The sequence below is a fragment of the Equus asinus genome, chromosome 13 (genome assembly GCF_041296235.1).
Source record: "Equus asinus isolate D_3611 breed Donkey chromosome 13, EquAss-T2T_v2, whole genome shotgun sequence".
Lineage (NCBI taxonomy): Eukaryota > Metazoa > Chordata > Mammalia > Perissodactyla > Equidae > Equus > Equus asinus.
Window position 1 is genome coordinate 11,943,278 of NC_091802.1, and position 132,907 is coordinate 12,076,184.

A 132,907-nucleotide genomic window follows, 5' to 3' on the forward strand; every position below is an offset into this window, starting at 1 on the left:
GGAAGGAGCGACTTCTGGAGCCTCATTACTTTGGAAGGGAGATTGCTGCTCCAGGGCCGGACCTTCCGGGTTCCCGCGAAATCTGGCGCAAGCCTCGCACCGGACCACAGTCTTCTCATCTGTGGAATGGGGACCATTCATTTATTCAAGAAATATTGAGCGCCCATGTTGCGCCAGGCACTGCTCCAGGTGTCAGGCACAACTACCAGGCTCTTATTGCTGTGGAGTTCACGGTCTAGCGTTGTCCAGGGGACGGGGCGGGAGGAGGAATAGAATAAAGAAGCAAAGGAACAGGATACGTCCATATTTTCAAAAATGCCATGAGAAAAATAAAAGATGATGTGATACTGAGGAGTGATATGTAAGCTGGTACTAGAAGAATTCACCCTGAGAGACACGGAGGACACGTTCGAGGCAGTGGAAACTGCCTGGGGGAAGGCCTTGAGTCCGCAGAGCCTAGCCAGTTGGAGAAATGAAAGGCGGCGGAGGGCAGTGGCCAGGGAGAGGGCAGAAAGCCGGAGAGGGAGGCCCCCGCCAGGCCGAGCCCACGGTGGACCCTGAAATTAATCCACCGTGGTAGACATCAGAACAGCGGTGGTCTCGGGGAGGCTGGGATTGCCTGGAAGGGGCTCCAGAGAAATTTCTCGGGCGAGGGAAAAATACCCTGATTAGGGTGTTGACTACATGGATGGACACATTTATCAAAACTCAGCAAAGAGTGGTGCATATTGCTATATGTAGTTCAGCTCAAAAACAAAAGTGAGAGGCCCAGCTTGTGAGAGCAACCGTGAGCTGGGAAAGTCCTTCTGCCGCGCCTTCCAGCTTGCTCCGCAGACGCACACCGCAGCCCCGGGCGTGCGGTGCATCCTGCAGGGAGAGGGATGGCGGGGTACTGGGAAGGAGGCGTCCACACCCGGCAGTACGGGTAAGGGCGGTCCCGAGGGTGGAGGTGAGTGCTGCGCTCACAGCCAGAACCTAGGCTGCCGGCTCCAGCCTCCGCCTCTGTAGTCAGGGGCAACCTTGGCGATGCGCCCGCCGCCCCGCCCTTCGCGCAGACGCCAGGTGGCGGTTGGGGCGCAACTAGCCCGTTTGATTTCCCGCGGCCGGTGGAAAGGGGCGGAGGGGGGAGGGGAAAGGGCCCGCCGGCCAATGGGCTGGGTTGGGAATGGTCACGTGACAGCCTCGGGGCGGGGCCCAGGTGTACTTACGGGGCTCCGGGCGGGGGCCTCGGCCGCGGCGCGAAGTCCGGGAGGCGGGGCCGGCGTGCGGGTCGGGGGGCTGCTCCGCTAGGATTGGCCTGTGGCCCGGAGGCGGGGCCTGCGCGCGCCGCGGCTGCGGGCTGCGATTGGCCTCGGCTCAGGGCCCGCTGCCGGCGTGCGGGCGAGGCTCGGGGCGCGAGGACCGAGCGGGGCGGCGGGTTCGCGAGCCGGGGGGAGGGGCCGGGGCGGTGGCGGAGGCGGCGGCGGAGGAGGAGGAGGTGGCGGCGGGGGCCGGTACTGGACCCGGCGGGATGAGCGAGGCGGAGGCGGCAGCGGTGGCTACAGCGGCCCCCGCGGCGACGGTGCCCGCGACGGCGGCAGGGGTGGTAGCGGTGGTGGTACCGGTGCCCGCCGGGGAGCCACAGAAAGCAGGCGGCGGGGCGGGCAGCGGCGGGGTCGGAGCAGCCTCGGGTCCCGCTGCTGGGACGCCCTCGGCGCCGGGCCCCCGCACCCCTGGCAACCCGGCGACGGCGGCCTTGGGGACCCCCGCACCCCCCGCCCGGAGTCAGGCGGACAAGCCGGTGCTGGGTGAGGGGGGGGCGCGTGCCAGGGCGGCTCTTAAGGGTCGGCGGGCTGGGGGAGGGGCAACGTGGAGCCCGATGGGGTCGGAAAGCTGAGCGGGCCTGGCCTGGAGGCTCAAAGGTCTGGCTGGGCTGGGGGCAGCCGACCAAAGTGAGTTCCCCTTGTGGGAAATCCTGCCTTGCCTTCCTGGGCAGGAGGGCGTGGTCGACAGGTTCAGCTAGGGCCTTGGGGTGGAGGATAAAACCTCAGGGTCTGGCCACGCCCCCGGGGCGGTTGACTTGGCCTAGCTGACTCAGGTTAGTACTGGGCAAATATCTCAGCCCAGGAAGCAGGTGCACTAGGGACCCTTACATTGGGAGGGCTGGAAAAGCCCTCAGTTGTGACCTGAGGGCGGGACTTCGTGGACCAGGTGAGTACCCGGTTGTAGGTGAGGGGCCTGGATTTGTAGCATATGAGGAACTTGCCTTAGAGTTGGAAGGATTTTGAAAGCCTGAGCGCCGCTGCGTGGGGGCTTCTGTTTGATGGATCTGGGATGAGAATGCCTTGAAACTGCTAGGTGAAACCTGGTTGGCTTGCAGTTAAGCTTAATAGATAATAGGGAGGTAGGTTAGATTTTGGAGTGTCTCAAAACTGAGTCCAACTCCATCTCTTCCCCCCATCTTACTGTCCCCACTGCATCTCTGCCTGGCAGCAATCCAAGTCCTGGGCACTGTCAAATGGTTCAACGTCCGGAATGGTTACGGATTCATCAACAGGTATCCGAGGAACTCAGGGAGGGGGTGGAACGGGTGTCTTCCAAACTGGCTTGTGGGACTGGACACCTTCCCAGCCTCATCTCTACCCTGCCAAGGCACATGGTTGCAATGTCCAGCTGACGCTGATTGAAAGTCTTTAACCACAGCACAAATGTGGGCAAGATGAAACCTCCTCTACATTCTTCAAGGGCAGCAGAGGGTTAATGATCTAGGAAGTTGGCAAAGCTGGCTCTGATCCTCCCAGCTTGTCTGTCTCATCTTTTGGTTTAGTTTGCCCCCCTTTGGGGCAGAATGTCCCTGCTCTCTGTGCCTCAGGGCTCCAGGCTGGACTCCTCATTTCCTGTTTCAGGCAGTACACATAGCACTCTCATAACTCATCTCCCTTAGAGAGCTGTTGGCTCATTTGAATACCCCACCTGATGGGACTGAGGCTGGTGGGGGTGGGGGAGGAAGGGGCCAGCCCAGCCAGAGCTCCTGCTTTCTTGGTTCAGCAGCCCCACGCCCTCTCAGCACTGAGCGGGGCCTCAGTGGTAGATCTGAGCAGAGCCAGGTCTCCCCCAGTGGGCCCTTCCCCAGCCTGGGCACCCTGCCCAGCCCGGCCCTCCTGGGAGGCCCCAATTGCCTCTAAGCAGGCTGACCTTTGTGCAGATCCAAGTGTTTTAAAGCTAGAACATTTGTTCTAGGGAAGGGTCCCTCTCTAATTCTGGAAACTGAAGATCCCTGGGAGGTTCTAAAGGAAAACCTCTTCACTGCCCTCCTTGGGGTGCGAGGATAAACTGGGGTGATAGGCAGACGACTTATAGAGAATGAACCAATATCTTCTCTCTCATCCTTGATCCCTTGGTGTGTTGAGAGGGAGGCTGACCCTGGGCTTCACTGCCAGGCTGAGCATGAGAATAAAGTTTTGTGGCTGTTTGGAGCAAGTTCTTGACACATTGTCCCCTTAAACTTGTTCTGCACCTCTACCCCTGTCCCCACTTTCTCCCTACTTGACTGTAGAAGGAAGGAGACAGAGCGGAATTTTCCAGCCATGATGGGGGTTGGGGAAGTGGGGCGGTTGGCTAGGAACACCTACACCCAGCACTACCAGGTTCTAAGGTGCCCCTGGGGTAGAAGGTGGAGTGCTCAGCAGGTAAAGAGCTGGCCCAGCTCCTTCAAGGTGCCTTTGCCTTCCCCCTCCGCCCTTCTCATGAAGCCCAAGTTTTTCACTGAGGTTTTAGGTACATTCTCTTTGTACCAGCTTCCAGGGGCCCTGCTGGCTCTTGTCTTGCTCCCTGGGCCCTGTCTGCTCCCAAGCAGCCATGGAAGGCTGGAGAGAGTGGGCCCACTATCTTAGGAATGGGCAGCTAGTGAGGCTTCAGTGGAGGTGAGCGCCTCACCACATACCCCCTAACGACCCATCCTGTTCTGCAGGAATGACACCAAAGAGGACGTCTTTGTTCACCAGGTAAGAGCTAGGTTGGCATTCTGAGGGCAGGAACCCGCCCTCTCTTTGATGGCCTTCGCCATAATCCTTCACAGCACAGATCATCTTTTTCCAGCTTTTCTCTCACAACAGCATGCCCACCGGGAAATAGTTCTGCTCCCCATCTGCCTCAGGTGCCTGTATTAACTGCCATTGGCCCCACTTGTGTTGGGTTGTCTCTGTAAGAAATGTACTTGTTGCCCTCCAGGCACAGCACGCTCACTACCTACTGGGACCTGTTAACACTACAGGAATGAATCATAGGCAGTGTTCAGAGGGAAAGGACACAGGCTAGAAGTACTTGGGTGCAGTGGTTCTCCAAGTGTGGTCCCTGCACCAGCAGCATCACCTGACATCCAAATTCTCAGGCCCCACCTCAGACCTCCTGAATCAGTCAGACTTGGGGGAGGGGCCCAGCAGTCTGTTAACAAGCCCTCCAGGTGATGCTGATGCTCGCCACAGTTTGAGAACCACCGCTTTGGTGGAAAGAGCGCTCAGTGGGACTGAGGTAAGCAGCACAGTCCATTTTACCCGCTTTGCAACTTTAGACTTTCTCTGCTTTTGGTTTTGCGTTTGAGTTCATGTTTCTTGCCTCCCTTTTTGAAATCCCCAAGGGGTAAGGGGAGGAGGGAGTGTATCCTGGGGACAGTGGTAACTGCACAATCAGTCCTGAGGCCCCTAGCTTATGGCTTTTCCCCTCCTAAACTCTGACTACCTTCTTGCTCCGCCCTCCAGCCCCAGCCCACAAGTGAAATGATGAAAAGGATGAAATTGGGTGGTGGACCCAGCAGGGGAGAGAGAGGCTCCCGGCTTGCTGTCCTCACCTTTCTCATGGCCTTTCCCCTAACCAGACAGCTATTAAAAGAAACAACCCCAGGAAGTTTCTGCGCAGCGTTGGAGATGGGGAGACTGTGGAGTTTGATGTCGTGGAAGGAGAGAAGGTTTGGGGGCTGCTCTGGGATATAGAGTCGACCAAGCTTGTGGGAGGATGGCCTGGAGGGCATCTCAGGCTTTGGGCTTCAGGCTTTGGAGGCCAGCTCTTCCTCTGGCTGGTTAGCCCAGGCTGTGGGAGCAGGAACGTGTTCCCACGAAGTTGGCATTAACACTCTAGCTGCTCTAAGGGATGTCCTAAAGAACATGTCCCTGTCATCAGTCAGTAATAGCTGGGTTTTGTTGTAGTTCACCAAGCACTCCCATGTTTGCCCTCCACACAGGGCCCTGTCCCCAGGTCTCAGAGGCAGCCCTCTGCAGCAAGATGGACGGTTGCTGCCAGACCTCTTCTCCATCCCCAACTCCAGTCTTAAACTCCAAAGGGTCCAGTAGCAGCTAGTCCAAAGGACAAGTTGTACTTGTCCAAACACATGTCATTGCCCCCCTGGGGAGGGTGGAAAGAAGCAGAAGTTAGAGACGAGGGAAAGCCAGAGAGGGGAGTTTAGCTGGAAGAAGGGGAGGACTAATTCAAGCAAGTGTTGGAATGCTGTGCATTTGTCGTTGGAGCAAGTTGTGTTTCCTCCCCGCCTTCTTCCCAGGGTGCAGAAGCTGCTAATGTAACTGGGCCTGGGGGGGTGCCAGTGAAAGGCAGCCGCTATGCCCCCAATCGACGTCGGTTCCGCCGATTCATTCCCCGGCCTCGCCCAGCTGCCCCGCCACCCATGGTGGCAGAGGCTCCATCAGGCGGGACAGAACCAGGCAGCGAAGGGGAGCGAGCTGAAGACTCTGGGCAGCGGCCCAGACGAAGGCGCCCACCACCCTTCTTCTACCGAAGGCGCTTTGTGCGAGGCCCTCGGCCCCCCAACCAGCAGCAGCCTATGGAGGTGAGGGGAACTGGGAACGAGGGAAGCAGCTACCCAAGTCCTGGGAAGGGAGTGGGAGTTGGTGAGGATAGAGACACAGAGTCCCCAGAGGAAGCGGAACTGAGGCCTGGGAAGAGCTGTGGAGACCTGCGTCCTGGGCACCTGGTGTCCCACCTGCTCACCGAGGCCTTTGTATGTCCCCAGGGCACTGATGGGGTAGAACCCAAAGAGACAGCCCCATTGGAGGGGGACCAGCAGCAGGGAGATGAGCGGGTCCCCCCACCTAGATTCCGGCCCAGGTACCGAAGGTAAGACTCCCTCTCCGGAGCTCTATCTTCCCCTTCACATCCAGTATTGGTCCCCAGGGGGAAGGGGACAGGAGGATGGGAGGGGGAAGAGCTAAGTTCTAATAAGAGCCTGAAGCTAGTGGTGAGGAGGGCTGGGTAGCTGAGCAATTACTGTTGAGGTTCCCAGGGAGCAGCAGGCTCTAGGGGCTGCATGGCTGGCTCCTGGGGGTGGGGTCCGGGTGAGGATGGGGAAGCAGCTAGTCCTCCTCTGCTGGAGGACTGCTGGGAGGGAGGGAGAGAGGTGGTCTGAACTGGGCTCCCTGCTCCCTTCAGGGTCCCCACTTCTCTCCCCAGGCCCTTCCGCCCCAGGCCACCCCAGCAGCCTACCACAGAAGGTGGGGATGGCGAGACCAAGCCCAGCCAAGGCCCCACTGATGGTTCCCGGCCTGAGCCTCAGCGCCCACGAAACCGCCCCTACTTCCAGCGGCGACGGCAGCAGCCCCCTGGACCCAGGCAGCCCACAGCCCCAGAGGTGAGACCTTGGATTGTCTACCCAGGGTGCAAGGGGATGAAAGAAAAAGCTGGGGCCGACTTCCCTTCTTCCCTTCCTTCCTTCTATACTCTTCTTTTCCCTTCTCACTCTATTCCTTTGCTCCCCTGCATCCTGGCCCTGCCCCCACCCCCATCCCACCTGCTTCTGTGCACCCTGACACCCAAGAGCCAGTACTGCTGGGCGCACTCCTGGCAGGCACCCCACCTACCAAGAAACCCTAGCAGAGGCAGTCGAGCCCGTGTCACCCCCTGCAGACTTCCCTCTCAGCTCCACTTGGAGCCACAGCACCAGCTTGTGGATGTGAGAACTGGGGAGGAGTGGGAAGGGGCAATGGGCATGGAAGAGACAAGGTGGGAGAAGGTTGAAGCTGGGGTTCTAAAGAACAGGAGAATCTCAGTAGAACAGTCCTGTTCTCTAGACCTCAGCCCCCATCAACAGTGGGGACCCCACCACCACCATACTGGAGTGATTCCAACTCAAAGGATACCCAGAGCTACCATCTGGTGAGTGGCTGCTCTTGGGGAGGCCCAGGGCAGGTAGCCATGAGGGCAGGGCACTGGGTCATGAGAAGCGGCTGTTGTGACTGTCCATTTCTTTTTCTCTCTCAGGTATCTGCCAGTTTTTCCAACTGACCCGTACCCTATCCAGGACCCCCTCCCCCCTTTCCCATAATTCATGACATCAAAACATCGGCTTTTCCCCCTTTTCCTTGAGACTCAGGAGGGCCAAAGCAACAGCCTTTTGCTTTTTTTTTTTCTCTCCCCTACCAAGGGTTGAAGGAAGGGATCCATCTTTATTGTTCAGAGGCACCACCTCCCTCCCCTAAATCAGGCTGAGAAGGAACCAGCCAGCTCTTACCTCCTCCTGGTTGTTTTTCTTTCCCACCCCAGTTTATTTTTTGTTTCCTCTCTACCCCTACCCCCGACCTCTGAAGCCATTTTATGAACTGTCATGTGCCACCTGAGCCTCCAGTAAAAACAAAAACAGGCTTTCCTGTCGTTTTGGTCTCTGCCTCTTTTCTGTTTGGATACTCGCTGATCGCTCCCTGTTGAAGGTGGGAGGAGGATGTGGGGCAGTGGGCAGGGCCTGCTCTGGACTCCGTGTGCCCCTGTTTCTAGCTGTGCAGCTCTGAGGGAGTGCCTTCACCCCGTGACGTTCACTTTCCCCATCTGTAAAATGGGGATTCCTCCCTTGTAGAATGAGTGTTTTGTAAAGTGCCAAGAGCAGTGTCTGGCACTTGCAGCTACAACTTATGGAGCATTTACTACTGTTAATAAAAGCAATGACCAGAAGTATAACTGGAAGCACGAGTGATAGCATCCAGAGGATTCTGCAGCCTCGGGCTAAGGCAGGATAGAGAGGAGGCAGAGGGGGGAAGGGAAGTCACAGTCCCTGTCTCAGCCATCCTTGAGTGCCTCCACACGACAGGACGCGCGTCTCATACAGTGACTTTATATACGTATCTATATATATACATTTAGTACAACAGACCTTCAGTTTCTTCTCCCTTCTTTTTCAGACATATACAAAAATATCTGAAGGCTCCTCCAAGCCCAGGGTTTACAGGCAGCCTTTCAAATTCTTGTTTCCTTTAGCTGGTCAAAAGCCTGTGGGTGCAACACCCTTCTAGGATGAGAGAGGAGGAAAGAGCTGGGACCCCCACCTGGCAGCCTTGGGGAGCAGTGGGGGTAGGACCCAGAGCCCTAAGTCTAGAGGTGGGAGCCTGCTGTCCCTTCCCTTCGCCACATAAGGGCATGTGTTCCCTCTCGCCGTGGAAAGTGGAGCGAGAGAACTGAGCCTGCAGTGACAGAGGTGAGGTTAGACCTTGGGAGGGTGCATCCTTTGCCCTGGAGGGGTCAAAACAGACCACCCCTTCACCCAGAGTCTATGTGGCAATAATTCAGAGAAAGTGCCAGAGAGTGGGAGGAGTCCAGGGTGGCAGGACACTCAGTTTCTCTTCTCCAGTCCTGCTCTTGGCTTCACTTGCCCCTCCACTAAACAGTCAGTCCTAACGCCTCCCCCCTCCAATCCCCCTTCTCTAGCAGGGGGATGAAAATATTCTGGAGCTGAGGCTGGAAGGGGTGGGGGTGGGCTATGGAGGATGGAGGGGACGAGAGGGGAGAATGGCCCACCCTGATGACCACAGCCTAACCACAACACATAAATAATCCAAGAGTCACACGAGGGGATTGAGGGGGTGCTCAGACCACCCTTCCCTCCAGCTTCCCAATTCCACCAGGCTGCAGGGTTTCCTCCACCCTGGAAGTAATGGGGAAGAGAGGGTTAAAGTGCTGCAGAGAAGGAGGGGGCTCTGAGGGGGGTAGAGAGCACCGGCTCTCCCACCCCTGCCTGCCCTCAGTCATTCTCATCTGGCCCTAAATACTCAAGTTCCGTGCTGGGCTTCACCTCCTGCTCTAAAAGAGAGGGTGTCCGGTGGAAAGCGGCTGAGATCTGGTCAAACGTCCGGCCTCGGGTTTCAGGCACTCTTAAGAAGGTGAAGATGAAGAAGCCAAGCAGGAGGACCGCAAATAGAAGGAAGACGTAGGGACCCATAGCATCCTGGGACAGGTGGAAAAAGAAGTGTTGACTGGGGGGAGCGAGGGATGGTCTCAGGCAAGTCAGGAACTAAAGACCCTCATAGGGAGCTGGGATACTGCAGAAAGCAAGTGGCTCCTTTGCAGGACAATGGAAATTACCAGGAATGAGAATTTAGTGAAAAAAGGATTCTCTGGACCCCAACTCTCCTATAGTTTCTCTCTCTTTACTATCCTGAGTTATTGAACTCAGGGTGGATTCCCAGACATTTGCAGTATTAATATGAAGTTTATAATTTTATTCCCAGCGTACATATGTTATGCCACTAGTTTGTTTTGAAGACACCTCTGTGGCTCTCCAGCTCCCTTCTTTCCTTTGATTCTGGTGGAGCAGGTGGTCTTCAGGGCCCATGTGATCTACCAAAGTGATCCCCAGACCAGCAGTCTATGGGCCAGGGGAGTCCCTGACTGGAAAGCAAGCGGGCTAGCTGTGAGTTGCCCTCCTCTGGCTTACGGTGTGGGAGAATGGGACAGGGGCAGGAGACCTACCGCGACATACTGGAAGCCCATGCCAATGATGAAGTTGCACGTCCAGTTGGAGAAGCCAGCCACAGCCATGGCTGCCGGGCGGGGTCCCTGGCTGAAGAGCTCAGCCACGATGAACCAGGGGATGGGGCCAGGGCCAATCTCAAAGAATGCCACAAAGCCAAAGATGGCCACGATGGAGACATAGCTCATGGCTGGAACTCGCTCCTAGTGGGGGACCAGGCAGGAAGGGTGGGGAACTCAGGTCAGGTCTTTCTGGATCTTCCTTTGCCCTCCATCCAGAGAACTGAAATCTATTCCTCCTAGTAGCTCATGGTGGTGGTGGCGGGGGGGTGGGGGAGGGATTAGGGGGTCTGCCACCCTTGGTTAGAACAGGGGATTGAGCATTTCTGAACGCTGACATTCAGCTGACTGCCCTATGCCAATTCAGGGCAGAGGGGATGTCATGTCTCTCAGCTCTTATGATGGCTGATTCCCCCTTGGTTCTACAGCTGGGTCCTTAGGAATTGTTCCTGAGGTTTGAGAGTGGCTCTCCTTCTCGGCTGCCAGAATTGTGCTACAGCTTCCTCCCAGAGTGGGAGAAAATACAGCCTGGGTCCCTCAGGAGCATAGACCACAGTCCTGGCACACGGGCTGGCCCCAGGATGGAAGGCATGTATGTTGAGGAGGGGCTTTGGCTGTTCACAGAGCCTCTTGGGGCACTTCCCATGAGTTGGGCCTCCGGTCCCCTTCCATCTCCCTAGGCCTCACCAGCAGAAGCAGAGCCACAGTCATCAAGATGGCACAGCCACACATTCCCGCCAGGCCCAGGAGATGGAGTGTCCGGCGCCCAGCTCGTTCTACCAAAAACACCTGTGGGCAGAGAAATGGGCTTGGCAGGGGGCCTTCAGTGCACAGGAAGTAGAAGGGGTTGGGTGTGTGGGGGCCACCAAGAGTAGACCTCCAGGACACCCAGGGATGTGAAGCCAATGGTGGGGGCCCTTCCAGAGTCCAGCAGTTACCGAGACCAAGGTGAAGACTGTGTTGACCACACCAGCTCCTATGGTGGCATAGGCTGGCTGCCCTACTCCTGCCTTCTCGAAGATGCTGGTTGAATAATAGAAAACCTAGAGGTGGGGGAGAAGAAAAGGAGATGGCAGGGATGTCCCTTCCTCCCCTGCAGCCACACCAAGCTGGACTGACCCTGAGTTTTAATGGAGGGGGCTGGCTCCCTTCTCCCCTCCTCTTGGGCTGTTCCCTAACCCTTGCCCCTCCCAGAGGTGCCGCATACATACAGCGTTGATGCCCGATAGCTGCTGGCTGAGCTGCAGCACAACTGCAATGACTAGGGGCTGCCGGTGGACACGGCTGCCCAGGAGCTGGAGCAGGGACAGTGGCCGCTCACGCTCCAGCTTCCGCTTCTCTTCCTTTAGCTCAGCCAGCACTCCAGACACGTCAGCCCAGCCTGTCAGGCGCTTCAGACCTGAAGGTGAGGAGGGTCAGCCTGAGAGGGCAGGGAGGGGGCCTGGGAGGACAGGTGCTAGCAAGACAGGGTAGAAGCTCACTCTTTCTGGCAGGCCCCTCCAGGTTCCGGCTGATGTAGAGGTAGCGAGGGCTTTCTGGGCAGAAGGGCAGTAGGACCAACTGCAGAAGGGCAGGCAGCACTGTGATGCCCAGGAGCAGTGGCCATAGGGTGGCAGTGCCCAGCATAGACTCCAAGCCCAGCACCTGTGGGAGAAGGATGGGAAGGAGGGCAGGCCATTCAGCCCATTCCCCAGAGCCCCATCCCAAACCCCTGCCTAGCCCCACACGAGGCCAGGCCCAGTCACCTGGGCGATCAGAATGCCAATGACGATGGCCAGTTGGTTGAGTGTCCCCAAGGCACCCCGCAGGTGAGTGGGGGCGATCTCCCCCACATACATGGGCACCAGCCCTGACGTCAGCCCTGGACAAAGGGAAGAAGAGAAGGCTGAGGGCAGCTGCCCACTCCCACCCCCAAACCCAGGGATAGTGAAGGAGAGCAAGGCACTAGGCAGGCCATGGTGCCTGTGGGTACCTGAGTAGGCGCCAATGAGGAACCGTCCAAGAATGAGCATCTCATAGGAGGCAGCAGTGTCAGCCAGGCCCATGAGGCTGCCCCCCAGCACTGCCAGGGCATTGTTGACCAGCATTGCCCTTTTCCTGGCAGGCAAAGAGTGGCGACGTAAGAGTCAGGGCACCCGTGCTGTGACTACGTTCCTGTCTCCCACCCTTGTCCTTCAGCCCCATACCTTCCGAGCCACTGAGAGATGATGCCAATGAGGAAGGAGGAGATCATGCCGCCCACAGAAAAGATGGCCACGGAGAGAGCCCAGAGGGTGGTGAGGGTGCCTGGCGGGATGGAGCTGGGCCCCTCAGGCCCCTGCCTCCCCAGCCATGTCTCATTGTAGCTCTGTTCAATCACCTGGGGGCACAGCATAGGAGTGATTCGGTGGAGACCCTTCCCTCTCTGCTCACCCCTGACATCCCCTGCCTCCTTGTTTGGGCACCCCTACTCTGCCAGCTGCAGAGGCCTCACCTTCTGTGGGGCATTGATGACCCCAATGTTGTAGCCAAACTGCAGGGAGCCAAGCACAGCAGAAAATACTGCGAGGACCAGGGTCCCAGTGACTCGCTGCTGAGGCGGTTCCCCATCCTGGGCAGGCAGAAGCAGAGAGGAGGCACATCACACTGAATAGTGGTTCCTTGCCTTCTTCCAGGGGCCCAGGCCGAGCCGGAGCCTTAAGATGCTGGGTTCCATCCAACGTGCTGGGTGAGGGAAACTGGGCCATATTAGGAATCGCCAGAAGAGCTCAGTGTAAACAGGAGCAGGAAGAACCAGACAGTAACCAGGGCATGGGGGAGAAACTGGATGTTTGAGATCAGCAGGCAGAGAAATGTTTGGGACCTAGGACTCACAATTCCTCTGTGACCTTGGGACAGGCTTGGCCTTAAGAGCCCTGAGTTCAGATTTGTGTGACTTTGGGCAAGTCCCATCCCCACTCTGAACCTAGGCTTCCTCTAGCTTAGGGGACACAGGGCTAATGTCGCCTGCTTTGCCTACCTGTCAGAGAAAGTGTGAAAATCAAAATTAAGTGTTAACAGTATCCCCGACAGTGCTGGTTTCATAAACTGACCCAAGCCTTATCATCATCAGCCTCTGTCCTCTTCCCTCCCCTCCGGGGGTTCTCTCAGCGGCTCCTGGAAGCCCCCAACAAGCTCAAGAAGGGCAATTCCAAAAAGGACATCGCGGTCATTCCTTCCAGCCTATGGCCCTTGGGGTGGCCTTCTCTGTCTCCGCCCTGGGCCTCCCCTCCCCCTCTAAGCTCCAATGAAAGGCAGGGGGCCATGCCCGGCTTTTGCCTGGGAGAATCACGCTCAGGGGATGGGGGCGGGAAGGTGGTGTGAGGGGCGGTGGCGGTGGTGGCCTCTGGCGGCACAGATTGTCTCCAAGCGGAAACCTGAGCTCGGGGAAGGGGGGCTGACACTACCCCCCGGTCCCTCCACCAACCATGGGGCCAAGGGAAAGTTCAGCGTCTGGGAGGACAGCCAGGAGTGGGGGTGGGGACCCACGGAGATCCTCCGGTCCTCGAAAAACTACCCGCGAGCCGGGACAGACGGACAGCTCCTGGAGGGCAAGACCTGTCTGGACCTGCTTTCTCAAGCTGGATCGAGGGCAGGGTGTTCCCAGTCCCGGCGCAACGCGCCGCACACTAGAGAATGGCCCGAACCCCAGACTCGCAGAATCCACTTGCGGCTTGTGGCCCTGGACGGTACCCCAAACCCACCCTGCCTCTTGGAGGGACTGGAATCCGACTGTCACGGGTTGGCCAGCCCGGGCATAAACAGCCAGGTTTCCATCCTCACCCCCTGCGCCTGCGCAGGGACCGCCCCCTAGTTGACCCCAATCGCGACCCCAGCCCCAAAAAAGCCGGACCCATGTCCCCGTCCCGCCCTCGCATGCTGAACCCTACTTCTGAGCCGATCTGTTGAAAACCCGACGGCATCTCGTCTTAGGAGCTGGAGGCGCAGGAGCTGCAGTAGATGAGAGCGAGGCGACAGGGGGTCTGCGGTTCCGGCCTGGCGGGCAGAGGACGCGGGGACGACTGGGGTCCTGGAGTGATGTGTGGAGGGCGGGCCTGGCGGGATCCACAGCCACAAGCCAAGGAGCCGGAGAGCAGCTCCGGGAGATCTGGCCCAGCCGGGCCGGGGGAAAAGACCCGAGGCGCCCCCGCAGCCCCCCGGCCACGCCCTTCACAACACTCATTGGCCAGGAGCCCGCACACCCCAGAAGGCCACGCCTCCTCCCCGAGCCCTGGGTTTGGAGTTTGGCAGAGTCGTCGCGTCTGCCAGTGAGGCCACGCCCCCTCAGCGTGCCGGCGGGACACACCCCTCAGGTTCCCGCCAGCAGCCGGCTGGGAAGGTTTGGGAAAAGGGTCCCGGGAGCTCAGACGGCCCCGCCCCTCCTCGTGTGAAGACTCCGCCCACCAGCCAAAGTTCTGGGCTGAAGAAGCGACTTAAAAGTGCTGCTCCTGGGCTCGGGACGGCGAGGTCTGAGAGGAGGGGATGGGCCAGGTATACTTGGCGGCCTGAGACCCGGCGCGCGCGGCGGCGCGCGGGGTGGGTGAGGAGCAATGGCCTGAAGTAACCCAGAGCGGTTATTTTTAGCTCACACGTCGGGAGACGTCAAATGTCAGGTCCCGGGTGTCCTGGCTTGTCCCGGGCAGGGGAGGGCAGGGAGATGGAGCCTTAAAGGGTCCGCGACACGCTTTCTACGCGGGGGTGGCCTTGGGGGACAGGAAATTCCGTTCCTAGTGGGTCGGGTGTCTGGGCTTGGTGGTCCTCTTTCCATGCATCCCAGCTCCCGGCCCTGTCCATTTGGCCCTTCCCCCACACTTGTTCCCCACTTTTTCTGGAGGAGGCCCGAGGGACAGTTGGTCACATCAACCACGCCACCAGCCCTGAGGTCTCTGAGTCGTCACTCATGTGCTGGCCGCGTGGACAACTTGGACACACTCTCTGGAGGCTGCTCGGGGTTTGAATTCCCGGCTAAATCCTGCACAGCCAGGAGGGCGCGACCTAGAGTCGGCGTGTCCTGAGAGAAGCGGAACACTCTGAATACCCAGGGCGCGCGGCTCCGAAGCGCGGAGCTGTAGTGCCACCTGGAGGGAGAGCGAGGCTCCGCAGCACATCGGCCAGGGTAGTCTCCGGCCCAGTGTCCCTCGCCATTCTGCCTCTCTAAGGCTTCAGTTACATCCTACCCACTCCTCATTCTGGAGCTCCAGAGCTAAGTGTTCAACTACCGCCTGGATGGGGCAGCTCACACGATCAGCAGGTCCAAACCTGCTCCTCCTTTCTCATCCCAGTGAATGGTCCCATTAGCCACCCTATCACTCCTATCAGAATCCTGGAAGTCATGCTTGATTCCTCCGCTCCTGCACAGCGCCCCCCCCCACCCCCCCCATTCAGTTAGTTACCAACATTGGTGTTTTGACCTCCTAAAGTCACAATTCATCTCATTTTCTCCACCTGCGCTGCTGCCTCTTTGGTCCAGACCATCACCTGATTGACTGGTCTTCCTGCTCCTCCTCTTCCTTACAATGGAGGGCAGAGTACAATAGTACCAAAAGTTCAGCCTCATCACTCCTGCCCCCCAAATCATTGGCTCTTTGTTGCCCCCTCTGTCAAGTTCAAACCCCTTTTCAGAGTGAACAAAACCTCCTTCCTTTCCTATCTCTGCCTCACCTTCTATCCTCTCCAAGTTTTAGTCAATACCTAACTCCTTCTTGCACCCAGAACACACAGCGTCGTTCCACTCCTTGGTGCCTTTGTCATACTAATTCCCCAGTCTGGAATACCAGGAAACTCCTATTCATCCCTCAAAAAACCCTCAACTCCTCTCTGAAACCTCCCTTGGCTTTCCTCCAGAAAGCCATGTGTCCCCAGTGTAGTATGTTGTCATCATTTCTTTTCTGTACTTCAACCCTGAGGACAGAAAGTCACCCTGTTTACCTCTGTATCTCCAGCACCCAGCCTAGGGACGGGCACTCAGTAAATGTTTGCCGGATGAATGAAATGAGGGTCTGCTCCTGATGACCAAGAATGCAGACTGGGGAGCAATCGCAAAGGAGAATGGCTTTGTGATTTGGTGAATGGCTCTAACTGTCTGACCAAGGGGATATAGATGAAGAACTAAGGTCTGAATATTGAGGATCATTTACGAGTAGAAAGGAGCAGAAGCGATTGATGGGAGTAAAGAGGGACGGATCAGGAAGGTAAAAGGAGAACCAGGGATTCTGAAATACCACAAAGGGAGAGGAGAAAAGCCTAGAAAGGTGCCCAGAGGAAAAAGGGACTAGGAGGGAGGCAGAAGTTGGGGGCAGATGATCAGTCAGTGTAGTAGGTGGAGTGCAGGGCTGGGGTCCAGCACCCTGGGGTCTGTCCTGCCCCTTGGGGCCAGGCACATCCCTGCTTTCATTTAGATGTCTCTCAGGGTCCCTTTTAGGTGTTTAAACTCCAGGGAACGTGGACTCAAGGAAAGCCAGTCAGAGCTGGGTATAGGAGTTGGAGTAGTTTAAAGAGTGTGGGGAAAGTGATGGGGAAGTAGAAGAGGAGACAAGAGAGGAATAAGGAGAGAGTTGGCAGGGAGGAAGAAAAGTCATGGAAGGTGGGGGAAAGAGGTTGATTGATAGAGGATTGGAAAGGAAGGAGAGACACATGACACAAGTGGGAACTTTGCATTGGAGTGTGTGTGTGTGTGTGTGTGTGTGTGTGTTCTCGCATAGTAATCCTTGGCCCATTTGATCTCGGAACCAATTGTCGCCCTTCCTAAATTCTGCCCTATTTCATAGGGAGCTAATTCGTGCAGGCTTTTGTTTTCTAAGCTCGTGTGTTCAGTGCCTTCTGACTGGGTTCAGCCCACGGTAGGTGAGTGATCAGAGGGCAAGAGAAAGCCAGGATATTTCTCCGTCCCTCTCTCTGCTTCCAGCTCCAACTCTACAGACCCACTTTACTTCCAGCTTCTGGAGGGAAACCTCGACTCCTGAGCTCCAGCAATGCTGTCTCCTCCCTTCCGTCCCTTCGCTGCATTTTGTCTGTGTGTTAGGGTCTCAGGTGCAGAGCATTGAATTAATGACACAGTTCTTGGTACATTGTCTTCATTGATCTATGTCTTATTCTGTTTTTATTTTTAAAACTATTCTTTTATTTCCATACCCATTTCTCGTTTGTCTTCACTCAAAAGGCAACCATTCCAAGTATTTAATATGCTCATTTTTTTCTTTCTGCGCTTGCAAAATATGAATTGTTTTATGTGCAAATATTTTTTTAGTTAAGATTTTTATTTTTCCTTTTTCTCCCCAAAGCTCCCCCGGTACATAGTTGTGTATTTTTAGTTGTGGGTCCTTCTAGTTGTTGCACATGGGACACCGACTGAGTGTGGCCTGATGAGCGTTGCCATGTCTGCGCCCAGGAGCCAAACCTGCGAAACTCTGGGCCACCGAAGCGGAGCCCGCGGACTCAACCACTCGGCCATGGGGGTGGCCCCTGTGCAAACATTTTTAATTTATATAAATAGTATCTTGTTATGAATTTCATCCTGATCTTACTTATTTTCAGCAAGCGCTACGTTTTAAAAATCCATTCAGGGGCCAGCCCAGTGGCCCAGAGGTTACCTTTGCATGTTCTGGGTCCCGGGTGCAGACGGTGGCAGCGCTTATCGAGCCATGCTGTGGCAGGCGTCCCACATAGAAAGCAGAGGACAATGGGCACGGATGTTAACTCAGGGTTAGCTCAGGGCCAATCTTCCTCAGCAAAAAGAGGAGAATTGTCAGCAGATGTTAGCTCAGGGCTAATCTTCCTCAAAAAAAAAAAAATCCGTTCATGTTCTGTGGTTATCAAATTTATTGTTGCATAATACCCCATAGTATCAGTCACACCACATTTTACTTGCTCACAAAGTCACTGATGAGCACCATGTGACCTCCAGTTCCCAACTGCAACAAATAATGTGGCAAAGAACATTTTCATACAAGGTTCCCTATGGAGTCCTATGAGAACTTCTTTGGGAGATATATCTCTGCCTATGCCCATGTCCATGTCTTTGTTTATATCCATCTCCATGAGCAGAATTGCTGAGTCACAGGGTATACTTATACCTAATTTGACTAAGAACTGCCAGCTCGCTGGTCACAATGGCTGTCCCAGTCTCCACTCCCATCAGCAGTGTGGGAGGGGTCTGCCACCACCTCACCCTCTCAGTCAGTGTCTGCCCAGAGGCAGCAGAGTTAAGGATGCTGGGTCCAAACTGCCTGAGTTTGAGCCCCAGCTCTGCTACTTACTAACTTTGAGCCCTTGAGAAAGTTACCTAAGCTCTTTGTGCCTAATTTACCTCATCTGTAAGATGAGAAGGGAGATAATAATAGTATCTGCATTTTAGGGTTTTAATAAAGGTGAATAATGTAATACTCATATAGTGCTTAGAGTAGATTGAATTGAATAAGGTTTTTTATTTTTTTAAACAGCTTTATGGAAGTATAATTGACAAACAATAAAGTGCACATATTTAAAATGTACAATTTGATAAGTCTTGATATGTAAACACCCGTGAAACCGCCCCACAGTCAAGACAATGAACATATCCATTATCCCCCAAAGTTTCCTTGTACTTCTTTGTAATCCCTCCCTTCAGCCTTTTACCCCACCCCTAGGCAACCACTGATCTGCTTTCTGTCATTATAGACTAGTTTGCATTTTCTAGAATTTCATATAAACGAAATCATACAGAACGTACTCTTTGTCTGGCTTCTTTCACTTAACATAATTACTGACCTTCATCTATGCTGTTTGGTGGATCAAGAGTTCATTCCTTTTTGTTGCTGAAATTATTGATTTGATTATCAGTAATAATCAGTTTGATTATCCATTCATCTGTTGATGAACATGTGGGTTATTTCAGTTTTAGGCTTTTGTAAATAAAGCTGCTAGGAACGTTCATGTACAAGTTTTTGTATGGACACATGCTTTCATTTCTCTGGCAAAATATCTAAGAGTAGAATGGCTGGATTATATGATAGGTGTATATGTAACTTTTCATGAAACTGCCAAACTGTTTTCCACAGTGGTTGTACCATTTTACATTCTCACCAGCGATGTATGGGGTTCCAGTTCCTCTGTTCCCTCACCAGTGTTGACGAGGGTCTTTTAAAATCCAGAATGGACTATACAAGATTTTAATCAAATACATGAGAAATTGTTTGGATTTCTATTTGTCAGTTCAGTAGATGAACAGTGATATCTTACCAGTTTTCTTTGATTACTTACAGTTTGGAGCATCCCTTTAAACACTTGTTAGCACCTTGGCTTTCTTTTGTAAATTCCCTTCTTATAGTCTGCCTGCTTTCTCTGGTAGTATTTTTCTTGTTGATTGGCAAGACATTAAAAAGAAAATCAGTTCTTTGTCAGATTTGGACAGTGCAAATATTTTCTCTCATTCTATGTCTGCCTATTAATTTTTCCCTGGTGAACTTCATTGAATAGAAATCTTTAATTTTGATATAATCAAAATGATCTTTTTTCCCCTTGTGGTTTGTGATTTTGAAAATGTACATATGTTCTTTTCCATCTCTGCACATTCAAAGGTATTCTTTTCCATTTTTTCCCCAATAACTTTAGAGTTTTACTCTTGAATTTATATCTTTTATTTCTTTTTCTTTTTCTTTTTTTAGTAAGGAAGATTAGCCCTGAACTAATATCTGTGCCCATCTTCTTCTATTTTATATGGATGCCTGCCACAGTACGGCTTGACAAGCAGTGCTAGGTCCGAGCCTGGGATCCGGCCAGCGAACCCCTGGCCTCTGAAGTGGAGCGTGAAAACTTAACCACTTTGTGCCACCAGGCAGCCCCACGTTTATGTCTTTTTAATCCATCTAGAGCACACTTATTTTGGGTGTTAGGGATCCAATTTATTTTTCTCTTATTGAGTCACATATCAAATTCTGATATATACAGTGTCTGTCTCTGAGTTTGTATTCTGTTCCATTGGTGTATCTGTCTGTTCTTGCACTAATATCATACTGTTATTGTTGCTGTCTTTCAGGATGCTTTGTAGCAAGTTTAAATTTCTGGAAGGGCAAGACCCTTCTTGTTGCTCTTTCCTTTCAAAGTTGACGTAACTATCTGTGGTCTTTTATTGCTCCATACAATTCTGGGGGTAAACTTATCAAGACCTTTAATAAAAAGAAAGGTGGATTTTTATTGGTACTATATCAAATTATAAGTTATTCTGGAGACAACTGATATCTTTATACTGTTGAATGATCCCATTTTAAGAGCATGGATTATTTCTCTATTTATTCAGGTCATCTTTTATGTGCCTTACTTGAATTAAAAGTTTTTTTCCACTGAGGTCTTGGTTAATTCCTAGATGCTTTATAATTTTTGTCACTGATGCAAATTGAAATGTTATTTTTTATTACATTTTCTGATGATTATTGCTGGTGTGGTAAAATACTAGTGTTTTTTTCCTGTAGGTTGATCTTATTTACAGCAACCTTGCTGAACACCCTTGCTGGTTCTAATAGTCTCCCTATTGACGTTATTTGCTTTTCTAAGTAAATGACTATATCATCTGAAAATCAGTTTTATTTTGTCCCTTTCAGTCTTTGCACTACTTATTTCTTCTCTTTCCTTGTAGTATTGATCAAGACCACCAGGACTTTGTCAAACAAAAGTGCTAACAGTGGGCATCTTTGTGCCTTTCTCAATCATAAAAGAGATGAGTCTAAAATTTCTTCATTAAGTATGAGAATTTTCTTTCTAATCTTTGTTTGCCATGGGTTTTTATCTTAAGCAGGTGTTGAAACTTAAAAATGCTTTTTAAAATTATTGATTGAGGTAACTGTAATTTTTTTTCCTTTAGTCTATTAATGTCATGAATTACATTGATGGATTTTCTAATATTGAAACACTTGCATTCCTGGGATAAACTGTCCTTGTTTGTGATGTATTACTCTTTAAATGTATTTCTATATTTGGTTAAGTTTTTCAGAACTCAGAACACATTTTCCCATAGAGGCAAAGAAGTTGGTTTGGTTCCCAGACCGGGTTGCTTACCTCATAATATGACCTGTCATGCCCTGCTGTGGTGTATATCCCCTAATCTAACCCAATTTTCCAACCAGACTCGATCTTTCAAACTCTTCCAGTGTGACCTCTGGACTCAGCGTCTGTCATCATCCTTATATGCCCGGGGTCTTCTCTGAATGTTCCTTTCCTAGACCTTACTGAAGCCTGGTTTTCTTGGAGGACACACTTCCCCAGCAGCCCTCTTAATAGAGGCTTGTGTTTTGGTTTCACTTCACATACCTGAGGGTCCAGAGCCGGGAGTGTTGCTCCCGAATGCTACTTCTAGACCATTCTTCTTCCTTCAAAATCCTCTGTGCCTTTGAAGTTCACGTCTGGAAGTAATATCAACTACCACATCTAATTGTTGCTGGGGTCTTCCAGCCTGGTCATTCACCCGCATTCACTGATAACTTTAACACCTGGCTCATAGTCATCCTCTTTAACCTATGTTCCTATCATCATTGTTGTTGACTTCAAAATCCATCAGGGTATTCCATCTAATTGCAGCCTCTCGGTCCTCAGTTTCATCTCCAATGATCTTTCTCTTTAGCCCACCCTCACACTCACACCCTGGGCTTTGTCATCTCCAAAAACAACCTCTTTCAATTTATTGAATTCAAGCCCCCTACCCTTGATGATCGCCTCCTAGCCTTCCAGTTCACAAGTATCCCCATTCCTCTCACTTCATGGAGATCTCTAAACCATTGACTCTCTCGGTTTTTCACTATCCACCAACACCTTTTTATGCTTACTCTCCTTCTTGCCCAATTTATATCCATGATCTAACACATAATCACTCTCATGCAAATACTTTAAAATCTTTTTTCTCTCTTTTTAGCAAAACCCCACCCCTGGCTAATTCCAACCATCCATCTGCTTGTTCTTTTGCACCCAACTATTTACTTGAATGCTTCTAGAGAAAAAAAAATCCACAACGATGCTGACTGGTCACACTTTAAATCGATAGATCTTAACCGGGACTGATTTTGCACCGCCCCCCCCCCCCAATGGGACATTTAGCAGTCTGGAAACATTTTTGATTGTCACTCTGGGGTTTGGGGGAGGGTTCCACTGACATCTTATCAGTAGAAGTCAAGGATGCTGCTAGATATCCTACAATGCACAGGGCAGTCACCCACAACAAAGAACTATCTGGCCCCAAACGTCAATAGTGCCGACGTTGAGAGATCCTGCTATTAATTAATATTACAAGTCTCAAAGAGGCAATCAACACAGGGTATAGCACTTGTCGTCTCCTCTGCCTATAGCATGTTTCTCTCATGACTGGCTCATTATTTAATAGTCACTTCCTCAGAAAGTGCTCCCTGACCTCACTCTAGAGAAGACCTCTTCACATTGCTCTGTTTTATTGCTTTCAAAACATGCGCCATTTTTCTTCATGTCTTTATTGCCTGCGTCCTCCCTCTAGAATCCAAGTGACATGAGTGCAGTCTCTGTATCTGTCTTGTTTACAGCTCTATCCCCAGTGTCAAGCATGGTGCCTGGGACATTATATAGGCACTCAGAATATATTTGTTGAACAAGTGGATGGAAATATTGTTAACTTGAGATTTATTCATTCGTTTATCAAATATTTATTAGTGATACAATGCAGACACATCTCTCTGCTCTTGGAACTTATAGTGCAGTGGGGAGACTGGCACTGAATAAAGAACCACACGAAGTAAACAGTTTCAGTCTATGATAAGGACTTTGAAAGATAAGTACAGGTAGCGGTGAGAGCATTCAGCAGGTGATCTGACTCAGTCTGGGGTGGGGAGTCAGGCTAGGCTTCCTGGGAGAAGTGATAGTGGAGCTAATAGCTGAAGGAAGAGTTGGTTAGCTGGGCGGAGGAAGGTGGGTGGGGAAGATGGAGAAGAGCATCCAGCCATAGAGTAGAGAGTGTGCAAGGCGCTTTGGTGGCAAGGAGGCTAGTTACCGTTCAGGAACAGAGAAGGCCAGGGTGGCTGAAGCACAGAGTCTGGTACGCCACGGTATGACATTTATTTGCCAAATTCAGTGAGACAATAGGAACAAAGGAGTGTCATTGGAAGATGAAAACAAATTTTAAACAGGAAGTGACAAGATCAAAGTTTGTAAAAAAAAGGTCCCTCCGGAGAATAGTGGGGAAGCAGGGAGATTGGTGTGGAGGCAGTCGCAGTGTCCGGACAAGGGGTGATGGTGGCTGGGCCTGAGATGGTGGCAGTGAGCTTGGAGAGAAGTTGGATCTACTCAAGTAATGAAAAACATGGAATTTGAGAGCTGGAAAGCACTTTAAAAAAACCTCACCATTAATCAAAAAGTAGAACAATAAAAATTAATAATAAAGAGTTCATTAAAGACTGCATTTTACAGAAAAGCAGGCTAATTAGCTTAGCATGAGGGGCCCTTTAATAAGTTTATTGAATAAAAGAAGGAAAGACTTACAGAGAATGAGAAGGAGGAACAAAGAAGGTAAATGTGAGAGAGTTGAGGTAAAAAAAGGAGAGAGAAAAATGAAATGAGAGAGACAGTAAGAAAGGTGTGTGAGTCTAAGAGGTGTGAGGAGGTTGGAGAAGAATAGATTGGGAGGAAACTGGGCAAGAGGTGGGCCAGCGATGTGCACGTAGGAAGATGCAGAGAAAGACTACTTGGCGATACTCGTCCTCCCAAGGAGCTGGAGATAGGGAACCAAGGTAGACTAAAAGAGCGGAGTGAAACTGGAAGCGGGAAAGCCAGGAAAGGGGAGGTGATTAAAGATGAGGGAGGAACGAGTAAATGGGAGATGCTTGGAAGAGCTGTCTGGAGGAAGGATAGGCAATAGCTCGGGGAGAGGGAGAGAAGAAACCTGAGGGTGAGGTGGGTGTCTCAGGTCACATTAGAGCCAGACGTTAGAGTAGACAGAACCGGGAGAGGACGGGAGAGCTCACACAAGTAGGCAGGTCCAGGCTCAGAATGAAGGAACAAGAAATGTGTGTACGGCTAGGGGGAGGGAGGAAGACGGAAAGGTGGACGGCAGGTTTGGAAAGGCTCCAAGGGAGGGGAATGATGGGTGTGGCCAAGACTCTGACCTAGGCCTTACCCTGCTCCCCACCCTCTGCTGGCTTCTGGCCTCAGCGTTTTTTTCCTTCTGCTGCAAGGACCCTTGATGCGGGAGGGGATAGTGACCGCCGGGAGATGGGGTGTGAAGGGCCCAGGCGTTAAATCATGTCAGGGATCGGAATGGGGGGGTCAAGAAGATTTGGGGTGTTGGGGCCCCATGTCTGGAAGCCGGTGTCTGTTGGAGGGCGGGGCAGGAGGGCGACGGAGAGGGGCCCGGGGCGGGTGGGTGCTGGGACAGTGGCTCTGGGAGTGGAGACTCCAACAGGGCTACTGAAGTGGGGAGTTGTGAGGGATTGGAGCCAGGGCTCCTGAAGGTGGGATCGGCTAGGACAGGAGACTGAAGCAGCAGAAGAGCAGAGGGTGGGGGCGAAAGTAGGGCGGGGCAAAGAGCGCCTAGAGTAGAAACCAAGAGTCCTAGCGGGGTGAAAGGCGGAGCCAAGGCTGGCCGGAGGCGGCTCCCGCCTCCCGCCCCCCCTCCCGTTCTGGCTCGGCTGCGTCCCGGGCGCACCTGTTGGGGAAAGGGGAAGGGGCATCTTGGTGCCCGAGGGAAGTCGAGTCCAGAGCGGCTGACTCCGAGCTGGGGACTCCTGAGAAGCCTCCGCCACCTCCCCACCTGCGGTCAAAGCCCGGCAAGTGAAGGGGCGTGACCCTGGTGCTCAGGTTTCTTCCTCTTCACCTGGGCAAGGAGGGGTGGGGGCCAGGACTTCCGGCTCAGGTGAGTGTCCCTTCGGTGACGTCAGGTCACCCTCGGCCGCCCCTCCAGTCCCGCCCCCCATCTCGCGCTCCCGGTGCCCGCGGGGACGCGCCCCCGACGCCCTACATATACTCAGGCGCGCCGCACCTGTCCGCCCGCACCTGCCTGCTGACCGCTGACCAGCCTCTCCCTCGCACCGCAGCCTCGGGCGCAGCCAGGGTACTTTGGGGGACTTCCAGCACCCGGGACCGCGCCCATACAGCCCCTCCACCTTTTGTTTAGGTAGGGTCGCCGAGAGCGCGGGAGGGAACCGCCTGGCCTTCGCGGATCGCTTCTGTCGGCCACCAGTCCTCCGGGCGTAGCCTGTTCCCTCTGCTGTGAGACCCTCGCCCCGCCGGCGGGGTCGGTTTGTGTTTACTTCGGGTGTCAAGAAGACTTGCAGTCACTCGACCAGAAACTTTTTTGACTCTTTGGGTGACTTAAAACTCCACCTCAAGTTGTCTTTTGTGGGGTTGCTCCTCAAGGTTTGTTTGTTTTACTGCAGGGTCGCCCGCCCGGCGCCCCGAGTCTTTTCCGAGGGCGGAAATGGCCAATTCGGGCCTGCAGCTGCTGGGCTTTGCCATGGCTGTGCTGGGCTGGGTGGGCCTGGTGGCCGCCACCGCCATCCCGCAGTGGCAGATGAGCTCGTATGCGGGCGACAACATCATTACGGCCCAGGCCATGTACAAGGGGCTGTGGATGGACTGCGTCACGCAGAGCACGGGCCTGATGAGCTGCAAAATGTACGACTCGGTGCTCTCCCTGCCGGGTAAGGCCGCGGACCGACGGGGCGGACGCGCCCAGGGCCGAGGTCGCGGGGTGGGGTGCGGGGCAGGGCCCAAGGCCCCACGGCCCGACGCCCTAGGTTGCCGGGGAGCAGGCGGGGGAGGAGGAAGCGGAAGCGGTCGGGCCGGGGCCGTGGGGCTGGGCCGGAGCGGGCCGGGGTTCCGGCGGCTGCATGTGGGCCTGCACGCCGGCAGGCTGCGTCCCTCTTCCGCCCCCAGCCGGGCCTCCTCCTCGGCTTGGTGTCCGGCGGCCCAAGCCCCTCCGCGGGTAGCCCAGTCCTAGGCCGGGGTCTCCCCTCCCCCACTGCCCTGGGCAGGCAGGGGCCTCGCCATCTCCCGCCCTTTTCTCTCCGACAAAAGGCCTCGCGGGGCGGAGGCCGCGGGGTCGGGCCGAGGGCCGAGGAGCCGTGCGCTCTGTAAGACTTGGGCCGCCGCCTGCGGCCTCTAATCTTATCGGCCGATTAGCCGAAGCCACAAACCCGCTGGCTCCGATAGTGGGGTCAGAGGTGGGATGCGGGCCGGAACCTGCGGCCCGCGCGGGGGCTTCGGCGGGCGCCTCCGCTTCTTGTCGCTGTTCCCCTTCACCCTTCCCCCTGCCTGGGGCAGTTTCATCGAAACCCTGGCGCCCCGGGCGGGTCCTAGAGCAGAGAGGGCGTGCCGGAGCAGGAAGGCTGCAGAGTCGGGAGGGGGCAGGATCCACTCAGCTCTGGCACAGGACTTGGTTGCAGATCTGTGTGCGGGGTGGTGGGGGCGCGCGGGGCGGGAGGGGGCAGGCCGGCGGCGGGATCCAGCGCCGGGCTACTTAGTGGGCCTAGTTATTGTGTTTGGTGGGCGGCTCGAAGGCTGGAGCCGTTGGAGTGCCGCCTGCATTTCCAGCAACGACGGCATCCTTCATCCCTCATGCTTCCCCGCAGCGTCCATGCAAGCCACCCGAGCCCTAATGGTGGTATCCTTGGTGCTGGGCTTCCTGGCCATGTTCGTGGCCACGATGGGCATGAAGTGTACAAACTGCGGGGGAGACGACAAAGTGAAGAAGGCCCGTATAGCCATGGCCGGAGGCATCATTTTCATCGTGGCAGGTGAGCCACAGGTCCAAGGCGAGTCTAAGAGCTCTCCTCTCTTGCATCTTGTAGGAGCCAGGGTGGGCAAGGTGCTGGTTTGAGGGCCAGAATATGTGAATCCTCATTTTCTCTCCAGGTCTTGCTGCCTTGATAGCTTGCTCCTGGTATGGCCACCAGATCGTCACAGACTTTTATAACCCCTTGGTCCCCATGAATACTAAGTAAGTATGAGAGCCCTGACGAAGAGGACAGGTCTGGAGTTCTGGGGTCAGGAGAGGCAGGCCAGGGTTTCTGACCCCACTCTCCTCTCTCTACAGGTATGAGTTTGGTCCTGCCATCTTCATTGGCTGGGCAGGGTCCGCTCTGGTCCTCCTGGGAGGTGCCCTGCTCTCTTGCTCCTGTCCTGGAAGTGAGAGCAAAGCTGGGTACCGTGCACCCCGCTCCTACCCTAAGCCCAACTCTGCCAAGGAGTACGTGTGATCTAGGACCCCCTCGCCCCAGCCTGGCAGCCTATGGGTGTGCCCAGACACCTGAAAGGACCTGGGGTAGACAACTCAGCCCTTGGACAGGGTGCGGAGCAGAAGCCTCTGGTCACTCCAGCCCTGCACACCATGTACAGTTCCCTGGGGGGTTGGATGGGGGAGCCAAAAAGAGGGGAGGGTGTGCTTTTTGTACAGTAATAAACAGTATGTTTTGGAAAGTAGGCTTCTTTTATTTCCCCCTTCAGGGCCTTTGCTTTCTTCCAGTCCAGATCCTTGCAGGGAGCCTGGAAACTAAAGTACACTTAATTCAGTTAAAGACACTTATTGAGCACCAATAGTGTGCAAGGTCATCTCTGCCCCCAAATTTCATTGATATTCAAGGCCTAATATAATACTTTGACTTTTGACTATAGAAGACTCAGGTGCTTGGCTCCCCTCATCCCTTCCCATCCTCCAGTCCCTTCCATTCCCAATTCTTGCTTAAATAGCTACCAAAGTTTCTTTTTTAATAAAAAAATATTTTATTAGGCTTTGGGGGGGAGTTCCTACTCTCTCACCTTCCCCTACACCCCCATCTCACTTTTGGTCTACTTGGATGCTGCTCCCTGGCTCATGGGTCACGGGGCAAGGCTTTCATAGACACACTGACAAAGGTGGGGCAGGGACAGGGTAAGACCAATGGAAGGATGGTTATGAGCCGGAGGTCTTCCTCCTCCCCTTCCAATTAGAGTCCAGTCAAACATCTAGGTCATCATCTGGGTCTTCTTGGTCCAGGTCATCATAAGCATCTGGCTCATAGAAGATGCGGCTGGTAGCCTGGCTTGGCCCAGGGCGCAGTAGAGCCTGCTGTCTGAGGAGAGAGAAGAGGAGAGTTGGTGAGGGTAAGGGTAGGTAATAGAGGTCATATCTGGATATCCTCTTCCTGGTGACTATAACTCCCTCTTTTTATTTTTATTTATTTATTTGTTTTGTTGAGTAAGATTAGCCCTGAGCTAACATCTGTTGCCAGGCCCTTTTTTTTTTTTTTTTTTTTTGCTGAGGAAGACTGGCCCTGAGCTAACATCTGTGCCCATCTTCCTCTACTTTGTATGTGGGACGCCTGCCACACCATGGCTTGCCAAGTGGTGCCATGTCTGCACTCGGGATCTGAACTGGCAAACCCTTGGCCACCGAAGCAGAATGTGCGAACTTAACCACTGCGCCACTGGGCCGGCACCTATGACTCCCTCTTTGGCCTCTTATGTTTTCTTGGTCCAAGCCCCTTTCTCTGACCTCCTTGTTTAGTTAGGACTGAAGCACCATTCAGTACTGTGATAGATACTCTTATACTGCTCTCCTAATAATACCCTAAGTTTTTAGCAGCTTGAGGGCAAGGATCCTGCTGTAGTCTTGCTTCACCCACCCACACACTGGGCACAGAACAACAGGCATCTGCTAAGCCCTATTAACCTGCTTTTGCCATACCCATCCAGTTTCCTGTCCTAGCACCACTGCCTGGAGACAGGGCCACTTCCCCAGGGTCTGGTCTGGCTCAGCCCAGGCCCAGATTACTCTGGACAACTGTGGAGCTGGGACCCAAGGCTCTAATGGAGAGAAGAGACATAAAAGCCCTTTGCCACTGATGGGATATGGGTGGGTAGAGAACCACTCCCCAGACTTGTCTCTGGAGTGGACTTCAGCCCCTATAAAGTCAGAGAGATTAATCAATAACCTGATGTTGCCCCACCTCTCAGGCCTGGATGCTCAGCTCTACTCAGGGATCTGAGCACCTAGGCCCCAACCTTACTTTTCAGAGCTGAACTGGAAGGGCAGGGTCAGGCTGTCTTTGGCTTCTTTCTCTTCCTTGGATAGGTGAAGATTAAATGTCAGTTGAGTCGTGGGGTCCACCTGTGGGTACAAAGGATGCTGCCACTCTGCCCCATCACTGGCATCCCTGATCCCACCCATAACCTCTCCAGTTTTTATTCTCCTCTCTCCTTTTGCCAGACCCCAAACTCCATTCCCTTGTTCTGGCCCTGGCACTTTTAGATACCGGGGGGGTGTGAGGATCTGCGTGGCGCTGCAACTCTAGGGGGGGCCCCCTTTGGAGATCCAGGCTGAAGTCAGGCAGGATGGAGAACCATTGAGTCTGGGGAGAAGAAAGAAGAGTACAAAAAGATTTTTTCCATCTTACTGAACAAACCAGAGAGAAGAACTCGGGACTGACCCTCAGCGCCCAGTCACCTATGCAACTGGCTGCTTTCAGCTACTGTTCTCCACATCTCACCCCCCCTTCAAACCTCTCCATATAGACTTGTTCCTTCTCCCTGCAGTAACTACTCTCAGTCTTTCCTCTTTTTCCATTTCCCGGAAGGCAGTATCTTTCATTGGTTAAACTCACAAGATCTGAGTCAGGTAATCCTGAGTTCAAATCCCAGCTCTACCACTTACTCTCTGTAACCTTGGGTAAGTGACTTAATTTAAACCTTCCTGGACTTCATTTCCCAGATGTAAAATGAGGATAACAAAACAATCTATCTCACAGGGTAGCTGTGAAGATTAAATGAGGGAAAAGATGAAACAACGAAAGCACAGGGAAGTGCTCAATCACACCTTTTTTTATTGCTTTTCCCATTAAGACTACCCTCTGTCTGACCCCAACCTCCAGTCATCTCATGCTTTTCCTGACCTGATGGGTCGGGCGCTGTCGGGGCCTCCGATAGAGGATGTGGGCAGAGGCCTGACCCATTGCACCACTCAGGGTCACCTCAGCCTGAGCAAGGCTGCTCAATGCTCCCACGGGGCCTGGGCCATGAAGCTCTTCATGTAGCAAGCCCAGCACATGCACCGGCTCCACTGGGGTGCTGTTACCTAGAGAAGGACAGGAAATGTAGGGCACAAAAGACAGCAGGAGGACTGGGATCAAAGTGAAGAGGGAAAAAATAAGGAGAGGCCCACATTCCATCACAGCTCTGCCACAATCGTGACTTACCTCACTAGTTTCATTGCCCTGCTTTGAGCCTCTGTCAGCTCTCACCTTTAACACACTTTCTGGTTCCAATGTAAATCTGATCAAGGCACCACTCTGATTTCAGTCCTCAGGACCCCCTCATGGCCTTCAGGATGGAATAAATGCTTTCATCACCTGGTCTCTGCTTACTTTCCAGCCTCAATTCTTACACACTGAACTACTTGCAGTTATGGGAACTTGCCAAGATCCCAGTCAGTGCCTTTGATTCCCTCCCTTTTCGGGAGCATTTACAGAGCGTCAGGCACTGCACTGAACACTTTAATGTTTCAATCCTTACAAAAGTCAGAATTTTTAGGTTGAATCATATGAAATTGCTGACATTTGACATGTGACCTACAAAAAAGACCATATCTGACCTACAAAAACAGCAATTCCAAGTGGTTAATCCTAATACTACAAACTCCCCCACTTTTACAGAGGAAACTAAAACACTGAGAGATCACGCACCTTAATATAAAGCTGAGTGTCTGACTCCAAAGCCCGTTCTAGAACCTACAGTGTACTTCAGGGCTAGTCCCAGTGCCCCTGGCCTGGCCAAATCTGCCTGACTAACCCCTTGCTCTTCAAGACAGTTCCTTCCTTAAGGTACTCTATGCATGTTCCTTTATCATGACAGCCCTTATCAGACTATCTTGTAACCGCTTCTTTACTTTCTGTATCCTTAATAGGACTTTGAGCTCGTGGAAGGCAAGGACCTGACTATGGTTAGTCTTTATTTTTCCGTTATCTAGAATTGTACCCGACATACTGTATATATTTAATGTTTGTTGAATGAATGAATAAAATGGATGAGTAAGGAAGAACTTGGAAAAGAAAAAAAAGTGACTGGTGGACGGCATTATGGAGAAGTCAAGAACTAGAATAAAGGTTGAAGAGATGAAAGAAGGTCCAACTGGAGATCCCTGATATGTCTTTTCTTAGGGTGGAAAGGGGCACTTGCCTCAGCAGGGGAAGATGTATGAGGGGAGTAACAAAGGAGGGGTCTCACCAGGGCAGGAGTCCTGATGGCTCAGAGCATGCAGGGTCTGGCAGAGTGTGGTACAGGGAAGGTGAAGCAGCAGCCAGCTGAGTGAATCCAGAGCAATGGTGACAGGACCAGGATTTGTCCTCCTGCACATGGCTCTCAAGGCTCCCAGGGGCCCCTCAGGAAGGGCTTCCCCAGTCTTTGACCAGTTGAGAGGGTCTCTGAAGAGGTCATGGTAAACCAGCCTGCATAAAGAAAAACAGGAGACAACATAATACTGCCCCCTCCCCCTAATCTTGAACTTCATCCTCTGATCTATGTGGCTCCGTTTTCTTGATTTAATATTCTAAATTTTAGTGAAAGGTAATAACTGAGAAGTAGAATATAGTGATTGAGAGCACGGAGTTTGGTGTCAGACAACTGAGCTCCAAGCTTGGCTTTGCTACTTGCCCAAGGTCACCTAACTCATAAAGCACTTAATCTAAGACTCAGTTTCTTCATTTGTAAAATAGGGATATCAACTTCTTGACATTTAGCACAGTACTTGATACTAAATACTTGACAAATGTTAGCTATCATCACTATCAAATATTTCCTGAGTGGTGCCGAAAGTGTATCATTCTTTGGATGAATAAAGAGAAAGGAGAGGACATGAGACATGGTTCCTGCCTGTAGAATAGCTTAGAGAAAGTCAAGAACTAAGTCATGTGGTAGTAACTACAAATAAAATACCACTTCCGGACAAGGAGTCTGGCATGGGCTAGGAGTCCTGGAAAAGCTTCATGGTGGCAGAACTTGTTCCCACACAACTATGTTCTGCTTCTCTTGTGAATGCCATCTGAACACACACCACCACCTCTATCACAATGGCTGACACAAAATGAGGGCTCAACAGACAGATGTAAACTATTATTATTATCCACTGAGCTACTGCCAGACTGGGAAGTAATCTCTCTTAACCAGGCAACTTAGATGGGTTCAGGGACCTCCTGATCTGGATGTTTTCCTCTACACCACATCAGTCTATAAGTCCTGGAAATTCTACCTGATAAAGTCCTTTTACGTTTGTCCTAAACTTTTCATCCCTACTGCCACTGCCTTAAGGCAGCCCTCTGTCATCTCCTTTCATTATTCTCTAAAATTCATTAGGGCAGGGGCCATGTCTGCCTCATTCACCGCTGTATCTCCAGTACCCAGCACAGCACCTGGTTCGTACATATACTAGTGCTCAGTACATATACACCTGAGTGAACCTGGATTACTGCAATAGCCTTCCCACTTAGTCTTCCTATCTCCAGGCTGCCCCTTCCAACACATTCTCCACACGTGGTCCACCCTGGACTAATCTAACAGGTATGATGTTATCACTCTCCTCCCCAAATTGAAGATGTGTCTCCCCTGCCTTTAGGATAACATCTAAACTCCTTTTCATGTTCTGTAAGACCTTTTACTATCAGGTACCTCTTTATCTGTTTGACCTCAGAGAGCTTTTCCACCTCCCATGAACAAGTATGCCTTCCACACCTCCCTAATTTTGCATAAGCTGTTCCCTCTGCCCATAGGACAAGTCTCTCAGTAGCTTACAGCTGGTGTTGATGCAAGTTTGGAATTCACGTCTGGATTAAGCATCGCTAGATTTTGAATAACTCAAAAGGCAGAAGATGTTTATTCTTACCCTTCAGTTCAGCCTCTCGTGCTAACCTGTACTGTCGGCCTTTTATTACTCTCTATTTTTCTCTCAACTTCTACGGTCTCCGCTTCGGATTCTCCAGATACCACTCATCATTCCTCTTACTAATTCTCGCCTCCTGAAAGATCCATATCCATTCATTCTACGAATATTTAAGTAGTTGCTAATACATACGAGGTTCTGTGCCTACTGCTGTAAGGGAAGTTGTTTAGCAACAGAGGTCCCCCATCTAATTAAATCTCTTCCAGTTCGTACTTACCGGCTGTTGACATGTGAGTCAAAACCTTCACGAAACTCTTCCTCGCTCACTTCACAGCCCAGGATGTGGACTTGCTCTCCACTGAGGCAGAGATGAGGGGGAGTGTCAGAGCGGAGCCCAGGCTCCCTTCCCGGGGAGGACAAGGAGACGCTGCAGGATACTCACCAGGCTGCAGACTTCTTGATAAGCGCCTTCAAGAGACTGCGCCCCTCCCACTCCACGGAGTCTGGGGAGAGCGAGCGAGGGATGAACAGCGTGAGAACACTGATGTTTCCGCCTTCACGAACCTGTCGCGACCTCCACCCCTGGCCTGTGACCCATGGCCCTTCCTCTCCACTTGCGCTCCCTCAGCCCGGCTCCGAAGCCCCTGTGCCCGTGGCTCTCACCCCGCAGCAAAACCAGGCCGCCAAGAGCCAACAGCGACTCCAACATCTCCAACTCGCGCTCTGCCCCTCTTCGGACGCTCTCTGATGGCGTCACGGACAGCTGCCCCGCCCCCTCCGGGTGAAAGGGGCGGGGCATCCATGATTCCTCCCACCGCTAAGACCTGCCGGAGTCTGGAATGAGAGGTGATTATGTGCAATATCCCAGGGGTGTTCAAGCGGAGGGGCCCCTCCTGAGCCCTGGCGCACACACGTAGGGACGACGTCCCTCTCTGCATTTTTACCCCGACTAGGCGGGAAGAGCCGTTGGGGCAGTTGTCGGCGGGAGGGGGAGGAAGCCGCTCGAGCCCGTCCGACGGGTCCGAGCCTTGGGCGGGGTGGCAAGTGATGTCACCCCGCCTCGCCCATGCCGTTCAAGGCGGGGTCTGCGTCGCCCCTGGCCCCGCCCCACTGCCACCTTCCGCGCGTGCGCGGTACTGCGGCCTTGTTGGGGGTACAGTCCACTTTCCTTGTCCCCGCCCCCATAGGCCGAGCAGGGGGAACATTAGTCTGGGTGAAGCGAATACACGTCACCACCGGAAGTAGTGTCAGAGGGGAAGAGGAGGGGGGAAGAAAGGAGGAGGGAGGTCTTTGGGCGGTAAAATGGCGTCTGTCAGAGTGGGAAGTCCAGCTGTAGAGGCTGCAGCCCCGCTCCCCAGCGGCTAAGGCACCCCCGACCTCGGGGAGGGGGAGGCCGCTCCTGTCCAGCCGTCCGCGTCCTTCGGCTCCCCCTCCCCCTCCTTCCCCGCTGTTTCGCTCAGCCGGCCTGTTCATCGCCTCCGAGGCCCTTCGCGCGCCGCTGCCCCCGCCCGCCCCTTTCCCGCGGGCAGCCCCCCAGCGCGCCTGCGCAGCGGGCCACCCTCCGCTTCCCCCTTCCCCTCCCCCTTCCTTCTCCCTCCCTCCCTTCTCCCTAGCCCCCTCCCCCACTACCCCCTCCCCCAATTCTCCATCCCCTTCTCGCTTGGTCTCGGAGGACCCCATCCTAGCCCGACCTGTCTCGGCCCGCAGCCTCCGCGAAGCCGTCGGTGCCACTCCCCGCCCATGTGGGCCCCCGCGGGCTGCCCACGCCTGTCCCCCAGCTCCCGGTTCTGCTGGGCTTTCCCCTCGCCCGGGGTGGCTTTCTGAGCTGCCCGCTCCGTGCCCCTCTCTGCAGCCTCTCTTGCCACTCGGGGCCCCCATTCCCCCTCCCGGCGGCGGGGGGCTGCCCCCGGGGGGCTGGCGGAGCTGGGCCGCGGGGGCCCCGGGGCCGGCGGTGCCGGGGTCATCGGGATGATGCGGACGCAGTGTCTGCTGGGGCTGCGCACGTTCGTGGCCTTCGCCGCCAAGCTCTGGAGCTTCTTCATTTACCTTTTGCGGAGGCAGATCCGCACGGTGAGCCTGGGTGGGCGCTTGTGGTGGTGGGGACCTCTGCGAGCGGTGCTCACGGGTTTTCGGAAAGTGTCGGGCCCCTGTTTGGGCCTAGGAACGGAGTCCTGCCGGCAGCTTCTCCTATTAGAGAATTAGGGCACGGTTAGCTGGACATGGGGTGGAAAAAGACCCTTGTAGTAGAACCGAGATGGGGGTGGCTAGCCGGGGACAGGATTTGGCAACTCTTGGGGGCTAAGGTGGTGGGTGGGGCGCTCTGTAAGAAAGCTAGAGTTGTTGCTAAAGAAACCGAGAGGCGGGGAACACCTGTTTGATGGCAGTAAATCTGTTGATGTGGGTTTATGAAAGACCCTCCTGGTATTCGGAACCTCCGTGTGTGTTTGGTCTTATAACAAGGGAGAGACCGGCTTATGTGTCAAGGGTGGGGGCGGGTGGGAGGGCATATGTGGCAAACAAGGATGGGAACTTGGGAAAAGCTCTGTGAAGGAGAAACCCCTGCGGTTGGCATTAAGGGAACTACTCCAAAAAATCCCTGAAAACTTATTTCATAGTGTTAGTATCTGGATTTATTGAGACCCCGGACTAAAAACGATGCATTTATGATATGGGCTGCTTTAGTTGTGGAAGGGAGCACATTAAAGTTTGGATGTCCCCATGAGAAGACGGTGCTTGTCATTGTAGGGCTTGGATCTGAGGGCACGCTTGTTTCTCCAGGAGACCCTAGCATTGTGAAGGATACTATGGGGAGTGGAGACTGTGTGGTTGTACCCAAATATCTGCGGGTTCCTTCCCTCATAGCTTTTCTCCAAGGTCAAAGCTCCTTAGGCTAACATCATTTAACAAATGTGCTTTTATGTTCTCATCCCCACTGGGGAGAATACTCCAAAGGAGTTTGGGGAGAATTCAGTGAGTTGGGGTGCAGAGGTTCTGTGGTCTGTAGTCTTTGACATACCTCAGTAAAACTTGAAAGAATAAAACCAGGTCGGGGCTGCCTAGGTCATGGAATTTCCAGAAAGCCCTGGGTGGTAGTGGTGGTTGACTTGTTGATTTGGAGGAATGGGCTTGGACTTGGATTCAGTCTCTCCTTTACCAGTCTGCTTCTTCCACTTCCTGATTTAGGGTGAGGATTATTCTGGGTGGTCATTATTGTGGGCAGGGCTATTTCCCTAAGACAGGAGTTAGGAGCCAAGAAGAATTGGGGGTCAGAGGTGCTGAGATGTGTGTGGGGTTAGCTCCTGGGGTTTTCTTTACATGTTAGCTGCCACCCTCTCTGCCTGGTCTAGCTCCGAGCATCCCCTCTTCTCCCCCTAACACGTTTTCTATTCTGGGTGCAGGGACTAGCGCTCCAGTCCATCCAGAGGCTAGTTACTTGCAAAATTGCTCTCCTCTGGGCAGCACTAGACCCCACAGCCTTTTGTCTTCCCTTCCCTTCCAATCTGGTTTCTCCTCCCACCCCCTTTCTGGCAGTTGCTTGGAGCATTCCCTACATGCCCAGCATGTGCAACCCGAGATAGCAGGGCAGGACACCTGAGCTGTTGCAGCTCTCATCATGGCCCAGGGAGAAAAGAAGGGCAGATGCCTTGGGATTCGGGGGAGAGGGCCGTTTGGTTTGCAAGGAGTCTGGTTTAGGTGAGGCTTGGGGTCTAGGGATGGACTGAAGAGCCTTTGTCTGTGCCTTAGATGAGCAGAGGAATGAATTGTCATCTTTTGCATGGGGGAGGTCCGAGTGTTAGAAATAGGAGCCTCTAGAGAAGGCTTGGAGAAACTGGAAGGCTGAGGTGGTGACGTCCTTGTCCCTTTCTTACCTCTCACTCAGCCCTTACTTCAATCTGGCCTTCTTGATACCCTATCAATCTGCCTGGTGGGCGGGGCTTTCCAGTGTTCTCTGCCTTGCCCTGGGTTCCAGGATAAGGAGGCTGTTCAGAGGGCTGAGGTTCTCTGCAACTTGTGACTTGGCTAGTAGAGACAGAAATGGACAGGTGGCTGGTTAAAATAGGCCTGGTGGCCCCCAGCCAAAGGAACTTAGCTGACTTGACAACCCCTGGATTCCCTCATCCTCTATTCCCCTTAGGGAGCCAAGGACCTCCCCTCCTGACTCCTACTCCTTGTCCACTAAGGAATCTCAGGCTCTCAGTTCCCAAGGGGAAGTGATGGGAGTTGGCACAAAGGATCCTTGGGGTGGAAGTGGGGAGGGCCATACACTTCTTTGTTCAGGGTAGCAGGATAATTAATACTATGGTTAAGAGGGAAGTTCTTGGGTCGTACTGCATGGGTCCAATCCTGGCTCCACCATCCTCCATCAATTCTAATGTTAACTGACCATCTCTGCTACAGTGTTCTAAGAATACAGCCATGATGGAGACAAAATCCATGTTCTCATGGAATTTTTATTCTAAAGTGGGGGGGGGGAACAAACAACTAAATAAGGTAATTCCTAGCTCTGAGGCCTTAGGCAAGGTATTTAATCTCTCCAAGTCTTGGTTTCTTCATTCTTTTTTTGTTTTTAAAGATTTTATTTTTCCTTTTTCTCCCCAAAGCCCCCCAGTACACAGTGGTATATTTTTAGTTGTGGGTTCTTCTAGCTGTGGCATGTGGGATGCCGCCTCAGCATGGCTGGATGAGTGGTGCCATGTCTGCACCCAGGATCTGAACCGGCAAAACCCTGGGCCCCCGAAGCAGAGCGCACGAACTTAACCACTCGGCCACGGGGCCGGCCCCTCTTCATTCTTAAAACAGATATTATTATTATTATTAGTGTTGGGGTTATTTTGAGGATTAAATGAAATAATCTTAAATCACTTACATGGTGCCGGGCATATGGTAAACGTTCAATACGTGCTACCTATTATTGTTACTGGGGAAGATTTCCTTGTCAAGAGTTCTAATCCTCTCTTGTTACTCTTAGGTAATTCAGTACCAAACTGTTCGATATGATATCCTTCCCTTATCTCCTGTGTCCCGGAATCGGCTAGGTGAGTATGCTGGCTGGGAAGACTGCTTTAAGGTAGGGTAATAGAGTTCCAAGTGTGGGCTAGAGGTTGGTTGGTATTATCCTTTCCCGTTGTGGTTCAGGCCAGGTGAAGAGGAAGATCCTTGTGCTGGATCTGGATGAGACACTTATTCACTCCCATCATGATGGGGTCCTGAGGCCCACAGTCCGGCCTGGAACGCCTCCTGACTTCATCCTCAAGGTGTGTGGGTATGGGAAGTGATGGAATGATTATTCTGCTCAGACCTGGACTCCCTTTTCCAGTCCCAGAGAGTCTTGTCCCTGTCCCCATCCCCCGGCACTAGCATGAGCCTAAAGAGGTGGGGGGGGGGGGAGTGTCTTTTGGGGGAGGTGCCTGTGTTGTGGTGCTCAGGACTTGTTCCAGCCCGTCCCTGTTCCTCTACAGGTGGTAATAGACAAACATCCAGTCCGGTTTTTTGTACATAAGAGGCCCCATGTGGATTTCTTCTTAGAAGTGGTGAGTTTGCGGAAGCTAAAGGGAGCTCTGTGATGAAGGAATGGTTTTAGGACTCTGGGAATTTAGAGGATTTGGAGGAAGAAAGGGGTGAGGAGAAATGAGTAAAGGCAGTTTTGGAGAGGGGAGGTTGTGGGATGATTAGAGAACGGTTTTTAATAGTTTGGGTTCATTTGTTGTGTTGATGTAATTCTTTTCTTCCACAAGCTTCCTGCCTTTTTGTTCTCGCATCTCTGAATCTTAAGGGTGTATGGTACCTAAGATTCTGAGTTTGGGGGCGTTCAGAATTTTGTGTCCCCAGAGACATTTGATGTTGCTGAGAGGCCTAAAGGACTAGACTGGAGTCCTAGTGAAAGGAAACTGTATGTCTAAATGAATGATCACCTCTTCTGACACCTCTCTCCTGTGATCCATTTCAGGTGAGCCAGTGGTATGAGCTGGTGGTGTTCACAGCAAGCATGGAGATTTATGGCTCTGCTGTGGCAGATAAACTGGACAATAGCAGAAGCATTCTCAAGAGGAGATACTACAGACAGGTAAGGGGCTCGAATCCTGGTCTAAGAGTAAGGCTTGGGAGGCAGGCCACCAGGGTGGGATCCAAGTTTGAGGCAATTGCCCTGGAATGAGACCTTCTGGGGGTGAGGGGGAGGTGTACTGTATGATCCCTTTTGTGGGAGTTGGCTGCCCATGGGCGTTGTTGGGATTGGGGGAGCAATCAGAAAGGGCAAGTCTCTTTCTGATGCCCAGCTCACCCTGCCTTCCAGCACTGCACTTTGGAATTGGGCAGCTACATCAAGGACCTCTCTGTGGTCCACAGTGACCTCTCCAGCATTGTGATCCTAGATAACTCTCCAGGGGCTTACAGGAGCCATCCAGGTATGGGGGAAGGTGGTGAGTCTGGCAGGACCAGAAAATGATTCTGAGGAGGTATTTGAATGCATAGAGCTGGGATTCCCTGGTTTACTGTAGGTCAGGATGTAAGTTATTTCTCTGTTAAATAAGACTCTTCCCACCCCCCTGATGTCCATTTCCTACATCAGTTTTCTTACAACAAACTTGCTTCCAGTGAGACACAATGGCAATAAGTTTTGCTAGAAGCCTCACACTAGTATAAGATATGGTGATTTTGGAGGTTAAATCAGGAAAGTTTACTTAGGTTATTGAGTTTGGGTGGGGGGTGGGGGTGTGATGAGGTATGTATTTTAAAGTAATGATCCCTATCCCCAAATAAAATAAAAAATACCCTGTCTGTCTTGAATCCTTTGTTTCTTCTCATGTGTATTTTCACCCAACCTAGACAATGCCATCCCCATCAAATCCTGGTTCAGTGACCCCAGTGACACCGCCCTTCTCAACCTGCTTCCGATGCTGGATGCCCTCAGGTAAGGGAAGCTAGACATTTAGATTTCGGAAGAAAGGAGGAGGTGGGAGATCCCAAGAGGGAATAAAAGTTTGTCCTGTTTTACTTACTTATCTCTCTTCCCTTAAAAACTTAGCATTTGAACCCAGGTCTTCTTACACTAAAGCTTATCACTTTTAGCCACTGAATTTTGGGCAAACTGAACCTCAGTCTCATGTGAAAATGATGCTTTCTGCCCCACGTCTCCAATGAGGCTGCCTTACACTAGTGTTGTGAGGATGTCAACTATAAGGACTCTACCAATGCAAGTTATTGTCATCCCAGGTTCACCGCTGATGTTCGTTCTGTGCTGAGCCGAAACCTTCACCAACATAGGCTCTGGTGACAGCTGCTCCCCCTCCACCTGAGTTGGGGTGGGGGGGAAAGGGAGGGTGAGCCCTCGGGATGCCGTCTCATGCCCTGTCCAATGGTGAGGACTGCCTGGGCAAGGTCTGCCCCTCCCACCCCTCTCTGCCCTGGGAGCCCTGCACTCCCTATGGAGTTTGGATGGACACATGGGCCAGACTCTGAAGCAGCCTCACTCTAACTTCGTGTTCGCACTCCCTGGAAACCCCAGACTGGGAACATAAGCGGAGGCCTAGGAGAGCCGAAACAGTGTCTGTGGTGGAGAGACAGGACTGGCCAGAATGAGAGACAGACATTCGGTAATCCAGGAGGCTCAAAGAGAAGCCAAGCCAGCTTTGTTGTGATTTGATTTTTTAAAAACTCTTGTACAAAAGTGATCTAATTCTTCACTCCAAGGGCTGGGTTGTGGGTGGGAAACTGGGATTTTGGGCCACTGAATTTTCCCCAAACTTGTTCCCCCCTTACTTTCCCTCTATTTTCCCTTCTTCCTAGATTCCCTCAGATCTGTAACCAGCTTTCTCTTTTTTTCTTTCCTCTCTTTTAAACCATGCATTATAACTTTGAAACCAAAGCTGCCCTAGGTCCTTCTCTGGGGTTTTGGGAAACGAGGGGAGGAGTCTTTGTTCACATCCACCCTGTCCCGTAGGCAGAGGGGAAAGAGATTGCTGTTGGGCCCAAGAGGGGTAGGAGGAAAGGTGGTGCTGGCTTTGCGGGGATGGAAGAGTTAACATCGATATCGGTGCTTTGGCGACATCGGTGCTTTGGCGGGAAAGGTCTTAGTGACAAGACAGGATGGGTGGCCTGGCGGGGAGTGAAGGGACAGCTGTGTGTCCTGAGGGAACTTGAGCTTTAGAGCAGTAGGACACAGAGGCGTGAAAAGAGGAGAAACCTGGTCGCCAGAAATGGCATGTAGCTGGAGCGAGGCCGGGCTTTGCCTGGGGGACTGACGTGGGCCAGCCAAGTGGGCACTGCCCCCAGGCGGCGAGCGCCCAGTCCCTCCGCTCTCCCTGCTCCTGCCCCGCCGGCTCCACCCACCAGCGCCCTCCTCCCGAAGCCGGCTCTTCTTCCTCGCACCCGCCACGTGACGCTCCGCCCTTCTCTGAGATCACATGATTTGTTACAAATATTGAAGTGTTCTTCCGCGCTGACGTAGTCCCTACATTTCGGACCTCCTCTCCGGTCCCTATTGGTCCGCTCGTTCTTGGGCCCTAAGCGTTCTGTGCGTCTCTCCTAACATATACTTCGTTTCTGTCCTCCTTAATTTCCGGAGACCATCTCCTCTAGTTGGGTACTACTTTGTTTTGGTGTCAACGGCCGCCTTCAGCGTACCAACACGTTTCGTGAATAGCTATCCTTGTAATTATCTCTGCTCTTTTTTTCCGAAAAGAACTTTTGGAGAACCTGGCCTCAGATTATGATTACCACCTCTTAGGCTGTTTCCTCCCCGACTTCGTGGGGGGAAGGTCGGGAGATGGGTTTTCAGTTACTTTCGACGACAGCAAAAACCGACCACCTTTGCTACGTCGCCTGCGTAGCCCGCAAGTTGATTCCAAAGCGATTACGCTGATGGCGTGAGGGGGGCGGTCAATAGGTGGTGCTACGCTATCGCCGTTAGGGCCGCTGCGCTGGTGGCGTAACATAGCAGGCAGGGCGGCACCTGATGGTCGGGGGCGGGGTTGGTGAATAGGGAAGTGGCGCAAGTCCCGGGATCGCTCCGCGGAATCCGCCCGCGCGTCGCTGCCGCTGTCGCCGCCGCCCCCTGTCCCGGCCCCCCCGGGTTCCCTCAGCCCAGCCCGGTTCAGCCCGGTTCCCGGGAGGATGAAGTTCGTGTATAAAGAGGAGCATCCGTTCGAGAAGCGCCGCTCTGAGGGCGAGAAGATCCGAAAGAAATACCCAGACCGGGTCCCGGTGAGGACAGTAGCCAGGGCCGAGGGCGCGGGGCGCTGGCGCTGACGCCACAGCCACAGCCTGGGCTTGGGTCCGCGACGGGCAGCGCGGGCATCAGGCTGACGGCTGTTTCGGGGTTGGGAACGAGCCCGAAACTGCTGTCTCTGGGACTACAGGTGAAAGGAGTAGGGTAGCAGTAGAGCTGGGGGCGAGGGGATGTAGGTGGAGAGAGCAACCTTGTGGGAGGCTTTAAGGAGTTTGACAGGCTGAGCTTCACATGGTCATTGCCCCTAGTTAGCTGGGTCTTTGAGATTGAAGCTCTAGTGGGCCCAGACTCGTCATCCTCATCTGATTAAGATAGTTGTTTATTATGACGCCCTCTTCAGGGATCCTGGATGTTTAGGTGAGTTCCAGTCAGTGAGGTGAGGCTCTCTACTCAGGGCTGCGCCGCGTGTTCACAGACAAAGAGAAATGAGTCTAGGGTAGGTTAGGGTGTTGGGAATGTTGTTGCTTGAGTTCTTGACGGGTGGAGCTGTGGGGCTGTATACCTCGTGTTTCCTAATTTGTCTCTTCTCTTTATCAGGTGATAGTAGAAAAGGCTCCCAAAGCTCGGATAGGGGACCTGGACAAAAAGAAATACCTGGTGCCTTCTGATCTCACAGGTGGGAACCTGACCCAATACTCAGGTTTGCTTCCTGTGGGTGGGAGCGCAGTCTCTGTGGGAGGAAGCTCCATATATAGCAGCTGTTCTTTGAGGGCATTTGTGATTTCTGTAACTTTGTATCTTTGTCAGTTGGTCAGTTCTACTTCTTGATCCGGAAGCGAATTCATCTCCGAGCTGAGGATGCCTTGTTCTTCTTTGTTAACAATGTCATTCCACCCACCAGTGCCACGATGGGTCAGCTATACCAGGTATGGTGGTTGGGAAGTAGTGGAGGCTTTGGAGAGGAGTTAGAAGATCTTGAGGGGAAGAAAGTTTTAGGTCAGCAATTTTTGGATTAGCTGTTTTGCTTATTAGCTCTCAATTTTATCTTTGGCCTTAAAACTTCCAGATAGTCCTGGGGTGTGGGTTCGGACAGGGCAGTGGGAGAGAAGGGAGAGAATAGTGAGCTGGAGCACCTGTTCTGATCTGGACTCTTCCCAGTCCCTTTCCCATTCCAAGGCGGCAGAGAACAGGTTGAGATCTTTTTGCCCAGGACTCCTGCTAGAGATAATACTGGTCGCCCCTAGGGTCTGGAGCGAGGGAAAGAGTCAAGGCACTGGTTTTTGGAGTCTTCAAAAAGAGTGGTTTTGAAGAATGTGTCTGGGCGGTGGGTGGTTCAAGTAAAGCTGAGCTGCCTGAGCACCATAATTTTCTGCTTTTACCCCAGGAACACCATGAAGAAGACTTCTTTCTATACATTGCCTACAGTGATGAAAGTGTCTACGGTCTGTGAAGCTGCTGCCCCTGAGCTGGGGGGTCCCATTCTACAGAGAGAGAGGTGGCCTCCCTTCCTTGAACTACTTTTCCTCCTCCAGGCTCAAACACCACCTCCCTTCCTCAGGACCTGCACTTCCTAATGTTTGAGGCTCTCCTCCAGCCCGTCTTAGCAGGAGGGTTGATGGGGGAGATGGCCTCTAGTACCTCTCCTTTCTCCTTTCTTCCCCTTTCTCTACCACCTTTTCCACTCTGCTTTAAACTTCTTGATTGTCAATCTCTATCACATCCAGTGATTGTTTTGGTTTCTGTTCCCTTGCTAACTGCCCAAGGGGCTCAGAACCCCAACAATCCCTTCCTTTCACTACCTTCTTTTTTGTGGGTAGATGGAAGGGACTGAATTGTGGGGGAAGGTAGGAGGCACATCAATAAAGAGGAAACCACCAAGCTGAACTGGATTTTGCTTTGTGTTGCTCCCCTCCCCTTTTGTGTTTTAGTTCTCAGTGGTGGGGAAAGAGATTGGAGGGATGGTCATAATTTTGATTTATTCTGTTGATGATGGTCTTTTTTTGTGTATAAATAGGGTGCTTTTGTTGTGATGGATGGAATACTCTTGAGTATTCTTTCATGAAACTTCAGTTTTACATACATGTGTATTGGGTCTTGGTAAAAAAAAAAAGTTTTTTACTGTGGGTTTGTGTGGTGAAAGTACCTGCTTTAGATAAACACATCCAAGTTTTTAATAACCTTTTGGATTAAGGCAGAGATTTTCGTGTGTGGGAGCTGGTAAAAGGACTCTGTCCTCAGTCGCATGTCACTTGGCCAGACTTTGTGCCGGCCTGTGGGATCGAGTGGAGTGGAATCTAAGGGAGGGAGAGGACTGGGAGGAGGTGAGCCATCACCACCAGGAGAACTTCATTTCCCAGCAACCGCTTCTCCTTCTGGCCGGAAGTGGGGCGGTCCCCTGAGGAAGAAAGAAACTGCAGAACGAGGCAGTATGGTGGCCGAGAGTTTTAATCCCTTCTTCCCCTTCTGTCTTAGTTCCGCCCAGCCTACATTTCCCAGGAGTCTCCGCGCGTTCTTCCGCTCTACCCTCTGCTCCCAATCTCCCCGCCACTCCCCGGGGGAGGGGAGCGGTTTAGTGCGCCTGCGCGAATCCCTGGCTTGCTGGGAACTGAAGTTCCAGGGACTTATGCAGTCCCCTTTCCGCTGCCCCCGGACGGACTACAAGCCCCTTGATGCACTGCGCGTCGGCGCCCGCGAAGGGAGGGGGGGAGAAGAGGAGGGAGGGAGGAGGGAGGAGGAGGAGGAGGGAGCAGGCGGCCGGCGGCGCGGGGGGAGGGGGCCTGGTCCGGGAGTGCGGGAGGCAGTGGTAGAGGGAGGTGGCGGCAGCGGCTAGCGGACTCGAGTCACAACCGGGCCGAGGGAGACACCTCTGTGGAGCGAGGCAGTAGGAGCGCCGAGCACCGGAGGCGGCACCGGGATTCCCGGCTCAGGGGAGGGGGGTGCCGGACCGGGAGGAGGGGAGGGGGCGATGCTGGAAGCCATGGCGGAGCCCAGTCCCGAAGGTGAGCTCTCGACCAACACGGAGCGCTGAGCCAGCGGGAGGCGGGCGAGGAATCAATTGGCAAACTTGGAGGTCGAGCCCCGGAGCCCGGCGAGGGAACACGGGGAGGGGGTCGAGGCCTGCCCCTGGAGGTGGGAGAGCGATGAGTTGAGAGACCTTGGAGAAAGAGGAGTGGGAGACCGGGCTGGGGTAGTTGGAGATCAGACAGTGTGTGTTGGGGCGGGGGGGACTGGGAACTGGAAATCTGGAGCTTCGGGGGTTAGGGGCCGAAAGGGCCTCCGGCAGGTTGGGGCCCTGAACCTGTGAGGTTGGAAGAATCGGGGGCTGGGGAGTTGTTGAGGAGGGAGGATGTAGAAGAGGAGTGAGTGAGGAGCCCGGTAGTTCGCCGAGGTGGGGGAGTTTGTGGCGGCGGTGCCGGAGCTCCCGGTAGTTGCCGCCGGAGATAGCCCGGTGATTGTTGGAGGGGTGGGCAGATAGTTGTGGGGAGACGAGGGGGTCTGGGTATTGTCTGCGGTAGAGGGACTTGTACCGGGGGTAGTTGTTGGGAGAGAGAGCGGGGAAGCGAGGAGAGCTGGGTAGTTGTAGGGGCGGTGGGGCGGGGTGGGGTGGGGGGGTTAAGACCGGCGAGTTGCGGCGGGGGGGGGGGGGAGGTTTGGTCGGCGAGGGTTAGAGCCTAGGAGTTGCGGAGGGTGAGGGAGGCAGCGGCGGCAGCAGCGGCGGTTGCTGTGGAGGGAGAGAGTAGCTGGTTGGGGGGGGTTAGAGTTTAGGGGTCCGTAGCCTGGTGACTTGGTGGTGGGTACGGGGGCGGAGGGGGGGGCGGCGTCCGGAGAGAGCTCGGAACAGGGCCCGGGGGCCCGGCGGGGAGCCCGAGGAGCTCGAGACGGGGAGGGGCCAAAGCCCCGGATGGGGGCGGAGGGACGGCGAAATTGTGGGGAGCGCGGTATGGGGGGGCAGGTGGGGCTGCGTCCGGGTTAGAGCTCTCTGGTCTGTCCCGGACGCGAAGTGGCGTTGGCTGTGTGTGCCTGTGTGTGTTTAGGTGGGGGTGAGGGGCGCGCCGGGCCTCGTGCTCCAGTAGAAGGGGCCGGAGGGCGGGGAGCGGTTCAGCGTGGTCATCCTGGACCCTGAGGGCTGGCGGGCGGCGTGCGCGGTCTCGGAGGACCCGGGGCGGTAGAGCGCGGCCGCGTAGGAACTCGGGGCTCTGGGCGCGTGTGAAGGACAGGGGCAGGAGGCAGCCCGGGCTCGGTCCGGGGAGCGGTATGGCGGGGTGGGGCGCAAGATCCGAGTAGTCTGGAGTCTAAAGAAACCGTGAGTTGTGGGGGGGGGGGCGGGGCGCCAGGCTCCGGTGGGGGGAAGGGGAGCGCTATAGCGAGGCCTGAGAGGGCGCCGCGCCCAGGCTCCGCCCCTCGCGGGGCGGAAGGGGGAGCAGGGGCGGGTCCAGCACAGCTCGGGGCCTGCTGGCCTGGCTGAGGTACCTGGGAGAGGAGGGGGTTCACTTGGGACCGCCAAGGTTTAGAGGTGGGGTTTTACAGACTCTTTCCTAGTGCCTTGACTCAGCTTTTATTGCTTTCACAGATCCACCTCCGACCCTTAAGCCAGAGACTCAGGTGAGGTTTCCCTTACCCTTGTAGCCTAGTGTTGCTGCCAGACCCCCTCCCCCTCTTCTCCCTCTCTTTGCTTCCTACCTTTTCCCGGTTCCTCACTCCAGGGACTATGCCTTTGGGAATGCCCCCTTACACTCCATGTGATACATGTTTCCTTCCTTTCAGCCACCAGAGAAACGGCGGAGAACAATTGAGGATTTCAATAAATTCTGCAGTTTTGTCTTGGCCTATGCCGGTTACATCCCCCCTAGCAAAGAGGTAGGGCCAGAAGGACAAGTGACTTAAAGGTGGTGTCCTAAGACTATAGAGTGGCTGTCGAGCAAAGGGGACTGTATTCCTTTAGAGGAGAAGCCTACCAGACGTTATATTTAAGACTAAGAAAATTGGAAATTCTGGTGGGAAAACTAGTATCTGGGGTGGGGATGGGATTAGTAAAGATAGTGGCTTGAGCAGCAGTTAATTGCTTTGGGGTACTGTATTAACAGGAAGATGCTTTTGGATAAATTTTAGGAAGCTGAAAATGGTAACAAATGAGGCTGTATAGAAACAGAACTGAAGAAACATGGCTCTGGTCTGGGGGATGAAATGCTGCGAAGGCAGTGGGCATTGGGGAGATGGCTAGAATTTGAAGGCAGACGTAACATGGAAATGTTCAAGAGGAGATGCTGATGGGAATTGGGATGAGGATAAGTTTTCTGAGTACTGTGAGATTTTGTGGTTTTGACAGAATATTTTGGGGTAGATGCAGTTTGTTTTTTAAGCTGTGTTTCTAGGGGGGCTGAGATGACACTGGGCTGTCTGCTGACCCTGGTCTGTTCCCCCTTTTAAGGAAAGTGACTGGCCAGCTTCTGGCTCCAGCTCTCCATTACGAGGTGAGAGTGCAGCAGACAGTGATGGCTGGGACTCGGCCCCCTCAGATCTCCGAACCATCCAAACCTTTGTTAAGAAAGCAAAGTCATCCAAGAGAAGGGCGGCTCAAGCAGGTCCCACCCAGCCAGGACCCCCAAGGTCCACTTTCTCTCGTCTGCAGGCCCCTGACAGTGCCACCCTGCTTGAGAAGATGAAGCTCAAGGACTCTCTCTTTGATCTAGATGGGCCCAAAATGGCATCTCCACTGTCCCCCACATCCCTGACACATGCCTCCCGGCCCCCTGCTCCTCTCACCCCAGTGCCCCTTTCCCAGGGGGACCTCTCCCAGCCTCCTCGAAAGAAGGACCGAAAGAACCGAAAATTGGGGCCAGGAGGGGGGGCTGGCTTTGGGGTGCTTCGGAGGCCTCGGCCAGCTCCTGGGGATGGGGAAAAGAGGTCTCGAATCAAGAAGAGCAAGAAGCGGAAGTTGAAAAAAGCAGAGCGGGGGGATAGACTCCCACCTCCTGGTCCTCCCCGGGCACCTCCCAGTGATACAGACTCTGAAGAGGAGGAGGAGGAAGAGGAGGAGGAGGAGGAGGAAGAGATGGCAGCAATGGTAGGGGGTGAAGCCCCAGCCCCTGTGCTGCCAACACCCCCTGAGGCTCCTAGGCCCCCTGCCACAGTGCACCCTGAAGGAGCCCCTCCCACTGACAGTGAAAGCAAGGAGGTGGGCAGCACTGAAACAAGCCAAGATGGAGATGCCAGCTCCAGTGAAGGCGAGATGCGGGTCATGGATGAGGACATCATGGTAGAATCAGGTGAGAAGTTTGGGGCCGCCCAGGGGCAGCTGGGAGGATGGGTTTAGGGGTGTTGTGGATCCAAGAGCTCAGGTAGAACGCCAAACCTTCTTTTCCCCAGGTGATGACTCATGGGATCTGATCACGTGTTACTGCCGAAAGCCCTTTGCAGGGCGGCCCATGATTGAGTGCAGCTTGTGTGGGACGTGGATCCACCTCTCCTGTGCTAAGATTAAGAAGACCAATGTCCCTGACTTCTTTTACTGCCAGAAATGCAAAGAACTGCGGCCAGAGGCCAGGCGGTTAGGGGGGCCTCCCAAATCTGGAGAGCCCTGACACCGCCATCTCTAGGCTGGAACTTCCAAATGACATGACTTGGGAACTGAGCCTCAGGGTCCTCAAGCCTATCCCCTGGAGCTTGGATATTGTCCCACTTCAAGGCAGGAATTCCTAAGGGAGACTGGTTTGGAAATGAGTGTCTCACGTTCCTACCCTACCCTTCCTTGCCGCCTTGTGGACTTGAACTCGGACCCATTACATTTGGGGGTGGGAAGCTGTCTGGGTCCCTAGACACTTAATTTCTGTCCCTTGGACCTGCCACCTCTCACTTTCTGGGCCAGGGTTGGAATTGGGATGGAATGGGACAGTTGTCTATAAAACTCTAGTGTAAATATAGCACTCCCGTCCCTCATCTTTTCTTCTCACTCCCCATTTATTCTATACCGGTTGTATTTTTAATTTTGGACTTCCCCTTTTGGGCATGGCAGCTCAGAGGCGGAGTACCAACCAGAGCCTGGCCGAGGCAGGAAGGAAAACAGGTGACGATTCTCTCACTCACCTCTTTTGTTTTTAATAATATTGGCCAGCTGTTTGTACAGACAGCCTGCGTGTTGTAAATAAAGCAGAGTGGGCTCTTTTGTCTTTATAGCCCTCACTGACTGTTCTGCTTGGGAGGGAGGCTTTGGAAGAGCTGGCGGAAGACTGGCTGGAGGTGAAGCTAACCCTCTTTAAAGTCGGGTCTGAAAACAACCGGCTCTGCACCTTTCCCACTGACTGGCCTCCGTTGGTTTGGCCCCACCTCAGCTCCAGTCTAGGACCCCCACAGTCCCTACCCCTCCCCCCACACGCTCGCGGCAGTGGATCACACTTGCTGGGAGCTCCCCGCCTGAGTCGGGTAAAGCGGGGTGGAAGTCGGTTGCCTGCCCCCTGAAGACAGAGACCAGCTTAGCCACGGGACTGGGAGGACGCGGGTGGGGACATATTTGGGGGCGGGGCCGGTGCGGGCTGGGAGACCGTTGCTGAAAGCAGTGGTCACGTGGCGGGGGCGCTAGGCGGAGCTGACCTGTCACGTGACCAGGAGGAGGTCACGTGGCGGAGGGGCGTTAGGAAAGGCGCGAGGTGGGCCGGCTTAGGTCACGTGACATGGGGAGAGATGGGCGGGGCACGGGAGAACGCTCGCGACGTCGGCGGCGGTGGCGCGCGGCGACGGCTTAGCTCGAGGCTTTGGGTCGCAGCCCCTGGCTGCCCCCTTGCCCCCCCTTGCCCCCTGCCGTCTCCTCCCTCGCGCCTCTCTCGCACCGGGTCGGTCCTGTCCGCGCTCGCGTGTCGGTTTGCGGGTGTGCGCAGGCGCGGCGGGGGCGATTAGCCCGGTTGGGTGGGCGGCGGAGCCCGGGAGCGCGCGGGCGAGACCATGGCGGGCAGTGGCGCGGGGGGCGGTGGTGTCGGGGAGACGAAGGTGATTTACCACCTGGATGAAGAAGAGACTCCCTACCTGGTGAAGATCCCTGTACCTGCTGAGCGCATCACCCTCGGCGATTTCAAGAGCGTCCTGCAGCGGCCCGCGGGCGCTAAGTACTTTTTCAAGTCTATGGATCAGGATTTCGGGTGAGCGCGAGGCCTAGACTGGGACCGATGGGGGCTGTGCTGGAGAGGATTGGTCAATATTGAGGGGCACAAGTCTGCTCTGGGCCATGCTTGGATTTTGTGGGCTGTAGTGGAGTAGATTGTGCTATGCTGGTGTAGATTGGATGTCCCAGGGCGAACAAGGTTATGCTTGGACAGATTGAGGCGCACGGAGCTGTAGGAGGACAGACTGGGCTATACTAAACCAGATTAGAGAAGATTAGGCTATACTGGACTAGAGTGGGGCTCACTGGTTTGTTTTGGGATATTCTGGACTGTGCTGAGGTGGATTCATCTATCCTTTGGCAGTTTAGTACATTCTGAGCAGTCCTGTGGCGCCCAGGCTGTGTAGGATATTGTAGAATCTCCAGATGTGGATTGGGCTATACTGGGGCCACTTGGGACATTTTGGCCTGTACTACAGCATACGGGATTGGTTAGAGTGCAGTATTGGGATGTTTTAGGCTGCCCTGGAGTAGATTAGGCTATCGTGGAGAAACTTGGACCATTCTGATTTCTGCTGGGTTGTGTTGGTTGACCTTAGTTTTTGTTGGGACCTAGTTTTTATTGGACACAGTACAGGGGCAGACAGGCTGTTGGGGTCTCTCCTGGTACAGACAGCTGTATTGGGATATTCTAGTCTATATTGGTACAGACAGCTGCATGTGGAGACATTCTAGGCGGTGCTAGAATAGATTAGGCTATCCTGGGGTAGTTTGGGACATTCTGGGCTAGACTGGGACTTTAAATAATGCAGAGTAAGCCCTTTTGTGTTTATAGCATTTGTGATTGAGTCCTCTAGATCCACAACCTCTGCTCAGGCTGGTTTAGGCTGGGATCACCTTGGTTCTAGGAGAGCTGAACAGACTGGGCTCTATGTAGAACGATTGTTGGACTTTGGGAAAGTGGTCTGTCTTGGGAGTTACCTTGGATTTACTTTATTTTATTGGGGAAGATTAGCCCTGAGCTAACATCTGCTGCCAATCCTCTTTTTTTTTTTTTTTTTTTGCTGAGGAAGACTGGTTCTCAGCAAACATCCATGCCCATCTTCCTCTACTTTATATGTGGGACACCTGCCACAGCATGACTTGATAAGTGGTATGTAGGTCCCCCAGGACGTGAACCGGCAAACCCTTTGCCGCCAAAGCATAACATGCAAACTTAACCGCTATGCCACCGTGCTGGCCCCTACCTTGGATTTAAATCAAGGTTCTTCTGTTTGTCAGCAGTGTAATCTTGCATAGTTAAACTTTTGTGCCTCGATCTCATCTGTGAAATGAAGATCAGAGTAAAATGTCTAGCACAGGTGCATGGCAAATGGTAATTGTCATTATCAGTATTGAGTCTGACTAGTCCATCAACCAGGTTGTGGTGATATAGTATAGAACAACTTGGCAGGCTGGACTGTGCTGAGACTGGATTATGTTGTGAAGAGTACTACTTTGTGCTGAGACAGATTGGTAGTGACTGGGCTATGTTGTCACATTGATAGCAAATGGGATTAAGTTGGCATGTATTCAGGCTCCTAGAACCATTTTAGGTTAAAGGGTTGTTCAGTCAGGATGTCCTAATTTGGGAGTGAGGATGTGCACGTATGAGAGAGTCTGTTCAGGGCAGAGAGTCTCATAGTTCATATGTTGATTCCTTTAGTCGACAAGTATTTGCTAATGCTTACCATGTGTCAGGTACTTTGCTGTGAGGCCAGCACGTGGTGTTGAACAGAATAGGCATTAGTGATTTCAGGTGGTGGTTGGGAAGAAGGGGCAAGTCCAGTCCATCACAAGGAACCCATGGGAGTGATGGTCCCCGGCGTTGGGCTTTGGGGTCTGTCAGGTGGAGCTGATTGCTTAGTGCAGAGTTTTGTGCCAGGTGAAGCACAGGGGAGTGGGAAGCAGCTTCCCCTCTCCTCGGGAGCTTTCAGCCTGGTGAGGAAGTACTATTCTTTGGTCTATTGGATGTTTTTACCTAGGCAGAGACAGCACATTTGGATTGTTCTCTGGAAGTGAGGTAGAGTAAGGAAAGCATAAGAGTGGAGACTTAGATGAGGACCAAAGCCTATTTTAGGAAGGTGTGTGAGGAACAGGGTAGAGGCTATGGGGGAGGCTGCCAGCAAGGCTCCTGAGGTTAGACAGATATACTGGGCAGCTGGGGTAACATCAGGAGATGACTTTTGAAACTGGACTGAGAGATTTGAGTCAGACTCAAGGAAATCTTTGGAGCAGCATTGATCCTCTGAGGATGAGCTGGGGAGAGAAGGAGAAATACGGAAAAGGAATCGCTTAGTGATTTCCTAGGTGTAAAAGCAAGGTGTTTCAATGTAACAGAAGAGGACTTGGACAGGGTGAGAGAAAGTCCACGTCCTTGAGCTGGATGAAGATTGGGAGAAACTTTGAATGGGGATGGGAGTCGGGTGAGCTAGTCTAGTCTCACTGACTTTTTTTTTCTTGGTAAGGAAGATTGGCCCTGAACTAACATCTGTTGCCAGTCTTCTTCTCTTGCTTGAGGAGGATTGTTGCTGAGCTGACATCTGTGCCAATCTTCCTCTATTTTGTATGTGGGACACCGCCACAGCATGCCTTGACGAGTGGTGTGTAGGTCCACGCCTACAAACCTTGGGCCGCTGAAGCAGAGTGCACGAACTTAACCAGTATGTCACTGGGCTGGCCCCAAGTCTCATTGACTTTTATCCCATCTCTTGGCAGGGTGGTGAAGGAAGAAATTTCAGATGACAATGCCCGCCTTCCCTGCTTCAACGGAAGGGTGGTGTCCTGGGTAAGGGGCTCTGGCTCTGAGGGCCCAGTCCCTGCTTTTGTTGCCAGGCTCCTCCAAGCCTCAGTCTGTTCTGTAGCTCTCCCCCTGCTCAGTTGTTGGAGGTCCTGGCTCTTTGCTTCCGTGCCTCTCTGGAGGGCCAGCTGAAGCCCCTCAGCCTTCTTCTGAAGCCTCTACTGCTTGCTCTACAGCTTTTTTGTATTTTTCCTCAGGCTCTCTCAGACCCTGTCCCCTTTTCTAGTCCTTTCCCTTGCTTCCATCTCATACAGCCCCTTCCCCACTGAGCCATTTTTTATCACTTGCACTCTTCTAGCTAGTGTCATCAGATAACCCCCAACCCGAGATGACTCCCCCCCCGACCCATGAGCCTCGGATGGAACTGGCACCTCCACCCCCACCATTACCCCCTTTGCCACCGGAGAGGACCAGTGGCATTGGGGATTCTAGGCCTCCGTCCTTCCAGTGAGTTCTTGGATTCTTGAGCCCCGGGGGGGAGGTGAGGAGGGAATCCAAGCCCCTGGGAGGGGAAGCTGACTATTTGGAGCCTTGTCACACTGATGTGGGTTGGAAACCATCTCTGCCCATCTAGCCCTAATGTGTCCAGCAGCCGGGAAAATCTGGAGCCCGAGACGGAAACAGAGTCAGTAGTGTCTCTGAGGCGGGAGCGACCTCGCAGGAGAGACAGCAGTGAGCATGGCGGTGAGGGGGGCCGGCCCTGAGGCTGGGGAGAAGGGGTTGGGTCAGACCCCAACCTTGATGAAGGTAAGGAACATGAGGTCTGGTTCCTGAGGTTCCTGTTCATGCTTAGCTGGGGGCCACAGGCCCAGCGGCCCCTCGAGGCTGGAGCGCCACCTGGCTGGGTACGAGAGCTCCTCAACCCTCATGACCAGTGAGCTGGAAAGCACTAGCCTGGGGGACTCGGACGAGGACGACACCATGAGCAGGTATGGCTCCACACATGTCTCCCCAGGGCACGAGCCCTCTCTCTTCCCTCCTTCTAGCCAATCTGCCTGTCCTTTCTCTTGGCCCCATGACCACCACTGCCTGCAACTGCTCCCCTTCCCAACCTCCTGACAGGTTCAGCAGCTCCACAGAGCAGAGCAGTGCCTCCCGCCTCCTCAAGCGCCACCGGCGGCGGAGGAAACAGCGGCCACCCCGCCTGGAGAGGGTGAGAGGCTTCTCATGGGACAGTGGGCCTTGGAGAAGGTAGGGGCGTGGGCCTTGGTTTAGGGCGTACAGGGCACAGACTGTGAGAATCCTAGGGCTTATCCCTGGGTTGTTGAAGGCGGTCCAGCTCCTTCCCCTTTTCCCACCACAGACCTCATCCTTCAGCAGTGTCACCGATTCCACTATGTCTCTCAACATCATCACAGTCACACTCAACATGGGTATGGAGGGAACCTGGGGCTGAGGGGCTGGGGAGGACCCGATCTCCAGGGCTCCTGGAGGTTTTGTGGCTGGAGCGTCCCTTGTCACATGGACTCCCTCCACAGAGAAGTACAATTTCCTGGGCATCTCCATTGTGGGCCAAAGCAATGAGCGGGGAGACGGTGGCATCTACATTGGCTCCATCATGAAGGGTGGGGCCGTGGCGGCTGACGGGCGCATCGAGCCTGGGGACATGCTTTTGCAGGTGTGCTGGGGTAGGGCCACCGGCGCTGACTCGGGCAGGGGCTCTCAGCCTCTCCCACCCTCCCTCTGATCCACTTCGCCTCATTTCCAGGTCAATGACATGAACTTTGAGAACATGAGCAATGATGATGCGGTGCGGGTGCTGAGGGACATCGTGCATAAGCCGGGGTAAGCCTCTGAGCTGGTCTCAGGTCCTCTGTCCTCTTGTCTTTCCTTTCCACCTTTTGTTTTATGATTTTAAAAAGTGGTGAAACATAACACGTATCTAAAAAGCACACAAAACAAAAATGCGTAACTTGTACAGTGAATGAGTGCCCATGTCACCACCACCTAGGTCATGAAATAGGTTACTGATATCCCAGAAGTCCCCCCCCAGTGTCCCTTCCTGCTCCCACCCTCCTCGCTGCCCCCAGAGGTGATAACCACTCTCCTGACTTGTTTGTTCATCACCTTGAGGCAGAAAATGTGCTCTTCACTTGGTCGTTTTACTGCCCATGCATGTGTCCTTAACGACATGGTTTAGTTTTACCTGTTTTGGGATTTTCTCTCAATGGAACTGTACGGCCTGTTTTCTCTTGTCTCACTCAGTAATATGTTTTTAAGAGTTATCCATGTTGGTGACTCACCCACATTGTGGAGCCTTCCACCCTCACTTTCTCTGGCCCAGCCTTGTCTGTGCTCTTTTCTTCTCTCCCTCTCTCTGTCCCTCACCCCATTCTCGTTCCAGGCCTCCACCCTCCTGAGGCCTCTCCCCCTACCCCTGCTTGAGCAGCCTCCTCTTCCCCACAGCCCCATCGTGCTGACTGTGGCCAAGTGCTGGGATCCCTCTCCCCAGGCCTATTTCACTCTTCCCCGAAGTGAGTGATGCCCGGGAAGGCCTACAGCTGAGGACGGGAGAGCTGGGAGCTGGGGCTGTGTCCTGGGGAATGGGTGGAGGAGGGTCAAGGTGGAGGTGAGATGGGGTCTGAGTCAAGGAGGGACAGGGCTGGCCCTTTGGGACTGGGAAATGATCATTTTGGTGGCCTTCTCTGTTCCAGATGAGCCCATCCAGCCAATTGACCCTGCTGCTTGGGTTTCACATTCTGCTGCGCTGACAGGCACCTTCCCAGCCTATCCAGGATCCTCGTCCATGAGCACCATTACATCTGGGTCCTCTCTGCCTGATGGTGAGCCCCAGGCCTGTCTTATCCCACCCTCCCTGGAGAACTCCTCCCTACAATGGTGTGACTCTGCTACTCCTTGGAGGTGGGCCCTACCTCTGATTTCTCATTGTCTCCTCTGTCAGGCTGTGAGGGCCGGGGTCTCTCCATCCACACAGACATGGCATCTGTGACCAAAGCCATGGCAGCTCCAGAGTCTGGGCTGGAAGTTCGGGACCGCATGTGGCTCAAGATCACCATCCCTAATGCCTTTCTGGGTATGGTTGGGCCCTCGGCATATGGCCTGGGAAGGAGGGTAGGTGGAGGAGACCAAAGCTGGGACTCGCCCAGGCAGGGGTGAAGCAAGAGCTGGGGAGGAGAACCTGAGGCCTTTTTCTGCTCTGGGCGATCCCAGGCTCGGATGTGGTTGACTGGCTCTACCATCACGTGGAGGGCTTTCCTGAGCGGCGGGAGGCCCGCAAGTATGCCAGTGGGCTCCTCAAGGCAGGCCTCATCCGACACACCGTAAACAAGATCACCTTCTCTGAGCAGTGCTATTATGTCTTTGGAGACCTCAGCGGCGGCTGTGAGAGTTGTGAGTCCCCCTGTCCTGGCCCTGGGAGAGCATTTCTGGCTGCCTCTCCAACCCCAGACCTCGCCCAGAAACCAGCCAGAGCCACCATAGATGGTTGAGCAGTATGGCTGATGGGGCACGTGGGGGCTGACATCCACCCACAATCGATAGGTTGGACAAGCCATGCCTTGTGGGCTAGGCTGTGTCTGTTGGGGGGAGGGGTACTTCTTCCTGAGTCTCGTAAGCATATGGGACTTGTGGTGGCCCTGGCTATGTTCCTGCCCTGATGGCAGTGGCAGGTGGGGAATTTCCTGTCAGAGGCCCCTGTGATCCCCCATTTTAATTCCCATCATGGATGGTTCTGGAGAAACGATTCCCAGTTCCTCTTCGTTCAATGTCTTGGGGTCCTGACCTCTCGAAGCAGTGAGTCTTTGTCTGTTCTTTTACTTTCCAGACCTAGTTAACTTGTCTCTAAATGACAACGATGGCTCCAGTGGGGCTTCGGACCAGGACACCTTGGCTCCTCTCCCTGGGGCTACCCCCTGGCCCCTGCTGCCCACCTTCTCCTACCAGTACCCAGCCCCACACCCATACAGCCCCCAGCCCCCACCCTACCATGAGCTCTCGTCCTACACCTATGGTGGAGGCAGTGCCAGCAGCCAGCACAGTGAGGGTAAGTCGCCACCAGATACCCATGCAGCCAGGGTCTGGGGAGGGGCGAGGGGAAACCAAGGAAGAGAGGCTGGAGCAAGGGCTGGGGAGGCTGAGGGACTCTGGGCTAGGGCTCAGTTGCCCCCATCCCCTCTCCCCCAACAGGGAGCCGGAGCAGTGGGTCAACACGAAGCGATGGGGGGGCAGGGCGCACAGGGAGGCCTGAGGAGCGGGCCCCCGAGTCCAAGTCCGGCAGTGGCAGTGAGTCTGAGCCTTCCAGCCGCGGGGGAAGCCTTCGGCGGGGCGGGGAATCTGGCGGGACTGGCGATGGGGGCCCTCCCCCATCTAGGGGCTCGCCAGGGGGTGCTCCCAATCTTCGAGCCCACGCAGGTCTCCATCCCTATGGACCACCCCCTGGCATGACCCTTCCCTATAACCCCATGATGGTGGTCATGATGCCCCCACCCCCACCCCCTGTCCCTCCAGCAGTGCAGCCCCCAGGGGCCCCTCCAGTCAGAGACCTGGGTTCGGTACCCCCAGAGCTAACAGCCAGCCGCCAAAGTTTCCACATGGCCATGGGCAACCCCAGTGAGTTCTTTGTGGATGTCATGTAGAGCCCACAGTGGGGCCATGTTGGATTTCCACTCTTGGCCTGCCCAGTCATTGTTTGGTGCTCCTGTCCTGTGATTGGGTGTCTTGTCATGCGCTCATTACTCCTCTCTGGTGCCTGGGCTCAGCCTGTCCTGTGGGCTGCTGCCTGCTAGGAGGTTGTTGCCACTGTGACTTTTACCAGCAGTGCCTGGTTACCCCCCTTTCCTCAGGGGTGTACAAGGGTGATTTTTAGCTTTATTGTTTTTTGTAAGCCTTTTTGGGGTTAAAATAGACTTACATTTTTTGGACTATTTTTTTAGTGGACCTTTCCTCTTTTATATGAAGAATTCCCCGTCTCCTGGGCCCCTTCTTCTCACCCCAAAATGTGACCACCTCCTCCATTTGCCCAGTCGACTCTGTCCTGCACAGGGCGGAGGATGGTCAGTGGTACCTGGGAGGAGGAAGGGGTTGGCCACCCTAGACAGCAGTCAAAGGAGCTCCGGTATTTGGTATCTGGGGGCCGTGTAGCTGCTTCTGTTATTCTATTTATTTTAGTTACTTGTATAAAACACCAAATAAAGCAATAGGGGCAAACTCCCCACGCCTCTGGCTCCTTTCTTTGGGAGGGAGGCAGGCAGAGAGGGAGAGGACTGAGACACTGTAGCAAAGCATGACTCCTTACGAACTTTATTTGTGAGGCAGTAACTGCTCCCTGTGAGAGCAGGCACGGTCTGGGGGCAAGGGCCCCTTCAAGGCAGAAGCAAGGCCTGCAAGAAAGGGGCCTGGGCTTTGGCTTGAGAGAAGGCACATTCCGGGCCAGGCCCTGGCTGCGAGTGTTCAGAAGCCAAGGGGGTTGCTGGTGACCACGCCACCCCGCTCCACCAAGGCCTTGGAGATGCTTTTGAAGTTACGGAAGAGCTCCTGCTGCTGGGGGTCAGACTGCAGAGCAGCCATGGTCTCCCGGATCCGGGCTGCAGCCTGGGGAGAGGGAAGGAGGGGTTCGGGCCTGTGCCTTGAGCCCCCCACCTGTACTTGGTAACCCTGAATCTCACCTCAATACACCAGCTGTCACACAGCATTTTCTCATGCTGGGCTGTGGGGTGGCCCTCACTCAGGGATCTTGAGGCCCTGGTGGGAAGCAGGAGAAAACAAATCTAGGCTGTGACCCTGGCCCAGGACCCCCCTGTGGCTCAGGCCTCCTACACTGCCGCCTCACCTGGACAGAACCACCACCATGGCATAGAGGTCAATGGCACTGTCTGCCAGACGCTGCAGCAGAAACTGTTCATCTGTCAGGTAGATGGGACGGGGTGGGGAGGGCATCAGTTGGAGGGAGAGGAAAAGGAGGGGAGGGGATGGGGTAGAGCTCACTCACTGACAATCTCCTTCTTGTGTTTTATCAGTTTAGCCTCCACCACGGTGGCAAACTGCTCCAGAGCCTGCACTGCCTGTAGAGATGGGGAACGCATTTAGGGCTCAGAAGGGGGAAGCGCCATCAGCCCTATGATGCAGGCTGTCCCTCCTCCCTTGACTACTTACCAGCTCACCGCTCCGACTCAAATCCGGATGGACGATTCCACTGAGACTCAGACCACTGCCCATCCCTGCCCGCCTTAAAGGAAGAGGAAGAGTGACTGGTTAGTTGCCATACACTGCTCGGCCCAGCCCTGCCCTGGCCTGGCCCCTAAGCTTACCGCTTCAGCTGTTTGCCTGCCTCTCCTAGCAGGAGGCCGGCATTCCCAAAAGGATTCTTTAGAGCACTGCCAAGCTTAGAGAGTTCCTTTCCTTTATCCTGTGGGGAAGGATGGTCCAACAGTCAGGACTTGCTGTCCTCCCTACATCTCCCCCCTCATTCTTCTCCCTCTTACCATACAGCCCTGCAGAGCCACAAACAGCCGGAGAATGTCGTTCGTCCCCTCAAAGATCCGGAAGATGCGAAGATCTCGGAGCACGCGCTCTACCCCAGCCTCCTACCATAGGGGAAGACACATCACCTGCCCCTGCTGAGATGTGCCTGTCTACTCCTCCAGGCCCAACTGTGGCTACCCCAAACAGAGAACCATCTTGTACCTTCATGAAGCCCATGCCTCCCATGATTTGGATGCATTCATCTGTCACCTGCCAGGCTGCCTCCTAGGGACAAAGAACCACATAAGATTGGTTTTGGAGCCAGCTCCTGAACTGGCCTCTGCCTCCCTGTGGGCCTGGGACCTCACCGAGCCAAAGATTTTGCTGATGGCAGCCTCTATCTGGAAGTCCGTGGATCCTTGGTCCATGTTGGCACTCACCATGTAAGCCATGGACTGAGGTTGCATGGTTGATATGGGAAGGAAAATGGAAAAGGGCTGCATCAGACTGGACTGATGCCCCAACTCTCCTAGACCAGGTCTGCCCTAGCTCCCTGTGGCCCTTGCCTTCACCTTCTAACTCCACGTGTCAGGCACATCAAATTATTTGGTCCCGAGTCACTTCATAAGGGCCTTCTAGGATTTGATTTCTTGAAAGGGGTGAAGAGGTAAGGGTGGGGGAGGGGGCAGAATAAACCTCAGGTACCTCTGGAAGCACCTCAGCAGAACAGCATGGCTCTCCCTATTCTGCAGAAGCTGAGCTGACTATGCCTCCCCGCATCCCCTAGGGCATTGGTGTAAAGCTGGAGACCCACTGCCCCAGGTGCTGCTGGGGGTTGTAGTCTAACCCGACCTGGAAGAAGGCACAGGGCTCTGGGGAGAGAGTGGTGGGGCAGCCCTCACCTCAGTCACATACTGTAGCATAGCCATCCGGGCCAGCTTCTCCTGGATTATCCCAAAGTTGTGAATTTTCTCCCCAAACTGGGTACGATTAGCAGCATGATCCACCTGGAAGAGGACACGTGTATCCCACTGTGGTTCTCTAGTCTCCTCTCCCCAGGAAGGGGTGGGGCTGGGCTTGGAGGGAGGGACTATGGCCACAGCCAAGAGTTCAGTCCACGCTGGAGGGAAATGTAAGCTATCTGGTCTGGAGCTGCTGGTGGACGAGGGGTCTCTCATGGAGGGAGTGCCTGCAAGGGAAGAGGGATACCTGGAAAGGGGGACAGTGGGATTTAGATTCAGGCTAGCTAGGGACTCAGGCAGAGTACTCACCGCTTTAGCAATGATGCCCTTCATGGTGCCTGCAAGGGCTGCAGCCATGCCAAACCTTCCATTATTAAGAATGTGCATGGCGACCTTGAAGCCGCCCCCCACTTCACCCAGCACGTTGTCTGACGGCACCCGTACTCCATCAAAGTACACCTCTGCAGTGTTCGAGGCCTTGATGCCCATCTTCTCCTCAGGGGGTCCGCTGTGACAGGGCAGGGTGGAGAAACAGAGCTGTGTTCAACAAGTTGCTGCTGGGGGGGGACTGCCACTTCATTCCTTATGAACCAGGGAGGAACTACAACTCCCAGCCTGTAAGAGGGTGCAGGCAACAGTTCCTGTGCCCACAGGGCTGAGGAAGCCTGGCTCTATCCTGCTGTCATGTGTTGGGCTCACTGGTTGCTGGAGCCAAAGCTTTAGATCAGTGCCATACATGTTAGTCCCAAAGGGAACACACTGTCCAGCTGGTTTGGCTTTTGCACACATCCCCAGGGTGACCTTTAACAGCTGTCTGCCCTGGAGCTCAGTGCTGCCCCCTCCCTGGCTCGACCTTCCTTCCCAAGCCCACTCACTGGGTAACACCTCCAAAGCTCTTCTCCACCACAAAAGCTGTGATCTTCTCCTTCACGGCTCCTGTGGCTGCATCTGTAACTGGTGTCTTGGCAAAGACTGTGAAGATATCTGCCAGGCCCCCATTACTGTGGAAAAATGAGGAGCAGTCAAGGACTGCCGGTGGAGGACCGAGAGCAGTGGGGCCTGGAATTGGGCAGAGGTGGAGAGGAGGCGGAAGATGGGAAGAAGATTGCCTGATCCAAATCTTGCTTCCATTGAGGGTATAATATTTTCCACAGGGGCTGGGCACAGCTGAGCTTCGGATGGAGGCTGCATCAGACCCACTCGAGGGCTCGGTTAGACAGAAAGCAGCTATAGTCTCCCCTGTTTGAGAGAGAGCTCCTTTACACCGGGTCCTGATGGCCATTAAAGGCCCTTCAGTGTCCCCCCTGCCCACAGGCAACATTCAGTCTCTTCACATTTCCCCACCAGCACACTGATGCCTTCCCAGAATCTCCCCCAGCCGACACTGCCAGCTATACGGTGATAAGTACCACCGGCCTAATTTCTGTCAAGCCCAGGACACCCCCAACCCCTGGGTCTCCTAGGGCTGCCTCACCAGATGCCAGTTTGGGGAGGTATTTTTCTTTCTGAGCCTTCGTGCCAAAGAGCAGGATGCCTTTGAAACCGATGCTCTGATGGGCCCCCAGAGTGATGCCCACGCCAAGGTCGTGCATGCCCACGATCTCCACCAAGCGGGCGTACTGGAGGGGAAGCGGGCATCTGAGGTCGTAACTGGCTGCATGGGGACCTGCCCTTAGCAGAAAAGTGTGAGCAACACGGCAAGGCTTGACCTGGGCATCCCCAGAAAGTGAGTGGAGAGAGGAAGTGGGACCACGGCAGAAAAAGACACTCGAGTCGGTCCAGGTCTTAGTGGGAAGGAGGCTTCCACCCTGTTGTCAGGCATTCCCCACCTCAGAGATTCATTAAGACGTGGGAACCTGGGTAGGGTCCACGTTCCTAGGAGACTGCATGTAATTTGATGTTATATATGGAGGGGGTGTGTACACATCAGGGAGAGTCAACATCTCACAGGCCCCCAGGGCAGTTGCTTGGTAGAGACCTTAGGCCCAGGGATGAGGAAGGAGCTGAATCTGCCAAGCTCCAGTAAACCTGGACACTGGGAAGTGACTGATGCGGCTTCCTCACCTGGGTGTTGCAGAGGCCCACGCCGCCCAGCTCACTGGGCACTTGCAGACCAAAGGCCCCCAGGTCCTTGAGGCCCTGCATAGTGGTCTCCTCCACCTGCTTCAGCATGTCATTCTTGGCAGGATCATTCACCTCCTAGGGAGGCATGGGATTCCACAAGCTCCTTAACATCTCCTACCCTGTCAGGGACCAACCCTGTAGTCCCCAGTCAGTCATTCCTCACCTCAAAGAAACGGGACACAGGTCCCACCAGCTCTTTGAGAAACTGGTTCTGCTCTTCATTGAGCACTGTGGGTGGGTGGAGAAGACAGATGAGCAGGTCAGACCAGAGTGTCGGGAGAAACTGCTCTGTTTCATCCACCTCTGGCTATCCCTTCCCTTACCGGATGGGTATGGAAACACCTGGTCTGTGGTGAGCTGGCCCTTGAACATCCCCGCAGCAAACGACTTAGATTTCTGCGAAGGGAGAATGGGGGTTTCAGGGAGCTGTCGGGTGGGCTCCCCTGCTTAGCTCCTGCGGGCCTGGAGGTCACATACCGCCTTGGCCTGTTTTCCACTGGTCGAAGTCTCAGAGGAGACGGAATCTGACTTGTCCAGAACAGCCTGGGCAAAGGGGTAGTTAGGCCAGAGAAGAGGGTTCCGGAGTGCCAAGGAGAGCCCAGGGGAAGAGCTGGGTCCCGGGGAGGATGGATCCGGCCACTTTTCCCCTAGTTTCATCCCGGGTCACCCTGTCCTGCCCTTTCCCCTACATTCGGCGCCAGGCCAGTCAGCAGACGACCGGGACGACCGGGACGAAGAGGGAGACCCCTGCCGGCGGCGGGTAGGTGGGAGCTGGGGCAGACTCCTCCTACTACGCCCCGCTCCCAAGGCTGTGTCACTTACCTGAGTGGCCCCACTGGCATAGGGTCGCTGGGCAGGGCCGGGCCGGGGCTGCCCCAGGAGCGCGCTGGGCCGCGAGCTATGGGGAGGAGGGGGCTCGGTTCTGGCACGGTCCCCACGCCCCCTGCCCCCCGTTCCTCCTGTCATATACGCACCTTCCGCCACCCAACCTCAGCAGCTGCCGCCCCACGCTAGTGGCCATCCTTGCCGCCTGCATCTCCGGCAGCCGCTGCCTCGAAGGCTGACCTGGAGCTCTCGCCCAGTCCCCAAGTCTAGGTTCCCCATCCGTGACTCACTCTCCACAATGCACCGGGAGGCGGGCGGGCGGGGCTTCCGGTCGCCGGGGCATGCTGGGAGCTGTAGTTCCGTAGCGCACCCCCCCCCCCCCCCCCCCCCGCCCCAGCCCCTTCATTCTGGTTTACCTAGGATGATCTCCAAACGTCCCTTGTCTCCCCCAAACTTCTTCATTCCGCCTGTCGGAACTAGAGTGCAGCCTTTGGAAGGGGTGTTGAGATAGGCTGGGATGGAAGAGGGAGGAGCTTAGGCAGCTGCAGCCAGAGGGATGGAGGGTAGACTGAAGGGAGGACTTCCAAGGTGGAGTTAGAAGGGACAAGTGGGAAGAGAGAAGTGTAAGATAGATGCCGGAGGCACAGGCATGGAAAGACGATTCTTTGGGGTCTTTCGTGAAATCTGTCTCCATCAACACAAAAGGAAAGGAACTGGTGAGGTGGCGTATTCTGAGACTTAGGAGGTGTCACTAACTCTGGAAACGCCTACATTTTCACAGTAGGAAGAACCCTCGGGGTTCACTGCCTCCCTGTTAGGGCCTCTGAGGTCTTCCTGAACATCTGTCTTTCTCTGCCCTCTGTTCTTTCCTGAGACCATGTACTCAGGCTAGACCTCTGAACAGACATTCTTCCCAGGCCTGAGGGGAAGTGTAGGAATTCTCATGCTCTCTCCTCCCCTACACTTCTGTAGCCCTGGCTCAAGAAGTCCTAGGTCATTTCTACCCCTCTTTCTGTCATTCCTACTGGGGACAGGCCCAGGAGGAGAGAGCCGGGCTCAGCTTCCTTTCTTTTTGCAGCAGGAGCCTCCTTGGTACTGACCCTCTTCCCCATTCCCTCGGGAAAGTGTAGCTAAGTCATACCTGGCTGTGGGGAGAGGGGCAAGGGTGTGTGGAGCAAGGTCGGGGTGGGGGTGCCTGGGGAAGAATGGGACAGCGGATGGGTTCAGAGACTGCCTACTTTACTGAACAGCTGGAATTGGGTGAGGAGAAGTCAGCTCAGCTCCAATCCTGGCGGATTAGGGAGATTAAAGTGAGAGAAGAGAGAGATGTCCGAGAGACCAAGAGGTGAAAAACAGGAGTCCTTGCAGAGGAGAGGCCTGGGGGCAGAGTGGGCAGCTGGGACTCCTTCTCCCCAAACCTTTCCATAGAGTCTGGGGTGAAAGGGCAAAGGCTGGGGAAAGATGAGGTGAGTGTGCTGGTTTGTTTGACTCTTCCTTGTCCCAATCCTCCCTCATTTCCATTTCACCAGCTCCCAGGTCAGCCCTCTGGCTCCTGGCCCCCCCACTATTGCGATGGGCACCCCCTCTCCTCACAGTGCTGCACAGTGACCTCTTCCAGGCCTTGCTGGGTGAGTAGCCCCAATTTTCTGAGGGGCAGTGGTGGAAAGGACTGACCTGGACCTGTGAGGGCAATTATCCAACTTGGGGGCTGGTTGAGAGCCTGGAGATCATTTGGTCCAAGCAGGCACCCCATGCAGGGGTCATTCCAACAGTGTTCATCATCTAGAGGAGCCCTTAGCAGACAGACGGAGGCAAATGATGGCAGGGGTGGCCAGGGCGGCAGGGGTTGGGGGAGGGCAATTCAGTTTTGTTCCTGTGACAGATATCCTGGACTATTATGAGGCTTCCATCTCAGAGAGTCAGGTAAGCGGGTGAGTGGGGGGGCGGGGGGGAGTGCTAACTTCCTGAGGGAGCAGGCAGGGCTGGAGCAAAGTACTGAGAGAAGTACTGCTAATATTTAACTGAGACTTGGGGGCCCTGGGGATGAAATCCTGAGTCAGGGGCATGCAGAATGCACTCTCTCCAGTCCTGTAGCCCTTTCTCCCTCTTGCTTCCCCCTTTTCTTTGCCTGCCCCAATTTCAGGCAATAAGAGTCCAGGACATAATTACTTTTCAGGCTCCCTCCTGTGAATCCCAAGGGAGAACTAGGTCCCCAGGGATTCCCTCCTGCCAGCCCCTCCCTCATCCCCTGCCCCCTACCATTGGCTCTCTCCAGTGTTTAAACAACCATGGGTGTTCCCAGCCCAACTCTGGGTGCTTCCTCTAAGAAATGAAACCATCCTTATCTCTCTGCTGTGTTGCTGGTGGCTGGCCAGGGTTCCATGTTTGCCTCAGGGCCTCTCGGCTCCTGCTTCTAGCTCCTCTCCCATTATCCGGGTTCCAGCCAGCACTGAAGGAGTTAACTCTGCCAAGGCACCCCCCCATTCTCGCTCCTCGCTCCCTCCCTCCCTCCCCCTGCTTCCTCTCTCCTCCTCTCTCCCCTTCCCTCCTCGGCTCCACGGCTCCCTCGGCCGCTGCCGCCTCCGACCCCCCCACCCCACTCCCCCCGCCACGGCCCCTAGCCCCTGGCCCTTAGGCAAGACCCCCCCCTACCCCGGGGCTCCCCGAAATCCAGTTCCCCTCCCCCACCTCAGCTCATGCCCCAGCCCCCGAACTCCGGGGCTGCCAGCCCCCGGTGCCCCCGCCCCTCCTGAGAATCGGGGTGTGCTCCCCGAGCCCCCTCCCCTCCTCTGGGGACCCCCTTTAGGGCCCCCTTCCTCTCCCTCCCACGCTCTCCTACCCTTCCCTTCTCCAACCCCCTCTTTCCCCTCTCACCCCTCCCCCCATCCTGGCTCCCCCTGCAAAAGTGGGGTGCGGAGGGGGGAGGGGTGAGAACCCACGGAGGGGAGGAAGGAAACTCCGATGAAGTCAGAGCCCCTTACCCGCCGCCGCGGCCAGGCCCCCCAACATGGACTGTCTCTGTATAGTGACAACCAAGGTAAGCATGATGGGGGGCTGTAATCTGCGGGGAGGGTATGAGTTTGTGGGGAGGGGTTAGGCAGGCCTAACCTGGGCCCAGGCGCCCTGGAGTGAGAGCATCAGAAGATGTATCTGGGGGGGTCATAATTTAGTTTTGGGGTTCACATTCTGAGAAAACGCTGGGTTTGGCCACAGGTGCCCCTGGAGTGATCCCTTTGTACCTGTAGAGAAATGGAAAATTTGGTGTATTCTGTGGCTTAGGGAGGTCTGGTGGTTTTGGGGGTTCACCAATGATGTTTGAGGGAGACTTATTTAAGAAGAAGCCTGGCTCACATGGGAGTCCTGCTCCTGTATGTTAGGTGGACTACATGGGGTGGGGGTCCTCTTTCCCCCTGGGAGACAAGGTGGCTTCCAGGTGGCTTGTCTAATGTCAGGGGGCTCCTGGCTTTCGGGTAAAGGTTATTGGTTGGGAGTGCCTGACTGGCCTGGGGGTGTCAGCTGGCAGGGAAGGGGTGGGCCTTGAGGCTATGGAACAAGCGTCTCATGGTAGATACATTTGGGGATCCTCTCTCAATTTGTGGGAACTGTTAATTTAGGCTTTGATCATGTGGAATGGGGCTAGTTGGGAGTTGTCAGAGGGCTGGAACCTGACATAGGATCACCTGAGGGAATGGACCAGGTGAGGTTAGGATTTGGGGTACTCCCATGGGAGGTAGAAGGTTGCAGCAGCTGAGGTTGCCAGCTTCTGAGGAGGAAGATGAGACGTTTTGAGAGAGGGGATTCAAGGAAGGGAACCAGGTGGGTGGTGCAAAATTTGGGGGTGGTCCAGGCAGGTACCTTGTATCCCCATCCCCTCCTACACTGCATCTACCCCTGGTGAGAAAGAGGGAGAAAAGCAGATGCAGGGGAATGTTCCTGTTACTACCCCTGACACTTGGGATCAAGGTTGGGGGGACACCTGGAATTAAGGTTACTGGGGTGAAAAGGAGTAGGAGGAAGGCAGGGCTGGCAGCAGTGGGGATCTGTACAAGGGTGGCCTTGTGGTTGCAGCCTGGAAAGGGCAGAAGAGCTTGGATGGAGAGCGAAAGCAAGCTCCTGGTGGGATGCAGAATACCTAGATCTTGGCTGTGAGACTCTGGGACTGGAAAGCTGGATGCCTGGTGTGTGGAGGGAGGCTTGGGCGGGTGGCAGGCAGCTGGGGGCTGGGGGGTGGGACAGGAAGTGGGGGCCGGGGAGGCGGGGTCCGGGTGAGTCACAGGCTGGGGAGGGGGTTATATTTAGTGGGAGCTGCAGCTTCTCAAGGGAGGGAGCTGAGGACACACATGTTTCCTGCCACAACCTCACACATGTGTGTACACATGCGTTGTGCACATGTGAGCATGGATGGAAGAGATTGGGGGCTGAGGACCTTTTGGTTTGGAGCCCCCACCCTGTCTCCAGGGCTACTTGCTTGTCCCTGTTCTGTGGGCTTTGGGTTTTCTCCCATGCTGCTTCTTGCCCTCAGCCCCTGTAGTTTCAGTGGATTTTTGTGCCTCGGTTTCTCTGGCCTGGTCTCCTTTAATGTCTGTCTGATCCTCTGCTCCACCTTTCTCCTGCCCTTAACCTACCCCTTAACCTTAGGCTTCCTGGCTGTGGTCCCCTGTGTACAGCTGTACACAGAGAGCCAGTTGGAATGTGTGGGCTCTGCTTCCAACACATGAGAGTGAGGGTGAGGGGCTTGCCTGCACTGGCAGCTATTCTGGGAGGGGGGCTTATTAATCTCCTTTCCAGACTCCTACTTCTTTGATGGAGCCCAGTGTTGAGCATCCCTGAAGGAAGAAGCCTTGTGCAGAGAGGATCATGCATTTAGGGTTTTACAGAGGCATGGAGACCCAGGCTTACCACATTCCTTGGCCAGAAAACTTGTCGGTCTCGGATGAGGGGGGACTCCAACTCCCACAAGGCCTTGAGGCACAAGATGCCTCAGTGTTAGAGGGCTGCTGGCCGTGGGGCTGTTGGGAGTTGTGGTTCATCTCAATTCAGGGCAGCGAAGGGTAGCCCAGGAGGATCCAGCAGGGGGCACATGGCACTTGTTCCCCCAAAATGCTGGGTGGCGAAGGGGGTGCACAGGCTTTGCGGTCGTTGAGCTTCCCAGCTCCGTCTGCGAGTCCTCCATCTTTCATTGCCTATATTTAGACTCCTGCCGCAGTGATTTAAGGAACATTTATTGAATGCCTACCATGTGCCAGGCCCTGTGCTTGGCGCTAACTCTGCCTTTATAGCTATCACTTAGTCTTACTCTGTGCCTGTCTCTACCTGTGTCTCTCTCTCTGAGCATCTTGCTCCCACTCCGCCCCCGTCCCTCCCCCTTCTCCCCGCGCTGCTGCCGCCGTTGCTATGGTAACCGGCGACGACTGAAGTTGCGTGGCGAACTTGAGGGCCGGGCGCGGGTGGCGGAGGGCGGAGCAGAACAAGTGGGGGAGGGGGGAAAAGTGAGGAAAGACCAGGGGTGTTTGGCCAGAGCCCCGGAGGCGAAGCGGTTAAACCCTCCGGGTGGTCCTCATTGGGCAAAGCTAAGATGCTGGGGGCGGGGCAGTGTGGCCAGCAGCCTCATTCATTGGCCGACAGGGGCGTGGCGAAGGGACAGTGTGGGCGAGGCCGGGGGAGCGAATGGGCGGGAAGTGGACGGAGGCGTGGTCTCCTGAAGGCAAGTGGGCGGGGTCTGGCTTACTCTATCGAGGGAGGCGGGCGACAATCTTCGAAAAGGGGCGGGGCCTTAGGGCTTGGTAACCTGACTGAAATGAGGGTGGGGCTGACTCGGCAGGGGCGTGGCGTGGTCCCATGTGCCCAAAGGAGACAGGGTTCGCGGGGCTGTTGTCTAAGTCACTGCGGGGCGCGAGGGTCTTTGGAAAGGAGAATCCGGGGGTTGGGCGATCTGACGTCTCAATTTTCCTAAGATGGAGGACTGTTCAGATTTCATCAGAGCACAACCTCCTACCTCAGCTCTATGTTCCAGGGAGACGGTTGCTAGGCGACAGCAAAGCCCTTGATTGCTGCGTTGCCAGGCAACGGGGAAACGGAAAATGGAGGGAAAAGGAAATGGGGGATGGAGGAGGGTCTTAGTGGGCTATATAGCGCCTGCTGGTGGAGAACTAGGGCCTGTGCATTTTCTATTCTAGAAGGAATTTCGAGTCCAGCCTCTTCCCCACTGGCTCCCTCTGAGGATCAAAGCATTCTCTGTAGATATGAAACTAGGTCACTGAGGGTCATTTTGGGGGCGTATCTAACAGATTCCGATCAACGGGAAGAGAGGGGGCATAGGCGAGATTCTGGGGAAGTCTGTTCCTCTGCCTTGTGTGGACATTTTAGAGAAGCCAGAGAAGCAGATTTGAGGAGACTGCTCACTGGGCTTTAAGAGTTGGAAGGGTGGGCGTTCAATGGGAGAATATTTGGAAGAGATGCTTTCAGGTTCAGTTGTTTGAGAGAAAATGGAAGCCCATGAGGAGCGCTGAGACAGTCATTTTGGGATGTTCTGGAAGATTTGTGGGTTACTGCAAATTGCAGGCCAGATCTGACTTTGAGAATATTTTTTGAGACTTGGGTGTGGGGGAGATGGATATATTTGGGAGCGATCTTCCAACAAAGTTGGAAGTCAGAAAAGGGAGTAATGTGTGAACTTGAGGGATAAAGAAAAGGAATAGGGAAATATGCTTTAATTTAAGGGTTTGGGAATAAATTGTAGAGGTTGCTATCGAATTGGGTCAGCTTTAAGGTACATTATATACTCCCTGAAATTGGGGTCTGGTGGTATTGAGGACTGGTATGTTAGAAAGTCATGGGTAGATTCAGGGCTTTGGACAGGGGACCCCAAACGAATTTGAGGACTGCTTATTTGGATGTTTACATTAGAACAAGGGTAATATTTGCACTAATTTCAAGGTCTCTGTTAGGGTATTGAGGGATAGATATGATTTTAAAAGGGAGGATTTAAAGGGTAGATTAATTTGAGGGCACAACAAGGATCTGTGGTCCTTAAATTCTTGAAAAGCATTTTCTGGCTATCAGGTGGGACCGGACTACTGGTTAGAATACGAGATGTCTTGGCATCTGAGGGTATGCTATCCACATTAACAATCTTGGGGGAGGGGCTTGTGGGAGGTAATTTAGATCCCTCGGGCGTCCTGCCGAAGTGAGAGAGAAGTGCTGCTTCCTTCCCTGCACCCTGGGGGTCCAGTTGTGATGACTGGTCCAGTGAGGTTTTGGAATAGGGGCCTGTTGATTTTAGGAGAGGGATATTGGGTGGAATAAGGGATCCTTGAGAACCAGAGAGATAAATTGGTAAATATTAGGAGTGTCCTTATTTGTAGAGGAGTCGGAATAGGAGTATCCTGTGGACGGTGAAGTCCACAGAGAAACAGCTGGAACCTGGGAAGTTGGTGGCTAAGAGGGTCTCCCCTCACCCCTTCTGTCCTATCGTGACGCTCTCCCGCACTGCGCAGGCGCCGTCCCCCCCCCCCTCCGGCCGCAGCCTCCCTCCACTCGCCGCGGCCGCCGCAGCCCCCGCCCCTCTGCCCCTCCCCCTCCCCCAACCCCGGGACCCTTGCTCTCCCACCCCCCCCCCCAGTCCCCCTCCCCTTCTCCATGTCGGCTCGGAACAGATTCGCCTCCATGTGTCTCTGCGTGGTACGTGCCGCGGTACGGGCTCCGGCCCCGCTCCCCTCTTCCCACACCCCCCAAATCTCAGGGTGCAAGCTTCAAGTGCTGTCGCTCTTCTGCTTGGCGCGGGGTCTCTGGGTTGCAGTGTCTCGCGGACAGGTGCAGTGGGTCGCCCCTCTTATCATCCACTTTCACTCACACCCCTCTATTTTCGGGGTGCAACTCCCGGTTCCAGGTCATTCTGTGTAACTGGGGCTCCGGTGATGAGGGGACCAAGGGAAAAGGAACTACAGCGACCCCCAGGCCTTTTACTTGTCTTATGCCCTAATACATTGGGGGTCAGAGTTGGTCCCAATAGCATGCGAGCTGTCGCGTGTCCGGGCCCAGAGTCCCAGTAGGTTACAAGAGGGGATCCTCCTTTCCTGCCTGCCCTGCTTTAGTTGTCATGTAATCAGGGACTGCCAGGTGCTGACCCCGACCCACACCTTCCGGTTTGCAGTTTCAGAAATACTCTGCCACCCCCACCCCTCCAGACATTTTTCCTTTTTTTCCCTTACTACATGTACTTTAAAAATTGCCAAGGACTGAACATAGGCCCTAATCTCCTTCAGCTCTCTGGGAGGTTTGCTACCCTTTCCTTGTTACCCATTTCCCTCACCTGGTCTCCCATCCCGCGAGAGCCTTTTCCTCAGTCCTAGATGCCCCCCCCCCCATGGGGGTGGGGCAGGGAGAGGTCTCTGCAGTCTCACTGTGATAAAAATTTACCTTTATTTCCTCTCTAGAATAAACAATGCAATATCCCTTTCCATGCTTTCATTTTCTTTATATGCACCCTGACATTTCTTCATTGGATTCAGGAATTTTCTCTGTGAAGTGAGGTGAAGTTGGAGGGCTATTGGGCTCAAACCCTCCCCCAGACTTCCACATTTGCAGCTGCCACCCTTGGCCCTGCCTCATTTATCACACAGGGGATTGGGGTCCTTGTGAAGTGAGAGACCTCGCCTTCTCCCTGGACCCCCCAGTTCTGGGGCCCTGTCCCTCCCTCAGCACTTGCACTGTCCAGGCTGAAGACCACCTTTTCAGGACGTGGAATGAACAATCTCCTTATCCAAGACAGCTCAGCGTCTGAGGAGGGCTGTTTAGCTCATACCCCCTACTCTTTCTTCTTTTCGACTTTTGTGCCCGTGGTATTGAAACTTGGAGCTCAGGTTTCTCTCGCAAAGACTGTGGGGCAGGAAACAGAGTGTGTCTTGATGAGCCCCTATGTTTCCTTCTTTTAAGGCTCTTCAAATGTGTCAAGGTGCCTCTTGATCCTGGTTGTCTCTGTGTCCTGGCTTTGAGAGTCTTCATGTTGCCACTACCATTTCCCTCCTCCCAGTCTCCTTCTGGACCCTTAGGCACAGCCAAAGTTGGGTTATATCCTCAGCCTTGGTTCATCATTCTCAGAATTTTCAGAATCATACTGTAGTATCAGGCCTTGACCTTGATAAGCTTTCTTCAGTTGGGTTTTGCAACTGTTGCCCTCCAGATGTTGGGGTAGTCTCAGCTTCTCAGACACTTTCTTGAGAGGGAAATACTGCTTTCTCTTTTTACACATGTGTACTGGGGAGTGTATTCTGTCTTCTCCAGTCCCTGAGGGAGCCCTGCGTATGGTACCCACTTCCTCCTCTGCTGAGCCTGGAGCTGGGGAAGGTCTGCTTTTGTGGGGGACGGCTCCTGAGGAGGGAAATGGCGTGAGGGCAGAGGCAGATGTGGACCCAGGCAGGGTTTCTGCCCTTCACTGCTGTCTCAAGCTGCCCTTTTCCTCTCTCTCTGGCCCCCAGTTAATCTCATTTACTGATGTCCCTATTAAGCTAGCACGGGAGGCCCTTGAGATGGTAGGGGATCAGTTTGGAAGAGAGTCAGGGGTCATGTTGGGTCTTTCGCTCCAAAAGGCCAGAGGGAGACCAGGAATTCACTCTAAGTCTCAGCCATGTATCCCTTCCCCAGTCAGGGGACCTGGAACCTGGCACCCATTCCTGCCCCTCTCCCGAGCCCCACTGCCTCTATTCCTCCCCCTTCCTCCCCCATCCCCTTCTAGTATATCCGATTAGCTGTGGGCATTTGTAGAGGTGGGGCTAAACTCCTGTGGCCCCTTTGCTGACCACTTGGGAACTGTTAGGGACCGTGGAGGAAGAGCCGGCTGGGTTTAGCTTTGTCCTGCCTAGGGGGATGATCCTAAGCTCCTGCTAGTGGAAGGGACTGACTGCGCTCCCTGCCTTGGCATACAAGGTGCTGGAGAGCGAGCCACTTAAGTAGTGGGGAGACTGAGGCAGTGAAGTGGGGTGTGGGTGGGATGGAATGCAGAGTGGAAGCACCAACCGCAGTATGGAGAGGGAGGTTACAACATGGGGAGTGGGATTAAGGGAATGAGGGAAGTGGGACGGAGATGATGAGGGAAGCAAAGAAGTTGGGGATGGATGTAGCGAATGGAGGGACATGTGTCAGAGGGGCTGGAGCTCTGAAAGGATAGAGGGACTTGGAGATGAAGGCTTGGAAAAGGGGTGAAGAAATGGACGCTGCAAAAAGGAGTGTGCTGGGAAGAGCGCAGGGGTCCTAGGATGTGAGGAGGAGGAGGACTTGGGGGATGGGGCTGGGATTTGGTAAGAGAGGAGAGGTGCTGAGCCCTTGGCGGGAGAGGGGGCTGTGGGGAGGCTGGAGAGAGGGGAACCAATGGGCTGGAGGAGAGGGAGGGGGAGGAGCTGGTCAGGCCCCAGGGCCTTCCGCACTGCACTGGCTTGGGGAAAGAGGAGGCGCCAGGCGGGCAGCCTGGAGCCTGAGGCACTGGGCCAGCCCCAGTGACGCCTGCGTCCCCATCCCCAGAAATACCGCTACCAAGATGAAGACACGCCCCCTCTGGAGCACAGCCCGGCCCACCTCCCCAACCAGGTAAACGCCCCCGAACTGGTGCACGTGGCGGAGAGGAACTTGTCCCACCTCGAGGCCGTCCATGGGGTCGTGGGCCACACCCACTTCTCCCCCATCAAGGTAGGAGACTCAGGCGGCCCCCTTCCCAGTGCGGCCTCGGAGCCTCGCCTCGGAGCTACAACCCTCAAAGGGCCGGTAGGGCGAGAGCTGTAGGTGGAGGGCGGCTGGGACTGGGGGACTGGGGCTTGGGCTCTTGAGGCCAGGGGGGAGGGGACGTCTGGGAATGTGGAAACACCTTGTTCCCACAGAGGAGAAACGGAGGCCAGGCAAGTGGGAGTGGGTGTAGGACTTAAAGCTAGGATGTGTGTCTGTGTGTGTCTGCGTCTGCATCTGCCTGTCTGTGAGCAGGTGTGTTGGGATATGTACCTCCCCACCCCCAGCCCTCTTCATTTCTTCACACCCCCCACCTCCGTTTTTCTGTTTTCTGTGTCCAGAGCTCTGTTCAGAGCTCCCGCTGCCCTCATTTGCTCTTGTTCCTTCCCCGCCTCCTCCCCCACTTCCGGCCTCTGTGCCTGGCTCTCTCTATTCCCCGAGCCTCCAGCCCTTTCCATCTGTCTGGCCTGAGACTTCCAGTCATGGGCCTTTCTGCCTCCATCCCCTGCCTAGCCTTTGCTCCCCTTCTGTGTTTCCTCCCCTCCTCGCTGCCTTACCCTTCCTGCTGGCTGGCTGTTCTTGATGCTGTCTCGCTCTTCCTCCCACGCACTCTCCTTCTCCTCTCCCTGATCCCTGGCTCAGGCCCTCCGGGACCTGAGCAGTCCTTTTCCTTGGTCAGCCAGCTCCCCCTCTCCTAGTGACCCCATTCCCTACTCATCACTTCTCTCTTTTCTTCTCATGCCTCCCGTCTCTCACACTCTTGGGCTCTCACTTCCACCCAGATCTTTCTGCACCCTATCTGCCACCCCCCATTATTATTCACCACCACCTGTTTCCCCTTCTCCTTCTTCTCTGTGCTCACAGTGTGTTTTCCCTTCTCCAGTCCTGGGGAGACCTTGTTTCTAAGACCTTCCATTCTCCAGGCCACTTTCCGTCTTCTTCCCTTTCAGTTTCCTCTCTATTCCGCTTCCCCACAGGATGGGGAGGAATAGAGAGCACTAGGCAAGCTGTGAGATTGAGGGGAACACTGTGGGGTTAGGGGTGGGATCCCAGGATCTTGTAGGATGCCCTGGGAAGGGGGAAGGAGGTTGCTGACATTTCACCAAGAAGATGGGGATGAGGTTTCTGAGCCTAGGGGTGAGGACGCAGGGAGGGGGCAGCTGCAGGTTCTGGGGTGAGAAGGAGGTGGCAGGAGAGGAGTTGGAGAGGGAGAGAAAGACCATTCTCTGGCATGTAGCAAAATGAAGAGACAGCAGAAGGGTAAAAGGTCCCGGGGCAGGGACTGACAGGGATGAGACTGTGAAAGCAGGGCAGCAGGTTGAACTGATTGAGAGAAGGAAAGTAAGGCCCTGGAGCTGAGGAGATGGTGCAGAGTATTCCTGTGAAACTCAAGGCTGCAAGGAGTGAAGGAAAGAAGACTCGAGATGCTTTTTGGGAGATGGGGCAATTAAGTCACTGGGGAGGGCGAAGATGAGAGAAGGGAGGCTAGAGAGGTCATAGTTAGTACAGTGCTAGGGAGTTTTGGAACCAGAGCTCAAGAGCAGAAGGAAGTGGAAGGAGAGAGTGCTGGAGGCTGTACTTGAGGGAGGAAAGTCTCAGGACAAGGCCTGAGTTGAGGGGGCAGGAGAAGCCCCAAGTTTCAGAGAAGATGGGGAGTGGGTTGAGAATGAAGGAGTGTGATTTGGCAATAGAATCTTGAGGGCCTGAGGATGAGGAGAGGGAGAGTGGTGCTGATCTCTCTGGGGAATCAGAAATTAGGATGGAGGATAAGAGCAGGAGACTGATAGGGATGGGGCTGGAGGGTGGGATAGGGACAGGGCAGTGGATGGAAAATGGAGGCTGGGGGTGGAAGATGGAAATTGAACGGTGGGACAGGGATGTAGAGGAAGTGGGATGGGATCGAGAGAGAGATGGGAATGTTATGAAGGTAGTGGATGAAGGATGGGGCCTGGAGAAGGAGGGTCTAAGACAATGATGGAGATGGGGATTGAGGATAGACTTTGGGATGGGGGATGGACATGTAGATCAGATTTTGGCAGTCAGTGGCGATTGGTTGGACAACAGCATTTGCTGAGATTTGAAGGATCGGAGGATGGTGTTAATAGATTTATGGGTATGAAATCTATTATAGAGCTTGAAAATGGAAATGTGTAGTATTGAGAAATGGCAGTAGGAGAGAGGAGGGACCCCTTTGAGGGGAAGAATGAGGAGCCTGGGGATTCTGTGATGAGTGCCTCGTGCTTGGTAGGCTCCAAATAAGTATTTGTTTAAGGAGGAGATACGTTGGGACCCTGGAAGGAGGCTCTTGGCCACCTCCCTCCATTGCCATGGAGACGTGGCTTCAGTTGCCTTGGCAACTGGGGAAGCCCCTAGGACCGGCCTAAAGCTGGCCCCACCCCAGAGTCTAGAGACCCTGCTGCATCTAGGCGACTGACGTCAGGGACCTGGGCACGCCCCACTTTAACCCTTTCCCGAATGAAGTGGTGGGGAGGGAGTAGTAGATGAGAGGATAGGACCCGGATGTTTTTCACCACTCCTCCTTCCTGACGTCCTTTGCACTGCATAGGGTGAGGGGCGTAGGGGTGGGGGAAGGGAGATTATTCAGGATGCGCTGCGCCCACAAACATCTCCAGCCTGGACTTCTCTCGGCCTGGCTAACGCGGGGCGGGGCCCAGGGCAGGAGAGGCGGGTCTAGTGGATCTCGTCTGCGTTCGGTGTCTGGTCGGCCCTAGGCCACTCCCCGTCTCCCCCTCCCGTTGTCCTGACGACAGGGCCTCCAGGAGGTGGGTCTCCCCAGGCCTTGCCTGGCTTATACCGTTGCTAGGCAACAGGGTCCCTAGAGGAAGGGGTGGATTGGATGGTGAGTGGGCGAGAGGGAGGGAGGGCCCTGCACCTGGGGGAACCCCAGATTCCCAGGGCCCAGCGTTTAGGGCAAATGTGTGTGAAGATGAGGGGCACATCTGAGGGAGGGTTATGAAGGTATCTGGATGTATGTGGGCGGATAGGGGCAGGCGTTGGGCAGGAAGGGGGGCAGGACCCCGTGGACACAAGCCCTGGGGTGGATATGTGTAGCACATAAGGCATGTAACACTCTGTGGTGTTATATCCGGTGAGAAGCTACCCCCCCCCCCAGCCTCCTCCCCCTCCCCACTCTTTACCATCTGCTGCTCCCTCGTCTGGCTGTCTCTCCCTTCCTGCTTCTCAGACACCTCCCTCCACATGCAGGGGACCTGGGCTGGGCAGAGTTAGGTCCACGCACAGGTGCATGTGTGTGTATGTAATATGGATTGAGGCTGGGTCCTTGAGGGACTCTAAGGGTAGCAGAGTGGGCTTGGTTAAGAGGCTGAAAGGATAGCCAGGCTGAGGGACTCTTGGTTATGGGCTCCCTCTTGAGCCAAGACTCAGGCGGCTTTTCATCTTCTTTTTCCCCTCACAGGCCAATTCTCCCCCTGTGATTGTCAACACAGACACCCTAGAAGCCCCGGGATATGTGAGTTGTTTAGATTTTGGGGCCTTTGCAGAAGGAAGGGGGCCTGGGCTGGGTCCCAGCAGCAGGGCAGGGGTGGGTTCTCAGGTAGGAGTGTCTGTCTCACTGTTGTTGTGTTTCTGGCCCGTGCTGGAGTTGCAGGTGAACGGGACCGAGGGGGAAATGGAATACGAGGAGATCACATTGGAAAGGGTGAGCAGGCTCCTTCATCTGAGGATCCCAAGCTCCCTGTCTGTGCTTCTCTCTGTGCTTATGTTTTCTAGGTGGCCAGCTTCTTAACCCTGTCCCTTCCTCCTCTGGTCACAGTTCCCCTCCCCAGTCACTTTGCCAAGAGTGGGCAGTGAGGGGAATTGACCCTCTTCTCCTTCTGCCCAGGGTAACTCAGGTCTGGGCTTCAGCATCGCAGGTGGCACTGACAACCCACACATCGGTGACGACCCATCCATTTTCATTACCAAGATCATTCCCGGTGGGGCTGCAGCCCAGGATGGCCGCCTCAGGTGGGGAGAGGGGACAGGGGTTAGGACGCCGGTTCCCTCGAAAGGGAGGGCCAGGGCGGCAGGAAGCTCCTGGCTCAGGCCCACCTTGCTGCCCTCAGGGTCAACGATAGCATCTTGTTTGTAAATGAAGTGGACGTGCGGGAGGTGACCCACTCAGCTGCGGTGGAGGCCCTCAAAGAGGCAGGCTCCATCGTCCGCCTCTACGTCATGCGCCGAAAGCCGCCGGCTGAGAAGCTCATGGAGATCAAGCTCATCAAGGGACCTAAAGGTAGTATCCCGTCATGTTGCCACCTCCATTCCAACTATCATCTGCTCCAAGGCCTGCTTCCCAGGTACCTGGGTACCCACCTCTGTCCTGCCTTCCATCTAGGTCTTGGCTTCAGCATCGCAGGGGGTGTAGGGAACCAGCACATCCCTGGAGATAATAGCATCTATGTAACCAAGATTATCGAAGGGGGTGCTGCCCACAAGGACGGGAGGTTGCAGATTGGAGACAAGATCCTGGCGGTGAGGACCCCCATCACTTTTCTAGCCCACACTTGGGTCTTGCCTACTGGCCTTGAGCAGGCCTAGCCTTCCTTATCAGCTCCCTCCCAGTCATCTGTCTTGAGGCTGTTTCTGGCTCCGTCTGACTTCTGCTTCCCTTGACGCCAGGTCAACAGTGTGGGGCTGGAGGATGTCATGCATGAGGACGCTGTGGCAGCCCTGAAGAACACGTATGATGTTGTATACCTAAAGGTGGCCAAGCCCAGCAATGCCTACCTGAGTGACAGCTATGCTCCCCCAGACATCACAACCTGTGAGAGTCCTCCAAACCCCAAAGCTCCCCATGACCTGTCCCAGTTACCCTTCTGACATCCCCGGGGACTGTTCCTCTTCAGACACTCCCCATGAAACAGCCACAACCTCTGTCACTTTGGTGGTTTGAGAATAGATGGAAATCGGTCACAATAGAAGAACTAGGAAAAATTGTCAACAGTCTCTCCCCGAGAAGGCGCAAGGCCCAGGTGGTTTTATGGCTAATTTTATCAAATCCTCAAGGAATAGGTAATTCTTATGCTCTTTCTGAGTATAGGAAAAGATAAAAAGTTTCACGTTTCATTTTATAAGGCCTATTCAAATGGTCACAAAGATAATGTAAAAGAAGGAGAGTATAGACCAATTTTGCTTTTGAATGGAGGTACAGAAGTTGGCAATAATGTAGCAGCAAACCAAAGCCAGCAGCGTATTAAGGGACTAACACTGTCACAAAGTAGGATTTGTTTCGGGAAACTAAAGATGGTTCAATGTTAGGAAACCTCTTAATATGATTCACTGTATTAAAAGTTAAGGGAGAAAAATAAAATCATTTCAAACAGATGTGGAAAATGCATCTGATGAAATTCAGTATGTATTTTCAGATGAAAAGAACTAGGAACAGACTTTTCCTTAACATGGTGAAGAGTAGTTATCAGAAACCAATGACAAACATTTCATAACGATAAAATCCTAGGTGTGTGTCCATTAAGTTAGGAACCAGGCAAGGATGCCTCTGATTGCTCTGTTCTTCTACATTGCTTTAAAGCAGGGTTTCTCAACATTGGTACTATTGACATTTTTGGACCTGAGAATTCTTTGTCGTGGGGGGTTCTGTGCATTCTAGGATTTTTTTTTTTTTTTGAGAAAGATTAGCCCTGAGCTAACTACTGCCCCTCCTCCTCTTTTTTTTGCTGAGGAAGCCTGGCCCTGAACTAACATCCGTGCCCATCTTCCTCCACTTTATATGTGGGACGCCTACCACAGCATGGCTTGCCAAGCGGTGCCATGTCCGCACCCAGGATCCGAACTGGTGGACCCCAGGCTGCCAAAGCGGAACGTGGGCACTTAACCGCTGCGCCACCGGGCCGCCCCCGCATTCTAGGATATTTAACAGCATCCCTTGCCTCTATCTATCAGATGACAATGGTACTGCTCCCCACCGGTCAGAACAACCAGAAATGTCTTTAGACATTGCCATATGTCTCCTGCTTGAGAATCACTGCTTTAGAGATTTCAGGCAGTGTTAGTCAGATAAGAAGAATAAATAGATGTTACATTTGAAAAGTGAGAAACAAACTTATCCTTATTTGTAAATTGTACTATTGTCTGTCTAGGTTAAAATCTGAGTTAACTGAAAAACTTAGAAATATTATGGAAGGTTAAGAATGTAGCCATATGGAAGATAAATAATAAGAATTAGTAGCTTCCCAACAATAAGAAAATGTAGTGGGTAAAAAGATCCCTTTTGTGGTAGAAAAAAATTCTATGAAATTCTTAGAAATATAAGCTTGACCAGAAGTCTGTAAAATTTATGTGAAGAAAATGATAACACTTTACTGAAGGACATAAAAGACTTGAAGAAATGGAGAGTCACACTGTGTTTCTGGATGGGAAAACTTAATATGCTAAAGATTTCAACCTTCTCCAAATTAATCTAGACATTTTATATAATCCTAATTGGAATTGTAAGGTTTTCCCCCCCCCCACTGGGAACTTGGCAGCTTGACTCTAAAGTTCAACTGGAAAAATACATTTGGGAGAATAGCTAAGAAATTTTTGGAAAAGAATAATGAGGTGTGACTGTCTCTACCAAATATGAAATCATACTCTAAAAACATGTTAAAATCACATGGTAATATTTCTAAATACCATAACTTACCAAAAGGAACCTTGGCTCCTTGTAGAAAGGGCTGATTCCGAATCTTGGGCAGCAAATGTACAAGATGAGCTTGTAACGTCTTTCATACTAGAAGGCAAGGAAGATGTCCCAGACTGTTAGGGTCATGTTAGAGATACAGGAGGGGCTCCTACTGGTCGCTCAATCAAAACAAAATACAGTAAAATCTGTGAGATCATGGTGATATTTAAGAATAACTGGGTACCTTTGGAGTTTGCTAGGGAACACATTCATTCTGAAAACTGGCAAGTAAAGGGAAAGAGTGAAGCATTTGATCTCTTTCCTCTACAGACTGCACCTCAGAGTAACCAAATGGTTGATATGGGAAAGTTATTTTTTATAGAAGAAGTCCCAGGGCTGGCTTGGTAGCCAAGTGGTTGTTTGCGCACTCTGCTTCGGTGGCCTGGGGTTTTGCCCGTTCAGATCTTGGGCGCGGACCTAGCACCACTCATCGAGCCATGCTGAGGCGACGTCCCACATAGCAGAGCCGGAAGGACCTACAACTAGAATATACAGCTATGTACTGGGGGGCTTTGAGGAGAAGAAGAAAAAAACCGAAAAGATTGGCAAGAGATGTCAGCTCAGGTGCCAATCTTTAAAAGAAAAATAATAAGTCCCACTAGTAAGTGCTCCTCCTTCCTAAAAACAAAAAAAAAAAGTAGGATATCGCCATTTTCCAGTCCCCAGTGAGCTATGGGAACCAGGCGGTGATCATCAGTGGCTAGAACTCCTTGGCGCAGGGCTGCTGGGGAGCTGTGCACTGGATGCATCAGGCTCACACCTGAACCTACCGACTAATCTTACCAAAGACAAACAGACGTTCCTGCAGCCTGTCGTGACACAGTAGGAAGCACACAGCTCCACCTATGAAGTATTTGTGCCGAAAAACTGAACTTGAGTCTGACTAAGTCTCTAGGATGAAGTACCAGTTTATGGGAGGAACATGGCAGAGGCTCCTGCTCACACACACAGATGCAGGCAGTGATCTCCCTGTTCGAATTTCCCTAATAGGATGTGGGAAATCCTGTTAGACAAATGACCTAGTTTTTTCAACAAACGAATGGCCAAGAGGAAAAAAAAAGAGGAATTTTATAAATTAAGAGATTTGAGAGACACAGCAACCAAAAGAAAACCCCCAAAAGCCTGATATTAATATTCCCCTTGATTTCACAGTCCTGACAGACCTTGGACCTGTAACCTTTAAATCAGTTATCCTCTGGAAGAACCCACCCCTGATAGCACCTTTGAATTCCTGCCCCTGACATTGCTGTGATGTGATGCCCCCTCACCCCACCCCAGTATCTCTGGCAGAATAACTTCCCCTTCACCTGAGTCTGGTTCTTTGGTTTCCTAGGGAGAAGGGAGGTGGGTGGGTGGTGGGTGCTGTCTCCCTCCATGCGTCCTTTCTCCCACATCTTTCCTCAGCTTATTCCCAGCACTTGGACAATGAGATCAGTCACAGCAGCTACCTGGGCACCGACTACCCCACAGCCATGACCCCCACTTCCCCTCGGCGCTACTCCCCAGTGGCCAAGGACCTGCTTGGGGAGGAAGACATTCCCCGAGAACCGAGGCGGATTGTGATCCATCGGGGCTCCACAGGCCTCGGCTTCAACATCGTGGGTGGCGAGGACGGTGAAGGCATCTTCATCTCCTTTATCCTGGCCGGGGGCCCTGCGGACCTCAGTGGGGAGCTGCGGAAGGGGGACCAGATCCTCTCGGTGAGGGAAGGCCAGCCCCTGCCCACACCACTGTCTCCCCTCAAGGCAGAGCCCAGAGCTCTTGGGCAGGGGCTTGGGTGGGCTGGAGCCTGGTCCCCGCCTCCAGCGACTCAGCCTCTCCTCCTCTCTTTAGGTTAACGGTGTTGACCTCCGCAACGCCAGCCATGAGCAGGCTGCCATTGCCCTGAAGAACGCGGGCCAGACAGTCACGATCATCGCTCAGTATAAACCAGAAGGTAGCAGCCTGAAGCTCCCCCTCTCGTGGGCTAAGGTGGTCCTGAGAACTCTGCCCTCTCACTTCAGCGGGGGCAAGGGAGGGTGGCAGTAGGATGGGGCCAGAACTCAGGAACCTTCTTTTCCTTGCTCAGAGTACAGCCGATTCGAGGCCAAGATCCATGATCTTCGGGAACAGCTCATGAACAGCAGCCTGGGCTCAGGGACTGCCTCCCTCCGGAGCAACCCCAAAAGGGGTTTCTACATCAGGTTGGATGCTTCCCGTGCTGGGCTCCTCTTCATTCTGTGCCCTGCCCCGACCCTGCTAAACCTACCCCTGAACCCACCCAGGCCTGACACTCGGCTGGTGTTCATGGGCTCGGCTGTATGGCTTCGCATTTTGAAATTCCCCGTGTTGATTGGAAAATAGCCTCTGCCTCACATGTCCTTACCACCTTCTAGCCCCTGGTTACCCTTGCACTTCCCCTAGGCTCTGCAGCCTGCCCCACAGCTTGGTAACTAAGAGGTTAATGCCTGGCAGAGCAGGGGGCCTCTCGGCTGTTTGGAATATTGCCCCAGCCTGCATGTCCCTGTGGGCCTTCCGGGATAGTGGACCACAGCTCTCTTGCTCCCAGGCACTGTGTCTTCTGCGTCTGCCTCCCCCTTCTTTTCTTCCTTCCCTCTAGGCTTCTGTCCACTCACACGGCCTCATTTCCTATCCTGCCCTGCAGATATCTCTTAGAGCTGTCAGCTCGGGCCTGACCTCCTCTTGGAGGTCCGGAGCTGCAGCTCTGGCCATCTGCTTTCTGGACATGTCCACTAGGGTGTCCCCCAGGCATCTCTCTCCACTCACCACATCCCAAACTGAGCTCCTCTCTTTCTTGTGTGTCTCGTGCCCTCTGTCTTGCCAAATCAGTGTTTCCTCTCCCACTGAATGGCACCACTGTACACCCAGACACCTGGTTCAAACCAGAGCCTCGCTTGGCCCTTCCCTCCCTGTTGGGGTCTAGTTGGCTCCCAGAGCTGTTTGCTTCTGAGCCCCAGATGAGGCTGGATGGTCCCGGAGTCTCTTTCCGTCTTTCCAGTCCCATTGCTCTGCTCTGCATCCTTGCTGTCTCAGTGGTCATTCCTTCCCTTGTCCTGACCCCAGGGGTGGTGACTTATTGACAGGAGCTTGATACTGATAAGGGTAACCAGAGTTTGCAGAGTGATTTTTTTTTCTTATGAGTTTCAGCAGATCCCAGGCCCCTCTGTGACTGTGTTGTGCACGTGTATAGCAGACTGCTTTCTCAGGAGGGTGGAGTTCTAGCTCTTGCTCTAGAAATTGCACTGAATCCATAGCCTGTCTGATCCCTGACATGGCATGGATTGAATGATGGTTAATAGTGTGGCGATGATGAGTTATTGTAGAGCTTTTGGTCCCCACACAGTTTTTGGGTTCCTCAGAATCCGTGGCACCTGTGGGAAGCCATCAGCAACCCGTGCTTTGCTGTAGACCCTTTGTCCAGAACCTTTGGGCTGGGTCTCAGTGTGGCCGGAGTCCTCAGCCAGGCTCTGACCAATGATCCCCTTGCCCTCTAGGGCCCTGTTTGATTATGACAAGACCAAGGACTGCGGCTTCCTGAGCCAGGCCCTGAGCTTCCGCTTTGGGGACGTGCTGCATGTAATCGATGCCAGTGATGAGGAGTGGTGGCAGGCACGGCGGGTCCACTCTGACAGCGAGACCGATGACATCGGCTTTATCCCCAGCAAACGGCGGTGAGGCTCCCAGGGCCTGCGGCCTTCCTGCCATGGGCACTGAAGTTCCCAAGGTCCCAAGGATGGGTGGTCAGTAGGGCACTCTGACTTCTTGGGTGTCTGTCTCCCGTGCCCTCTTGGGCACCATGATTCCCATGAGCCTTTGGGGCAGACATCTCATTTAGGAGCACAGGAGCCCAGGGGCTGCTGGGAGATGGGGTTATCAGCTGGCCTAGGGGATGGGGGCCATAGGGCCCCTTGCTGGGCATTTCCCTACCCCCCATCCTTCCATGTTTCCCACAGGGTTGAGCGACGGGAGTGGTCAAGGTTAAAGGCCAAGGTAGGTAGAGGAGGGGTTGAGCTTGGGTGGGAGAGTGGGGGTCTCATGGGGCCAAACTCCTGACTACCCACATGGCCTGCTCTTTCTTCCTAGGACTGGGGCTCCAGCTCAGGATCACAGGGTAGGTAGGGTGAGTTTGGGGTGAGAAGAGCCCTGAGCTCCTCTTGACGTCCTCAGGAAGGTGACATGGGCCTGGAGTCCCCTATCTCAGAGCTCCTCACAGACACCTTGCCTCTCACTAGGTCGAGAAGACTCAGTTCTGAGCTATGAGACGGTGACGCAGATGGAAGGTGAGCCCCAGCACCTGCCTTGGCCCCAGCCCCTCCTGTTCCCTGGCTCTGTTCTCTGCTGAGCCGGCTCTCTCTCCTTAGTGCACTATGCTCGCCCCATCATCATCCTTGGGCCCACCAAGGACCGTGCCAACGATGATCTTCTCTCTGAGTTCCCCGACAAATTTGGATCCTGTGTTCCCCGTGAGTGCCAGGGCCTTGGATGGAGGTGGGAGGTGGGGGCAGGGCTCCTATGTGCCATAGGCAGAGCCACTTTCGGGCTTTGGGGTACAGGAGGACACAGGGATTCTCAGAGCAGGGGTGCTTCTCAGCCACTCTCCTGTTTCGTGGTAGCCATTCCAGGCCAGAGACTTGGAGGACCCAGAGGATGCTGGGAGAGGTGGTTCTGTCCCTCCTCAGTCTTGGTCTCCTCAGTAGCCCCCTTCCACTGAAGGACCAGCTGGGCACTCTGGGGGTTTGATGCTGTAGGCAGGTTTTAAGCTAGAGGGATGGTGGTTAGATCTTTAGGGGGTGGGGTGACTTCCTGGCAGATACGACACGGCCCAAGCGGGAGTATGAGATAGATGGTCGGGATTACCACTTTGTGTCGTCCCGGGAGAAAATGGAGAAGGACATTCAGGCGCACAAGTTTATTGAGGCCGGCCAGTACAACAGCCACCTATATGGAACCAGCGTCCAGTCCGTGCGAGAGGTGGCAGAGCAGGTAGGACCCGGCGGGCACCCTGGTCCTCTTCCTCCTCCCCTCTCCCCACCCCATGGCCTTTCTCCAGCTCTCTCTAACTCTCTTTCTCTCTGTCTCTTTCCCTGCTGGGTCTCCACTCCGCTCCTCCACCCCCTTCTCCTCCTCTTGGGCAACTCTGTCTGATGCCTGCATTCTCGTACCCCGCTCCCTGCTCCTCCCTCCCTTACTTCCTGACCCCAAACTTCTCACCACCATCTGTCCCTTCTCTCCTCTGCTGCCCTCCTCCTTGCCCCATTTCTCCTCTCTTCCTGTGGCCTTGCTGTTGGTGGCTTTGCCTCCCCTAACTCGGTCCCTCCCTTCTGCCTGGCTCCCCTTTCGCCCTCTCCCCGCTCTCCTTCCCCCTTGCCTGCTCCTGGGGTCTCCACTCCCATCTCCCACTCCTCTGCCACCTCCTTTGCCCTGTTGCCCCCCACCCTGCCCTCTCTCCCTCCACGGCTCCCTTCTCCATCTGCCTCTCCTCCCTCCCATCTGTCTCTCCTTGTTCCTTCCATCTGTCTGTCCTCTGTCCGTCCCCCCCTCCCTCTTCCCTCCATCCTACTTCCTTCCTTCTTTTCCTTTGCTTTCTCACTCCACCTGTCCCGTTCCCGCCATCCACACCCCCACCCCGCTTGGCCCCTCTTGCCTTGGTCTGCCCCGTCTGTTGGGTCCCCTCCTTGGCTGTTCCTCACCCCTCCCTCCATTCCCTCCATTTCCCTCCTCCTGTGCTGGGCTCTTCGCTTGCTGTCCATCTGCCCTTTCCTTTTTCTCTCTGTCTTTCACTCTGTCCATACCCACTTCCTGTCTTGACTCTCTCTGCCCACGTGTCTTTTGACATCCATGTCACTTCCCTTTTGGCCAACCTCACGTTCCCCACCTTTCCTTGTACTGTGTCCTATCCTGGCACCTGTCTGTCCTTTCCTGCCACCTGCTTGTCCCCCTCCGCCCACCCTGCCTGCCCCCAGGGGAAGCACTGCATCCTCGATGTCTCGGCCAATGCCGTGCGGCGGCTGCAGGCGGCCCACCTGCACCCTATCGCCATCTTCATCCGCCCCCGCTCCCTGGAGAATGTGCTGTGAGTATGGTCCTAGGGGCCTCGCCTTTGCTCCCCGCACCTGTGGTCCTGGCCTTAGAGGGCCTCTGTGTTGAACTCTCCCCTCAGAACCCTGGACAGCGGCTCCAGCAGCCCTTGATGGGGATCTGCACAGAGAGCTGGAACCCAGAGGATGCAGGGAATCCCAGGCCTCTGCCCTCCTCTCCTGCCTTGGGCTAGGCAGGACTACAACTCCCAGCAGCCCCTGGGGCATACACCTGCTGGGGCAAGCCAAGGCCTCTGGGGCTGTTGGGAGTTAGAGTCTGAATCCCTTCACTGGGGCTGAAGGCTGGAACGATGAGGCTCTGGAGAGGTCCCTGGAGTGACCTCACCCGGTTGGGATGCGCTGGGGGGTGGAGGAGGGTCATCTGTGACCCTGGAGGATGTCGGGAATTGTATTTTTTGCTACGTGCTCCAAAGAAGAAAATACTGATTGCAATTTAACATCCCTGGATGGAGGAGGTAAAGGCAGGACCCACCCTCAGGTCTGCGTCTCTCACTCTCCACAGAGAGATTAACAAGCGGATCACAGAGGAGCAAGCCCGCAAAGCCTTCGACAGAGCCACCAAGCTGGAGCAGGAGTTCACAGAGTGCTTCTCAGGTGAGGCTGCAGTGAGCCCGTTGCCAGCACACAAGGCACTTTTGCTCAGATTCAGAACAGCTACCCCCACTGGGTGGCCGGTTTAGAAAGAGGTACCCACTTTGGGTGGGTGCAGCCCCATGGCTCATGGCTTAGAGAATTAGAAAAAGGTGTCTCTGCGTCTGGGCTGGTGCTACCCCCTTGGCTGGACAGCCTGCCTCACTCCCTGCTCCACCCCACCCCCAGCCATCGTGGAGGGCGACAGCTTTGAGGAGATCTACCACAAAGTGAAGCGTGTCATCGAGGACCTCTCAGGCCCCTACATCTGGGTCCCAGCCCGAGAGAGACTCTGATTCCTGCCCTGGCTTGGCCTGGACTCGCCCTGCCTCCATCGCCCGGGCCCTTGGTCTGGACTGAATTGCCCAAGCCCTTCGCGCCCCCAGCCTCCCTCCCACCCCTTCTTATTTATTTCCTTTCTAACTGGATCCAGCCCATTGGAGCGGGGACACTCCTCTGCATGTATCCCCACACCCCAGACCTGGGCTCCTGAACCCCAGGAACCTGGGGTCTGGGGGGGAGCCAGGCTCCTGGTCCTGAGCCCTTGCTCCTTAGGACCCCTGACCCCTGCCCGCCCCCAACGCACACACAAACCCACCGGGGGCCACCTGCCCTCCCCATCTTCTCCCACACACATTCCAGAAGTCAGGACCCCCCTCAAGGAGCACCCCGCTGCAGGGATGCAGGGCCACAGGCCTCCACCCTCTCCTGAGGCAGAGTCTGGGGTCACCCCTGCCCCCATCATAACTCCCCATGTCCCTTGATTTCTCATTTATTTTTTCCATTTTTTTTCTTCTCAAAGGTGGTTTTTTGGGGGGATAAGTGGGGGGACTCCACTATGGGCCCCCTGCCTTCCACATGCCCCCACCTTTTTTCTTTGCTGGTTTGCATGAGTGGAAGGTCTAACTGTGGCTTTTTCTTTTTCCTGGGATTTTTTTTTCTTTTTGGGAAAAGGGAGGGATGGGTCTAGGGAGTGGGATTGTGGGAGGGAGGGTGGGGGGGCACGGGTTGGGGGTCGGGTGTCTGGGAGCCAGGGGAAGACTGGAAATGCTGCCGCCTTCTGCAATTTATTTATTTTTTCTTTTGAGAGAGTGAAAGGAAGAGACAGATACTTGAAACCTAGTGTGTGGCCTGATTATTTGGGACCTGGGTGAGGAGGGAGACAGGGTGGGAGCCTAGGGATGGGTCTGGGAAAGTCAGATCCTTCTTCAACCCAACCCAGAGAGGATAGAGTGGCTTGAAAGGGGCTCTGGAGGGAACCTGAAATCAAAGATGCAGAGTTGGTGGTGAAGAATGGACCTGGGAAGGGCTGGATGCTCTTTCCAAAGTCACTGACAGACTCAGAAAGAGGAGGCCGGCCTTGCAGAGGTCCCTGCAAACTTAGCCCAGCCCTGACCACTCCTCTGGGCTGTCTCCATCCGCTGGGCAGCACAACACTGTCTAAAGGAAAATAGAGAGGAAACTTTCTCCATTGGTGTTCATGGAGTTGTGGACAGAGCTGAGCTCTGGTGATGACCTGTACAGAGGTTTGCTAATAAGAAGTGCTGTGTAAATATTTATTCTTTGGGTTTCTTTATGCCCCATCTCTATAGGAAAGATTTGAAGCAGCTTTGCAAATAATAAAGGTAGGAAAATAGAACCTCGATACGAAAGATAAAACTAGGAGAAACAGATGCATTGCTATGAGGGTAAATATGATCTCTGAGCTTCCTACTAGACAGGTCCCTTACCTAGTTCTTTATTATAAAGGAGAAAGAATTCTAGTTCTCAGATTTTCCTGGCCCTAAGTCCTAACTGCTGCTCCTCAGATGCTCTGTGTAGAGTCGTGGTTCTCAGCTTTCCTTCCGCCAGTGTTCATGTGCCTGACAGGTTCCCACCTTGAGGGCCTCAGCTTCAGTGTGGATGAGCTATTGGTGACACCAGCTAGTATACTACCCCTTTCTCCCTCTGACTCCGGTGCTCCGGGGGGAAGGCTGAGGTGGAGGGTATGAAGAGTTGTGATGGTTAAGTACGAAACGAAGAGGTGTGATGGTTAAGTACGAAACGGTGCAAAAGGGCGGTTTTTGTTGCTACCCCTGGCAGAAGTGGAGCGTTGGATGCAAAAGACCACCCCAGGGGTAGTGATTCTGGGGGTGTGTGTGTGGGGGGTTAGGGGTGTGACTGCCCCAACCTAAACTGACCCAAGGATGCAGGCAGAGATCCTGGAGGTGTGTCACGTAAACCAGTGGTCCTTTCTGTGGATTGCCCTGCACAATTTTCCAGTTTTATCTAACAGTATTTTATCTAACAGACCCAGCCCACTGAATCATGGGGGTGGGGCCCAGGGGTCTGCATTTCAGGAGACCTCCCAGGGGATGCTGAGATCTCGCTGGTGGAGAAGCTCTGCTTCCCAGGATGTTCTTCGGATAGCCGTTCTTCAGCTTGTTCTGTGGAGGAGCAGATGGCTTGAGGCTGTGCTGATGTTATCTGCCATGGGCTGAAGGGAGAGAGCTGAGAGGAGGAAGGTGCGTGCAGGTGATGTGTCTGGATCTAAGGGGTTGAGGAAAGGTCACCAAGAAGGGGTAGAATCACCTAATTCTGCATGCGTTATGTTTTAGATTACAAAGGTAATACATGTACCTTACAAAAATTCAAATAAGTGTAGAAATACATGTTGTTTAAAGAAAAGTTCCGTTCTCATCTCATTCCACATCCTCCTCAGAGGGAAGCACGGGAGCAGTTTGCGATGTTTCCTTCCAAATCTATAAGGAGCTCTTCCCTGGTCCTTAAGGAGACCAGGTGCTTGAGTGGATACACGCACCCAGGTTCCCAACTGTTGGGGTTCCGATCCTGACTCCTCTTACCTCCCTCTGTTTCTTTCAACAAATACTTATCAAGATCCTCCTTGGTGCTGGGCAGTGTTTGGAATGCTGGAATGCAATATCCTGCCCTCAGGGAACTTGGGTCCATCCAGTGGGAACAACAGGCAGGAGGAAGTACAGGAATGCAGAGGATTAAAATACTGATGGTGCTGTAAAGACAGTGACCGCTGGGTAGGTGTCCTTGCTGGTTGAGGTGGGGCGCTCAGGGAGGCCTCTCCTTGGAGCAGCTTTTGGGTTGAGACCTGAAGGATGATGAAGCCTGGGGCAGGGGAGTGTCCCGGGTACAGAGGAACGGCAAGGTAGCAAGAAGTTTGGCATGTCGGAGGACAGAAGGAGGTGACTAGGGTGGAGTGGGGTGGAGGGAGAGAGGGAAAGAGGAGATGGGGTCAGAGAGGTGAGCACAGCCTGATGCTAGGACTTTGCATGGACTTTTTTCAAAGTGCCATAAAGAGCTGTTGGAGGGCTGCAAGAAGGGAGTGGCAGGGTACCCCAGTGCTGGTGGAGAAAGTGTGGGGTCAGTAGAGAGCCAGCTGGGAGGTGGTTGTAAGGTTAAGATGAGACAGGTTGTGGCGTCACTTTAACTGGGCCAAGAGCTTAACTTCTCTGAGCCTCAGTTTTCCTCAGCTGTAAAATGGGAATAATAACTCCCTACCTTGCTGGATTCTTGTGAGGAACAAAGAAGATGATACACGGAAAGCCCTCGGCACGCTGCCTGGCTAGAAAATGGTAACGATAATTGCTATTGGCCTCTTCGTCTATTCTCAGTTACTGGGTGAACTTGGAAGTTAAATAAAACCTGGAAACATTTGGAGTTTTAAAATTCTCTAAAATGTTCATCCTCTAAATAAAGGTAGGAAGGAGGAGTAGAGAGCGTCCTGGGTCACAGAATCTTGGCTGTCCCAACAATGAAAAGTTGGGGTGTGCCTGGGGTGGAGAGTGGAGTTGGGGAGGAGAGACCAGGATGGAGAAAGATCCTACAGAGACTGCGCTCGCCCAGCCGAGGGAGGGCACGCTGAAGCGCTTGGGTGGGTTTTATCGTCCACATTCTAAACTTGTGGGCCGTGGCCGTTTCCCCTTTCCAGGCCCGGGGAGCCCCCCTGCCCTTGGCCCGTTTCTCCTGGTGCTGAGCCCTCCACCCGAGCACATTCCTTTAACCTCTCCTGCTTCAACTCCACTCAAGCCCCGCTCAGCCTCTCCTAGATTTGGGGTGCCATAGGCCACCCTCTGGAAAGTCTCCCCTGAGCCTCGTCTTCACCCCTTTGCCTGTTTGTCCAGATAGCTCATCTTGAGGTCTGCCGGGTGTCGAGAGGCATGAGGTGCAGCCCCACCCTCTGGGTCTGGGGAACAGCGAGGCAGGCCCATCCCCAACGAGAGGTTGATAGCGCTCAGAGAGGGCTGGGCAGGGGCACAGGCAGCTTGGAACCCAGGTCTCCTTCTCCATAGAAGAGACACTCCAGGGCCCCAGTTCTGTCCCAGAGAAGTTGCTAACCATCCTCGGGGATGTGGGGAGAGACATCCTCTGCTATCCTGACCCCAACCTTCGCCTCTTGCTCCACATTCAGAGGCCCTAGGATTCTAACTCAACTGTTGGCTGTGCTGCTAGTGATGATAAGAAGAATGAAACAGCTGGTATGTGCTGAGCAGTCAGTATTTGCCAGGCACTGTGCTAAATGCTTTCCCCTCATTATCTCATTTAACCTTGACCCTAACTCTCTGAGATGGGCCTTAGACCCACTTTCCAGAGGTGGGAGAGGTGAACTCAGACCAGTCTCATGGTGGCCTTCAGGCTTTGTCTGCCACACTGGCCTTTTCACCCCCTGAACATCCTGGGGACCTCTAGCATCTGCGGGCTCTCTCCCTACCAGGCCCCCTTCTCTTCACCAACTGCTCAGGCTCCCTGGCTGAAAAGCACTTCCCTCTTCCTGACTCACCTTGATAGGAGGCCCATCCCCCTCTCTTCTTGGCTGTCTTTAACCTGGCACTTGGGGTCCCCAGATCTGGCCCTGAAGGTCACCCCCATTTCCCACTTGGATAGCTGGTGGTCCTGGGACTTTTCTTCTGCTTCTCCCGTTAGCACAGGCTCTGTCCTGGGCTGCTTTGTTTCCGCTGTGCCTTCTCACTGGCTGGGGTTCATCACAGGGCGCTGCCACACCTGGGCCACACCCAGGATTCTGCTTCAGTGTCTCCAGCCTAGAAATTTCTGCAGACTCCAGACCCATTTCTTGCAGCCTTCTGGATCCTGGTCAGGTGCACTGCTGTCGCCCCACCCCGGCCCCACCGCCTCCCTCACTGCATGTTCAGCAGCCTCCAACTCCACTCCATTCCTCTGCTAAAATTCTGCCCATGTGACCTTCCTTCTCTGGTCTCAACCTTCAGTTTCTCACCGGGACCAACCCAGCAGCCTAACTGAGCTGCCTGCCTCTCAGTAACCCACCTCTGCCCCATCACTCAGCCCAAGGTCAGGCCAGCATTCAACTTACACATCTGACCTCACCACTGCCCTGCCTGCAGCTCTTCCTGGGCTCCATAGTATGTAGTCACAATCTTTAACTTTGTTGTTCAGAGCCCCATCGTAAAATATTTTTGGTTGTGTGTCCCCCGATATATATTCTCTCATCTAATAATTCTCTACGTGTTGTGGTAGCCAGCCTTCCAGATGGCCCCTGATTATTTCCCCCCAGTACTCACCCCCTTGTGTGGTTCCTTCCACACTGAGTAGGGCTGACCCGTGTAACCGCGAGGATATTGTGGAGATGATGGAGCATTACTTCTGAGGCCAGGTCCGTCTTGTGCTCTTGGATCACTTGCTCTGAAGGAAACCAGCTGCCATGTTGTGAGGACACTCAAGCAGCCCTGTGGAGAGAGAGAGGCCTCCTGCCCACGGTCAGCACTAACCTGCCAGCCGTGCAAGTGAGTCACCTTGGAAGCTTGTCCTCTAGCCTCGGTCAAGTCTTCAAATGCAGGTAGCCCTGACTGGCATGCTGACGGCAACCTCATGGGAGACCCTGAGCCAGAGCGAGACCTCAAACTGAGTGAGATGATCAATACTCCTTGTTTTAAGTTGCTAAGTGTTGGGATGATCATTTTGCAGTAATTGATCACTAATACACATGTACCACTGTACAAGTCTATTATGTACGTTACAAAACATATCCCCAAGTAGAAATCTAAAGAAACGGGATAGCTGCCAGCCCAGTGGCGTAGTGGTTAAGTTTGCATGCTCCGCTTCAGTGGCCTGGGATTCACAGGTTTGGATCCCGGGTGCAGCTACGCACCACTTATCCAGCCATGCTGTGGCAGGCGTCCCATATATAAAAAATAGAGAAAGATGGACACAGATATTAGCTCAGGGCCAATCTTCCTCAGCAAAAAGAGGAGGATTGGTGGCAGATGTTAGCTCAGGGCTAATCTTCCTCACCAAAAAAAAAAAAAAAAGAAAGAAAGAAAGAAAGAAAGAAAGAAATCGGATAAAAATGTACATAAATAAAGTTCTGATGTCTTCTTACCATACTCCTAATGGATGATCTTGTACCCCTCTGGGGTGCCTGTCCCCTCTTTGGAGACCGTTGTGTTTCTGAATGACCTTCAGAACACCTCACCCTGAGATTCAAGGCCCTCTTCAGGGTAGTCCAAGCTACCTTTCTGGTTTCCTCTTCCAAGAGTCACTTGCTTATTACCACTGATAAAATCCTACCTGTTCTTCTGGCCAGCATTATTGACCTCCTCTCGGGAGCCTTTCTCGATTGCCCTGAAGGTGGGATCCCCAGCTTCGGAGCCCAGCCTCTCTGAACTGCTCTCTGCATGTGCTCCACATCCCACAGCGAAGTGTACTGGGGGTGCGGGGGGTGGAGGGTGGGCGGTGGGCGGAGCAGGGGGGCGTTTTTCGTGAAGTATGTTGGCAGAGTCCTCAAAGTGGCCCCAAGATTCCACCCTGTCATCCCTGGGACCGGTGACTATGATGAGCTACCACTTTCACAATTACGTTGTTATACATAGTTGACCTTATAGATGACCATGTATGTGTGTTATACACACAGTTGACCTCAGGACAGGAAGATTTTCCAGGTGGGCCACATTTAATCACACGAGCCCCTTTAAAAGCAGAGAAGTCAGAGACTGGAAGCATGAGAAAGATTCCGTGCACTTTGCGGACTTTGAGGATGGAGGAGCCACGTGACGAGGAATGCAGGTGGCCTGTAGGAGCAGAGGACGGCCCCTGGCTGACAGCCAGCAAGGAAATGGGGACCTCAGGCCTATAGCTGCAAGGAACTGGATTCTGTCAACAACCTGAACCGGCGTGGAAGCAGATTCCTTTCCTCCTTTGCCTCTGGAAATGAATACCGTCCTGCCAGACCCTTGATCTCAGCTTTGTGAGACCCTGAGCACAGAGCCCAGTTGGCCTTCTGCGCTACAGGACTGTGAGCTAGTAAACGGGTGCTGTTTTCAGCCACTAGGTTTGTGGTACTCAGCAGCAGAAGATGAATCCGTGAGCCTTTGTCCCTGAAGACCTCGCATGATTCAAGACATAGGTTCTCAGAAGAACAAACATAAAAAGGTGGACGAGTTCTCAGAGTGCGTAAATCTACTACCCTGTGGTATAGTTTCGTTTTTAGCTACTTTTTAGTTTCTTGGGATTATCGCTGGTATTTTGCAGACGGCCTCCTTGGAAACTGGTGGCCCAGTGTGTCATGTGGTGTGTCTGGCTTTCTTCACAGTGTTTCGTCACCTCTGACTCCCATTCTAAAGCGACCGCCTTTGGAGGGTGTTCTTCAGCACTGGTCCAAGCACTGCTCCCTCAGCAATGAGTCTGGGAACGTGGGTATAGGTAGAAACCAGACTTCAAACACATCTTGTTCCAGGCAGCAGCGCTTGGCGGCTGCGGGATGGGTGCCCCGTCGTTGCCCCCGGCCTGGCAGCTCTCCCTCAAGGACCACCGCGTCTCTACCTTCAAGAACTGGCCCTTCTTGGAGGGCTGCGCCTGTACCCCGGAGTGGATGGCGGTGGCCGGCTCCATCCACTGTCCCACTGAGAATGAGCCCAACTTCGCGCAGGGTTTCTTCTGCTTTAAGGAGCTGCAAGGCTGGGAGCCAGACGAGGACCCCGTAGAGGAGCATGAAAAGCATTCATCCGGCTGTGCTTTCCTGTCTGTCAAGAAGCGGTTTGAAGAATTAACCCTCAGTGAATTTTTGAAACTGGACAAAGAAAGAGCCAAGAACAAAGTTGCAAAGGAAACCAACAGTAACCAGAAAGAATTTGAAGAAACTGCAAAGAAGGTTCGTTATGCCATTGAGCAGCTGACTGCCTTGGAGTGACGCCTCCCCACATTCACGGGTCCCCCAGTGGCGGACATAATTTCCAAGCACATTCCCCAATGTTACCGACTTTTCTGTGGGGCCCCTTAACAGTGCCTTAGGACAGGAGAATGTCAATATTTTGAAATTAGAATATTTAAACCATATTTTCGTTGTTTCTTGAGAGTGGTCCCAGGGGTTACTTCATTGTACAGCTGATGCTACTGAGTCCAGTGACTGGTTCTCTCTTTTTTCCTGGCGGTTTTTGCTCTGTTGACTCCTGGACTCGCCAGGGTGAGAAATTTGCTCCCGTGGGTAGACCTCTTCCACAGCGACGTCTGGGCTTCACGTTGACTAGTGGCTGTCGAGCTTGAGATTCGATTCGTGAATGTGATCCTAGGTCCATTGTGACTGGACAAAGAATTAAGGATACTATTTTAAATTTTATTTGTGTAATAATCCGAATTTATAGTGTGCCTTTCTGTGTTCCGAATACTCTGTATTAGCTCGCTTTGACATCTACACGTCTGTGACCATCCTTGTACCCGTCAGGTCTGCGGTATAACAGCAGCCTCCCTTTGCTCCAGAGCGGATCATATGGAATCACCTCCCTGCCGAGCCTCTGGAAGTGCTGTGTGTGTGAAGGCGGCCTCTCGCCTGTCCCGGCATTTTGTAACCTTCAAGCTCACAGACGGAGAACTGGTGGTGTCAAACCACAGGCCCTGCCTTGGGACTTGACGTGTGTTAGTGTTCTTGCCATGACTGGAGTGTGAATGGCGGGGTGGCGCGGAGCAGGGCTCATGTCTCGAGCTGATGTCTTGCTTTGAGGTCAGTTGAAGATACTTCTTTACCCAATGGGCACATGGCAAGGTTGCAGCATTTCTCTAAAACAGTTGAGGAAAAGGTCCTTAATACCAGACAAGGCATTTTCCAAAGGCCCAGCTCACTGCTTCATCCTCTCTCGAGTTAGAAGGGTCCCCAGTGAGAGCGGCTTCTTCCTGGAGAGCCGGCTCTGGAGGAGCTGTCATTCACAGAGGCGGCAGGCACAGGTGGCCTAGGAAACACGTGTAAGGAGTTCCTGGTCTTAATATTGTCAATACTCTGCAAACAGCTATTTCTCATTGATGTGGACTAGGTGGCTGATAATTCACCTGTCTTTCTAATGTGAATCTTCCTAAAAGAGGGCAATGGAATAAATTAATTTAAAAAGTGAAACAAACAAGCAAAAACAACAACAAAAACAATCTCGTTCCAGTATAACGTGCAAACACAAGAATGCACAGATCGTAAATGCATGGCTTTCTGCAGTTTTGCAAACTGAAGGCTCCTGTGCAACCAGTGTCCAGATCAAAACGCTGGACATTGCCCTCACCTCAGGGGCCCCCCGTGCTTCCTTCCAGTCACCGCTTCTGCAAGGCTAACTACTATTCTGACCAAAACAGCGTAGGTTTGTTTGCCTGAATAAACCAGATTGTGAGTGAGAATATCTGAGAATACTAAATTAACAGCCCAATAGTCACCAAAATTACTGGCCATGGTCCCAGTGCATGCAAACAACAGGGGGGTTTTCAAGACACAGACAAACGGGCGCACCCAGGGCTTTCACATTTTACCCAAGGGATGCGTTCCTGAATATCTCACGTGTGGGAAAACTGTCCCAACTCAAGACTAGTTTCCTCACTGAAATAACTAACGTGGGCTTTGTGTGACTTCACATGTGAGGCCTAAAGCAAGACTTGTTAATATCTTTAATGTTGCCCAATTTCTAACAGCATAATTCAAATTCACACACTCCTCTCTGAACACAACCCTCTCTGAATGCCCATGGAGCTGTGAGGGACCAAGTTTTAGCATCTCTGGGACCCTGGGGCTGGGTATGGTTCTGGGGCCAGCGCACGGGTCTTGGAATCGGGCTGCCCAAATGCCAGTGCTCACTCAGCTGCTTCCTTGCAGTGTGACCCTGGGGAAGCTCTTCCCTTTCAGGACCTCAGTTTCCTCATCTGTGAATCTGGGGAAATGAGAGGAATTGGTGAATGAACAGCCACAGGCACGTGATGGGAGCCCAGGGAGGTTTGCTGGCGCCAATCACCGGGGAGGTGGGAAAAGCCTGCTCTGTGCCTCTCCCCCCACCACACCCCCTCCTGCTTGGAGGAGTTCACTCCCTGTGAGAGTGAAGCCAGTTAGCTCCAAGCTGGGGAGCCTGGCGGCTGAACCCCCCAAGGAAGCTGGGGCCTAGGCTCAGATGCCAGGGTCATAGGACCAGATTGGGCAAGAGCAGAGAACCGGTCCCTTTGATCCTGGTCAGGGAAATTTGGAGACACCGACAATTCTGGGAAATTTAGAGGCAGGAAGTGAAAGGGGGAGGGGCAGAGGGGAAACAGTGAACTGCATCCCAGCCCCTCCTGGCCTGGCCCCCCCCACCCCAAATGGCGCAATGAGCGCGGTGACCGGCATGTGGGGGTGTGGGGACAGACCAGGAGACTGCCTCTTTCTGGGAAGGAAACCAGAAGCAACCCATCCTCCGCTCCCACCCCCAAACATCCCCTGGGTTCCCAGTCCATTTCCACTTCTGTTTACGTCCAAAGTCCCAGGCACTGGGGATGCCAGTTCGTGTGCGCAGGTACACAGACACCCAGACACGCAGAGGCGCAGGGCTCGGGGCCTCGTATGGACCCTGCGCCTCCCCTTGCACCATCCAGGGCTGTCTGCGCACCCCGATTCTCCAGGCTTCAGCTCCCTTCTGAGCCGGGGATCTGCACAGCATTGAGGGACCCAGGAGTCAACCTTGAGACCTTCAGCAAGTAAAAGGGGAAGAAAGGCAGGAGGACTGACTGTGGGAGGTGGGGGAGAGGAGGGGGGGACATGCTGTCATGAGGGTTGGGGGCTGGGTGGGAAAACTTCAGAGGATGGGTTTTGCATGTTAGGCCAGGGAGGGAATAGGGGAAAGAAGAAAGGTCTCCATGTAGCCACCGATCACTTAGAAAGGGGCTAGACCCCACATCCCAACTCCATTCACCTCCAACCTCAGCCCTAACCCTGGCCTTGACCTAGTCCCAGGTTCAGCCTGCCTTACCATGACAAGGGAGTATCAAGATCTTCAGCATTTGGACAACGAGGAGAATGACCATCAGCTCAGAAAAGGTGAGGGGACACTGCCCCCCATTTCTGAAAGGTCAGCCTTAGGTGGCTATCGCCCCCTCGCCCTCAGCTTCTTTCTGTGACCCTTGACTCTCTCTCTGGGTCTGCCCCACTCACAAGAACGTGGTGTCTCAGCCGCCCCTCTCAGGGCAGGTACAGGGTGTGAAGCGGCAGTCTCCTTCTTGCTGACAGGTGCCCAAGGCTTCTGCATGACCCTCCTGACAATCACCTTGTCGCTCACTTCTCAGGACCATGGGGAGGGGGTGACACAGGTAGTGGGAGTAACTGGAAGAAGTTAGGCCCCCTCCTGCTTTCCTCTTCCAACAGCCTGCGAGCCTTGGTCATGTGTGTGAGTGTGAGTGTGAGTGTATGGGGTGTCTGGAATCAGTTTGGTCAAGCGGGTAAGGTTTCTGTGAAGAAGCTGAGCGATCTCCGATCCGAGGGGGGATGAGGCTGTCCATCAAAAAACAAGCCGGGCCAGCCCTGTGGCCGAGCGGTTAAGTTTGCACGCTCTGCTTCGGAGGCCCAGGCTTTGGCGGGTTTGGATCCTGGGCACAGACGTGGCTCTGCTCATCAGGCCATGCTGAGATGGTGTCCCACATAGCACAACCAGAAGGACCTACAACTAGAATATACAACTGTGTGTTGGGAGGCTTTGGGGAGAAGAAGAAGAAGATTGGCAACAGATGTTAGCTCAGGTGCCAATCTTTAAAAAGAAAACAAAACAGAAAAACAAGCCCCGCTTCTTTCTCATGTGAGCAAGGATGAAGCTCCTGGGTGATGGGAGTGGGCAGTGCCCTTTGATGGAGGAAGGGGCTACAAGGGAGGAGAGAATGAAGGGGACACCCCCACATCCTAGCTCACAGGGATGCATCTCCGCGAGTGGGAGCAACTTGAGGGGCCTGAAGTCTGGCTACTCTGCCTTCTCTCTCTGCATCCAGCCAAAGAGGAGTGGGATTCATGGGGAGAGAAAGAAAACCCCTTCTCTTGCCCCTTTGAGGGGGGAGCTGACTCCCCAGCTGGCCGCCCACTCCATGAGTCTCCTCTGGTTCACAGACTGGGTCCTCAAGGCTCTGAGGAGGTTCGTCAGCTGCAGTGACACAGTTAGGCCACTAGGTGTCAGCAAAGACTCAGGGCCTGGGTAGGGCTAGGGCAGCTCTACGCATAGCACCCCTTTCCACCCCTCTTCCCTTTCCCGCCTCCAGTTGCCTCTGGCCCCTCAGGGTCACCCACTGTCCAGATTTCTTAATCTATATGGTTCCTCCTAGGCTACTAGAAGAGCCTTAGTCTGCTCTCCTCCTAGGATCCCAGAGCTGCTCCAGTCTCCCGTCTGTCCTTGAGACCCTGACACCTGCTCCTCTTGCAGGGCCACCTCCTCCCCAGCCACTCTTTCAACGCCTCTGCTCTGGAACCCGCCTCCTCCTGCTCTCCCTGGGCCTCAGCCTCCTGCTGCTGGTGGTTGTCTGTGTGATCGGATCCCAGAGTGGGTGCCCCGGGGGTGGGCTGGGAAGGGAGCAATGTTGCGGGGGACAGTGGTGGAAGGAGAGCTGGTTGCTGTGATGGTGAATGCAGCCCCCTCATTTGGTTCTATCCCCACTGGCTCCTGCCCAGACTCCAAGTTGCAGGAGGAGCTGCAGGCTCTGAGAAAGACGTTCAGCAACTTCACAGTGAGCACGGAGGCTGAGGTCAAGGCCCTGAGCGTCCAGGGTGAGGAGGGCTGGGGCTGGGGTTGGGAGGCTGCGGAAGGCTGGCGACGTTGGGACACTGAGCAGGTCTCTCCGCCAGGAGGAGGTGTGGGCAGAAAGATGAAGTCCCTGGAGTCCCAGCTGGAGAAACAGCAGCAGGAGCTGAGTGAAGGTCAGAGAGGGAGTATGCGCATGTGTGCATCTGTGTGTGTGTAGGATACAGAGGGTCCTTCAGGCCAAACCTAGGGGTCTTGCGGCAGGGGCCTCTGTGATTGATCTTGGGGCCCCGGCACGCAGATGACAGACTCCTCCCAACCCCCAGAGCTCATCCTGACCTCCTTTTCCTTTCCCTCTCATCTCCCTGCCCCGCCCTCTGTCTCCCCAGATCACTCCAGCTTGCTGCTCCACGTGAAGCAGTTTGTGTCTGACCTTCGAAGCCTGAGCTGTCAGATGGCCATCCTCCAGGGCAATGGTGAGGAGGCAGGCACCCAGCCCTGCTTTCCTGCCCATTTCCCTCCAGGCGGCATCTCAGCTCCTCTACCCTCCCCTGACCCCCAGGCTCTGAAAGGACCTGCTGCCCGGTTAACTGGCTGGAGCATGAAGGCAGCTGCTACTGGTTCTCTCGCTCTGGGAAGCCCTGGCCCGAAGCCGACAAGTACTGCCAGCTGGAGAACGCCCACCTGGTGGTGGTGGGCTCCTGGGACGAGCAGGTGAGGGCCCAAGAGGGCTCATCTGGGAGGCTGGCTGTTCTAAGGAGAGGTCACCACCTGCCTCCTCTCTCTCCAGAAATTTGTCCAGCACCACATGGGCCCTGTGCACACCTGGATGGGCCTCACTGACCAGAATGGGCCTTGGAAATGGGTGGATGGAACCGACTACGAGACGGGTTTCAAGTGAGTGTGCACCTCACCCCGCCCTCCCTGCCTGGGGGTCTGGGGCTCCTGGGCCACATCCCGCTTGTCCCTTCAGAAACTGGAGGCCGGAGCAGCCGGACGACTGGTATGGACACGGGCTTGGGGGAGGCGAGGACTGTGCCCACTTCACGGAGGACGGCCGCTGGAACGACGACGTCTGCCAGAGGCCCTACCGCTGGGTCTGCGAGACGGAGCTGAACAGGGACAGCTAGGAGCGTCCCTCCCCTAACTTATTTCCTCAGTGCCTTTACCTGCCAAAGGGGCTGGGGTTGGGGACCATCCTATCTAGGGGCCTCCTCCACTTCCTCCAGTATCTTCCTCTAGGATTTGAAGGGAAGGGGGAAGGGCAGTGTCTGAGGAATGTAGAATGATGTTTGGAGGGGCGGGGAGATTGGAACCCATGTCACTTTCTGCAGTTTGCTGGTTATTATTGTCAACTTTTTTAGAGTAAAAAGAAGAGAAATACATGAAACATTCTGAGTTGTCTGGTTATTGGGGACAAGGGATCAGGACTGGGCTGGTGGCACTAGGAGGCTCTGGGCAGGCAGCAGGGCCGAGGGGGCACCACATGGGCTTTGGGCCAGGTGGCCTGGCTCCGTTCTTTACAGGCTGGGGAGTGAAGGCAGTTATTCTGCTCTCTAAGTCTCAGCTATAAAATCGGATTTTTACCGGGACCGTCCTGCCTCCAGCAATCCCCCTGGAAACAGAACCACCCCAACGTGTTGAGTGCTTCGAAAGCTTTGACTGAAACTCATTGGCGTCTGCTGCGTGACAGATGGGTAACGAATACAGTGATGGAACTTTTCCCACAACCAAGTCCACAATCAAGAATCACCAAACCACTGAGGAAAACCGGTATCACGGAAGAGAGGACCCCAAATAAATAGAATCCACAAGCCAGGATGTGAGTTAACAGGACAAACAGATTAAGACTTTACAGACACTTTTGGGATAATCAACAAAAATCAACAATGTATTACTCCACAAATAAGACCACATCTAATTCTAAAAAGGAGCAATGGTCTGGTCATAATAAAGTCAAGTCAGAAATGAGCACAAAACTATAGCCGAAAAAGATCTACGTCATGTAAATTTCTTACCATCTTTCTGATAACTTTGAGTTTAAGAGAAAATCGAAATAAAGTCAAGTGATTTAGAAATGAACAAGGAGAGTGCTACATCCTGAGATTGTGGGAAGGTTCAAAGCAATTCCCAGGAGGAAATGTATATAGCCTTAAGTGCATTTATTAAAAAGCAGGAAAGGCTGAATTGAAATAAGCTAACTCAAGAAACTTGAAAAAGAATAACAAAATAAATCCCCCAGAATAGAAGGAAGGAATTTATTTTTAAAAAAGCCAAAATTAATAAACTAGAATATAAAGCATAGATAAGATCCATAAAAGAAACATCTGATTCTTGGAAAAGGTGAATAAAATAAACAAATATGAAGGAGAATAAAAGGAAAGACAGACATCTGACTTTAGAAAGGAGAGAAGTTCCAGAAATACAGATATATAAGATATAATTATGTAACACCTCCAGATTTGAGACAGCAAAGACAGTTTTTTCCCTACCATTATTTTTTAGGTTAATCCCTTAGAGCTTGTAATTCCAAAGTTACGAGGGGGAAAATTGAAGAAAAAAATACTAATTTTAAGGACGGCAGGAAAGGAGAGAAAAAGAAACAAAACAGGTAGATAAGAAAAAGCACAAAATAAAAGGTTAGTTATGAATCCAAATATGTTGCTGATTAAATGCAAAAGACTAAATTATCTTGCTGAAAGACAAGAGCTTCCAGACAGAATAAAAAGTAAAATACCACGATACGCCAAGAGACACATCTAAAACAGAGTGGTTGAAAGCAAAAGTATTAAAAAGATATATTAGGCAAATTATAATCAAAATAATTATCATATAAAGTACACTTTGTAACAAAAAGTATTATTCGAGATAAAGAGGGTCACTTCCAAATGATGAAAGGCTTAATTAAACAGGAAGATACACCAGTGTTAAATATATGTGCACTGAATCACATAGCCATAAAATACATGAAACAAAAATTTTAGATGTAAGAACAAGAGACAAATCTAGACTCATAGTAGATTGTAATACATCTCTCTCAGTAAACGATGGGTCAAGCAGACAAAAAGTCACTAAGGAAACACATGTTTTGAAACCCAGATTGAACTATCATGATCCAAGAGACATATTTACTACGCTACACTCGTCTACTAGACAATACCTATTCTTTTCAAGCACACTGGGACGTTTTTAAAAAACTGAGCAAATACTGAGCCATAGAACAAGTTTTAACTAATTTCAAATAGAGAATTTTCACTATAATGACCAGAAATGTAAAATTCCTTTATAAAATATTAGCTAACCCAATCGAGTGGTGTATTAGGAGAGATAATATGTTCAACTAGCGTATACGCCAAGAATTCAAAGGTGGTTTAACATCAGAAAAATTTATTAATAAAATAGACTTAGGGAGTACAGAAGACTAAATTAATGGAATACAAAAGAAAAAATTACAAAATACAGGAAAAGCACTTGGCAAAGTTCAACACCTACTTATGATAAAATATTTTAGGACCTTGACTGTTTCTATTTTGTTGCTCTACTATTCTCAACTTGTGGAGTCTGTCACATGTTCCAAGATGTCAGCCCCACTCCAGCCACGACACATTCCAGGCAACAGAAAGGAGAGAAGAGAGGAGAATGGTGTGTTCTCCCTCTGTGTGAGGACACTTCTGGAAGCTGTATGCACTTTAGTTTATATCTCTTTGATCAGAACCAGGCTCAGGGTCACAGTTAGCTGCAAATGTGGCTGACAAGTATGCTCTTTATTTTAGACGGTCCCATTTTAGCTAAAAACCAGTAGATTCTATTAATGTAGAGCAGGAGCCAGCAAACTATGACTCTCGCCTGTTTTTGTAAATAAAGTTTTATTGGAACACAGCCATGCTTGTTTGTCTACATATTGTTTACGACTGCTTTCATGCTATAAGCACAGTTGGGTAGTTACAATGAAGCCTGCAAAGCCTATAATATTTGCCATCTGGTCTTTTACAGAAAATTTTTGCCCACCCCTTGTATAGAGAAAAGGGGAGAATGGATATTGGGGTCAATTAGAAGTCTCTGCCATACTGCTGTTACGCTTCTGTTTAATGTCATCCTAGGCATCCTTGCCAAACTGCACAAGACAGGAAAAGCCATCAGAGTTGTAAGGATTGGAAAGGAAGAGATAAAACAGTATGATCATCTACGTGGAAAATCGACACCGTTAACAGCTACATCTACTAAGAGGGTTCAGCAGGTATATGTCAGCTATCACCGTGATAATGTATAAAGAATATACAAGAAAAAAATTAAAATTCTTTTCAAATTAATATATAAATTCAATGCAATAAAGGTACAAATTTCAGCTGGCTTTTAAAAAGCGACTCAGCAATCTTTGCCAAAAAATTATATAGAAAGATAAAAGACAATTTGGGGGAAAAAAGGACAAACATTGAAAGAAAAGGAAACTGGACTTATTAGAATATATTACAAACCCATATTCATAAAAACAGAATGGTGATGATACAAGAACAGACAAGTAGACCAATGGTATAGAATGGGGAACTCAGAGCCAGAACTATGCGCAAATGGGAACTTAATATACAATAAAGGGGTCGCCTCAAATTGGTGGAGGAAAGACACTATTGGGAAAACTGGCTTTCCATATGAAGAAAAAATTCCATATCTAACATCACATCCAAAGGTGGATACTGAGTCGATTTAAGACCTAAATACAAAAGGTAAAATTACAGAAGTAATAGAAAAAAAAAAAAAGGAAAGAGAATCTTTCTACCAAAGGGCGCAGAAGAATTTCATAAATAAAGCTTCCAAAGCAAATACCAAAGAGCCAAAAAATTTAGTGACATTGACTGCATGAAAATTAAAAATTTCAGCTCAATGACAATGTGTTAGTTAGGCTCCCAGCAAGAAACAGATGGCATACGTGAAATGGGTAATTGGTGGGTGACTCTTTCCCTCCCCAAAACCCCAGGGCATAGTGGCATATCCTAGTTTTAAGTTGTTCTAGTTCCTCATGTGAGCAGCCACCATGGCGTGGCAACTGACAGATGGGTGGTGTGGTTTCACAACCGTGACGGGGAAGGGAACCTCAGCTGCCAAATCGATGAGCGCCAAAGCTGAACCACTAGGTCATCAGGGCTGGCTCTGGAGGATGTTTTAATAAAGGGACAGTTTACAAAGGTGTGAGCAGGATTAGGGAAGCCACAAGTAACAGGGCAGGAGCACAGGTGTCCCGGCAGTGGGGAGTTGCTAGCTCCTCCAGGAACACAAGGAGAGAGAAAGCTGTGTGGAGAGGCCCCTCCAAGAGCTGTGACTTTGTCAGTCTGTTGTGACTTTTGTTGCAGGAGGCAGCTGTCCCACAGCTACCCTGCAGGGAGAGACTGGGGGAGTCGATAGCCTCGCCTCCCTGCTCTTCCTCCCTCTGATTTTCTGCTAGTGCTGGAAGCCAGATGGCAAGGGAGCAATTTGATGGCCGTCTAGCTCTGCCTCCAAGGCCACTGGATGTGGAGGGAAAAATGGAAGACATCCAGCTCAGAAGGAGACTAGAGATGAAGAAACAGACAGGAAATCTGTTAGAGAAGAAGCAAAGGATACAGACAGACAGTTCCCTGAAGAGGAACTCCTGGGGTCTAATGTGCGTATGAAGACATGCTTCTAATTACTAGTAACGAGGCAAAAGCAATTTAAAACATCACTGAGTCATCTCTTTACACCCATATGAATGACAAAAATTAGACAAGAAGTCCAGTGCTGGCAAGGATGTAGGGGGATTGAGAACCTTATGTACTGCTGAGGGGAGTATAAATTGAGATAGCCATTCTGCAAGGTATTTAGTGGAGTTAAGACTGCATATATGCCATGATCCCTGCACGCCCACTTCTGGGAGTAAATACCGGGGAAATTCTTTCACTGGCACATTATGGGACACTTCAAAGATGTTCACGGCAGTGCTATTTGGGTAGCAGGAACTGGAGGCGACCCAGGTGCCTGCTGATAACTTTATGTAGTGGACGTGCCTCATAGACTACTGTCCAGCATTTAGAAGCAGTGACTATGGTGCAGCCACTACAGAAAACAGTGTGGAGGATCCTCAGAAATGAAAACATATGATCCAGCAATCCCACTTCTGGGTGTATATCCAAAGGAAACAAAATCAGGATCTCGAAGAGTGAGCTGTACCCTCATGCTCATCGCAGCATTATTCACAATGGCCAAGGTATGGAAACAACCTAAGTGTTCGTTGATGAATGAATGGATAAAGAAAATGTGGTATGTACATATATACAACGGAATATTATTCCATTGTATGGAGTAATACAGGAGATGTATAATGCCATGAGAAAGAAGGAAATCCTGCCATTTGTGACAACATGGATGAACCGGGAGGCCTTTATGCTAAGTGAAATAAGCCAGACAGAGAAAGACAAATACTGCCTTATTTCACTTATACGTGGAATCTAAAAAAGTTGGCCTCATAGAACCAGACAGTAAAGTGGTGGTTGCCAGGGGCTGGGGGGGTGGGACATATTGCTCAAAGGGTACAAAGTTTCAGTTATAAGATGAGTAATTTCTGGGGATCTAAGGAACAGCATGGTGATTATAGTTGATAACACTGTATGATGTACTTGAAATTTGCTAAGAGAGTAGATCTTTTTTTTTTTTTTTTAAAGATTTTATTTTTCCTTTTTCTCCCAAAGGCCCCTGGTACATAGTTGTGTATTTTTAGTTGTGGGTCCTTCTAGTTGTGCCATGTCCTCGCCCAGGATTCGAACTGACGAAACCCTGGGTGGCCAAAGCAGAGCGCGCGAACTTAACCACTGGGCCACGGGGCTGGCCCCAAAGAGAGTAGAACTTAAGTGTTCTCACCACACGCACAAAAGTGTGAGGTGATGGATGTCTTAATTGATTTGATCGTGGGAATCATTTCACAATGTGTATATATATATTAAATCACAATGTGGTAGACCTTAAAAAAATCGTATTGTACAACCTAAATATATACAAGTTTTATTTGTCAATCACGCCTCAGTAAAGTTGGAAAAAAAGTGTATTGCACAGAAAAAAAATCAGTGACTACTTGTACACACAGCAATATGGAGAGACCTAAAGTCAGTATTGAATGAAAAAGTAGAAAAGAGAATGCAGTCTATGGGTCTGGCCTGGGGGCATAGTGGTTAAGTTCACGGGCTCTGCTTCGGCAGCCTGGGGTTGTGGGTTTGGATCTGGGGCATGAACCTAGCACTGCTCGTCAAGCCATACTGTGGTGGCATCCCGTATAAAATAGAGGAAGATTGGCACAGATGTTAGCTCAGGGCCAATCTTCCTCACACACACACACACAAAAGAGTGCAGACTAGAACACAATAACATTGATAAAAATCAATAGCCTACATACACAATAGTACTACATAAATTTCAAGGATGCTTACATTTTCAAGGACATGTCACACCCATTCAACTGACTGCTTAAGGAGGGGAGAATAGGAGGTGCAATCAGGATGAAGGAGAAATATCGAAAGGAGAGAAGAACCTTGACTGCACTGAAGCTGAGAGGGTGCCTTGAACTGAGGAGTGGGAGGAGCTCCAGCCTCACCTCTGGTCCAGAAGGAAAATGTGCATGTATGTCTCCACCTCCACACTGCCAGGATCCTTCTGGGGAGAGACGAGGCACAGCGCCCCTGAGACATGGCCCAGGCAAGGAGGGGGATCATCCCCTGGACTAGTGTGGAGGTTGATCCACAGTGAGAAATAAGAATAAAATTATTAGAAAGGAGGAGGTCAATTTTTAAAAAATGTGCAGACTTTAGGTGTCTCCTATTTTGATGCAATTGGGGTTACACAGCATCATCTGTGAAAGGGTTTTCTCGGAGAACCTTGAACCTCAATCTGCTTAAGCTTCTTGTGCTAACTGCCAGTTTATAGGAAATTCAGTGGGGGAGGGGGAGGGGGCACCACGCACACAGGCGTGCATTCCATCAAATCCAGAAGGTGGAAGATTTTACAGAGCCAATTTCTGGTTTATTCAACAAATAAATGACATGAAAAAAATGGGGGTGGAATTGCTAAGGATTAAAAGAATCTTAAGAGACACCTCTAGTGCATTCAATGTGGGGACCTTGGATCCTGGTTTGAACAAACCAGTTCTGAAGAGACATTATGGGAGGGGCCAGCCCAGTGGCACAGCGGTTCAGTTCGCATGTTTAGCTTTGGAGGCCCAGGGTTCGCCGGTGCAGACCTATGCACCACTTGTCTTGGCCACGCTGTGGCAGGCGTACCACATATAAAGTAGAGGAAAATGGGCATGGATGTTAGCTCAGAGTCAACCTTCCTCAAAAAAAAAAAAAAAAAAAGAGACATTATAGGAAAATCAGGTAAATTTGAGTACTAACCGGATAAGGCATTATTGTCAATTATTTTTGGTATGATAATAGTATTGTGGTTAAGTCAAAAACAAAAGACTCTCTATTTTAGAGATACTTGCTGAAATATTTATGGGTAAAATTATGTCTGAGATTTGCTCTGAGATAATCCAGCTGGGTGGTGGGGGAGGTGGGACGGAGTAGAAGAAAAAAACCTGGTCACATGTTGATAGTTGTTGAAGCGAGTGAAGGGTACGTGGGCGTTCGGCATACTATTCTCTCAACTTTTGTACATGTTTTATTTGCTAGAGCTGAACCAGAAAATGCAGGGCCTAAAGGTATGACTTAATGGAAATATAGGAGACAATAGATTTTTTACAAGTGCAACATGGGGAAATGATATTTTGTGTCTACAGGAAGGATTGACAGATTTGATTTCATAGACATTAGAAACAAGCAATGGGCTTGGATGAAATATTTGCAACATTTATAACAAGTAATTAATACCCAGAATACAAAGAACATATATAAAACAACAAGAAAAGAAGCAATCCAACGGAGAAACAGGAGATGATAGTAAACATTTGTCATCTCTGTTTTAGGGAATCCCTCACTATGTGCATACCTGGGCCACACGCAGCCAAAGGGACTATGTTGTCCTCTTGCCTCCCTGGTGCACCTGGAGGTGGGGTGTTGCCCACTGGACCCTCCCTCCCAGAATGTTGAGTCTGGAGTGTGTGATGCAAATTTGTGTAAATAGTTGGGGGGGCGGGTATCATGCTTAAGGTCTTTAAGAAATTAAGTAAAAAATTCAGGATGCAAACTAATATATACAATACAGTCCCATCCGTGTAGCGCCCCACCCCCGCAATTGCTACATGTTTCCTTAACTCACACCAGTGATGGTGCTTTTCTCTCGTATATGCATCCTGTTTCCCTCCATGAGTTCTCTCCGTGTTTAAAGACTTTTGCATCAAAAATTCCCCAGTTGACCCCCTGGCACCTCTCCAGCCACTGTCCTCTGTCCCTTATTGCCTCAAGTTAACTGTGCTTTGGGCAATAAGAGGAGGGACCGTGGCCCGGATTTGGGGGGAGGCAGACCCGGGAGGGCTGTGGTATTGTGGAGGAGTTACAAGCTTGTCAGAGGTATTAAGGGAGGGGCAGGGTGCCAAAGGCTGGAGAATTCAGGAATATTTGGGTTACAGCCTGACACGTGTGTGTGTGTGTGTGCCTCCGTGAGGCGACACAGGGCATGGCTCTTGACTACAGGCCAGATTGGCCTCAGCTCTGATCGACAGGCGTGTGGCGGGGGTGTGATGTTTCTTGGCAGGAGGGAAACCAATTGGCTCAAGTGATTCTCCTATAAAAATCGATGGTCTCCGAATCAGAATCCCACAGGAGGCCTGTCTTAGTTTATTTCCCAAAAGCAGCACCTGAGAGAAAGGGTTGAGAGGGAGGGAGTTTTCTCTGGACCTGATTCTAGGAAGCCGGAGTGAAGGAGTCGGGAGTGAGATGGGGAAAGGGAAAGACCAGCAGGGATGTATTGCCAAGGTTGCCACACACTTTGGGGGCTTGCCAGCATCTCCTAAGTGTACAGAATGGTCATTCTAAAGGAGGTCACCTAAAGGGCTGGCTGCAGCATTTCTCCATAGCTCTCATACCCCGTGGGAGTTAACTCCCCAGTACCTCCAGGCTGGACTTGTGCTGGCTGGGCTGGCTCCTAGTGGTGCTAGAGAAGACGCTGGAGAAGAAGGTATGGCTCGTGCTTGAGGTGGGACGCTGTCAGCAGGAGGAGCTGTCTGAGCTCGCATAGCACTGTCCACCTCTGTTGTGGCTGAAATTGGAGGTGGTCAAGGGCATGTGATGTGGGGCCCCAGAGGCGTCTGCTACAAGCCCCAAATCTAAACTCCACAAGGAAGAGTGAAGACGCACAATAGCGACCAATACATAAAACACTTAGGCATGAACTTAGGAAATGTGCAAGATGTGTATGAAAACAGCTGTAAAACTCTAATGAAGTTCATACAAAGGCTTGAACATAGCCAACTCATTCTTGGCTAGGGAGTCTGAAACCGAGGATGAAGAGGTTAAGAAGTCTTCCCTGGGCTAGAGGAAGAGAACAAAAACTTCAAGATAAGCTTTGCTAACTGCAGCTGTGCATATTCAGCAGAATCAACTGTTGTTTAAAACTGACCAGGTCTGTCAGTCCCTCCTTAGCATAGGAGTGAGCTGTCGTTTCCAGGAAGTCGAGGTCTGGGCATCAAGATTCAGCCTCACAAGGCCAAACGCAGGCTGCATGTGAAAACTAATCAGAAAAGTCCAGACAGTCAAAGGAAAAGAAATTCAGTCTTCAAGGCCAAACGCGGGCTGGTGGGAAGGTGCCAACCAGCAAGGCCACATGCTCCCCGTCGCCTACCTGAAACCCCAGCACATGCTCCCCCTTCCTTACCTAAAACCCAAGATAAAAATCCCTACTTTTTTCCCTTCAGGGAGGTGGGTCTGAGTTCCAACTCCCATCTCGTCGTCTGGCTGCCTTTCGACAATGGTAAACCTCTTTCCTTGCTACATCCTGCTGTTTCAGTTTTTTTCTTTATTGGCCCTACTACGCAGCGGGCAGACAAACATGTGTTTGGATTCAATAACAAGCCCCAATAGTGCAATGATTTCAGTTTTTCCCAGATTAACGTAAATTCAAGGTTATCCAAATCAAAATTTCTATACAGTGTTTTTTTTTTTTTGAATTTGGCAACATGAGTCTAAATTGATTTGGAAGAATAAAGTGTGAGAATAACCAGTAGAAAAATTTTAAAACAACGACTATCAGGGAACTTGTCCTTTCAGATATTAAAATATACTATAAAGCAAATAAGTAAAACACACTTGCCACTGGCATAGGAATGGACAGATGAATCAATGACACAGAATAGACTCCAGAAACGGATCCAGGGAATTAGTTGGGGCTGTTTTGGTTGTAAGTGACAGAAATCCGATGGGAGCCAGCTTAAGCGAAGAAGGGAGTTTATCAGAAGGGATGTGGACTATCTTGTGGGATCTCTGGGCTGGGGTGCAGCTGGGCCTCATGAATCAAAATGGCGACTAGCACTCTGTAGGGGACCCAGGAAATTCTCTCTGTATCACCTCTGCTTCTTTCAGAGCGTCTGCCTCATTCTTCTTTCTTACTCAGACCAGCTTCTCTGCTCTTCAGTTGACATCCTTACAACACTCCTGAATTTTATAGCTTACGTTCTTAATCCCCCTTATTTCTTTCCCCCTAGACTCCCAGGGAAGACACTGATTGGCTTTCTTTGGGTCAGCTGACTAACACTGTGCCAATAAACTGGAGCCAAGGGCAGAGTCATGTCATGGTGGCTGCTGTGGTGACCACATAGAAAGGAGGGAGAGTGTTCACAGAAGTGTGGTGATTGGGGGTTGGAGGTGAGGGTGGGCAAACCATACAATAGGAACAATAGATATCTATTGCACCCAAGTACATATAGGAATTTGGTAGATAGTTGTGACATAATAAGAAATATATATATTGGTCCCTGTCCCCAGTTCCTGACACAGAGCTCCTAAAACCCTTGTAATTTCCTGAGTGATGGGAGTCATAGGAGCATCTTACACAGAGCTCCTAAATCCTTTGGCATTTCCTTGGTGAGAAGAGCATCTTTTGTTCTAATGAGGTGACTCTTGGTGGGCTCTGGATAGCTTCAGAATCGGGGCTGGTCACCAGAGAGACCACGCCTTGATTAGAAGCTTGGAACTTTCAGCCCCGCCCCCCATCTTCCATGGATGGGAGAGGGGGTGGAGATTAAGTTAATAATAGATCATGCCTACATAGTGAAGCTTCCATAAAAATCCCTAAACTACAGGATTCGGGGAGATTCTGGGTTGGTAAACACATCCACACGCAGGAGAGTGGTCACCCCAACTCCACAGGGACAGAAGCTCCTGCACTTGGGAACTTTCTAGACCTCACCTTATGTATCTCTTCATCTGGCTGTTTGTCTGTATCCCTTATCATATCCTTTATGATAAACCAGTAAATGAATTAAGTATTTCCCCGAGTTCTGTGAGCCGTTATGACAAATTATTGAATTTGAGAAGGGGTTGTGGGAACCCAAGGTTTATAGCTGGTTGGTCAGAAGTGCAGGTGACAATCTGGGACTTGAAATGGCATCTGAAGTGGGGGGTAATTTTGTGGCACTGAGCCCTTAATCTGTGGGGTCTGCACTAACGCCAGGTAACTAGTGTCCTAATTGAATTGTAGGACACCCTGTTGGTGTGTGCAAAGTTGGAGAATTGGTTGGTATGGGAAAAAACTCCACACGTTCTGTGTCAGAAGTGTTGTGAATAGAGGAAAGGAGTTTTCTTTTAACAACTAAGGAGGAGTTTCAAATCAGAGGAGAAAAGATGCAGTAAATGGTGGTGGGACTGTTGCCATCCAGTTCACTGACGTCATCACTTAAAAAAAAATTTGACGATGGAATAGTTTATTTCTTATGTGCTATCCGTCTCGATTCTGAATGCCTGGAATGCTACTTCTCAAAAATGGGTTCAAGTGTTACATTTCATACTAACGGGATAAAAAATAGTAGAATTGGTACAGAAGAGCTATGGCTGCCCCTAATGTTTTGAAAAGAGGTGAAAAAAACTTCAAATTTCGAAGCTTAAATCATTTTCTATGGAATAAAAACCCAAGAGCTTCTTCCCTGCCCTGAAGTCACATGTTTTACCATAAGTAAACTCTTTTGGAATAACCGTGGAATGCATTCCACCTGTCTGGGGGAAAACACCCCGTGGATAACATCTTAATGCCCCTAAATGATTCACTAAGTCTGACGATCGGATGGTATATTGCTGTCAGTTGGTTTTCCTAAAAACCTTCCACCAAATACAAGATCTTCAGAGCAGCACACACCTGTAGCATAAATGCACGCTATATTCAGACTTTTCAGCATAGTGCTTATGTTGCCATTTTGGTCAGGATAATAATAACAGGTATAAATAGCTCCCCTTGTGTAATCTAAAACCACCTGAAAAGGAAAGTAGACCTCAAGATACCAAAATATTTCATACTTCAAGGCAAATAAATGCATTCTGTTCCTCTCCATGCAGCACGCAACAACCAGGTGTCTATGCACTTGCTATTTCTTTTCCAAATCAGCAGTTTGGGACAGCCTTTGAGGATCTGCTCAACCTCCCCCGGTGAGCCGTCTTGCAGCAGTTTTGCTCAGTATTTTATGTAGGGGGAGATTAGCCAAGTGAGGAGCAACCTGGGAGAAGAACTGAACGTCTGTCGTCTCTTCCATCACCATCAAGCTCACGTCAGGGCCATGTGAGCTAACCCGTACCGACAGGTGCCTATGGAAAGCCATTCGGCTTCTCCACTGTGGGGAGGAAGGCTCGGGAGAAGAGGAGGGGGAGACACTCAACGTCTCATGATGGAGCAGAGAGGCTCCTGGTCAGAAGGAACAACCCACATGTTCTGATGAAAGATGGGTTGAGAAAAAACCCACTTGGGAACATTGGAAGTAGAAGTGTCCTCCTTAGGATGCCATACCAAGCAGAAAGCCTCTGAAAACCCCCCCGGTCGCTGGAACATTCTTCTTCACGAATGATGCCACCTGCTCAGTTTTTCTTTTGACTTCAGTAGATATCTGGCTGCTCTCAGGGATTTTCAGCTTTTCCTCGGCTTCCTTCAGATCCTTCTCTACTCACTGCCAGTAACCTTTGATGCACCCAGCATGTTCTCCTTTACAAACTAAAGGAGAAAAATAATCTACTTCCCACAGCTATTGCAGCCAACTCTCCAACCTCCTGGAAAATGAAACCCGCATGCCAACCATGGACACCTCCCACCAATGGTGGGACCGCCACGCTGGACTCTTCTGCAGAGGGCCCAGCTTCCTGCATGAACATGACTGCTTTCTAGCAAATTCTACAAGGTCCAGTGGTTCAAAAGTTTCCTCAAGGTTTCCTTGACTGGACACTGCCATTTGGGCGAGCTCATCTCTCGAGGACATCACAGGGGCTCCTGTGGCCCTTTCACTCTTTTGTGACAGTGAGTGCCATGTTCTCACTGCCCTTCTCAGCAAAATCGAGGTAATTATAATTAAAATTATAATTATAATCCTTTTATACCATGAATTCCCTTGCCCCTCTTTCCCTGTCTTTCTCGCCAGGCAAAACCTCAACCCTGGTTAGATTCTTTTTCCCTCTTACTCTATTCCTGTATGTCAGCAGCTGAGGATGGCCACACCATAGGAAATAACACCAGTTACAACAAAACGCCACCACATGATGGTCTGTCTGACTTTAAAATTGTGACCAGTTTCAAGGGAAGCCCCAGCACTGCCCGGCATTCCTACAGATTCTAGTCATCAATCCTCTCCCCGTCTCTCCGAAATCCTTACCTTCTCTCTTGATCGTGCCTCACTTTCAGCCCATGACCTCGCTTCCCATTTCACTGAGAAAATGGCAGCAATCTGATGAGAGCTCTCCTCTTGCTCTGTGGTGGAGGCCGCCTGGATGTTCACGAACCCCATCTCCTCTGAGGACACGTGGGGACTTCACTTCCCAGCCTCCTTTGCAGGTGGGTTGGGCAATGGACTGGGGTCTGTCCTGCACTGCTTCTGAAGCAGTGTGCATCTCGGCCTGGCCATCACGTGTCATACCTGGTCCTTCTCATTCTTTCTCTCTGCTCCTCAGCTAGCCAGGTGGGAGGGATGCTGAGGAAGTCTCTGAGGAGGCCCTGATGGACAGCAGAGCTGGGGATGGAAGGAGCCTGGACTCCTGTGTGACTCCATGAAGAAACTTGTCCTGCGTTGGACTGTGATGTGAGTGAGAAATACACTTTGTGGTGTTAAACCACCAAGATTTGGTGTCATCCCACAACTAGAAGGACCTGCAACTAAGATATACAACTGCATACAGGGCGGGCTTGGGGCGATAAAGCAGAAAAAAAAAAAAACCAAAAAAACCAAAAAAAGATTGGCAACAGTTGTTAGCCCAGGTGCCAATCTTTAAAAAAAAAAAAAGATTTGGTGTCACAGCAGCTAAGTAGACTCATTCACTGTCCCACCTTCAGGTACACCAAACCACTGTGCTTCCATCTACACCCGTGCACCTTGCCTTCCATCCTGCTACAGGGGCCTGCTCTCTGCTCCTGTCACAGGCCGTGGAGCCTACACCCACGCACTTATTCCCACTTACCTCTCCTCTGCACACACGAGTTCTCTGTCCCTTCTGAACCATCTTAGATGCCCACTCTGTCCGACATGCACGACTTCTGTGACGTCCTGGCTTCTTTGCCTCCTTTCAGAGCAAAACTCTTTAAGAGATGCCCTTTGCATTGTCTTCACTTCCTGACTTCATATCCTGTTTTTTTTTTGTTTAATTAAAAAATTAATATTATGAGATATTTCAAATCTACCGAAAAATGTAGAGAAAAAGATTTTAAAAACCCAACAATTCACGACCTCTATACCCAGCATCTAGCTTTCATAGATCTTACTATTTGACCATATGTTTGCTTTTTTTTCTGAAGATTAGCCCTGAGCTAACATCTGTGCCAATCTTCCTCTATTCTTTTTCCTTCTTCTCCCCAAAGCCCCCCAGTACATAGTTGTGTATTTTAGTTGTGGGTCCTTTTAGTTGTGGCATGTGGAACGCCGCCTCAGCGTGGCTTGATGAGCGGTGCCATGTTTGTGCCCAGGATCTGAACCAGTGAAACCCCGGGCCACTGAAGCAGAGCGTGTGAACTTAACTACTCGGCCATGGGGCTGGCCCCCGTATGTATTTTTAAAGAGAGACACACACACTTAACGACACCCTTGTACCCCTCTCCAATTGCACCCTGTCCCTTTCTCTCCCTAGGTAACAACCACCCTGAAGTTAATGAATGTGGTTCTCTAGTTTTTGTATTTTAATTTTTTACGTGGTTGCCCATTACCAATGGCTAGCATTACTTTGTGTGTCTCTGAACTTAAAATAAATAATATCCTCCTTATAAATCATTCTACAAATTGCTTTTATTCACCAACATTTTGTTTGTGAGATTTATCCATGTTGATGTGTGTAGATATATCTTCACTTCCAAATAAAACCACAACAGTGCTCCGTTCTTTGGCTCCACCATACCCCCGGCCCCAACTCTGCGCCTCAGTTTTCCTTCTGACGCTCATTTAGGTTGCTTTCAAAATTTTGCTGTTACAAATTATTCAGGATTTCTATTTCTTATTTAGTAACTTCTGGAAAGTTATATATATATATATTTTTATTAATGTTATGATAGATTACAACCTTGTGAGATTTCAGTTGTACATTTTTGTTAGTCATGTTGTGGGTACACCACTTCCCCCTTTGTGCCCTCCCCCCACCCCCCCTTTTCCCTGGTAACCACCGATCAGATCTCCTTGTCAATATATTAACTTCCACCTATGAGTGGAGTCATATAGAGTTCGTCTTTCTCTGACTGGCTTATTTCGCTTAACATAATACCCTCAAGGTCCATCCACGTTGCTGTGAATGGGCCAATTTTGTCTTTTTTTATGGCTGAGTAGTATTCCATTGTGTATATACCATATCTTCTTTATCCAATCATCAGTTTCTGGGCATGTAGGTTGGTTCCACGTCTTGGCTATTGTAAATAATGCTGCGATGAACATAGGGGTGCAAGGGACTCTTGGGATTTCTGATTTCAGGTTCTTAGGATAGATACCCAGTAATGGGATGGCTGGGTCATAGGGTATTTCTATTTTTAACTTTTTGAGAAATCTCCATACTGTTTTCCATAGTGGCTGTACCAGTTTGCATTCTCACCAACAGTGTATGAGGGTTCCTTTTTCTCCACAACCTCTCCAACATTTGTCGTTCTTGGTTTTGGATGTTTTTGCCAATCTAACGGGTGTAAGGTGATATCTTAGTGTAGTTTTGATTTGCATTTCCCTGATGATTAGCGATGATGGAAAGTTATATTTTTTCTAGAAATTTGTCCATTCTGTTTACATTTTCAAATATATTGGCCCAATGTTTTTTACAGTATTTTATTTACTTTTTAATCTCTGCTGTATCTGGAGTTCCGTTACGTTTTTATCTCCATTTTTTTTCTTGATCAGTGTTTTCAGATAATATCAATTTCAAAGATACAACTCTTGGCTTTGTTGGTAGTCTCTATTGTGTCTTTGTTTTCTATTTAATTAATCTTAGTTCTCAGCTTTCCTATCTACTTTCCACTTTTTTTTGGTTATTCTGTTTTTTTCCTAACCTTTAAAGAAGGCTCTTTAGTCTTTATGCTTTTCTAATATAAAGATGTGAGAATATAAATTTTCTCTTATGTTCTACTTTTGCTGCATCCTGTAATTTTTGATGTGTAATATTTGCAATATTGTTCAATTCTACATATTTTAAATTTTTGTTATGATTTTTTTCTTTGATCCGTAAGACGTTAGATCTGGGATTTAAATTTGCAAATGTACAGGAATGTTTAAATTTCTCTGCTTGTTGATGGCACCTTACTAACTGCATTTTAGTCAATCTGTATGATATTCCTTCCTTGAAATTTGTTGAGACTTGCCTTACAGCCTGTTACTTGGTCAATTTAGTATATGTTCCAGGTACGCTTAAGTAGACTGTGTGAAATTTAATTACTAGGAGCAGGGTTTTATATATGTCAATATATTATATATATATATACACACACACATATACATGTCAATATATTATATATGTCAATATATTATATATATAATATATATATAATTTTACAATTGTTATATTTTCCAGGAGATTGAATCTTGTCATTTTATAATAAGCCCTTCTAGCCCTAAAATGCCTTTTCTGTGGGTTCAGCACCACTGACCAATGACCGCTCTGAGAGCTTCGATGCAGGCTTGGGAGCAGCAGCCAGGCCTGGCAATGAGGTCCAGGTGGAACAGGAATGCAGGGCAGAGAGAACATGGTGGGAAAAAGGGGACGTGGTGTGCAGGTTGGACTTGATGTGCTGGGTGAGATGAAGGATGTGAGGCTTCAAATGTCGACAGTTTCTCACCTCCTGGCATGTGTGATGCCAGTCCATAGTAGGTGACCTATTTTTTGCTCCTACTGGGGGACAACAGCCACTTTACATTAGGTGTCAGACTGGGGCAGTGGGACCCGGAGAGACCAAGCACACAAGGAGATGATTACCGAGTGCATGGCCACCTCCTGTACTAGTCAGAACTCCCTGTTCGGAGTGACAGAAACAAAAAAGAGAATTTATTGACTCATAAAACCAAAACCTTGTGAAGGACAAGGGTGGAGATGATCTTTGAGACTCCTGGAAGCAACGCAAATGCTGTTAGGACTCTCTCTGTCTTTCTCTACGTGTTGGCATCATTCTCTCAGACCCACTTCTCCCTGAGGACATAACCACAGCTGCTGGCAATTCTGTTTTAACATCCTCAAATCTCCAAAAGGGACTTCCAATGCAAACATGTCTGCATAAGTCAGCTTCAAACTCTTTGCTTGGAAATCATATAAAAGAAATAAAGAGAATGAAAAAACCGTGGAAAATCCCTGTTCAAAGAAACGTCAAAATCCCAGCTGTGAATAGGTAGAAACTGTGATTAGAAGAAAGGAAGTAGGAAACATGGCAGGAGGGTGATGGGGCTGCAGCCTTCTGAAAGTCTGAAACACTTCCTGGAGGTGATAGTGACAATGGCCCTGATATCAGTTCCCCTACATCAAACCCAGCATATGTGGGGTTAAAACCAAAGCACTGTTTCCCTGCTCACTCCCTGGTTCCCTGGTTCCAGAATCCACTTCCACCATGGAGACAGACACAGCCAAGGACAAGCACCTGGGTTCCTTGTCATCTCCTCCTCCTTCCTGCAAACAGCCTCCCAAGGCCCAACGCAGGCTGGTAGGAAAGCTCCAACCAGCAAGGCCACTGACTCCCCCCCCTCCCACCCCATCTACAAGCAGCCACATTCCTCACAAACCTTTAAAACCCCTCACCTCCCCTCTTTTGGGGAGATAAGGTGAAACAAGACAAGTTTGAAGGCTCACTCTCATCTCCCGGCTGATGTCATCTAAAATAAAAACCCTTTCATTGCAATAAGCCTGGCGTTCCAGTTTTTATCTGGCCCATCTTGTGTGGCAGGTGAAGAACCTATGTCTGTAGGCGATAACAATCTGGCGAGCCAGCCAGGAGGCTCTCGCCTGTGGCTGCGCAGCCCTGGGCCCACTGGAATTTCCCAGGAAGCAGTCCAGCAGCTGCCTGGGTGATTTGCCCTAGAGACTGTCCCCAGTACTTTCTGTCTGGCCCAGAACCGTGACCATAGGTACATTTTCTTATGGCAAAGAAATAGGCTCTAGATTTGTTTGTTTCTTTGTTGTTCGTTCTGAGGAGTCAATGGACTCTGAAATAGGGTAAATTGCCTTGGGGGCCCCCATGAACTTCCTTCCCTTCCTCTGGGGTCCCTTCCATTCACGGAGGGGCCATCTGGGGTCCTTTCCATTCATGGAGGGGCCATCGGTGGTCCTTTCCATTCATGGAGGGGCCATCTGGGGTCCTTTTCCTTCACAGAGGGGCCATCTGGAGTCCTTTTCCTTCACGGAGGGGCCATCTGGGGTCCTTTCCATTCACGGAGGGGCCATCTATGGTCTCTTTCCTTCATGGAGGGGCCATCTGGGGTCCTTTCCATTCACGGGGGGGCCATACGGGGTCCTTTTCCTTCGTGGAGGGACCATCTGGGGTCCTTTTCCTTCATGGAGGGGCCATCTGGGGTCCTTTTCCTTCTCGAGGGGCTATCTGGGGTCCTTTTCCTTTACGGAAGGGCCATCTGGGGTCCTTTTCCTTCATGGAGCGGCCATCTGGGGTCCTTTCTATTCGTAGAGGGGCCATTGGGGAGCAGATTCAGAGTGGGAATAGTTGTAGGACTTTCTACCCTCAATCTTGGAATCGATTCACTGATGTCTGGCTTTCCTGAGTCTGGATCTGCGTGTCTGTCTGTCTCTGTGTATTGGAATGGGAAACATGCTGTCTGTCCCCAAGCAGAGCCCAGTGGAGTTGATTCTGAGTAGATGGTCTAATTATAGTTATAAGCCAATGCTTAAAAGAGATAATTTTCGGGGCCGGCCCTGTGGCTGAGAGGTTAAGTTTGCGTGCTCTGCTCTGGCAGCCCAGGGTTCGGATCCTGGGCGCGGACATGGCGCTGCTCGTCAGGTCACGTTGAGGCAGCTTCCCACATGCCACAACTAGAAGGACCCACAACTAAGATATACAACTACGTATGGGGGGTTTGGGGAGATAAAGCAGAAAAAAAAAAAGAGAGAATTTTCTTTTGTAATACTGCATAGCCACAATATTCTTTAAACTCCAGAGAGAAAAATGGCCAAACAATGGATCTTTACGTTGGAAAGTTTTTAGGGAGCTCTCGTCATAAACAGCTGTTTGATTAAAAAAAATTTTTTTTTTGCTTTTTCTCCCCAAATCTCCCCAGTACATAGTTGTATATTTTAGCTGTGTGTCCTTCTAGTTGTGGCATGTGGGATGCTGTGTCAACATGGCCTGACGAGCGGTGCCATGTCTGCGCCCAGGATCAGAACTGGTGAAACCCTGGGCTGACGAAGCAGAGCGCGTGAGCTTAACCACTTGGCCACAGGGTGGCCCCTAGACAGCTGTTTTATTGGTACCTACGAAAAGACCAAATTAAAAGGAAAATACAATGACTAGTCTTAAAAACTTAATCAAACTTGGGGTCTCACCTTCTTCTCATGGTCTTACAGATGCTAATGAAAACATTAACAAAGAGAAGTCAAAACTGAATGAGTCACAGGACTCATCCCAACAAGACGAAAATCTTTAACTAGTTATTAAAAAGGAAAATGGGTTAAATGGAACAGACATAAATAAAGTTAAAACAAAGGCTTTATTAAAACACTGCCTAAGGTTGGGTGGGCTAAAGGGACCCCCCCATGGGACCCCCAACGTTAAAGGACATCAGACAAACCTGTTCTATTCACCCCAGTTTGAAAAATTTTAAAAAGTCAAGAGGCAGAAATCACAGTGGGAAACCTGACCAGCAATTGTTTGGGGCAAAGTTAGGCTGCTCAGGTTGATAAGACTATAGAGACTAAAGTACTTAAGCTAATATTATATGAAGAGGTTATGTCAACTTTGCCTGAATTTTTTTTTGGAATAAATGTTATGTCTAGCTGAGAATGCTTTCCCTACATAATATTGTAATACCAAAACTTTTGAATGGAATTCTAATATAAGTTATAATTAGAAATATAAGAGTTGGAAAAATTAAGATAAAGATTTGTAAAAATTGGTATATTTAAATGGGCTTTATATAAAATGATTATATCTCTTTTGCCTGATTGTATTCTAGATTATGTTGTGGGGACAAACATTATATCTCTCCTTTAGGAAACTTTTGCCTGCCTGATATTGTAAGTGCATGTAAATCTACTCTTCAGGCTCTGTTAATTAAACATACTAGAGGAGATCTCACTTAAAATGGCCAAAATGGGGCAACATGAGTTTAACCAAACTGATGTACATAATTGGAAAAAGCCAGCTACAACAACAGGAAGCCTGTTTTAATCTTTTGAGGCTTCTAAATAAAATCAGAAATACTTTACTGCCTCTTTAAGAGAAAATAATTAACTAATTAAACGTGCCAGCGGCTGAAGCCAAATCTGCTGCTTCTCTCTGTTCTCTAACTGAGCTTCCCCACTTCAACTCCCCCAAAATTCCTGATCTAAAATTAAGCAAGTGAAAATAAGTAAACTTTTGAGACAATTTGGAATTGTAATGGCCATTCTGGGGAACCTCTGTTTCAGATCAGTCTACCTTAGGGGTCACCCTTAAAAGAGAGGATTAAAAATATCTCATAATGAAATGCAGTCTTTGATTAATATGCAGAAACTTCTAAAAGATAAAGTTATTTAACATGATATAAAATGATCTTTGGTAAATAAAAGCCTGTTTAAGTTTGCTGGTTTGATTTAAAATAGACATGTCCTTCGAGTTATCAGCATTGGATATGACGCAGACATACAGCCTGGGTTTACTAGTCAAATGAGCTCATGTCATCCCTCTTACAAAATTTGTCAGCAAGAGTAATGACTTAGAATAATAGCTGATTTTGTTTAATGTCTCATGAGGTTTTTGTAAATATAACTGTTGAGAACAGGTAAACTAAATCAATGTAAAGGACAAAGGTTTTTGGAGAAACTTTTTAACAATAATTACGTGTTGTGATGTAAGTACTTAAAACAACTTAAGATGATGGTTAACTGTTTTAATGTCACATGAAATTTTTAAGAGTAATTAAAACATAATTGTTAGGGGCCGGCCTGGTGGTACAGCAGTTAAGTGCACACGTTCCATTTCTCTATGGCCCGGGGTTCGCTGGTTCGGATCCCGGGTGTGGACATGGCACCACTTGGCATGCCATGCTGTGGTAGGCATCCCACGTAGAGGAAGATGGGCACGGATGTTGGCTCAGGGCCAGGCTTCCTCAAAAAAAAAAAAAAAGCATAATTGTTAAAGCTGGGTAAGGCTTTTAAAGTACAATAATTATGTTTTATGGTCTGTGTACTTAAAAAAACAGCTCCCAAAATCTTTTTGGCAACTTAAAACTTTAGAGTTTTACTAAGTTAAGTTAAATAACAAAACTTGTTGAATATCTGGGTCATTTTTGGAGAGGCTGGAACACAAACATTATTTTGGAACATGTCTAAGTTTATCTACTTTTGGCTTCTTATTACAGGGGAACTAAAGTGTTTGAGTCTCTTGATGAACACACCTTGTATTTTATTACTATAAAGTAACATATTTCTAAAAATTATAAAAGGTATTTGTAGTTTGTCAAACTATAGAATGCTAATATAAAAAAAGTTTATAATTGCTTACTTGGTTTTTACTTTGAAATTAAGGTTTCTAAGGGTTAAAGATTCTAATTAATATATGTAATTAAAACTACTAAAAATTAATAAGGAAAAAAACCTTTGTATACAAGGAAAGTAAAATATATGTTTTCAGTAAAAAGATATAAAAAATAAAAGTATTTTTCCATGTTGGGTTAAAAAAAAGAGATAAATTTGTCCTGACGTACTAGAAGGGAAAAAAGAAAACCTGGGACAAATTCTAAATGTAGAAAAGTAAGTGACAAAAGGTTTATAAGGGTAAAACCCAGAAGAGCTTTATATATGTTCAAATTGGCTGAGATTTAAAAAAAATTTAATTAAGTAAATAAGTTTTAACGTCAAAAGTAAACTGGTACAAAATTCAAACTCAGTCTTCTCTTTCTTAAAAAGATAACTTTCCTAAACTTTTTATCTGCTCTTGATAAAAAATTATGAAAGGTTTTTTTTTTTTTTTTTTTTTTACTATTTTAACTCTGTTTTCCCTTGGCTGTTTCTGCTGTCACTTTAAATAGATACCTGAACATGGTTTCTCAGTAAACATTGTTTCCTAGTCTGAACAGGTCTTAAACCTTTTAATATTTTTGACAATCTCCTCCCTCATGAAAAGATTCAAGTCCTGAGTAGAAGCTTTCTTTTGACCTGGAAGACGAGGAGAGGTTTCTCTGGGGATTTTCAGAGGGCCCCTGAGACTCTCAGAGGAATTTTCTCTCTTCCTCTAAGAAAAAATGCTAAATGAATTAGGCTTATTTGGTGTGTTAAATTACATGGGAAGCATTGTCAAATGAGTAATGATAAACCTTCTTAAATGGTATATGTGAGTAAATATTATTAACATAAATGTTTAAAAAATTATATAATGTTACTAAAATTCTGATCTGTTCTGATTGTCAGCCACGATTCTGGTTGTTATCTTGGAATGTTATGTGTCACAAAAATAGCCAAGTTTCTTTGTTAATTGCGATTTTAAAATATTTTATTATTTACAGACAGTTATTTTACTCTGACGTTTTTGCAAATATGTTTCATCTTCAAAAAAATTCATGGAAAGGACTCTGGCGTTTACTCTAGAATCCAGGTTTCTGATAAATTTTCAGATCGTAAAGCTAAACTGGGTAAGAAATTGCAGAACTCTAACGGAAAAACTGATGACCTCATGAAACTGCTGACAGAAGATTAAAATCAAGAACCAATTACACAGGACTAAATAAACTGATGAGAATAATTGTAATTTTTATGACTTCTTTAAAATATTGCTGATTTTTTAATGTTTTGTGTTTTGTTTTCTCAGATTTAAGGAAATCTTTTCCTTTTTTCTCTTATGCTAACTATAACTTATAGAAATTTGGTGAAATTATACATTTGTAAACAAAATTAAAACATTTATCTTTTTCTTTCTATTTGATCTCTCGAGAATTTAAAAACTCCTGGTGAGTAAGTATTCTTATTTTCATGCCTATAGAGTTGTTTACATAAGTTCAATAAGAATCTGTTCTTATAACAGGACACAACTGGAAATACCGGTTATGTTACCAAGGCTTTCATTGGAACATCGTATTTGAGAAAAACATGCAGGCTTGGATACAACAAGACAGTTTTTGAGAAATGAAGGTTGACTCTCTGGAATAAAGCCACTTGGAAATATTGGCCTGGTACCTTGCTTATGGGTTTTCTTGCTTATGGGTTACCAGTGACCTGGTAAGGTTGAGTCAAAAATGTCACTCCCTCTGGCAGGTACAAGGAACCCAAGGATATTTTGGGGACCTCAAAAGAGAGGAATTCACCCAAATCTGTAGGTATTGCAGGTGAAATCTGATAACAAGTTCTTGGTCTGGCTTGCCTGGCCTTGAGAGGCCTTTAAAGTTCAATCTGAGATTCCTTATAAAAAGTTCCAGCAAAGCATATTTAAAAGAGCCTATAAAGTCAATTACTATTCTTGCTGTACTTATGTAAATAATTGAGACAAATTTATTAAAACTAAACTTATTTTACAACCCAGTTAGCCTTAATTTGGCTGTGCTTGGTGAAACTGAGGGTGATTTTAGAGAAAAAAATTATGTTTCAATAGAGACTGTAATACACATTCATGAATATTAGATTCTGGTTCCATTAATTGTCTTTGAGGTTTTGGTTTTATATCTGTAAACTGGACTGGATCCTAAATTCTTCTAGTCTCCTGAAATATCTGAAATAACAAATCTCCAAACTAATGATTTCCATTTTTTTCCCCATCATTTTCATTTGGAATTATTGAGAACTAAACCTGCCCTTTTTCCTGAAGCCTTAAAAACTGAAGCTGGAGGACTTGATGTAACCCTAGGAGAGATTCCTGCCTGCTGCTGTGTGAGCCACTCATTAAAAAAAAGGTACCTGAGGGCCCAATGACACCATCAGAGACATTTCAAGCTACAAAAAATGCTTTGACTCTGACTTCTGGGAATCTTAATTGACTGTCCCCTGGGCTCAGGAAACAATTAATAATTTGCTCCAACCATTAACCTTGGTTATTTCTTTTTGTTTCTCTAGAAATGCTTCTTATTAAATACCTGGCTACTTTCTTACATGATACAGGCCTAACTTTGGGAGTACACCTGCATCACCGCCTTATTAAAAGACTGATTCAATGAGGTGAAACAACCTATGCCCCAATTCAGCAGGAAGTACCTAGACTGGTTGTTACCCCAAATCCCTCAAGATTGAGAAATGAACATAAAATATGGGGGAATTGATGCTGGCCCTGATATCAGTTCCCCTACATTAAACCCAGCATATGTGGGGTTAAAACCAAAGCACTCTTTCCCTCTTACTCCCTGGTTCCCTGGCTCCAGAATCCCCTTCCACCATGGAGACAGACACAGCCAAGGACAACCACCTGGATTCCTTATCATCTTCTCCTCCTCCTCCCCAGGCCAAATGCAGGCTGGTGGCAAAGCTCCAACCAGCCAGGCCACTGACTCCCCCCACCATCTACAAGCAGTCACATTCCTCACAGACCTCTAAAACCGCTCGCCTCCCCTCTTTCTGGGAGACAAGATGAAACGAGACAAATTTGAGGGCTCACTCTCATCTCCCGGCTGATGTCATCTGAAATAAAAACCTTTTCCTTGCCATAAGCTTGGTGTTCCAGTTTTTATCTGGCTCCTCTTGTGTGGTTGGTAAAGAATCTATGTTTGTAGGCAGTAACAATAGGACCATCCTGGCGTATCCTTGGGGTATAACAAGAAGCAGGAACTGGAGGGAGCAGGGCTGGGGGCATTATTCTATTCACTGTCTGTTCATGGAGGGAGAAGGGTTGGGGTTCCACAAAGAATCTCACGGTTGAGCCTTATTTAGAAGAAGCAGCCGAGGAGAGAGCCTTTGGGTTGTGCTGCTGGGAAGAAAACTGTGCAGACAGTTGGCCCAGGAAAATCCAACCCACTCAATGATGAGTCTAAAAAAGTAACTAGTGCAGCACTAAGATATACCGAAAGAAAAAAATGTGGAAAACGGCAGTAAAATCCACTAAGAGATGAAGAATACACACCAGAAAAAAATTTGCCATGGACCAGTGGAAAACTGTGACTAAACATTTTGCTATGAATTAAAAAATTAATTAAGCAATCATCCTGATGAAGGAAGATAATAAGGCAGAAATGCAAGAGCTGAGAAAAGAGATCTTGGGACAACAGGAGCAGACGAAAGGAGAGTGGCTGAATTTCAGAGAGAAATGGAAGAAAAACATCACAAACTTTAGAGAAATGAAAATGAAATTGGAAGGAGCATCAAGGAGAAGAGACACTGTGAAAAACACTGTAAAGGACATAAAGGATAGAAATGAGAAAGTGAATATATGAAGTGGAAATGAAGGTAGAGCTAAAAAGAATAGGAGAGAAACTATATATATATAATATATGTATATATAATATATGACATGCAAAGGAGATCCAATATACACATAGTTAGAATCTCTGAGGAAGAGACCCAAAACAATTCATAGGACATATATTTAAATATGTAATTCAGGGAAGTTTTCCTGAGAAAAAAGAGACTTGAATCTATATATTGGAAAGCTATATGCCAGGGAAACCTGATCAAGTTATTGAATTTTAAAAATAAAGAATTTTTTGATGTATTCAGGAATTGATAAACAATAATGTACACCCAAAATTATATAATGTTGTAAACTATTATAATCCCAATAAAATTGCTTAGAAAACACCCCCAAAAAACAAAACAAGACAACACAAAAACAAGAAAAAAAGAAAGGATTTACTGTTGTAAATTTACTGGGTCATTCTGAGGCAAATTTAGGTTTGAGAACCACATCTAAATCAGAGAACCACATTCAAATTGGACTAGTTTTACAATAAAAAAATATTTTCAGGGACACTTTATGGAGCCTTTTTTTTTTTTTCCCAAAGGGAGATCTTCTGTGCAACTTTGAGAGAAATTTGAACTTTAGTGTGCAACGAATTGATCGAAAAGAAAGAGCCAGCCTTGATTCTTGCCCTGGCTGTATACCCCCCAAAGCACACAAGTGGCTCTGTTTATCTAATTGACATTCCCAATAAGGGTAGTTTTAGGGAATTTTCAAAAGATTTTTCTTGTGATACTGTTAGAGGATCCTTCTATAGGTCTCCTAGTGTTAATAATAATCCCATCAAGCCTACTGGAGAATTCTTGGGAACCCAGCCCCAAATAAAGAAGTGTTAGCAGGTAAAATGCAACATATGCACATGACCTCTGATATCAGAGAGGTCAGGATGCAACAAAACCATTGTTAGAGCAATCCTGTTTTGTGTCTAATAAATCCAGCTTTCACTTGAAAAAAATAAAAAGAATTTTTTGAGCAGCCAAGAAAAAGGTCAAGTCACCTACAAGGGGGTAAAGATCAGGCTAATCTTGGATGTCTACAGACCCACTTCAAATGCCAGAAGAGAGGTTGCGAGGTACTCAAGGAACAGAAACATGAGTCAGGATTTTATAAAAAGGCCATGGATAGTTTTCCCTCCTTCTTCCCCCCTCCTCCTGGCAACCACTGATCTTTTTACTGTCTCAATAGTTTTTATGTTTCCAAAATATCATATAGTTGGAATCATACAGTATGTAGCCTTTTCAGACTGACTTCTTTCACTTAGCAATATGCGTTTAAGTTTCCTCCATGTCTTTTCGTGGCTTGACAGCTCATTTCTTTTTATTCCTGAATAATATTCCATTGCGTGGAAGCACCACATTTTGCTTATCCGTTCACTTTTTGAAGGACATCTTGGTTGCTTCTAATTTTTGGCAATTGTGAATAAAGCTGCTATGGACATTCATGTGCAGGTTTTTGTCTGAACATGAGTTTTCAACTCACTTGGGTATGTAAATACCTAGGAGTGAAACTGCTGGATTGTATGGTAAGCCTACGTCTAGTTTTGTAAGAAACCACCAAATTGTTTTCCAACGTGGGTGTACCATTTTGTGTTCTCACCAGCAGTGAGTGAAAGCTCCTGTAGTTCCACATCTTTGCCAGTATTTTTTGCCAGTGTTTTGGATTTTTAGCCATCTAATAAGTGTCTAATGGTATCCCACTGTTTTAATTTTAAATTCCCTAATGACATATGATGTCGAGCATCTTTTCATACACTTATTTGCCACCTGTATGTCTTCTTTCATGAAGTGGCTGTTCAGATCTTTTGCCCATTTTCTAATTGGGTCATTTGTTTCCTTACTGTTGAATTTTAAGAGTTCTTTGTACTTTTGGATAAAATTCTTTTATCAGACACATGTTTTGCAAATATTTTTTCCAAAGTCTGTGGCTTATCTTTTCATTCTCTAAACCATAGACAATTTTGAACATGCATGATATGAGGAAATACTGTTCTCATGAGCTCTTCTTGAAGAAATTGCTAGAGGATGAACTTGAGTCAACCAGGGATAACTGAGTGAATCTTAGTAAAAGAAAGGTAGTGAATGTTGAATATATTTAACATAGAACCAAGAATAAAACAAAAATTTGGTGGCAGAGTTGAGAGAAGGAAGGAGGAAAGATGAGGATGTAATCTACTCATCGTTCATAAAAAACAGATTTGAAAAGCTGGGTAATTTTCTAGGAAAATGTTATTTATCAAAAGGGTCCTAGAAGAGAGAAAATATAAACAGATATTTCTAAAAAAGAAATTCAGAAAGTTTTCAAAGAGCTACTAGCTTCCCTCAAAGGATCAGACTTAGATGGTTTCACAAAAAATTCTAACAAATCTTTACGGAGATTATTCGGATATGGTTCCAGGGAACAGAAAAAGAGGGGAAATCTCCAAATTATTTTAACTAAGGTAATACATCATTAATTCCAAAGCTTAATAAAAATTATACAAATATTACTTATTTTAGTTATAAATATTGATGCAAAAATCCTAAACAATATATTAGCACATGGAGTCCAGCAGCACATTAAAAGAATCGGGACCATTATGACCAAATGGATTTTATTTAGGAAATGCAAGGATGGTTCAATATCACTATCACCATTCCACCCATGCTTAATTTCCATACAATAATAACAATATAACACTTGATATAACTTGTACACACACTTGTGGTATACACTTGTACACACATAGTACAACCATTTTTCATTCCAATGAAGATGCCCAAAAAAGAGGAGACAAAAAGTCCTATCATTCCCCTTATCTGTCTCTGAGTGATGTTAATTTCTCCTCTAGCTCAGTCACAACTGCACCTGGATATTGTGTGACCTGAAGAGTAAAATTTAAAGTTAACCACCACCAACATTCTTTATACGAAATAGGAGGGGAAAAGGAAAGGGGAAAAGGAAATAATTGGTTAATGTATACAAAGCCGTAACAAGTAAGGAAGAGGACATGCATATCTGTTACACTCTTTATTTCTGTCATATTTACAGAGCTGTGTTTGTATTTATAACTTCCTTCTTCCCTACCTGTTCCACATCTCCTCTACCCTCAGCCAGCACCTTAGCAGAGAAGAGGCCTTTTTCTGGTGGGAAACAAAAAGACCTTCACTCCCATAGAGTCTGATTCCCTGATTTTTCTGCCTTTATTAGGTTGTTGTAGTCTTCCATTAAATTAACTACAAGGTGTGGATGCACGAAGGGGTGTCCATGAAGCCCCTGAGTTCTAGATATGCTCCTCCCTGCCCCCATTGTGTAGGAGTGACCCTATTTCACCTTGACAACCAGGATCAATCTTCCCAGACAGTATAGTAACCTCTCTTTGTCTGTGGCTCAGGAGCTGGAGGGGCCCAAAATGGCTGCGGGGAAGTCTCAATTTCCAGTTCAGTAGAACCAATCGTGCTTCCTCATGGAAGCGTTTCACCCTTGGGTATCAGGCCCCTAAAGGTGGTAGAACAGAAGCCAAACACAAGTAAGTTGTTAAAAGTAATAGGGGAACCTTTTGATTTCTGGAGCTGTGAATTCTGTCTATGGGAGGAACTGTTCAAAATCCATAAAGCATCCTGTAGGATAGCATCCCAATCTTACAGGGTGTTGTCTCCCTGCTGGCACAGTTATGCAGTGTTGACTAAGTCACTGCACCGTTATATCAGGCAGGCTGTTTCCGGGCGACGAGGCACATAGAAAGATCAGTGAATTCCAGGGGTTTGACGCCAGTGCTATACTTCCTTTGCTGTAAAACGTGTTGCTCGCTTAGGAGTACAGTATGTTGTGTATACCATGACAGTGAATAAGGCTTTCTGAAAGTCCAAGCATGGATGGTGTTGCTGGCAGAGGCACTGCAGGGAGTGAAGGCAAATCTCTATGCTGAATAATGACTGAATATATATGCTGCCCCCTCCATGATGTCAATGCCATTAACCTGCTGAACTGCTACTGGGTGGGTGCCTGATTGGTCTTCTCCCATACCCATCCTCAAGGTCCAGCCTTTGTATTCTTTACTCTACATTATACCAGGGAAGTTTTGGTGTCACCTCAATGTCAACCAGTACAGACCACTATTGAGGCCAGATTTCAATCAAGCAACCAAGAGCTGCATTCATTTACTTTGACTGACCCAGTGAATCCAGAATCTCTAGGAAGTGCACCCATATCAATAAAGTAACTAAGTGGCACGCAGGTCTGTCTCTGTAACCCAGTGGCTCGAAATGGACAGTGGTTAACGTCTCATATACGTTGTCAAGGGCAACCTAATCAGATCATGAGCATGGAATCGAACTTGATCAGACCAGGGACAGCTTCACAGAGCTGCTTTGGCTGTGGGTCACCCCAGAGCGCCTCAAGGTAGCCATAGGCAGACCTCCACAGTGGGAGGAGTATACCATGGATGCCAAGAGAGGCCTGGACAGGTGGAGGACAGCCAGGTATGCATCTCTCAGGGAGAGTGGGGACAACTATCACGGACTGCAGTGTTCTCCTGGCCCACTCTGGACATTTGTGACCGGAGACATTGAGATTGTCTTCCCTGGGCCCAAGAGACCAAATGTCAATATTACAACCATCAGTGAGAGTATAATTACTGTTTTTTGGAGGGAGGTTCTTTGGGGAATAAAGGCACAGAAAGGACAATTTATTTGTAGAGGCCAGCCTACACCTGTGTACAAACGCAAAGACAGTCCCCACATGGCAGGCTTTGCTTATCCAAAAAGCAAATCTTTAAGTTGGCCGTTAGAGCCTATGTTCATGAACTTTGTATTACACTCTTGTCATGGGCTGATTTGTGTCCCCCCAAATCTACGTGTTGAAGTCCTAACCCCCAGTACCTCAGAACGAGACTGGATCTGGGGTTAGGGTCTCCAAAGAGATAATTAAGTTAAAGTGAGGTTATTAGGGCAGGCCCTAATCCAGTGTGACTGAGAAAGGGAAATGTGAAGACACAGGGAGAAGACGGCCACCCACAAGTCAACGAGAGGCCTGGAACCCATCCTCCCCTCACGGCCCTCCGAAGGAATCAGCCCTGTCAATGACACATTGATCTCAGACTTCTAGCCCCCAGGACTGTGAGAAAATAAATTTCTGTTGTTTAACCTCTCCAGTCTACGGCGCTGTTACGGCAGCCTGAGCAAAGGAAGACAGCTCGCTTCCTGCGTGGATGCATGTCAATCAAATACACGGTCACCGCTGAAGATCCGTAAAGCCATAAAATAACCAATCCACCAATAAAAATTTCTCTCCATACAAATGAGGATTATTAAGAAATAAAATCCCAAGTGTGAGGAACGCATCCAGCAAGATTTGGACTAACGCGTTGCCACTTCGGGATTCCAATCTGACCGATTAAATTCCTCATTTGCAATATGTCAGCACCAGCAAGGAAGGCCAGTATTAGATGATACCGGTGCTCTGAACAGCGACACCATTCAGAGTGTTAACAATGAAAGTCAGCCCGGGTCTCCTTTCAGGACTGTCCCCGGCCCACCCCTGCAGTTTCTAGGCCACACAGCAGAGGAAATTCCTTCTTTCCTCCAATCTAAGCTCCCATCCTCACAGGGATCCGCATTCCATCAGCCAGA

At 51.0% G+C, this 132,907-nt stretch overlaps 11 protein-coding genes and 2 pseudogenes across 45 annotated transcripts; 9 read left to right on the forward strand and 4 right to left on the reverse strand.

Annotated features, from left to right (window-relative positions):
* Positions 1–1,444: 1,444 nt before the first annotated feature.
* On the forward strand, positions 1,445–7,632 carry YBX2 (Y-box binding protein 2). Its single transcript, XM_014861503.3, has 9 exons — positions 1,445–1,787; positions 2,473–2,536; positions 3,950–3,983; positions 4,853–4,942; positions 5,531–5,815; positions 5,999–6,102; positions 6,436–6,613; positions 7,053–7,137; positions 7,243–7,632. Exons 1-8 carry the CDS (start codon positions 1,511–1,513, stop codon positions 7,101–7,103), a joined length of 1,083 nt encoding a protein of 360 aa, XP_014716989.2. The 5' UTR covers positions 1,445–1,510; the 3' UTR covers positions 7,104–7,137; positions 7,243–7,632.
* A 440-nt stretch (positions 7,633–8,072) lies between these two features.
* Positions 8,073–13,969, reverse strand: SLC2A4 (solute carrier family 2 member 4). Of its 3 annotated transcripts, none has more exons than XM_014861501.3 (11): positions 13,686–13,969; positions 12,251–12,367; positions 11,964–12,136; positions 11,750–11,874; positions 11,523–11,638; positions 11,259–11,421; positions 10,989–11,176; positions 10,716–10,820; positions 10,465–10,566; positions 9,718–9,921; positions 8,073–9,193 (listed from the first exon to the last, which is right to left on the reverse strand). In XM_014861501.3, the coding sequence occupies exons 1-11, from the start codon at positions 13,716–13,718 to the stop codon at positions 8,990–8,992; spliced, it is 1,530 nt and encodes a 509-aa protein (XP_014716987.1). In that variant the 5' UTR covers positions 13,719–13,969; the 3' UTR covers positions 8,073–8,989. The 3 variants fall into 3 exon arrangements, with proteins under 3 accessions (XP_014716987.1, XP_070338546.1, XP_044601507.1); XM_070482445.1 differs by having other exon boundaries at positions 12,251–12,480; positions 13,686–13,896; XM_044745572.2 differs by lacking the exon at positions 8,073–9,193 and adding an exon at positions 9,376–9,636 and having other exon boundaries at positions 13,686–13,938.
* A 10,366-nt stretch (positions 13,970–24,335) lies between these two features.
* On the forward strand, positions 24,336–27,195 carry CLDN7 (claudin 7). Of its 5 annotated transcripts, none has more exons than XM_044745046.2 (5): positions 24,336–24,631; positions 24,893–25,418; positions 26,349–26,513; positions 26,632–26,716; positions 26,813–27,195. In XM_044745046.2, exons 2-5 carry the CDS (start codon positions 25,196–25,198, stop codon positions 26,973–26,975), a joined length of 636 nt encoding a protein of 211 aa, XP_044600981.1. In that variant the 5' UTR covers positions 24,336–24,631; positions 24,893–25,195; the 3' UTR covers positions 26,976–27,195. The 5 variants fall into 5 exon arrangements, with proteins under 5 accessions (XP_044600981.1, XP_014716985.1, XP_014716983.1 ...); XM_014861499.3 differs by having other exon boundaries at positions 24,337–24,631; positions 25,155–25,418; XM_014861497.3 differs by having other exon boundaries at positions 24,625–24,892; positions 25,155–25,418.
* A 279-nt stretch (positions 27,196–27,474) lies between these two features.
* ELP5 (elongator acetyltransferase complex subunit 5) lies at positions 27,475–33,685 on the reverse strand. Its single transcript, XM_014861495.3, has 9 exons — positions 33,568–33,685; positions 33,287–33,457; positions 33,066–33,126; positions 32,901–32,981; positions 30,976–31,196; positions 29,646–29,827; positions 29,010–29,105; positions 28,764–28,864; positions 27,475–27,827 (listed from the first exon to the last, which is right to left on the reverse strand). The coding sequence occupies exons 2-9, from the start codon at positions 33,420–33,422 to the stop codon at positions 27,713–27,715; spliced, it is 993 nt and encodes a 330-aa protein (XP_014716981.2). The 5' UTR covers positions 33,423–33,457; positions 33,568–33,685; the 3' UTR covers positions 27,475–27,712.
* Positions 33,686–33,872: 187 nt separating this feature from the next.
* On the forward strand, positions 33,873–40,487 carry CTDNEP1 (CTD nuclear envelope phosphatase 1). Its single transcript, XM_044745044.2, has 8 exons — positions 33,873–34,693; positions 37,593–37,659; positions 37,760–37,878; positions 38,083–38,154; positions 38,571–38,687; positions 38,916–39,027; positions 39,449–39,533; positions 39,836–40,487. The coding sequence occupies exons 1-8, from the start codon at positions 34,592–34,594 to the stop codon at positions 39,894–39,896; spliced, it is 735 nt and encodes a 244-aa protein (XP_044600979.1). The 5' UTR covers positions 33,873–34,591; the 3' UTR covers positions 39,897–40,487.
* An 818-nt stretch (positions 40,488–41,305) lies between these two features.
* Positions 41,306–43,673, forward strand: GABARAP (GABA type A receptor-associated protein). Its single transcript, XM_014861500.3, has 4 exons — positions 41,306–41,824; positions 42,387–42,465; positions 42,597–42,715; positions 43,174–43,673. The coding sequence occupies exons 1-4, from the start codon at positions 41,735–41,737 to the stop codon at positions 43,237–43,239; spliced, it is 354 nt and encodes a 117-aa protein (XP_014716986.1). The 5' UTR covers positions 41,306–41,734; the 3' UTR covers positions 43,240–43,673.
* An 833-nt stretch (positions 43,674–44,506) lies between these two features.
* On the forward strand, positions 44,507–48,961 carry PHF23 (PHD finger protein 23). 2 transcript variants are annotated; one of them, XM_014861494.3, is made up of 5 exons: positions 44,507–44,788; positions 46,360–46,391; positions 46,554–46,646; positions 47,218–48,055; positions 48,156–48,961. In XM_014861494.3, the coding sequence occupies exons 1-5, from the start codon at positions 44,755–44,757 to the stop codon at positions 48,368–48,370; spliced, it is 1,212 nt and encodes a 403-aa protein (XP_014716980.1). In that variant the 5' UTR covers positions 44,507–44,754; the 3' UTR covers positions 48,371–48,961. The 2 variants fall into 2 exon arrangements, with proteins under 2 accessions (XP_014716980.1, XP_070338560.1); XM_070482459.1 differs by lacking the exon at positions 44,507–44,788 and adding an exon at positions 45,675–45,727.
* Positions 48,962–49,381: 420 nt separating this feature from the next.
* On the forward strand, positions 49,382–57,889 carry DVL2 (dishevelled segment polarity protein 2). 4 transcript variants are annotated; one of them, XM_014861492.3, is made up of 15 exons: positions 49,382–49,918; positions 52,639–52,708; positions 53,019–53,167; positions 53,295–53,404; positions 53,514–53,649; positions 53,783–53,873; positions 54,024–54,093; positions 54,199–54,338; positions 54,429–54,505; positions 55,127–55,194; positions 55,375–55,503; positions 55,623–55,754; positions 55,892–56,071; positions 56,505–56,723; positions 56,867–57,889. In XM_014861492.3, the coding sequence occupies exons 1-15, from the start codon at positions 49,725–49,727 to the stop codon at positions 57,313–57,315; spliced, it is 2,214 nt and encodes a 737-aa protein (XP_014716978.1). In that variant the 5' UTR covers positions 49,382–49,724; the 3' UTR covers positions 57,316–57,889. The 4 variants fall into 4 exon arrangements, with proteins under 4 accessions (XP_014716978.1, XP_070338557.1, XP_014716979.1 ...); XM_014861493.3 differs by having other exon boundaries at positions 49,445–49,918; positions 53,295–53,392; XM_070482456.1 differs by lacking the exons at positions 54,024–54,093; positions 54,199–54,338 and having other exon boundaries at positions 49,430–49,918; positions 53,295–53,392.
* A 74-nt stretch (positions 57,890–57,963) lies between these two features.
* On the reverse strand, positions 57,964–63,371 carry ACADVL (acyl-CoA dehydrogenase very long chain). Of its 7 annotated transcripts, XM_014861490.3 has the most exons (20): positions 63,201–63,371; positions 63,049–63,124; positions 62,704–62,769; positions 62,550–62,622; positions 62,390–62,454; positions 62,167–62,301; positions 61,577–61,721; positions 61,212–61,341; positions 60,978–61,103; positions 60,412–60,610; positions 60,043–60,147; positions 59,509–59,595; positions 59,363–59,425; positions 59,161–59,262; positions 58,987–59,084; positions 58,832–58,904; positions 58,668–58,740; positions 58,509–58,581; positions 58,345–58,420; positions 57,964–58,270 (listed from the first exon to the last, which is right to left on the reverse strand). In XM_014861490.3, the coding sequence occupies exons 1-20, from the start codon at positions 63,260–63,262 to the stop codon at positions 58,130–58,132; spliced, it is 1,968 nt and encodes a 655-aa protein (XP_014716976.1). In that variant the 5' UTR covers positions 63,263–63,371; the 3' UTR covers positions 57,964–58,129. The 7 variants fall into 7 exon arrangements, 4 of the variants coding, with proteins under 4 accessions (XP_014716976.1, XP_014716977.1, XP_070338558.1 ...); XR_006512350.2 differs by lacking the exon at positions 58,509–58,581 and having other exon boundaries at positions 63,201–63,360; XM_014861491.3 differs by lacking the exon at positions 62,704–62,769 and having other exon boundaries at positions 63,201–63,367.
* A 991-nt stretch (positions 63,372–64,362) lies between these two features.
* DLG4 (discs large MAGUK scaffold protein 4) lies at positions 64,363–88,318 on the forward strand. Of its 11 annotated transcripts, none has more exons than XM_044745035.2 (22): positions 64,363–64,396; positions 64,581–64,679; positions 64,934–64,974; positions 73,567–73,731; positions 77,201–77,254; positions 77,384–77,443; positions 77,627–77,751; positions 77,850–78,019; positions 78,122–78,258; positions 78,406–78,550; positions 81,872–82,167; positions 82,301–82,403; positions 82,536–82,650; positions 83,962–84,138; positions 84,421–84,457; positions 84,551–84,578; positions 84,700–84,747; positions 84,829–84,930; positions 85,278–85,450; positions 86,431–86,540; positions 87,068–87,159; positions 87,385–88,318. In XM_044745035.2, the coding sequence occupies exons 1-22, from the start codon at positions 64,378–64,380 to the stop codon at positions 87,489–87,491; spliced, it is 2,403 nt and encodes an 800-aa protein (XP_044600970.2). In that variant the 5' UTR covers positions 64,363–64,377; the 3' UTR covers positions 87,492–88,318. The 11 variants fall into 11 exon arrangements, 10 of the variants coding, with proteins under 10 accessions (XP_044600970.2, XP_070338554.1, XP_044600971.2 ...); XM_070482453.1 differs by having other exon boundaries at positions 77,393–77,443; XM_044745036.2 differs by having other exon boundaries at positions 73,567–73,632.
* Positions 88,319–93,938: 5,620 nt separating this feature from the next.
* LOC123276088 (baculoviral IAP repeat-containing protein 5 pseudogene) lies at positions 93,939–96,775 on the forward strand (annotated as a pseudogene).
* Positions 96,776–97,832: 1,057 nt separating this feature from the next.
* LOC106844172 (asialoglycoprotein receptor 1) lies at positions 97,833–101,556 on the forward strand. Of its 9 annotated transcripts, none has more exons than XM_014861482.3 (9): positions 97,833–98,148; positions 98,399–98,488; positions 99,852–99,968; positions 100,097–100,192; positions 100,271–100,342; positions 100,556–100,642; positions 100,729–100,880; positions 100,957–101,063; positions 101,140–101,556. In XM_014861482.3, the coding sequence occupies exons 2-9, from the start codon at positions 98,422–98,424 to the stop codon at positions 101,294–101,296; spliced, it is 855 nt and encodes a 284-aa protein (XP_014716968.2). In that variant the 5' UTR covers positions 97,833–98,148; positions 98,399–98,421; the 3' UTR covers positions 101,297–101,556. The 9 variants fall into 9 exon arrangements, with proteins under 9 accessions (XP_014716968.2, XP_070338561.1, XP_044600974.2 ...); XM_044745039.2 differs by having other exon boundaries at positions 97,910–98,148; positions 98,376–98,488; positions 99,789–99,968; XM_044745040.2 differs by having other exon boundaries at positions 97,911–98,148; positions 98,376–98,488.
* Positions 101,557–114,075: 12,519 nt separating this feature from the next.
* Positions 114,076–114,552, reverse strand: LOC106844139 (FUN14 domain-containing protein 2 pseudogene; annotated as a pseudogene).
* Between the last annotated feature and the right edge of the window lie 18,355 nt (positions 114,553–132,907).

What these genes read in the sequence shown, in the direction of transcription:
- DVL2 (XM_014861492.3), top strand. Translation starts at nt 49,725, where the DNA reads ATGGCGGGCAGTGGCGCGGGGGGCGGTGGTGTCGGGGAGACGAAGGTG. An exon ending in TCTATGGATCAGGATTTCGG is followed by an intron (nt 49,919 to 52,638) that starts GTGAGCGCGAGG and finishes ATCTCTTGGCAG; the next exon opens with GGTGGTGAAGGAAGAAATTT. An exon ending in CTGGGGACATGCTTTTGCAG is followed by an intron (nt 54,339 to 54,428) that starts GTGTGCTGGGGT and finishes CCTCATTTCCAG; the next exon opens with GTCAATGACATGAACTTTGA.
- ELP5 (XM_014861495.3), bottom strand. Translation starts at nt 33,422, where the DNA reads ATGCCCCGCCCCTTTCACCCGGAGGGGGCGGGGCAGCTGTCCGTGACG. An exon ending in CGGCCTGGTTTTGCTGCGGG is followed by an intron (nt 33,127 to 33,286) that starts GTGAGAGCCACG and finishes CGCTCTCCCCAG; the next exon opens with ACTCCGTGGAGTGGGAGGGG. An exon ending in ATCAAGAAGTCTGCAGCCTG is followed by an intron (nt 32,982 to 33,065) that starts GTGAGTATCCTG and finishes TCTCTGCCTCAG; the next exon opens with TGGAGAGCAAGTCCACATCC.
- CLDN7 (XM_044745046.2), top strand. Translation starts at nt 25,196, where the DNA reads ATGGCCAATTCGGGCCTGCAGCTGCTGGGCTTTGCCATGGCTGTGCTG. An exon ending in CTCGGTGCTCTCCCTGCCGG is followed by an intron (nt 25,419 to 26,348) that starts GTAAGGCCGCGG and finishes GCTTCCCCGCAG; the next exon opens with CGTCCATGCAAGCCACCCGA. An exon ending in TTGGTCCCCATGAATACTAA is followed by an intron (nt 26,717 to 26,812) that starts GTAAGTATGAGA and finishes CTCTCTCTACAG; the next exon opens with GTATGAGTTTGGTCCTGCCA.
- DLG4 (XM_044745035.2), top strand. An exon ending in GCCCAGGATGGCCGCCTCAG is followed by an intron (nt 77,752 to 77,849) that starts GTGGGGAGAGGG and finishes TGCTGCCCTCAG; the next exon opens with GGTCAACGATAGCATCTTGT. An exon ending in TTGGAGACAAGATCCTGGCG is followed by an intron (nt 78,259 to 78,405) that starts GTGAGGACCCCC and finishes CCTTGACGCCAG; the next exon opens with GTCAACAGTGTGGGGCTGGA.
- YBX2 (XM_014861503.3), top strand. Translation starts at nt 1,511, where the DNA reads ATGAGCGAGGCGGAGGCGGCAGCGGTGGCTACAGCGGCCCCCGCGGCG. An exon ending in GGTTACGGATTCATCAACAG is followed by an intron (nt 2,537 to 3,949) that starts GTATCCGAGGAA and finishes CCTGTTCTGCAG; the next exon opens with GAATGACACCAAAGAGGACG. An exon ending in GGCAGCCCACAGCCCCAGAG is followed by an intron (nt 6,614 to 7,052) that starts GTGAGACCTTGG and finishes CCTGTTCTCTAG; the next exon opens with ACCTCAGCCCCCATCAACAG.
- SLC2A4 (XM_014861501.3), bottom strand. Translation starts at nt 13,718, where the DNA reads ATGCCGTCGGGTTTTCAACAGATCGGCTCAGAA. An exon ending in ATCTCTCAGTGGCTCGGAAG is followed by an intron (nt 11,875 to 11,963) that starts GTATGGGGCTGA and finishes TTTGCCTGCCAG; the next exon opens with GAAAAGGGCAATGCTGGTCA. An exon ending in CTGTGGCTCTGCTTCTGCTG is followed by an intron (nt 9,922 to 10,464) that starts GTGAGGCCTAGG and finishes GTCCCCCACTAG; the next exon opens with GAGCGAGTTCCAGCCATGAG.
- GABARAP (XM_014861500.3), top strand. Translation starts at nt 41,735, where the DNA reads ATGAAGTTCGTGTATAAAGAGGAGCATCCGTTCGAGAAGCGCCGCTCT. An exon ending in AATACCCAGACCGGGTCCCG is followed by an intron (nt 41,825 to 42,386) that starts GTGAGGACAGTA and finishes TCTCTTTATCAG; the next exon opens with GTGATAGTAGAAAAGGCTCC. An exon ending in CGATGGGTCAGCTATACCAG is followed by an intron (nt 42,716 to 43,173) that starts GTATGGTGGTTG and finishes CTTTTACCCCAG; the next exon opens with GAACACCATGAAGAAGACTT.
- LOC106844172 (XM_070482460.1), top strand. Translation starts at nt 98,015, where the DNA reads ATGGACCCTGCGCCTCCCCTTGCACCATCCAGGGCTGTCTGCGCACCC. An exon ending in AACCTTGAGACCTTCAGCAA is followed by an intron (nt 98,149 to 98,375) that starts GTAAAAGGGGAA and finishes CTCCAACCTCAG; the next exon opens with CCCTAACCCTGGCCTTGACC. An exon ending in GCAGCAGGAGCTGAGTGAAG is followed by an intron (nt 100,343 to 100,555) that starts GTCAGAGAGGGA and finishes CTGTCTCCCCAG; the next exon opens with ATCACTCCAGCTTGCTGCTC.
- CTDNEP1 (XM_044745044.2), top strand. Translation starts at nt 34,592, where the DNA reads ATGATGCGGACGCAGTGTCTGCTGGGGCTGCGCACGTTCGTGGCCTTC. An exon ending in CTCCTGACTTCATCCTCAAG is followed by an intron (nt 37,879 to 38,082) that starts GTGTGTGGGTAT and finishes GTTCCTCTACAG; the next exon opens with GTGGTAATAGACAAACATCC. An exon ending in AGAGGAGATACTACAGACAG is followed by an intron (nt 38,688 to 38,915) that starts GTAAGGGGCTCG and finishes CCTGCCTTCCAG; the next exon opens with CACTGCACTTTGGAATTGGG.
- PHF23 (XM_070482459.1), top strand. Translation starts at nt 45,691, where the DNA reads ATGGGGGCGGAGGGACGGCGAAATTGTGGGGAGCGCG. An exon ending in CCCTTAAGCCAGAGACTCAG is followed by an intron (nt 46,392 to 46,553) that starts GTGAGGTTTCCC and finishes CCTTCCTTTCAG; the next exon opens with CCACCAGAGAAACGGCGGAG. An exon ending in ACATCCCCCCTAGCAAAGAG is followed by an intron (nt 46,647 to 47,217) that starts GTAGGGCCAGAA and finishes CCCCCTTTTAAG; the next exon opens with GAAAGTGACTGGCCAGCTTC.
- ACADVL (XM_014861490.3), bottom strand. Translation starts at nt 63,262, where the DNA reads ATGCAGGCGGCAAGGATGGCCACTAGCGTGGGGCGGCAGCTGCTGAGG. An exon ending in CTGTGTCCCGTTTCTTTGAG is followed by an intron (nt 62,302 to 62,389) that starts GTGAGGAATGAC and finishes ATGCCTCCCTAG; the next exon opens with GAGGTGAATGATCCTGCCAA. An exon ending in ACACAAGAAGGAGATTGTCA is followed by an intron (nt 58,582 to 58,667) that starts GTGAGTGAGCTC and finishes TCTACCTGACAG; the next exon opens with ATGAACAGTTTCTGCTGCAG.